We start from the raw sequence: 140,248 nt of genomic DNA, 5'->3' as shown, positions 1-140,248 counted from the left end.
TCCAAGCCTCCCCATGCCCCCTTCAATTTCTGCTCCCCCTAACCCCATGGTCACCCCTCCATGCTGCCCTCATGATCCTCCATCTCCCCTCATCCTGGCTCTGGGACTGGACTGGGATCTAGACTGAGGTGCCCAGATGCTGCAGGGATGGGCACCAATGGAAGAGCCTAGTTTGATGTAGCCCATTTACACCTGCAGAACTAGGACAAAGGATACCCAAGGATCGAAGTATTTTCTGTTTGGTGATGGGACTGAAACCAGAACTTAGCAAAAAGTATTCGTCCCGGAACTGACCTTATCCCACAACCTTGAAAATCACAGTGCTCTGATTACTATCCTGCTTTTCCCCTGCCCCTGCGGCTTTTCAAAATGGTGTTAGCAGCTGATCTTTCCTGATCCAGGAGAGTTAGAGACTGAGGCTGGCATCTTCAGAGGATCCTTACAGGGAAGTTAGACTCCCAAATCCCATTGACTTTAAGTGAAAGGTGGGTACCAAACTCCTTTCAAGTCCCTAGGAGAATCCCCGCCTAAGACTTTCTGCTACTGGGTGCTGGACTTTGAAGCACTGTCTGCTGTCTTATGATCCCGTAGAACCAGTGACCGCTAAAATCATGGGTGAATTTAAGTAGAGAATGAAATTTAAGCAAGATACACCTTTAAAGTGACTTACCAGAGATTATAAAAAATATATATACCCACTTCAAATCAATTTTCCAGTGGCATCTAGTTCAGATGTTTCATGTGATGCTGGACTTAAATTCTACCACCAGGCTAGATGTTTTGTTTTGGTGCTAGTTCAAACTGGCTGTTGCATATCCTGGACCCATATAATTTCCTTTACCTGTGGACCTGTTGACTGACAAACATTATGAAAACAGTTTGAAATTGTGGAAACAAAGGGGCTGATGTTTAATGTTAGTGTGTTTGGGCAGGGAGAGGGAGTGTCAGAAGTGGATGCACGAAATGACCCGGTTTTTGCCCTTAGGGAGCAGCTGTTGTTTTTGTTTCTTTAGCATTTTCAGTTCTGCTGTGATGGGCAGCTGTGCACAGTGCTAAAGTGAACGTGTTAGTGTCAAAATAAGAAGTGCAGGAAATAGAGGTGATAAAGACCTGTTCGAATTTAGTGTTGCTTTGTCTGTATTGTAGACTTCTCTCCAGGAATGAAGTAGACCTTGGCTGTAACATTTTAAAAGATAAATTTTAGAAATTAAGACATTTTAGAAATTAAGCTCCACTAATTTGAAAATCAGCAAAAGTCTAGCTTGTTAGTTTACATGTGATCTCTGCCCAGGCTATAAACTCATGGTAAGGGCGAAGTTGTGTGTCAGATCTGAGACTTTACTGCACTGTGAGTCTAGAGAGAATTCTCTTTGCACTGGGCCTAGGGCACCCTCACCAATTTGTAACTGTCCAACAGCAGTCACGGGCTGACAGCTATGTATAATGTGGGGCATTCTGACCTGTGAGCAAAGTGGCAAAAGGACAGATTTGTGGTTAAGACACGTGACTGCGAGTCAGGAAACATGGGTTCTGTTCCTGCAGCAGATGTCTCCAGTGACCTTGGACAAGTCTCTGGGCCTCAGTTTCCCCATCTGCACAACACCTCCCTATTGCACAGGGCCGAGGGAGTGGAACATCTGACTATGTATATCTTTGCAGCAACCAGAGAGGGGTTAGCATAGAGTGCTGTGAGCACTAATTAGTAGGTTCAAAAGGACCCTATGGATGAAGACATGTCAGTCAAATGAATATGAGTGGGCCCTCCTTTGGGGATTCATTCTGTCCTCAGGGCCTTGCTTGTCTTTTTGAGGCCTACTACTTTCTTGCTTTGCTTATGTGGAATAAGTTAGTAAGGCTGGGATATGCAGTAAAACAGGCATCACTGGCCTCTGAGGTGTTTGGGATGGTGATATACCTGAGAAGCTTGGGGATGTCATGATTAGCATGAACCTATCGGCTAGAGCATAATCCAGGTGGGGAAATACAAATGGAAGATTGCCTGCCTCTTACAATAGAGTCTGTTTCTTCCCATTTCCCCAAGTGTGCCAAAATTCCAGTGAAGGCAACAGTTCTATGCAAGCAGGTTTGATAATTGCTGAGTGTTTCATTGCAGTGAGTTTTAACATCCGGATTCTGTTTGTGGCCATGACACGAGTTTGTGTTTGGGCAGAAATTCTCATGCCACGAGCTCCAATGTCTCTCTGCATCTGGAAAATGTCATCCATCTTATTTGGTCAAGGGATAAAAAAATAATAAAAGCCCCAAAACCTAGATAACATGATACAATGCTTTTTTTTCAGGGACCTTCTAATAGATGCAATGGAGAATTAGGTCACTCAGCTAGCTACAGGCTGTGGTAATATCAGTGTGCTTGAGGAGCAATGGAAGATATGAAAGACAGAAGAGCCTTGTCTATTTTGATCCTGCTTACTATGCAATTTAAATTACATTTCTCCTCTAATAGCTTTAGATTTCCTAACCAGAGTGTAGCGCTGTCACGTTTATCTACACTGATACCTTGTTATGGTAAGGAAATTATAGATGAGTATTTTTATGCAGTTCTTTGAGCTAGTCAGGAGCCAGTAATATGTTTAATCTCTCTCTGCGCAGAGGTGTAAAAATATCAACTGAGATTAAAAAAAAAAATCTACTTGACATTTCAATATACGGTAGAACCTCCCTATTTCTTGACTAATCCCCAGCTTTGATTTTTCTTTCTGAAAACCCTCCTCAGTTCTTGGGGGTGGGGGGGGAATGAATAGCAAAGCTAATGCAGTGATGTGTTTTGTTACTAAAACTTACTGCTATTACTTGTAGTATGGTAGCACTCAGAGATCAGGGCCCCATTGAGCCAAGCACTGCACAGATACTGAGTAACTGAGATGAGGGGCCTGTCGTATCAGCTGCTGCACGCACACAGAGTGACCGAGATCAGGGGCCCATTGTGCCAGCCGCTGCGCGCACACACACAGTAAGAAACAGTCCCTGTCCTGAAGAGTTTACAGTCTAAATAGACAAAATGTGGAAGGAGAGGAAGAAGATTATCCCCTCTTTGCAGATGGGGAAACTGAGGTGCAGAGCGATTTAAGTGACTTTCCTAGAACCCAGATCTCCTGAGTCCCAGTCTAGTGCCTTAGCCGCAAGACCAACTTTCCTCCCCACAGTTACAAAGTGCTATGAAGAATTATCCCCACTTTCCCCAGTGAAATGGGTAGGTTAGCAACATGGTGTCTTACCCATTCCAGGAGCGGCTCATCTTCCCCAGTGTTGAGTGCGTGTTTTGAATGCTAGGCCATGGACTGAGTGCGTTTCACATGTCTGCCTCCAAGGGTGTTGCCATCAGCAGATGCCCAAAGAACTCTTGAATTAGTGCTAAAACTGCCATGTTGCGATCTGTCTATGCTCCCTGCGTCCGTCCCTGGAGGTGCTGCTTGGGGTGACCCTGAAGCTGCTGCCTTTTGGCTGGTGACACTTGTGGGAGAAGCGCGGGGCATCTATAAAGTGAGTCAGGCATTCCCATTTTCCCGTCCCATGGAGGTTCTGCTGCAGAGCAGTCCCCCACCTTTCCATGTTGCTAGAGTCTTGAAGGCAAGTGACACTGTATAAACCTACCTTCCAGTGCTGCAGTGAGGAGGGGAGGGCTGGGACACTGACTCCCAAAGAATAGGACTTAACTTTTCCTTTCTCCTTCCCCCCCTCAGCTGCCTGGCATCATTTCCTGTGCTGCTAACCGACCAGCCTGCTCCTCTGTGCTGGGTAGCAGAGAGGACCTAGCTGTGGGACTAAGGCCTTATTTAACACAAGGGTTTTTAGCCAGTGCTGTATCACACTGTGTTCACTGCCTCGGGCCTGATTCTCCTTGCTCTGCACCGTGTGCAATCACTGACACCGGTGCAGGTTTCAGTATAGGGTATTTATTTTTCGGGGCTGTAAAAATGCAAGGGGTGGTCAAAAGGAATATTCTTCCCTGATGCACAATTGACTTCATGTATGCTGAGGTTATTTTTGCCTTCCCCTGAAGCATCAGTGATGGGCTACAGCTGGAGATGGGACACTGGACGGGGTGGGCCAGTGCTCTGAGGTGGTACCAAGAATCCTTTTTCTTAGCCGCCTGGCTGATGGGTCCTGCTCACATATTCAGGTTTGGAAGGAATTTCCTCCCTATGGCACGTTCCACCTAATCAGTACCCTGCCATTGGTGGCACCTTGGTGGTGCACAGTTTAGTCTCCTGAGAGCTGAAATGTTTTGGTTTAGTCTTTGGGCTTAATACTGGGGTGTCTGGGTGAAATGTGTTATACAGGAGGCCAGACTAGATGATCTAATCTAGGGGTCAGCAACGTTTGGCACATGGCCCATGAGGGTAATCTGCTGGCGGGCCGCGAGACGTTTTGTTTACATTGACTGTCCGCAGGCACGGCCCCCTGCAGCTCCCAGTGACCCCGGTTCGCCGTTCCCGACCCCTGAGCTAATCGGTCTCTTTCAACCTTAAACTCACATGAAACTATAAAAAAAGCAGCATGTGTCTTTGGTTCTACGTGCTCCATGATGCATGGTTTGCTCTAGGAAGCCTCCTTCGCCCCATCGTTAACGTAAATCATTACCCAGCTGCTAGAACCGTATTTCCCTTCTGTATGGTCTCTGCTGGAGTTGCTCTGTTACCAAAAGCAAATGGACCTGGCAGCCGTACCCCGGCAGGACTGTTTCAGACCAGGGCGGAAGGAACCAATTCAAAACTAAAGGGCCCTCACAGAGAAAGTTCCACCAGCTGCACCATCTCTCTGATGGGAGTGGGGAGTGCCCTGCTCTGACGACATCTGTGGCAGTAGGACCTGGGGAGAAGGAGATTGTTGGTAAATAGGTCCCTAGCCATGTACCCAAATCTGCCTCGCTGCTGAATCAGTGTGGTGTAGTAGTTTATACAGACTGTGCACTAGGGTGAACGTGGCCTGTATGATACACATGCTGCATTAATGTAAGACTTCGTTTACATCTGCACTAGGGATGGGCATTAGCATAACTACTCCGGTGGCTACAAGCCAGGCCATGGACAAAGCTTCAGTGGTGGGGCATAACCTAAATGCTGACCTGGTGAAGGGGTCCCCTTGTTCTAGAGATCAAACAGAACGCAGAGGGGGTGGAAGTGCCAGGAGCCGGCACAAAAAGCTGCTTTCTCCTGGCCTGACGAGCTGTGCTGGCTGCAGAGAGGAGCTGGTAGGGTGAATGCAGGGTGGGTTTTCTTCCATAATAACTGTTTGTTTGGGGCTGCACGTAAACAAGCCTCTGTGTGCGGCTCATTGAGTGCGGCCTGTTTGCGCCGAGCGCGTCGATGATGTCGTCGGGCTGCTATTCGTGTGCGTCTTTGCCTGCCGCAAAAATAAGTCTGCTGCATTTGCTTGAGACTCACCTGAAGTCGCGCTGCTGCTGGGCCCGCACATTAACACTGCCTGCAGGCTGGGTGTGAGAAAATGCGCGTTACCTTTGCAAGGCTTAAAAAAAAAAAAAAAAAGTTGGCCAAGAGAAAAGGATGCTACAAGCTTGAGCGGCAGCGTGTCCCAGTGGGATAGCACATTGAACTGGGCCTCAGTAGTCCTGGGTTCTAATCCTGGTCCTAGCTCTGCCAGTGACCTTGGGCAAATCAGCGTCCTGTTCTCTGCCTCAGTTTCCCCTCCCTTCCTGTTTTGTTTACTTAGGCTGCAGGCTCTTTGCAGCAGGAACTGTCTTGGGGTCAGTGCCTGACCTAGTGGGGCTCCGCTCTCAGTGCAGACCTCTCTAGGCTCTGCTGTAAATAGCTCTGAATACGACCCCAGCTTGCATTGGTGGGTCTGTGACCTCCCTTCATCAGAGCTCTTCAGACGATTCAAGCCCTCTCCAGTCCCCTGCTGGGTATGTGTTGTGTGTGTATATATAGCGATGCTACTGTTTCTGTGAATTACCCCTTCGAATCGCTGAGGATTGCACTGTGGGCAGACAGTAGCAGCGATTTTGTCTCTTGTTGGGTGCAGACTTTTCAAATAGACACCCTCCCCCACTGGGCTCTCGCTAAGGGTATGTCGACCCTAGCTAGCGTGGTTAAAACCAGCAATGAAGACATGGCGGCATGGACCCCCATGCAAGCTAGCAATGCGACCGCATACCCAGGGTCCCTGGTGGGCTTGTTCCAGCCCGCACTGAAGCCTGTGTCACTGCGTCTTCACTGCTAGTTTTAGCTGCAGTCACACCTCCAGTTGCAGTGTAGACATAACCTCTGTCTTTCCCCGTTGTTCTCCCAGACCGACATTCTGGCATTCAGCCCCACGGTGTCTGTCTGCTCATGGTGTACGGAGAACCTCTGGTTTAGTTCGGCAGGTTGTTGGCCAAGGCTCTGTGAGCCCCTTGGCTTGGGATCTCTCTTACTTTCCCTGCAGACGTTCCCCCCCGCAACTTGTTTTTGTGGCTGTCTCTCCAAAGTTGCCCTTCCCTGTCGGCTTCCCCTTCCTCTGTCAGTTTTGAACCCAAAGGATGAACGCAGCGCCTGAGATAAGCCTCGTGTTCTGTTGGTATGAATGAGTCAAACCTTGACTCAGTTCCTCATCAGCAGATTCTGCCAGCACCACAGGTCTGCACCATTGGCATTTTCTATTTACAGTTGCAGAAGTAGCTCAAAAGTGAACTGTTTTCTTTTCTTGTGCCCCCAACCTTCTGTATCGCACAAATTAGGAATATAGGAATTGCGAGACTGGGTCTGACCACCATCCCCGCAGCATCTGAGCCCCTCCCAGTCTCATGTACTTATCCTCACAGCCCCCTTGCGGGGCAGGGCATGGCTATTATCTCCATTGTATGGAGGGGAAACTGAGGTACAGAGAGGCGAAGGGGGAAAAGTGCTAACGCACCCAAGTGATTTATTCAGAGTCGATGAGGTTTGGACTCTTCGGTGTCTAGGTCATTCTTAAAAATGGGAGTTAGGCTCCTAAGTCACTTAAGTGCTTTTGAAAATGTGCCACTAAGTGAATTGTGCAAGGAAGCCTGAGGCAGAACAGAGACTTGACCCCACATCTCCTGAGCCCCAGGCCAGCATTTTAACCACTGCACCATCCTTCCTCTCTCTAGCCAGCTCACTGTCCTGTCTCCCATGGAGGCCAGTACCAGCTGCTTCAGAGGCAGATGCAAGCCACCCTTGCGGTGGGATGCTACGGAATAACCTGCTTGTAAAGGAATTTTCTTCCGGTCACTTTCACTTAAAGTCAGTGTATGCCCTGAAGCAGGAAGGTCTATTTCCCTTCCAGTCTTTTCTTTAATCCCACCTAAAGTATCTTTGGAGGCCCTCATTACCAGTATAAAAATCCAATCCTTGTGAATCTGACTGAGCTGTTCACCTTGCTGAAATCTTGTGGCAGCGAGTCCCACAAGCCGGGTGCACACTGTATACAAATAAAACCATTTCCTTTCCACAGTCTTTAACTGGTTGCCTTCTGCTGAATAATGTCCCTTTGTTCTTGTGTTCTGGGAAGATAACTAGGACTATCCCAAGTTCTCTTCTCTCCATTGTCTGCTATTTTACATACTCAATCATATTCCCTCTCACATCGCTTCTGGAAACGAAACCATCTCCGCCTTTTCAGTCTGCATGTTTTCCCATAAGGCCCTCTCTGTTCTAGCAATCTCCTCCTGGAGATAGCGGGGCCAGAACTGAATCCAGTATCCCAGGAAGAGACCTACCATTGCTATAGCTATTACTATTTGGATTGCAGTCCCAGGATCTCAAATCGAGATACACCGGGTGTTATAGAAGTGAGTCAGTGCTGACTAGGCTAAAGCAACCCTCCTAGGGTCATGGTGGTGCAGTCGTTGAGTCAGGGTGGGGTGTCTTTGTACAAGATACACGCTTGCCCAGCCAGAAGGTCTGGGCTGGATGCAGAAGTTACTGGGTGAGGTTCTGTGCCCGGTGGTATGTAGTAGATCAGACTAGATGATTGTATTATTTAGATGGAATGACCATTTTAATGACCCCCCCCCAATCCATTCTGATTCCAAAAGGTGCTAGTGTGTCTCTTACAATCCTGATGGCTCAGACCCATCATGTTGATTTAATGTGTTTGCAGGAATGGCTGGGACATCGCTGCCATTCCCAGCTAGCGTGAAGGTAAATTAGCTTTGAAAAGGCTGTATACATCCCTCTCCAAGGCCTTTGAGTGCCTTTTAGTGCAAATTGCTTGTGCATTTCTCGGTGAGGCTGTTATCTTTCCTCCCTGGGGCCATATGCTGCTGTTTTGCATGTTCGCTCGGTAACATGCAGCTCTTAACTCTACTCCATAAATGCACTATCCCAGCCTTGCTTATCTAAAGTGCTTGGCCAGCCAGGCTTCGAACCTGGCGCTGAGTGTGTCTGCCTGTTCTCTTGATAGTAACTGGGAAACGGATGCTGCCTCTTAGCATCTGCGGGGAATGGCAAATAGCTTTTAGGGAGCTGGTGCAAATCTGCCTTGTTTGCTGTCTGGCATGGAGGGCTTCTTGGCTGCTGCATCCATTTGCTTTTGCAGGTACCAAATGCTTCATTCATAAGTGGTCACCGAGACCTAGCTACCCATGGGTAGTTTCCAGGCTCACTTTTCATTGGCAAGTTTCAGCACTGTAGCAAAAGGGCCAGTGTAGAGATTGGAGCGTCAGAGCTTGCTCCAAGAGGCCATAAGCATCTCAGCCAGCCCTTCGCCCCACATTCACGTTGAACCTCAAACATCTTGGGCCTGGTTCTCCGTTTGCCCTGCACTTTGTGCAGTCATGTACGCCATTGTAAAATGCTGGCAGGTCAGCATACTTGCACTGTTGTAAATGACTTCATGGCAAACAGAGAATCATGCCCCTCAGTTTTAAACTCCCCCCTTCATCCCTTTCCGTTTTCCTTGCATCTGAACTTCTGTCTGCAACCAGAGGAGCCTGCTTATCTTCCCATGGGCACTGGTCTAAACTGGAGTTACACAAGAGTAAAAGTGGCGTGAAAGGAGAATCTGGCCCAGAGCTTGTTCCTGCAGCTCTCTTTGCACATGTCCCCCCTTTAAGAACCAAAGAGAATCGTTAGCAGCTGGAGATTTGATTGCGTCTCTGAGTAGCCGGTTATGGGCCTGCTGTGTTAGGAGCACGCAGTGCTGAGATCTGGCTGCCTCTGTTTTGTTATAGGCTGCCGGAAACCTTAGTCACTGTACCTTTTAATTTCTGTTTGTTTAACCCCCTTGTTTTTGCATAGTTCCCCTTTCTGAAATTAAATGCTACAGTGTTGGGCTGTTGAGGTGTTCTTCCCACCACAGGGATGTTAAATGTTGTTATATTATGGTCACAAGCGATCCTGTTATAGTTACCTCTTGGACCAGCTTCTGCACTCCACTCAGGACTAAATCAAGAGTTTCCTCTCCCCTTGTGGGTTCCCATATCAGCTGCTCCAAGAAGCAGTCATTTAAAGTATCGAGAAATTTTGTGTCTGCATTTCGTCCGGAGGTGACACGTTCCCAGTCAATATGGGGATAATTGAAATCCCCCACTATTATTGAGTTCTTAATTTTGATAGCCTCTCTAATTTCCCTTAGCATTTCATCGTCGCGATCCCTGTCCTGGTCAGGTGGTCGATAATAGATCCCTAATGTTATATTCTTATTAGAGCATGAAATTACTATCCATAGAGATTCTATGGAACCTGTGGATTCATTACTTAAGATTTACCCACAAGAGTTTTTCGGGGCCCCTGGAGCGGGGTCCTTCACTTGCTCCGGGGGGTCCTGGAAAATTCTCGCAGGGCCCGGGCCCCCGGAGCTTCTTCCGCTCCGGGTCTTCGGCAGCAATTCGGTGGCAGGGGGGTCCTTCCACTCCAGGACCCGCCGCCGAAGTGCCCCGAAGACCCACAGCGGGGAGTCCTTCCGCCCCGGGACCCACCGCCAAAGTCCCCAGGCCCCCTGAATCCTCTGGGCGGCCCTGCTCCACTTTGGTGCTCTGCTTCGACTGGGGGAGGGATAGCTCAGTGGTTTGAGCACTGGCCTGCTAAACCCAGGGTTGTGAGTTCAATCCTTGAAGAGGCCACTTAGTGATATGGGGCAAAAATTGGTCCTGCTAGTGAAGGCAGGGGGCTGGACTCGATGACTTTTCGAGGTCCCTTCCAGTTCTAGGAGATTGGTATATCTCCAATTATTACCTTAACAGGGATGGGGAGGGAAGGGAATCTCTCTGTGCAAGGGGGCATGTGGGGAAATTGGGCTGCCGACCACATAGCACTGAGACCAACGCATGCTAGAGCTTGCTTAAGATTCATTACTTAAGATAGAGGTCCTGGATTTCAGTCTCTTCCCTAGCAGACTAAATTTGGAACCCAGGACGTCTCTCCTACCCTTCCCTATGTCATTGGTACCTACATGAGCCACGACCACCGGCTCCTCCCCAGCAGTACACATAAGTCTATCTAGATATCTCGAGAGATCCGCAAGCTTCGCACCAGGCAGGCAAGTCTCCCAGTCATCACAAACCCAGCTATCTAGGTTTCTAATGATTGAATCTCCCATTACTAACACCTGCCTTTTCCTAGTGACTGGAGTTCCCTCCCCTGGAGAGGTAACCTCAGTGCGAGAGGCAACCCCAGCACCCTCTGGAAGGAGGGTCCCAACTATGGGAAGGTTTCCCTCTGCTCCCATTGACTGCTCTGCTTCCCTGGGCCATTCTTCCTCCTCAACTGCGCAGGGCCTGTCTGACCAGAGGTGGGACAATTCTACAGTGTCCCAGAAAGCATCATCAACATACCTCTCTGCCTCCCTTAGCTCCTCCAGTTCCACCACCCTGGCCTCCAAAGCCCGTACGTGGTCTCTGAGGGCCAGGAGCTCCTTGCACCGAATGCAAACATACGCCACCCGCCCACAGGGCAGGACATGCTGCACTCAGCGCAATAAACTGGGTAGCCCCCACTCTGCTGCTGGGCTTCTGCCTGCATTCTCTCCTGCAGCTACCTAGTTAATGAAAGGGTTTTGTTTAAATCAGGAAGTTTTGAATCTAGTTTAGTTTACGGGTTTTAAAGAACAGCAAGTGAACTTTGCCCCCTTCCAAACTCCCTTGCGAAACTCCCTGTTAGCAGCCCTGGTCGCTCACTGCTTTATAAAGCCCTGGCCTTCTTGATAGCCCCGCCCACTGACTAAGGCTCAGCCAATTAACAGAGGCTTCTAGCTTTCAACTGCCAGCCACAGCACAGGGTCCTCCAAACAGACAGACAGACACAAGCTCAGCACACAGCAAGTAACCCCCAAACACAAACAACACACTACAGCCACTCACCCCAAGGGTCCTGTGTTTGCTCCTCCTTCCCCTGGAGAGCTCCCTGTGCGAGACTCCCTGTTAGCAGCCCAGCACGTGGGAGTGGGTCTTTTTCCCGTGCCAGCGGCAATGGGCCTGCTCTGCTGGGATTCAAAGCCTCCTGTCTCTTGGCAGGAACATGTCCAGCACAGGCAGGAAGTCCACGTGGTGCTGGGGAATGAATCGTGCGACCTGGATTCCATGGTGTCGGCACTTGCCCTGGCTTATTACTTGGCAAAGGTGAGTGTTGCCCTGAGGCTGGGCTCTGCTTCAGGGCTGCCCAGAGGGAGGGGGCAAGTGGGGCAATTTGCCCCCGGCCCCGCGGGCCCCCACAAGAGTTTTTTGGGGCCCCTGGAGCAGGGTCCTTCACTCGCTCCGGGGGGGTCCCGGAAAACTCTCGCAGGGCCCGGGCCCCCGGAGCTTCTTCCGCTCCGGGTCTTTGGCAGCAATTCAGCGGCAGGGGGGTCCTTCCACTCCGGGACCCGCCGCCAAAGTCCCCAGACCCCCTGAATCCTCTGGGTGGCCCTGCTCCGCTTTGGCACTCAGCTTCGGCTGTGGTGGATTTAACAGGGATGGGGGAGGGAAGGGGATCTCTCTGTGCAAGGGGGGATGTGGGGAAATTGGGCTGTCGACCACATAGCACTGAGACCAACGCACGCCTGAGCTGCTGTGTGATGCCTGGACCCACCCTGGGCCGTGCTCTCCGTAGCCAAGGCCTGCTGCTAACTGTCCCTGTGGTTCGCTGCGTTGTCCTGCAGACCTCTCTGGAGTCCAAGGCGGTATTTGTCCCCGTGCTGAACATTCCCCGCTCGGAGTTCCCCCTGCGCACAGAGAGTGCCTTCCTCCTGCAGGAGCAGCAGATCCCTGACAGCTGCCTGATCTTCCGGGATGAGATCGACCTGCATGCACTGCACCGGGCTGGCCTCCTCTCCTTGACGCTGGTCGACCACCACATCCTGCCGAGGCAAGTGGAGAGGCAGTGCAGGGGATTTAGGAGATAGGGGACGTGGGGTTGTGCATGTCAAATTCTGGCTCTGCCACTGACCTACTCAGTGACCTTGGGCAAGTCACTTCTCCTCTCTGTGCCTCAGTGTCCCCATCTGTAAAATGAGGCTAAGGACACTGAGCCATCTTTTTAAAGTGCTTTGAGATCTAAGGATGGAACGCACGATACGGCAGCTCAGTGTTATCATTAAATCCCTGGTGAGGGCTCCAGGCAGGATGGAGTGGGGAGTAAATGATAGGCGAATGAAGACGTTATTATTTGTATTGTGGTAGAATCCTGGCCCAGGAACCTGTTGTACTATGCACTGTACAGACACAGAACAGAAGGACGGCCTCTGCCCCAGTGAGCTTGCAATTGAAGTAGATGAAATTGCTTAGTCTTATAAACAGAGGCACTGTCTTGTCTATGGAGTGGATGGCATCCTTGCTGGATTATGCAAGACAGGTGCACAAGGGCAGGTGGGAACCCCTAGAGGAGCGAGTGACTCGCTTTAAAATATTCCCAATCTTGCTGTTGGCTCACGTCTCATGGGCATTGGGGAAGAGACGGGTCTTTCCCAGGGACAGCTCTCTGCACACGGAGGTCAGCATGGGACAAGGCACAGAGAGCTTGGGCAGGGTGGGCTGTTACCCAGCAGAGTGGATCTGACGTCCAGACGAGTTCATGAACCCTTCAGCTTCCTTGGGAGGAGCCGGGAGAGTTCTCGTGGCTGGAAGGGGCCTATAGACAGGAGCTGCGGCTTCCCCATAGCTGCTCTGCATCACTGGGTGCTCGGGGAGGGTTTTGCTAAAGGGGATAAGCAAACCTGATATGAGCAGGCAGGTTTGCACAGCATTCCCCTGCGTCGCTGGGAACCCGAACACGATGGCATTTCCCCTTCCTCTTCTACATGCGTGTCTACCATCCTTTCCTGTGCCCGCCTCGCCACCACCCTCACCCCTGCCCACGCTCTGTGGATTGTCTCCCGGCTACCCTAACCTCACCCCACCCCCTCAGTTGCCATACCATCCTTTCCCTGTTTAAGGGCTGAAGCCCCCCTCCCCTTGCTGCAGCACCACCTTCAGCCCAGCGCCTTTGCATGTGCGTGTCAGTATATTTTCAGTGTAGAGGAAATAAGCCCCCCGCATCAGCCTTTTTTTGGTTCGGGGAGCAGGAAAAGAGCCTGAGAGAGGAGGAATTTTCGGTCCATCCCCAGGGTGATGCTATAAATACACAATAACGCCCACCAGGGTGCACCATAACGCCCTTGGATGCTCTGGGGTGGATGGTGACGCCAAAAGGACAGGATCCATCCCTGGGGTGATTCTATTGACCCTAAGTCCCTCTTTTTGGGGTGGGGGGAGAAACTGCAGAGAGAAACGCCTGGGGACAAAACCTGGGCCTTTCCTGGCCTGCATCCATCTCTCCAGAGAGGGGCGCTCTCACGGGCGGCGCCGCTCACTTCCCCGTCTCACCCGCCCAGTGGAGATGCAGCCCTGGAGGAGGCCGTGATCGAGGTGATCGACCATCGGCCCCTGGAGAGGGAGCCTCGGTGCAGAGTCACCGCGGAGCTGGTGGGCTCCTGCGCCACACTGGTGACGGAGAGGATCGTGCAGGGCCCAGCGGAGCTGTTGGACAGACAGACGGCCGCCCTGCTGCGTGGTGAGAGCAGTGCTAGCTGACTTTGGTGTTCGGGGAGGGGTGTAGCGTTCTGGGGCGGAGACCCACAGCCGCAAATATCAGGCCCGTGCCCCAGGCTGTATCCTGCTGGCTGTAAAACCGACCCCTAAGCAGCAGCATGCTCAGCAGGGCTGCATCTTCACCAACCCAGGAAGCAGCAAATCCTGGACTCCTGCAAGGCCTGTTTACTGCAGCATGGCTTTGCCTAGGGGAGATATTCCAAAACACCTGTCTAGAGCCAGAGGCTCTAACTCCCCGGCTCATGTCTAAGACCACAACAACTGTGTATGGTCTCTGTTTTCTCGCGGCTTGGCTCACAGCACACTGTGTTTCTGTGTCAACTGCTGCTCCCTTTGCTTTAAAGGTACAATAATTCTGGATTGTGTCAATATGACTCCAGAAGCTGGGAAAGTGACTCCCAAAGACACTCAGTACGTGGCCCTGTTGGAATCCAAGTTCCCAGACCTCCCAGCGAGGAGCGTCCTGTTTGAGGCTCTGCAGACAGCCAAGTTCGATGTGTCAGGTACCAGCTTTTCATGGATTGATGGGGGATCAAATGGGATGGATGGGGAGGGCAGGGGCTGAATGGAGCTTAGATAGTTGGAGGCACTAAATCAGACACGTATCTGAATTAACCTGAAAACAGTCCAAGAACCCACCTAGCAGTGTGGTCAGAGGGTTGTGTGTGCGAGCGCTGTCTTGAGTCTTTTGGAGCATCAAAACTCAAAGCTCCCTGGAAGTGATCCGAGTTCCCGCTGGGAACGAATGTCCCTCTTCACTCACGCTTGCCCCTCTCGTTTTTCCAGGGCTCACTACAGACCAGATGCTGCGAAAGGACCTTAAGGTGCTGTCGAGCGACGGGCTCGTTCTTGCCATCAGTGCTGTGTACGTGACGCTGGAGGTAAGGATCAATACAACATGGGGATACCGAGGTGCGGGAAAGTGAAGTGACTTGCCCCGGACCACGGAGGGAGGCGGTGGCGGAGCTGGGAATAGAGCCCAGGAGTGAAAGCAGCTTTCGCCTGCTGGGTGTCTGTGCATTTTGCCATTTAAATGTTAACCTGTGCAAGTGGGAAGAAGCTGATCCCAGGATTGGGAGCTAGGTCTCCTGGGTTCTCTCCCTAGTTCTGCCAATGAAGTGGGGATAATGCTGCCCATCTACCTTGCAGGGCAGTGGAGGGTTTTCTATCTCTCTGTGGTACTTATCAGTGTAGTATCTGAGCATCTCCCCTCACAACCCGCCTCTGAAGCAGAGCAATGCTGTTATCCCCATAATACAGGTGGGGAATTGAGTCACAGCGAGGGAACTTGCCCAAGGTCACCGAGCAGGCCAGTGGCGGAGCTGGGAATAGAACCCAGGTCTCCTGCATCCTAGTCTGTCGCCCTATCCACTAGACCCCACTGCTGCCAAATAAGCATCCCTTCTCCAAGGAGCCTGCAGTCTGAACAGTTCAGGCAGAGCAGGTGCATGAGACAAGTGGGTGGTGCTGGGGGCGGGGAGGAGGACAGGGTAGTAAGACGGGCAGGAGCTGGCAGCGTTGCCTGCCGTCCTGTCCCGTCGCGTGCCTGTGCCTTCCGGACTCTGACGCCGATCGCTGTCCTTGCCTAGGCCTTCCTGCAGCGGCCTGGCTTGCAGCAGGACCTGTGCGCCTTCTGCCAGCGGCACGGCTACGGTGGGTTGGTAGCCATGACGATATCCTTCAACGAGCGGAACGAGCCATTCCGGCAGCTCGCGGTGTACAGCCAGCACCCGGCGGTGCGGACAGCGGTGAGCATAGTCGGGGCATGCCGCCTGCCTGCCTGGGCTCTGCCCTCAGATTCTCAAGGGATATTCCAGAGCCGGGCGCCCTCCCTCAGTGGCCAGTCCCGGCAGCCCATGCATATAACAAACTGAGGACACTGTGATTCCTGCCTGCAAGCACTAAATCCCCTGTTTGCACCCTGATCCTGCACTGCATTTAAACAGGTGCTTAACTTCAGTCACACAGAATCGTAGGACTGGAAGGGACCTTGAGAGGTCATCTAGTCCAGCCCCCTGCACTCATGGCAGGACTGCGTATTATCTAGACCATCCCTGGCAGGGGTTTGTCCAACCTGCTCTTAAAAATCCCCAGTGATGGAGATTCCACAACCTCCCTAGGCAATTTATTCCAGTGTTTAACCACCCTGACAATTAGGAAGTTTTTCCTAATGTCCAACCTAAACTGCCCTTGCTGCAATTTAAGCCTATTGCTTCTTGTCCTGTCCTCAGAGATTAACGAGAACAATATTTCTGCCTCCTCCTTGTAACGAACTTTTATGTACTTGGAAACTGCTATCTTGGCCCTGCTCAGTCTTCTCTTCTCCAGACTAGACGACAAACCCAATTTTTTCAGTCTTCCTTCCTAGGCCATGTTTTCTAGACATGTATGACTTAAGTGCTTTGCTGGGTCAGAACCTATCTGACTTGTTCTCATAGTGGCCCATTGCTCTAGTCTGGCCATCGCTTGACCCCGATAATCCCTGTCCCCAAAGCTGCCCCTCCCTGCCGCCCCCACCTTGGGAACCTCCTAGAAATGGAGCAAGGGGAGGAACGGGACCTTGGCTAATTGCTTCTGCAAAGAGCCCAGAGCAGAAACCGATTTGCTCCTGCTGCAAATGGGGCAGAACGTGAGAGGGTTTGGGAGCCAAAGCTTGGGATCTGAGGGTTTTGTTTGTCCAATGTAAAACACAAGGGAGCTGCCTGTAGGAAGAGCCCCCGCTGGGTATCGGGCTCTCTGGGTGCTCCTGGACTTGTGAATTCCCAGCTCAGCCCTAGTCCCCCAGATCGGCATGCTGGGCTGTAGCCTCCCTTAAAGGACCAGCACACTCTTTACCCCGCCAAAAAAGCATTGGTGACCTGTTCAGCGCCTGCCCAGTTGAGATGCTTCTGAGTGGAGTCCGGATGCAAGACAGCTTTGGCTCTGACAGCGACAGGCGCTACAGAAATCTCACAGAGGGGACTGGCGTTCCCAGCAGGCTGCTTTCCCAGAGGTTCTTCCCTTGATTACACCAGCCCCCGCCCTCCTGCGGCCCCGGCTCAGCAGAGCGCTGGAGTCCTGTGGGAGTCAGTGCCTTATGAAACACCCGCCCAAGCGCTTTGCTGAATCGGGGCCCAGGTGCACGAGCTGTTCCAGCCCCTTCCACGGCTGTCAGGTTCCAAGCACCGTCTGCTCTGAAACCTGCTCGCCCGCCTGATGTGCCGAGCTCCCAGCTGAGCCACTGGCCACCCAAGTGGAAGCAAGACCGCTTGAAAGCCCTGTTCCCCTCCCCCCGCCACCTCAGTGGGTGTTTCTAGGTCCCCACGAATCCCCCTCCTCCAAGGCTTAGTCCCGTCCCCCCACATCCCCTGTCCATCAGAGCTTGTTCATGCCACGGTTGCTCCCGTAGCCGGCGGGGTGGCTGCTGAACTGTGCCAGTGTCGGCATTCACCCTTCGGCTCCAAGGCCGCCTGCAACGCAGCAGCCCACGTGCCTGCAGAGTTTGCTTCAGTGCTTCCCAGAGCCCGGCGAGAACATACCCCAAGAGTGAGGGGGGAGGCTGTTTACTCCCCCCATCCCCAGCTGTGCAGCAACGGCTCCCCTCCCCCCCCATCCGATCCCGCGCCATCGCTCGTCACTCATTAACCGTGGTCAAAGATTTAAAGCTGTGGGAGGGATCGCGGGCTAATCGCCCGGGTGGGTCAGAGATCACGGCAGCTGAGGGGACCGAGCGGGAGACGGCGGCCTTAGAGATGGGAGGTAAGAGGCTCCTTTTTCCATCCCTGCAACCGGCTCTGCTCCAAAGGGAAACGCCCTCCGTGTGATCCTGCCCCAACGTGCACCCTGGGCGTCTCCCGCACCCGGCGCTTTGCCTCCGGAGGCTGAATCCAGAGGCTGGACTGGGCAGATACAAGCTGAATGTCGATCATTCGAACCCAGCCTGTCGTCCCCCCCGACACACACACATCTACCCTCCCAGCTGGTGTCCACTGATTGCACTTGTTCCTTAACGCTAAGCTTATAGTGCCTCTCGCTTAACCCCACAGCGACTGTGTTGTCTGGGCGAGCGTGAAACCCTTCCCTGGGCTGTGGGGGGCACGTGCGTTTTCTCTCGTTTGTCCGGCTGCCCAGGCACAGGAGCCTTGGACTCTGACGCTCAGCTACTCTAAGAAGTGTTGTTCCTTTGGAGTCCATGGGCCAGATCCCCGGCTGGAGTAAATCAGCGTCGCTCTCTTGGGATGTGCTGACTGACACCAGCTGAGGATCTGGCCCGCTGTCCAGCAGACTGAGCACCTGGGAGCTGTATCCGAGCTTGCGGGGAGAGCAGCCCTGGGATCAGAAGGGCCCAGCTGGGAGCACTGAGCACAGTGACCCCAGCTCTGGGCTCTGCTCACACCCCGGGGCCACACCTGGCTTTGCCGACGTGGTGCAGCAGAATGGGGCTCCCGCCCAGGAGCCAGTCAGTGCGAGGCAAGCTCTGTAATTCTGTCTCCCCTCAAATGGGGTAAATCCGTGGAGCTGCGCCAGCTTACCCCAATGGGGGATCTGGCCCTGAGTGTATCCGAATTACACGGGTAGTGCCCCAAACAGCAGAAATGTAAGGAGGGAACTGGGGGGGCTCATCCCAGAACAGACTGAGGGTGAGCCTCAGCTCTGGCTTTGCTGTCACTATGCATGTCATCATCCCATCCCGGCTGCGTTGTGACAGCAGGTTCAGCCTTTGGGAGGGTCTTTGGCTCCCAGCCGGCTCCTCACCCCGTCGTGTTTCTGTCCCCACTAGGTGTGTGGCGTTCTGGAGCGCGCTAACAACCCGCCCCTGGACCTCTCCCCTCTGGGGAGCCTTTACCCCAACATCTGTGCCTACCACCAAGGCAACACAGTCGCATCGCGTAAGAAAGTCCTCCCGATCCTTAAAGACTTCCTGAGGGAGCGGGGCATAACGGCTGGCCCCATGCATCCCGCGGACACGGGTTCCTGTGGCACGACGAGACCGGAGCCGAAAGACTCCTCTGCCGGTTGCGGCGAAAGCGGCGAGAACCCGGAGGACTCGGATGTGGCTGGCGAAGCGGGCGCCCCGGAGTACGAGCCAAGGGGCAGGAGAGATCCTGCCAGGTGCCCGAGGCATGGGGATGCCCTGCTGGAGGATGATGCCCCGTTGCCTCCCACCCCCATGAACAGCCTGGTGGATGAGTGCCCTCTGGACAGAGGGCTGCCCAAGCTGTCGGCGGAGGCGATCTTCGAGAAGTTCAGCCACATCACGGTGGTGCGCCCCTCCGCCAGCGGCAGCCCCGAGAAGAAATGACACCGGGGCTGGTGCCTGCTCAGGTTTCAGGGACGCGATTGCAATCCTGGCGCTCTGGGAGTAGATGCGCGGCCTCTTTCTGTGTGTGGACGAAACACGTCCCGCTGTCTGACGTGGACCCCGGCCTCGGCAATAAAAGCCAGACGCAGGCGCTTTTGTCAGTGATGCTCTGGAACCGACCTCCGTGGGGCAACTTCTCCAGCGGGGGATTTCATAGGAAAGCCAAACAAAATGCCAGCAGAGTGGCACCCCCCAGTGCAAAGTGCAGCTGCACTTTAAAGGCACCCGGGGGTTTGATCCTGGCCGGACTGTGCCCACAAGGGCGACCTCCTTCTCTGTTACAGTGATTTCTTTAAACCCTGCCCTGGCGCAGCCGCAGCCGCCTCTTGCGTCGCCGGGCCCTAGGTCATGAGCACTTGTGCCGTGTTATGTGGAAGAACGCCCAGGTCCAGCAGCCCCTGAGTCCCATTCCACGTTGTGTCCCATTTCTGTGTGCACAGGCTTACCCCGTGCATCCCCGTCGCTGGACTGGCATCGTGGGAGGGGAGATCTCGGCCCCACTCTCCTTGAACCCTCTGTGGATTTGGCAGCTTTGTTTCCATCCAGAATCCCCCTCGGGGACAGCAATAAAGGAGAGGAACTTCTCTCCCGTCTCCTCTTCCCCCGGCCCATGTGACCCAGTCAGCCATCTTGCCTCCTGTGAGCCATTGGGTCTGTCATGTACCTGCCTGACTGTGCAGCACTGTGCGTAAAGGAAAACTCTTCCTTCACAACTTCCCGTTCTCTGTGGTCGTAATTGTCCAATCCCTTTGAAACCCTGGCTGGGTAGCTTTGGAATTCCAGCCAGCCGTCCAGGGGTTGTGTGAAAGGGTTTCTTCTGAATTGGTTCCTAAAGCTCTGCCCTGGAAAGCGACTGTGAAAGGGACAAACAGGGTTGGGCAGGGTATTTTGCCGCCCCAAGCACAGCAGGCAGGCTGCCTTCGGCGGCTTGCCTGCAGGAGGTCCCCGGTCCCGCGGATTCGGCGGCACGCCTGCGGAAGGTCTGCCGAAGCCGCGGGACCAGCGGACCCTCTGCAGGCATGCCGCTGGCGTGCTGGTGCCTGGAGCTGCCCCTGGGGTTGGGGTCCTGTTAGCGAACCGGGGCCAGCCCGCCTCTGCAGGGAGGGGGCTGGGGTCTATTCCTCCTTGGGCATCATCTATGGAATTGTTACTGATTTCCAGTTACAGGTTCTATGGGGCTTTTTCTGTTGTTCCTCCCGCCACCCCGGGGTGGGTGCACAAGAAGGAAGGAGCCTGGCTTGACTTTTGGAGCCCTGGCTGAGTTTGCAGGGCTCACAATGAGGAAAAAACTCCTCGGCGCTCGTGAATTGGGCGTGTTTGTTTCCGAGTCGCTGCGAGGGAGTAACCCCAGAATCCCAGGCTGTCGTCTTTACTGTCCTGCTGGAGAGTGAGCTACCCGACCCTTGGCACGATCCGACCTGCAGGTGGGGAAAGGACCATACAGAATGCCCCAGTGCGTCCGTTCCTTCTCCCGAGGGGACTGGCAGGTGTGTCTGTGACCCACAGCTCGGGTCATTTTTACTGTCTCTGTTTAATGCCACTTTGATTGGTAAGCCAGTTGTGTTAATGCTACTGCTCACCTTCCTGGGGGCCTATTCAGTACCTAGACAGCACCTCGCATAGTTGCCCTTGGAAAGTAGCCGTTAATCTTTTGCTGATAGTTGAAAGTGACGAACAAGGTACTTTCCAGGTGGCGACTATTCATTAAACTATCGAAGGGGCCACACTATCAGCTTGCCCTTAACTCGGCCTCTCTTGGTGTGGGCTCACTTGATTTCAGGGGCGGTTTCATGTCTGTGATTCTGTGGGCCGGCAGCTCAGATTGCTTGAGGCCTTGTCCACATGGGAAATTTGCACCAGTTCAAGTTAAATTGTTTTTTTTAACCAATATTGTTAAATCAGTGCAAACCCTGCAAAAACCAGAAAATCTGGCCTCGAAATCTCTTCCAGGCTCCGTTCCTTGGAACTGGCCCTTGTCCGCCGCCCTGCTGGTGCTTTCATTGTTAAGGACAGACTTTCATCCTGGGGTGATGATTCTGGTGCACCTGGCACCCAGGAACTGGTGTTCTCCAGAATTGTCATTCTGGGCTCTCACATGATAACTGTAATGGCCTGTGACTCCTAAAAAGGCCTCAGGTACTGCCACTGCAGGTTATCAAGTAACCGCGTGTGCCCCCAAACCAGGTCCACTCTGCGGGGCACTTGCATGAAGGGAAAAATTCCCTGACCCCATAGTCTGGCCCCTGTGTAACCCCATTGTCTGTGGTGGCTGTCAATAAGCCTCGGGTGCTAAAACCCCAGACACATTCCTCAGTGTGTCATGAATTCCCCTCCTCCCTTTCGGCTTGTGAATGATCTAACCATGGTACGTCTCTGTGGTACATGCACCCTAGAGAGACCCTCTTGTGGCGGAGCCCTGAGCCTCCTACACTACAGTCTGTGTCTGTCTGTATGTCCCACAAGCAAAGGCTCAAACAGGTGGGTCTGGGAGCTGCACTGATGGACGATACCCTGTGCCTGAATCCCTCTCTATTTTGTAGCTGTAATGCTGTCTCTATGAAAGCAATGTGCATCCTTATTTATGGAGGACACCTCGAGAGGTTCAGGCTCAGAGGCTGTCAGTCCTGCAGCGTGCACCAGAAATAAGACAGAACCAGGTATGCAGGGTGTGATCTCCCTCTTTATGTGTATTGTAGTGGCATGCAGGAGCCCCAGTCACCGACCAAGACCCCATGGTGCTAGGCGCCGTAAAAACACAGAACAGAAAATCTGCCCTAAAGAGCTGGGAGGCAGAAAGGCCCTGGAGGGTTTAATGAAAGCTTTAGTGTCTTCCAGGTACAATTGGATGCTAGAGTTGGGGGTGACATTACATAGCCCTTTTCGAACTAGTCTTTGCAGCACCCCTCTGGGTGAGTGTGGTCATTATACCTGCTGTGCAGCTGGAGCAAAGTGAGGCACAGCGGGGGATGTGTCCTGCCATCGAGTTGGTGTCCACTGGGGTATGATTCAGGAGCTCCCGGCTCAGGCTGCCCCACATGGTAATAAAAGGAACCAGGATGCGTTTGCGATCCGTGGGGTAAAGAAAATCTGCTTTGGGGCAAGGGGTTAGGGAAGGGAGATATTGAACTTGTGGGGAGTAGGGTAGGGAAACTCAGTTCTATCAGAGCTGGGGTTTAATTCACCCTTGTGCAGGGATAGGGAAGCAGCACAAAGGTTAATGCATCACATAAGCCAGCAAAATTGGCCTCCACGCTCTGATTTAGGAAAGCAGCCCTATTCGGGAAGGTGCTTAAAGTTAAACACATGCTTAAGTGCTTTCCTGAATCGGGGTTGGATACGTCTTTGGAGGGGGGTGTCAGTTTCACCTGTTAATCTGGATGTCAGCTGAAGTAATATACAGTATGTAATAAAGGCAAAATAAGATGAGAAGCAGCTTTATTTAAATGGAGGGGACTGGGGCACAGTGAAGAGAATGTGGTTTGATTTTTCATCCAATGTAGCATTGTATAAATCACATTTTAGCAAGAGAACCAATGAGAACCTCAGAGTCATCGCAGTGGGTCCGTAAGCCTTTTCGGTTCCATTCTCGGCAAGCCCATCTGCGGCAGGATGAGCCGCTGTTCTCAGCTGGCAGTGCTTTCTGATGGTACAGTTTTGTTAGTCCTTTTTAAATTATTTGATATGGTAATTCCAACACTTTTGGGGTGTAGTGTTTTTACTTAGGCCACAGGTCTACTAAAATATGCTATGTTTCAAAATTAATTTCAAAATTGTTGTATGAAAAGAGAGAAATATTACGTAACCAAAGTTTTTTGTTTTTGTAATTCTGATGATCTTGTATTATAAGGATTAAATGTGTGTGCTTTCCTGAGTTAAGGATTCCATGATTTCTGCAGCGGCCAGTGCGGCTGATTTTGGGGTTGCCCAAGCAGATCAGGCAGCCCCTGGGCCAGTCGCATCAGCCACTGCTTGGGGCAGTTTGGGTGTGGGAGGGGGCTCAGGGTTGGGGGTTGGGGTGTGGGGCGGCGCTTCCCTCTGGGGGGCAGGGGAGTTCCCTGAAAGCGGCCAGCATGTCCCTCTAGCTCCTAGGCAAAGGACCAGGGGGATCTGCACGCTGACCCTGCCTAGAGGCACTGCCCCTGCAGCTCCTCCCCCCCCCCCCCACCAGTGGTGTCCCCAGACCGCCCCCTCAGAGCACTCCCGGCCAAGTTTTAGTCGGGGTATAGTACAAGTCATGGACAGGTCACGGGCCATGAATTTTTGTTTACTGCCCGGGACCTGCCCATGACTTTTACTAAAAATACCCGTGACTAAAACGTAGCCTTATAGATCATCATCAAACACACAAGACTGAACAACCCTTTTTGTGACAAATTCTGCTCTTGCTTAGATGCAAGTGGCTTGACGACCTCCACGGATGGATCGTTGGCAGAGACTGAACCCAGGATTTCTGGATCTAAAAGCACCAGCCTCTCCAGGTTGAGCTAAAAGACCATGTGACTCATTAGCCGCTTTTAGGCAGTAGCAGATTTATCAGGCTCTGTTCTGTAGCCACTAGAGGGCTAAAGAGCCACACTGATATCCTCACACCCATTTCACAAATTTGAGGGGTGTGTCTGAAGGCCAGGGCTGCCTCCGTGATAAGACTGAAGAGCAGGACGGAGGGTGACATTCACCCATGTGCAGAGGGGACATGAGTGGTGCACAGAGCAGCCCCCTTCCTCAAAGCAGAGAAAGTTTCTCCATGAGGCTTGATTCGCCACCTCCTTGCAGAGTGGGGTGTGAAACACCACTGCATCACAATGGTAGCATTGTTGCGCTCACTTTGCACTGGTGTAAAAGACAGCTGTGTAACAATCACGGCTTGAACACAGAGACGTTAGATAAAAACATAAATTCTCTTGCTGGAAGGTCATAACAACACCACTGTATTTCTTAGCATTCAGAGCGATAATACATAAGAACCACAAAACAGAGAGAGGCAAAACAGGCTGCTCCATAAAACTAGGCTGACCAGATAGCAAGTGTGAAAAATCGGAATGGGGGTGCGGGGGGGTAATAGGAGCCTATATAAGAAAAAGCCTCAAATATTGGGACTGTCCCTATAAAATCGGAACATCTGGTCACCCAACCTAAAACAGAGGTACAGCTCACTGCGCTTTGCTCTAGGCTGGCTCTCTGTAGAGAGTGACCATTGCTGCTAGATCCAGTCTTGTGCTTCCCTACAGAGCTCTTACAAGCAGAACCAGGAAGACCCCCTGAAATTTAAAGTGACGGTTTACACTTTTAAACTGTTTCAAGACACTCCAAGCACAAAGGGGCAGGGCAAAGGCGAATGGGACCTGTGGTGACCACCATAAAAGCGCAAAGGCTGAGGTTTTCCCAGGGGCCCATGCCAGTTAAGCACCCACATCCCTTCAACATTTCAAAAGCTGCTTTGGAAATCTCAGTTTAAACACTCCTTTCCTTCTGCCAGAGCTGTGTTAAAGGTCCCTTGTAAATGGAAAAGTAAACTGGGCTCACACCCATGTTTTTCCTGCCTTGTTTTGTTTAAAGGCCTGAAAGGCTTTTAAAATGGTCCCTGCTTGGTTTTATGCTTTTAGAAATATCAGGCATGTCAAGTCTTTCTTCTGCTGGAGGGGCTCAGAGAACTAAGTCGGGAGCAGCCTTCCCGGAGCTGGAAGGATCTTTAACAAAGAGAGCATTCTTCCCAATTGTTTGCCGAGCATTTGAGTTAAATGGATGTTTTGTTTTTTTAAAGGCTGCTTAAAGTTAAGCATATGCTCAAATGCTTAACTAAGACTAAAAAAATATAGATTTTTTTTTTCTTTTTTGTTGCTGTCAGGTCACTGTTTAAACACATTTATGAGTCAGGCTTTGCCCCGACCTGCTTTTTTCAGTCAAATGTGTAACCAAAGCTCCTGTATTTACCTAATAGTTCCTGGCAGCGTCCCGTTGTAATGAGGAAAATAAATGTTTGGTTTTGCAGCTTGAACGGCAAAACACAATAGCTGAGGTGCTAAGCAGGATTCTCTCTCTCATACCTTTACCAGACATGCACTTTGATTGCTTAGCAGGGAGGGTGGGGGGAACAGAAAAATCTTTACAGGCCTGTTCCTGAACTAGTGGAGAATTGGCAAGATTGTGCCATGAGAAATAATGAAACTGGAGTGAGATGGGGAGTGGCTTTTATCCAGGCTCAGTCAAAGTTGTTGTTAACGCCAATTTAACTCAAAGGCCTGATCGGGGCTGGGGGGGGGGAACTTCCTTTGTTAAAGATACAACAGTCTGACCCTATCCTTAAAGACTGAAAAACACTCTCAGTCGATATCACTGGGCCCTGCAAAAGCAGGGATGGCCGGCTTTGAAAGCCTTATGGTTCTTCTTTAAAAAAAAAAAAAAAATCCCTGTTTTGATTAATCAATTCAACTACATGAGCAAGAGGGTTGGAGGCTCATCTAAGCGGAAAGACCCATCTTCCCAGAATTCCTCAGTGAGCATCAGTTTGTTCCACTCTGGAAACATGAGATCATCAGAGCCCGCTCTCATTGGCAGAGCAGTACCTCTGAGGGCAGCTGCAGACACAGCTGACGGATGCCTGGGGCCAATGATCAGATCATGCCTGGGTTGGAAAAATCTCCCTTGTATGTAAACTGAAGAAGGTGTGTGCACAAGAGTGCGCAAAGGTGTGTGTTAGATTGTAAGGCCAGAGGGGCCTATTAGCTCATCTAGTCTGACCTGTATAACAAGAGGCTGGAGAATTTCACCCCATTACCCTGTGTGTGTTTTGTTTATTTTAAAGGGCTGCTGGAAGATATGAACTGTGGACTATCTGTGATGAATCCGGGGAAAATCCACCCCTGAAATGCTGCATAACGGAAACAGCATTTGGTAGACTTGTCTATATTACCAGAGCAATTTAAGGCCCAAACCGAGATCAGGGCCTCATTGTGCTGGGTGTTGCACAGACACAACGTGAGAGACTCTCTGCCCCAAATAACTCCCAGTCTAAATAGGCAAAGACCGGCTTATAGTTAGTTGTCATTTTACAGATGGGAATACTGAGGTCCAGAGCGATGGTGCAACGCGTCAAAGGTCCCACAGGGAGTTAGTGGCAAAGCTGGGAACTGCATGCAGAGGTCCTAATCCCCTGACTCAGCCCCAGGGCAGTTCTACCTCTGAATTAGAGCTTTTTCCAGCTGAGTTGCTCAAAGCCCTCCCGTCGGACAGCCTGGTGTGCAGCACGGACGGGTTCTGTGACGAGCCCAGGGGTGAGTTCGTTCTGCGCTCCGTCGCTTTTCCTTTTCAGTACAGCGTGTCCCCCCTTATGTACAGGCCAGGGATGCTGGGAAATCCCAAAAGCCAGGGCAAAGGCCTGTCTGGTTCTGGGTGAAGTGTGTGGCAGAGAAAACAGGAAGCCGGTGAGGCAGTGGCTGGTCCTTGGAGCAGGGGAAGTCGGGGAACCGTGTCGCTGTGGCAACCCACACGCCAAGTGTGCTTCCTGGCAGCTGCCGATAGCGTTTCACAGCAACCCAGGCTCTTCTGAGTCAATGGAAAAGCTGAGCTGGGCCTGGAGGCTGGGGGAGAGTTTGTCGGTGTCGTTAACGGCCCTGGTCGTTTCCCCTAGATGCTGGCCCACCCGCACGCACTGCAAGCCCGCACATGAGAGAGCAGGTTGGGAGTTTAATTCGAGCTGCTTGGGGCTCAAATTCCTGCTGGGGCCTCATATTCCCCCATCCTGGGGTTCCTGACCCCGAGAGAGGCTGGGAGCCAGAGTCTGGAAGCTCTTTCAGGGCGGGGACCATCTTTTTGCTCTCTCTTTGTACAGTGCCTAGCGCATCTAGGCACAACTGGAATACAGAGGATGCTGTTCACTTTGGATCCCTCAGTGCTGCCGCCTCAATTGGCTGGAGGGGGTGTGTGTGAATTGTGACTAATGCCTGGTACCCCTTTTTCTGCTTCCCCTCCCAGACAGAGGGCTGAAGGAGCTGCAGCGTGCTCAGAATTAGCTGATCAGGGGAATGAGGCCCCCGGGAATCTTGTCGGGAACAGAAGGGGGCATTGTTTTGTACTGGAGGGGGGAAACTGAGGCACAGAGACATACCTAAGGTCATTGAGTGAGTCAGCAGCAGAGCCAGGAATAGGACGCAGGAGTTCCTCTGTCTCAGATAACTAGCCCCTGCGGCTGGCGGGGGGCCCTTTTTCCCCGGTCCCTAGGACATGGCTGCTTGTCTGCTCCCACTGTGCCTATGGTCTAATGCCAGGACAGGGTAACCTTGTTGCAGAGTTATCTAGAGCTGCAGCCCCCAGTTTTGCCCTGAGCTTGGGGGAGCCAGTTGGGATCCAGGGATTTTGCCTGAAGCTGATGCTGTGCTTGGAGGATGTTTCATTATGATGGAGCCCTGTGCCTGGGCTCACCTTCCTTGGCCCACACAGCAGCAGGCAAACTGGGGGTACAAGGGAGCAATCCCCCCCCCACACACACACACTGCCCCTTCTGCCACTCCAGAGCTTTGTCGGCAGGGGCGGAACCATGGGCACTAGGACCCAGTGAATTCTCATCAGGTGGAGCAGGAGGTGCTAATGCAGACAAACCAGTTTGGGATGAGCAGCACACAGGGCCATAACTGGTGTCCTGAGAGCCGCAGGAGGGAAAATCCATTGGGGATCTGACTCCCAAAGAAACGGGGGAGGGGGAACCCAGCTAACGTCAGTGTTTTCTGAGGGCTGGAACAATGGGTTCCTACGCAGACTGTGATGAGAAACTCCGGCCTCAAAGGTGAGCAGCCCAGATGGGTGTCTTTGACCCCAGTCAGCCCGGATTCTGATCTCGGTTAATCCAGACCAGTGATTCTCGCGTATCCCTGCTGGGGGGTTCTGAAAGTGGAGATGCAGAGGGCCAGGCCCAGGTTTTTCAGTGAGTAGCACCCACAGGTGGGACCAGTTTTTCTGAAGATCGTAGCACTAACTTATGTCTGTGCCTGCATGGGAGTTGAGCTGAAATTCCAGGCCGTAGTGCAATGGAATGTGTGCTGCTGGAAGCTACTACTCCCCTAGTATTTTCAGAATCAGACTTTTAGGAGTGACCCCCCCACCTCTCCAAATAGCATGAGAATCCTAATTTTACTGGCGACCCAAAATCACTAGTTCCTGTTGAAAATTGAGGCCCATATATCCCTGGTTTCATTCTACCCTTACTTAGACTGGGATCTCAGAGCGATGACTGTCTCTTTGTTCGTACAGCACCTAGCACTGTGCCATTCTGGTCCATGACATTGCCATGGCATTACCACTATATAAATAACAACAATAATACCTTGACTTTTATTAGCTGGCTAATTATTTTAGACCTCGCAGAAGAAGTGGGCCTTGAGGAGGGATTTGACGGGGAGAGAGGGTAGGCAGGCCGGTGGGTAAGACGGGGCTGGAGCTCTGTGATGTGGAAAAGCAGCATGGAAGATGATTCAGGATTGCTAAGGAGAGAAATGGTGTTTTGAAACACTGTCAGTTTCCAGCAGCTTGGGGGTCAGATCTTGAGCTGATGTCACAGGGTGTGGCACCAATGGAATGACAAGGATTTACACAGCTGTTAATTCTATTATGATTTGTGTTTGTGGTCGCACTGATCTTGACCGGGAGCCCGGTGCGCTAGGCATTGTACAAACAGAACAGCAAGACAGTCCCTGCCCCAATATGCTTTATAACGCGTGGATTTTGCTGAATGCTGCTTATGCATCCCACTCAAAGGTCACAAGCTCTAAATGATCATTGCCACTTAAAGATTTTTAATCCCATGAAATATTTCCTTTTGCCCTCCCTCTGGCTGGCTTGTCAGTTTAGACTGGACACTCTTCAGTATGGGGATGGTCTGTCTCATTATTTGGGGGAAGGTCTCTGGTCTGTGCTATGCAGGATGATCAGAGCGTTCCTTCTGGGTGTAGAATCGATGGATTTGGATTAGCAGGGCATTCTGGAGTTGGAAAAGGCTCCGTTACTGCTCCTGGTGTGCTGAAAACAGTTGAGAGCCTGTGTTAAGGTTTGGAAGGCAGGTGGGGCATAATCACTGGAGAATTGTACAGGGACTCGCTCCAGCTTGCGAGGCTGCTTCATGACTTGTTTGTTTTCTTTGAAGGAGGGTGAAGCAGAAAAACACCCAAACCCTTGCTGCTGAACAGAGAGGGTGGATGTTTCATTGTCTCTGTGCCTTTTTCCTCTGAAGGCAGGGCGAGGAGGAAGTGATGGGACTTTACGCTCTGTCCACAATCCTGTGCCCCACCCAAAATCCCCTTTTTCCCCTTTAAAGTGAGCAGCAATGAAATAACAAATGTTAACTACCACCATTAGGCTTCAGAGTCAACATGTCACTCAGCAGTAAAGCGCTTTACCAAGGATTTCAGGGCTCACCCGGTTGGAACCACAGGAGCAGCTTTGCCAAGTGGGAGGTGATTTTGTGGGAGCTGGATTTTAAGCCAGAATGGTGGAAATCACACCTGCCGGGGGATTGTATATCCCATGTGAAAGATAGTGCCTCCATCAGGACCTAGCACCATCAGCTCACAAGCGGAGAGTGCGCCCTGCTGCATTGCAGACACTGCTTCCTGTAGCAGCCTGGCTTTTTTTTAGAGGTCTCCCATCCAAGAACTGAGCAGGGAGGCAGTGTGGCCTAGTGGAAAGAGCAGCAGACTGGCACTCAGGAGACCAGCATTCTATTCTCAGCTCTGCTATTGGCCTGCTGGATGACCTTGGGCAAGTCACTTTGCCTCACCATGCCTCAATTCTCCCTCCTGTAAAATGGGGATACTGATATTGACTTGCTTTGAGACCTACTGAGAAAAAAGGTAGACAGGCGTTACTATTCGGCTGCTTCTTAGAGGTCTCCCCTCCAAATATTGACCAGGTCTGACCCTGCTTAGCTGCCCAGACACAGTTTACAGGATGGGGGACGCTATCCTGGGAAACAGCATGTCTGCAGAAGATTTGAGAGTTGTGGTGGGTAATCAGCTGAACATGAGCTCCGAGTGCGACGCTGCAGCCAAGGGGGCTTATGCGATCCTGGGATGCAGAAAGGGGAATCTCGAGGAGGAGCCAGAGAGGTGATTTTACCGCTGTATTTGGCACTGGTGGGATCCAGTTCTGGTGCCCACAATTCAAGGATGTTGATAAAGTGGAGAGGGGTCAGTGAAAAGCCACAAGATTGATTAAGGGTTAGAAAATCTGCCTTACCGTGAGAGACGCCAGGAGCTCGATCCCTTTAGCTCAACAAAGAGAAGGTTAAGGGGTGACTTATAGGTATAAGTACCTACATGGGGAACACACATTTACTAGTGGTCTCTTCGATCTAGCAGAGAAAGGGGTAACAGGATCCGACGGCTGGAAGTTAACACTAGACAAATTCAGCCTGGAACGAAGGGGTGACTTTTTAACAGTGAGAGCAATTAACCATTGGAACAACTTACTAAGGATCAGGGTGGATTCTCCACTGGCAAGGTTTTAAATCAAGTTTGGATGTTGGTCTACAAGATCTGCTCCAGGAAGGATTTGGGGGAGGTCTCTGGCCTGTGCGATCCAGGAGGTCAGACCAGATGGTCACCATGGTCCCTGGTGGCTTTGGAATCTATGACGAGTGATGACAACGCAATAGCGAAGAAGCCTGGCCTTGGAGACACCGTGGACAGCACCCCCTCCCCACAGCCCCAGCTGTGTTAGAGCCCGTCCCGCTGCCTCGCCCCATCTGTATGCACCACACAGTTCTGGCCCCATGGGGTCCCGCTAACCCAGTCGTGCGCCAGCCTGTCTGGGAGCTCCCGGCCCAGGGCAGGTTGGAGCAGCAGGGCGTGTGCCCAGAAGCCACAGATCACCGGAAAGGAATGTGATGGCAGCAGGGAAGGTGTCGTCATGCTCATTAAGATGCTAATCATGTCCTGATGAGAGAGGCCGGCTGGGCAGGGGAAGACACCCCAATCCCTGCGTGAGGTTACCCCTGGCTCTTAGCGTCACTCCACTGCCTCCTCCCCTCCCTTCTGCCGACACAGACGTTTTCGTCCCATGCCCCTACGCTGCTTACGTCCTCACAGGCCTGGTCCGCTGGCTCCCTCCGGCTCAGCTGTTCTATGCTTCAGGGCAGAGCCCCCAGGGTCCGGAGGGACCTGAATCCCTATCCCACTGCAACACAGCAGAAGTTATTGGAGACAGACCAGAGGGAGCAGGGTCTTAGCCGGTGCTACAGCTTCACAGGTAGGATGCTGTAGTGTGGCTGCTTCCTACAGGCACAGAAGTGGGCATTTCATTGCTACTGGATCTCCCCAAGCAGCCGCATCTACAGCGGGGGTGAGACTGGCACACCCCTTGGCGCCGTAGCTATGTTGAGCTAAATTTTAAGGGTCGTCCAGGGAGCAGCTCTGATGGATGATCTCATCTGGGCACTAGCAGGACCAGGATAGAACCCAAGAAGCAGGGCCCAAGACGTTGGCCTGGCCCAACGAAATGAATAGGCAGCAGGTTTCAAACAAACGTGAGGACATTCTTCACACAACGCACGGCCAGCAGATTGTGGATAAAAATCTGGTAAACTTTCCATTTCCATTCTGCAGGAAATTCCTTTCAAACTTTTCTTTCATCGCAAATTGGCAGGAAGAGTTGAAATTCGAAATGCTTCATTTTGACTTTTGTGTTAATGAGAGAATGAATTTGCATCACGGCCAATCACAGTACAATCTTGAGGTTTGGAAGAAGGCAATAAAAGTTGCCGGCCCGGAATAGCGACGTGGCAAGACAGAAGATATAATATCATCAGTATGATAGAAAACAACACAAACGTCAGAACAATAGAGTGAAAACAAAGTGCTTGGACCTTATTGAAAGGAAACGTTTGGATCATTTTCCGTTATCCACGGATACATTCTCGGGAACCATTTTGATTTTGTTCAGTCAGGATTTTCTGATGGGAAACTGTTTTGTTGGTAAATTTTCAACCAGCACTTGAGCTACGTATTAGCTCTACCAACCTCAACAAATCTGCTCCCACTAACGCTCAAAGAAAATCCCGCCCCCTTTCCTTGTTCTGCCTGCACCTGTGAGGGTGATTGGAGCATCACCAGCCCCAGCTGTTCAAATTACAGAGTCAGGCCCTAAAAAACTCCATAAGATTCTATTAAAAAATGAATCTTGGGGTCTTTTTCTTTGCTGTTTGGCTTCTGAGGCTTTAGGGTCGCGCTCGGGTCCTGTTCTCAAGTTTTTTTTCCCCCTGCAACCACTAGGCTAGAAATGTACTTTTAGCTTTAAGAAGAGAACCAAATATCACAAGAGTTGTCAACACTTGATTGGTTTTTTTTTATATGACTAACACCTAGGCTAGGCCAGAGCCCCTGCACCAAAGAGCTTATAGCCTGAATACACAAGATGGACGTGGTTGGCCCAAAGTCACACAACAGATCAGAGCCAGGATTAGAACCCAGATCTCCTGCCTCACAACATACGGCATTGGACAGAAAATCAATCCTGTGCCCTATCTGTTAGACCACGCTGCCAGCTGGCAAGGCCCCTTCGCCGTACTACCATTAGCTTGAACCCACTTAGCTGGCACAAGGAGGCGAGCTCGCTGGAAGTTCGCCCCAGCATGAAGGCCATCGGCGGCGTCTCTTAGAGGAGAGAGTTTGCGTTGTTGCATCACCAGAAGTGGGGAGCTGGGCTGGCGAACGCAGCACTGTTCTGTGCCTAGCAATGAAGCACCCAGGAGGCAGGGCCGGCTGCAGCATCAAGTCTTTGCAGCGGCCAATAAAGATCCTGCCTGTGTATCTTGCAGAGCAAACCATCTGCCGCCACTGGCTAGGCCGGCCGGTGGCTAGCATCCCCCTGGACATGGTCCGTGGAAGAGCAGCGAGGCCAGGAGCTGTTTCTCCAGGTCCGTGCCTTTAGCTCTGAAGGGCCTGGATTTGAAACTCACTGAGGACCCGGCTGCAGGGTGTCATTACAAAAACAGTCCTGTAAAGCCCTTCCGCCCCACAGAGCACGTTCGCTCTCAGGCTTTGCAGAGGCGCCACGGGGAGTCAGGCACCAAAACGGTATCGAAAGCCGATAGGAACTGGATGCCGAACGCCTTCCAACCCCCCGGCCTCGGTGAGTTAATTCAGAAGCCCCTTTGCAAGGAAGTGAAGCGGATTCATCTCCCCCTGCCTGCCAGTGCCAATCCACCTTCGTTCCCCGTTTTCTAATGGGGTCCCCTACTGCTGACAAAAGATTCCTAGTCCCCGCTCCCAAAGCAGGCCCAAAGTGACACCTGTTTTCTAACCCCCCCTGCTTGCTGGATTTAAGTTTCCTTAGAGGCGCAGAGTGGCTGGGTGCTGTGCTGGCTCTCCGGGCTTGTGTAAACAGGACCAGCCCTGCTCTAGACTACAGGGCTTGCTAGGGTGGCGCTGGGTTGATTTTCTTGGGTGTGCCAGCGAGTGCCGCCAGGTACAGGGCTGATGTCAGCTGGCTCGAGAAAGGGAAAGCTGCCGCTCCAATGCTCCTCGTTTGCCTTCCCTGCGACGGGTCCAAGCAGCAGTGGGGCTAGCCGGACGCGTTAGTAACTGAGCAGTGTTGAGAGGTAATTGCCCACTGCCACAAGAGGCCGGGGGCACTTACGGGATCCCCTACACGTCAGCCGAGGCGATTCTAGCCCGGTGCTAGCTGGAGATGGACGATCAAGGAGGTGGAGCTGTGATCACCGCGTATGTTTCAACACAGGGCTTCTGCCTCGGGACAAGGGGACGTGGGCTGGGCACGGCAGGGACTCTGCCAGCCAGGCTGTCAGGGAAAGGGTGGGTGGGTGTCTTGGTTCCTCCCCAGCTGCAACGGGGGTGTAAGTCAGGCTTTGGGGGACTGCGTGGGTGGGGGATGGGGACAGTGGCTGTGCTGCAGGCTCAGCGCTCTTGCATCCAGGAGAACTCAGCACCCTCTGGGGTTCAGGGAGGTGGGATCCGAATGCGAACCTGGGTCCCAGTCTCAGAGCTTGAGTCCATCTCCTGGGCGCCGTAGGCAGGGGAAGAGCCAAGCTGAGCTCTGGGGGGGGCACTCGCCGGCAGGTCAGATGGTGCCAACTCTGCCACCGTTTCCACCTCGCTGATGCCCACCCACGGTAGCAACAGGGTTTGGGGGGGGGCGTTTGATGATGGGGAATAGGAAGGGCTGGGTCATGGCTGATGGACCTGAGTGACAGAAGATGGGGGTCAGGCAACGGGGTTGGGTGGGAGGTGGAGGGAGGGAAAGAAATGGGGAGAATTGTAGAATATTAGGATTGGAAGGGACCTCAGGAGGTCATCAAGCCCAACCCCCTGCTCAGAGCAGGACCAGTCCCCAGACAGGTTTTTACCCCAGTTCCCTAAATGGCCCCCTCAAGGATTGAACTCACAACCCTGGGTTTAGGGGGGCCAATGCTCAGACCACTGAGCTATCCCTCCCCCCACAAGGAGGCATAGGGGATGGCCGGGGGTGGGGGCATGAGAAGGGAGGAGATGGGGTGTGAGTCCGGTGGTGAGGCAGGGCCAAGATGGCAGGAGGTGGGGGTCAGGTGACAGGGTTGGGGTGGGGAGATGGGGCCTGGGTGCCCAGGTGGGTGGATGGGGATGGGGCCTGGGTGCCCAGGTGCGGGGGAGGTGGCCGCGAGACCATCTCTCTCTTGCAGCGAGTTCCCTGCTCCAGAAGAGCTGGAAGACCGGGCGACCCTCCCTTGGTGAGGCACCGAGAGCGCCCTCCGGGGGCCGTATCGGGCCATGCCAGACCAAGGCCAGAGGGGAGCTGTGCCGTGGCAGAGGACGCCCTCGCTGAGGGATGGGCATGTTCTCGCAGCAGGGACAAAGGGGGGAGCAGAGGCCAGCTGCACTGGGGCCCTGGCAGTGCTGGCTTTGGCGCTGGTCCCTCTGGGCAGGAGGCCCCCCGGGGCTCTGGGGAAAGACCCACAGCCTGGGGAAGGCCTCCCAGTGGCAGGGCCAGACAGCTCAGCCCTGCCCTGCAGGGACCCACCTCGATGGGCGAGAGGGAGCCCCTTTCCTCCTGCGGCTCTGTGCCCAAGCTGCCAATGAGGGGCTCCCGATGGTAGCACCAGCTCGGGCGGGGACACCAGGCTGAGCCCCAGCAAACTCGTTCCACGCGGGAGGTGGTAACAGCTCCTGGTTCCTAGGAGCCTGGCTGGGTCTGACCCGCGGACGGGCTCCATTCACAGACTGAGGGGCCTGGCCCCAGGAAGGCTGCAATCCCGGTTCAGGCCAAACCTCCCCCTGAGAACGGCACTGCCCTTGGGGTCACCCCTGTTTAGATGCGTTCTCCTGCCCAGTCGTGGACTGGCCCGAGCCCGGTTCCTCCAGCCCACGCTCTCCTCCGCTGGCGTTGCAGGGACCAGAAGGATCCGGAGAAGCAGGACTTGGCCAAGCAGGAGGAGGGAGCCGTCTCCATCCAGGACATGGAGCTGAAGGAGGAGTGGCAAGACGAGGAGTTCCCAGGGTAAGAGATGCAGTGGGAGTGGGGACTGCGCTGCAGAGCCGGGGGTGCTGGCTGGGATCCTCCCCACGTCTCCTGTCGCCCCGTCCCGGGAGCAATGAGAGGTGACACAGACGGCCCCTGCCCCACTCACATCACTGCCCCTGGGGGACCCCAAAGGGCTGGCGCCACCGCGGTGAATTTGGAGGAGGGGGTGGAGCTAATGGGGGAATGGAAGGACGAGAAAATACTGAACGGGTGTCGGTCTAATGAGGCAGCTGGCGCCAGGGAGCTCAGGGGTTCAGAGTATGGGAGGGGAAAACTGCCCCAGATAGCCCCCTGGCCTGGGGGTCTCAGGACTCCTGGGTTCTGTGGCTGACTCAGGGCAAGGAATGCACTAATCAAGTGGATAGAATGGGAGATGGGCAACCAGGACTCCAGGGTTCTGTGCCCAGCTCTGCCAGTGACTTGGGGAGAGTTGCTGCCTGGCTCTGTGCCTCAGTTTCCCCTCCGGTAGAATGGGGATCGATGGACAAAATAACTAGCAAACAGTTGGCCATAAAGAGGAAGCAAAGTCTCTATTTAACCCCCGCCGTGGAAAGCACCCGGCACAGACACTCTGAGCACACGCAAGCGCAATTGGTGTCTGTGACTGGATCCATCAGGCCAAACACCTGCCACAGCGTTGCCGCAGGAGCTGTATTCCCGCCTCCTTCCGATAGGCAGCTGCTGCCAGCGGTCACATGCCGAACGGTGCACAGCTGTGCCGGCTGAGCTCTGCTGTTTACCCAGCAGGTAGTGTCGAGGTGGGAGGAGGGAGGGAAGGAGAGAGGACAGAAAAGGATCCGCGTTGTAAATGACATGAGGTGGGGTTTGAGAGCCAGGGCGAAGCCTTCTCGGGAACCTGGGTTCAAATCCTCATGTGAAGTGAGCTGGGTGGTCTCAGCCCATGGGTTTGGTTTGGTCCACTACATTGTGCGGCTGTGGGGTCCGGCTCGTCCTGGGCGTGAGAGGGCAGAGGGCCGTCGGCAGAGCTGTGGGTGTGAGGAGCGAAGGCCTGGAATAGCAAGGGGGCGGGGCTGTGGGTTGGGACTGAGAGGTGTCGGCAGAGCTGTGCATGGGCAGCTCAGGGCTGGAATAGCAGGGACAGCAGGGCAGGGTTTCAGCAGCAGAGACTCCTGTGTGTGTGAAACTTGCTCCCCAGCTGACTCCACTGTAGGTAGTTCTGGAGCTAAGTCCGTGTCATTATTCCCATTTAACAGATGTGGAAACTGAGGCCCAGTGTGATGATATAACATTCACTCGAACACACAGCCCCCACCTTGGCTCTAGCCACTTGCCTCCCCTCCTAGAACCAGGACTGGAACCCATGAGCCCTGACTCTCCCCCTGCCCTGCTCTAACCATTAGCTCACGCTCCCTTCCCAAAGATGGGGATAGAACCTGACTCCTAGCCCCCTCCCCCACAGGAACATAGAGTTCAGAGCTGGGAGGGATGCTCCAGCCCAGTGTTTCTCAACCTTTTTGATACCAGGGACCGGCTTGCATCAGGGAGATCTCAGGGACCGGTGCCAGTCCACGGACCGGCCATTGAGAAACACTAGCCGTCCCTGACCCGTCCCCCTGAGTGTCTCATCCTCCCGTCTTCCAGGCCTCTCCCGGAGGAGGTCTCTGAGGAGGACCTTGAAGACTCCGGCGGGGAGCCCAGCCCAGGTAAGGCCGTGCCCGGGGGGCGGGTGAAGGTAGGAAGGTAAGACCCCAAGAACACCATCAGGGAAGGCTCTGGGTGTGGGAGTGCTGGGGGTGCTGCAGGGCAAAGGTGACGTCCCCACACATCCCCAATCCCCCAAACACCCCAGGGCACAGCTGGCCTGGCTGGGAAGGTTTTGTCCACTCGGCATCAATCCAGCGATCGTTGTATAAGCAGCAGCGTTTTCTGGACGATACGTTTTTCCTTCCCTCCCCTCTCTCTTTTCTGTTTCACGTCCCTTTTCTTCTGCTTTTGTTTGTCTTGATCCTTCTCCCCCCACACACGCACCAGTCGCCCCCAACACCCTGGAGCTGTGCGGCAAACGGCACATGAAGAAGCGGCTGCCAGCGCCAGATCTCAGCCTGTCTTTAGACCGGGCCGAGGGCTCAGTGCAGTCGGGCGATTACCCGGAGCGCACGCCGGACGGCAGCCTGGACATCAACGTGGACGAGCTGGAGACACCGTCCGAGAGCGAGCTGCTGGACGGGCCAGAGGGCGGCCATGACTTCGAGTGGGAAGGTGGGGCCGGAGAGAGGATGCACCTGTGGCTGGGCGTCAGAGCAGGGGAGGGTTGAGTGGGGGCAGGTCTGGCTGAGGTGCAGGGGTGGGTGGGGCTCGTAATGGCGGGGGGCTTAGACAAAGCTGAGGTGGTGGGTCGGGATCAGCAGGGGAGTTGGAGTGGTGGGTCAGGAAGGGCGAGTGGAAATGGGGGGCAGGCTTGGCAGAGAGGGCTGGGACTGGCTGGAGATTTGGAGGGACGGTTCCAGGGAAGTTGAGTGACAGGTTCGGTCACAGGGACCCCCTTGGGACTGTCTCATGATGTGCTGAAATTACCTCTGAGTCCGTTTTCCCTGCCAGCTTGGGACTCCAGAACCCTGCCTTGTTGAGCCAGACACGCTAGCCTGCTGCAACACAGACCCAGGGTCTGGACCATGCCCCCAAAACTGCAGGCTCTAAGTGAAAACAGCTTAGCAGGTTACCTGCCTCCAGCATCCAGACACCCAGCTCCCACTGGGATCCAAACCCCAAATAAATCCGTTTTACTCTGTACAAATCTTATACGGGGTAAATTCATAGATTACTCACCCTCTATAACACTGATAGAGAGAGATGCACAGCTGTTTGCTTCCCCAGTTATTAATCACTTTTGGTTTATTAATAAACAAAAATGATTTTATGAAGTATAAGGATTTAAGTGGTTTCAAGTAATAAAGTAAGTCACCAAGCAAAATAAACCAAAAACACGCAAGTCTAAACCTAATACATTAAGAAACTGATTACAGGTAACATCTCGCCCTCAGAGATGTTCCAATAAGCTTCTTTCACAGACTAGACTCCTTCCTAGTCCGGGCCCAATCCTTTCCCCGGTACAGTCCTTGTTAATTCCAGCAGACATCGGTTTTCTCATGGCCTCCCCCTTTTATAGCTTTGGCACAAGACTGGAGTCTTTTGTCTCTCTGGGTCCCCACCCCTCCATCTACGTGGAAAAGTACCAGATTTAAGATGGCTTCCAGTATCATGTGACCTGGTCACATGTCCAGTGAGACCTCATTCTTCATTACCCACAGGCTGGCCCACATGTACACAGGAAGGTTTGCAAGTAAACAGAGCCATTTACAATCAATTGTCCTAATTTATGTGAGCCATTAAGAGTCTAAACCACCATTAATGGCCCACACTTTGCATAATTACAATAGGACCTCAGAGTTATACTTCATATTTCTACCTTCAGATACAAGAATGATTCATGCATACAAATAGGAGGAATATATTCAGTAGGTTATAACCTTTATGATACCTTACAAGAGACCTTTTGCATAAAGCATATTCCAGTTACATCGTATTCACGTATATTTCCATAAAGCATATGGAGTGCAACGTCACTTTGAGTTTGGTTAGAGGTTGGGGTGGGTGGAGGGAGGGAGGGAGTGGGGCCTGAGAGATGGGGTTAAAGGGAGGAATGGGGTTTGGTTGGAGCTTTGAGGGGGATGTTTGAGGGGGTTGGGGTGGCGTGGTGAGGGGTTGGTTGGTGAGCAAGGGGTTGGGGGGTTGAGAGTTTGGGTGAGGGGTTGAGGGTCGAGGGGTTGGTTGGGGTAAGGGGTTGGTTGGGGTGAAGGGTCGAGGGGTTGGTTGGGGTGAGGGGTTGGGGGATGGGTGGGAGGGTGAGGGGCTGGTTGTGGTGAGGGGTTGGTTGGGGTTAGGGGTGGGGGGAGTTGGGGGATGGTTGCGAGACTGAGGGGTCAGGGTGTTTGGTTGTGGTGAGGGCTTGGGGGGGTCGAGGGTTGGTTGGTTGGTTGTGGCAAGGGGTTAGTTGGTTGGGGTAAGGGGTTGGGGTGAGGGGTCAAGGGGTTAGTTGTGAGGGGTTGGAGGGTCGAGGGTTGGTTGGGGTAAAGGGTTGTTTATTTGGAGTTGGGGGATGGTTGGTGGGATGAGGAGTTGGGGTCGAGGGTTGGTTGTGGCGAGGGATTGGAGGGTCGAGGGTTGGTTGGGATGAGGGTTGGTTGGTTGATGGAGTTGGGGGTTGAGGGGTTGGTTGGGGTGAGGGGTTGGAGGGTCAACAGATGTGGCAAGGGATTGGAGGGTCGAGGGTTGGTTGGGGTGAGGGGTTGAGGGGTCGAGGGGTGGGTTGGTTGGGGTGAAGGGTCGAGGAGTTAGTTGTGGTGAGGGGTTGGAGGGTCGAGGGTTGGTTGGGGTGAAGGGTTGTTTGATGGAGTTGGGGGATGGTTGGTGGGGTGAGGGGTTGGTTGCAATGGGTGGGTGAGGGGTTGGAGGGTTGAGGATTGGTGAGGGATTGGGGGATGGTTGGGGGGTGACAAGTTGGGGGTGGTTGGTTGCGGTTTGGGGTGGATGTTTGGCTGAAAGGTTCCAGGGGAGCTGGGCTTGGGGGGAAGGTTTGGGAGGGGACTGGGTCATTTGGGGTGTGTGATTCTCCTTTCCCTGGCCTCATTCCTCCACACCCACTGACACCCATCTCATGGGCACCCCAGCACCCTGAGGGGGCCATGCATTGCAGAACACAAGGCAGGGCCCAGGTGCTCTCTGGTTATTGGTAAAAGTGTAGAAAAGAGCCCAGGAGCCTTTCCTAATACCCCCCACCCCCGCCCCGTCCCTTCCCTTCCGCAGATGAACTGCCCAGGGCCCGGCGCCTTGACAGCAGCCTGCTCGAGGAGAAACTCGGCGAGGGGCGCGTGGTGGACGTCGAGGACAAGGATGGACGGAAATGGAGGATCTTCCTGACAGACGAGCGGGAGCAGAAAGTGGATCTGAGCGTCGTTGAGCCCTACAAGAGGGTCATCTCCCATGGGGGTAATGGGGGAGCGCATAGCCCTGGGGTCTGGTGCTTAGAATGGGAGGCAGCAGGACACCTGGGTTCTAGTCCAGACACTTGCAGAGGAGTAGTGTCTAGTGGTTAGATGGGGGCAGGTGGTGCTGGGAGTCAGGACTCCTGGGTTCTATTCCCGGCTCTGGGAGGGGAATTTGGTGCAAGGGGATTGGGAGCCAGGACTCCTGGGTTCTCCTGGGAGTGGGGTCCCACAGTTATGATTTACATGGTGCCCATCAGTACCTCAGGCACTTTCCGGGGCATAGCAAACGCAGCCAATCGGAGGAAGCTCCTGCCCCTAGAAATCCACGACCCCAGCCCTGCGGGACCCCGGCGTCCAAGCCTGCTGTTCTAAACCCAGCCTGTGGCCCCCAGAGCACCACGGGATGCTGTCCACAATGGCAGCCCTGCCCGTGTGGGTCGGGGGCCACGCAAAGCAGCGAAACCGACCTGGTCTGGGCCAATCCCGGAGCTTCCCCGTGGGGGAGCACAGGTGTGCCAAGGTGTCAGGGGGCGGGGCTAAGCTCCTGTGCCAGCTGGACCCACTCGCTCTGCTCTGCCGCTCCAGGGTACTACGGGGAAGGCCTCAACGCCATCATCCTCTTTGCCTCCTGCTACCTGCCCGACGGCAGCATCCCGGACTATCAGTACGTGATGGAGCACCTGTTCAGGTGAGCATGCTGCCCCCTGCTGGCTACTGAACAAACCACATGGGTAACAGCCTGGGGGGGGGGAGCGGGCGGTGGGCTGGGGGTGGCTCTGGGTCCCCCCCACTGGAAAGTGACACCGACATAAAGCTGCAGTCACTGGAGGGGGCAGAAGCCTCTGCATCGGGTACGTTCCCAGGCCGGGCTGGGCTTCCCCCCACCCCAGGTCTCAATTCCTCTGGGGCTCAGCGCAGCGCAGAGGGGCAGGGGAGCCGGCGTCAGATACTCAGTATGTTCAGGCTGCCCTGGCAGCATAAAGGAGCCTTAAAGTGGGTGCAAACGGCCCCCTGATGTAAGGGCCCTGTACCCTGCCCTGGCATCGCGGGCAGATTGGGCGTGTGGCCGGGGCGCAGTGCACTCTGGCTGTTCCCTGCTCCACCTAGAATTCCCACTTACTCCACGGCACCAGAATATGCAGGAGCCCAAAGGCGGCTTAAAACCATCCTCACCCTGAGTTCAGGGACAGAGTAACTGGAGATCGGCCGTAGTGCCGAGAGCAGCCGGAACGGATAAACCCCTGAATAGGCCTGAAGTCCATTGTGGGTAAGTGGGTGGGGGCGCCTTTGCCCTGGGGTTCTTGGAATCTCCCCATAAACATCAGGAGGCACTGGGATGCCATCGCAGCTGTTTCTCTGACCCTTTGCTGTCCTGGTAAGTCGACCCTTAAAGTGCCCAAACCATCTTTTAAAACAAGCCTCTCTCTCATAACAGTCTCCTCCTCAGCCCTGCCTGGCTGCCCACAGCGCTGCCAATGGGAACACGGGCTGTTCCCCTTCTGAACTCCCTCACAGTCTCCTCCGTAAATGAGGAGTGTCAGTGCACTAGTCAGGACGGGGAAGCTGCTGGCACAGGAGGGTTAAATGCTACAGCAATGGGCGCTCTGTGAATGCCTAATATAGAGTGTGGGCTAGTAGTTAGTGCTGGTGACTGGGCATCAGGACTCCTGGGTTCTCTGCGCAGGTCTGCAGCAGGGAGGGAAGTGCGGTCTAGTGGTTAGGGGAGGGAGGGCGGGAGGCAGGACTCCTGGGTTCTATGCCCAGCTCTGGGTGGGGAATGTGGTCTCTTGGTTAGCGCAAGCGACAAGGGGTCAGGACTCCTGCGTCCCTACTCATTGTGTGACCTTGGGCTAGTCACAGCCCTTCTCTGTGCCTCAGTTTCCCATCTGTGAACTAGGGGTGGGGGGTAACACAATTTACCTCACTGCAGGGGGCGAGGGGGGAAGGGGCGCACGTGATGTGAAGCTAAATCCACGATGGTAGCGTGGAGGCGCTTTGTGCTAGAGGAGGGCTGGTTCCAGGCCTCCTCTCTGCTCTCCCGGCAGGTACATCATCGGGACCCTGGAGGTGATGGTGGCAGAAAGCTACATCCTGGTGTGTCTGAACGGCGCCACGCTCCGCAGCCAGATCCCGTCCTTCGGCTGGATAAAGCAATGCTACCAGACCATCGACCGGCGGTACGACACAGCAGGGGACCGCTGCGTCCCCAGCCCACAAAGGGGAGCTCGCTCTTCGCAGTTAGTCCCATCCCCCTTCCGTTCCCCCGCTTACTCTAACTGCTGGTGAGCCAGGACTCGAGGAGGAGCCTGCGGAGGAGCTGGGAACAGAACACACGAGCCCCAATTCCCAACCACCCTGCTCTAATCACTAGAGCCCCCTCTCCTCCCGGGGTGGGGACTAGAACTCCGGAGTCCAGCCCCACACCTCACCACAGGTGTGAACAGACTCCAGGAGTCCTAAATACCTTCCCTCCCGGAGGTGGGACTAGAACACAGGGCTTTTCATACTGAGCCATCTGCACTAACCCACAGACTCCGCTCCCCATCCAGGGCTGCTTTGTCACCCATGTGGAGGACTCTGCTGGGTGGGTTTCCTGTTCAGTTCAGCGGTGGCTTTGGCTGGCTGCAATTTCAACCCCTTTCCCCCACACATACCCCCGATCCCAACCAGAATCTGCACCCCGTAGTCATTGGCAACAGGGAAATAGTTGCTTCCTATCTGGCTCGCACGGCGCAAAGGCCAGTGAAGCTGACACTGTGATACAGGCTGGGCCATGAATAAAAATCCCAGCCTGGGTGAGGATGGAAACTGCAGCCTCCCTTGGAGGGGCTGGAAGAAGGGACTGCGCTGAGTATAAAGGGGTGGGGGGTTGTCTAACGAGGTTGCTGGACAGAGGCAGACCCTACGGCTCTCTCCGGCACCCCATCTCCCAGCCTCTGGGCTTTGTAAGTACAGGATTTAATCCAGAATCAAGTGGTTTTTTTATTCCAGAATGGAGTGTCCATATGGGGAGCTACCCTACTCAGTTTCCCCATGTAGACAAGCCCTTAGCTACCTTTAAAAGAAAAAACTCCAGGACTTCAGAGGCCCTTCCTTAGACCTGGGGCCCATCCAGAAACCTCCTACTGGCTCCTGATAGTTAGATGTTGGCTAATGCCATGAAGCAGGATGGTTTATAGCCCTTGCAAGCCCCGGTTTTTTTAAAGCTAGGATTTTCAAAGGCTCCGGTTGAACCCTAGCGGGATTCCTTGACTCCCCTTAGCCTCCTTCAGTGCCGGCCTCAGCACTGACGACTGTAACAAGGGAGTCTCGTTAGCCAGATCAACGTCTGACCCTATTTTCAATCCTGCTAAACTCTTGGCTTCAGGGATATCTTGTGGCAGTGAGTTCCACCGGCTAATCGGTACCTCATGTCCTGTGTTCTTTGCACCGTTTCAGGCTCCGGAAGAACCTGAAGGCCATGATTATTGTCCATCCCACCTGGTACATCAAGGCGCTGATGGCCGTTTTCCGCCCCTTCCTCAGGTAGTGTGAGCTGGATGCTTTACTTGGCTAACAGAGGGGTGTGTGTGTGTGTATGTGTGTGCAAGAGGGCTGGCGGCCACCCAGCCTGCAGTATCAGAGCACCCCTGGAGATCGTGCCCAGACCGCTCATAAGCCCAATGGGCTGCATGTTATTAGCATCAGACCATCCTTGAGCCTCACCACACTCCAATATTCTGAGCCAGTGTCTGCAAGAGCAACTGCTACCCTTAGGGGGTGCTAGGAACGGCCACAGTGTCTGGTGCGTCCCCTTGCTCTCAGGACCTGAGCGTGTTAACACCTCGCTGGCTGGAGAGGCTAGAGCCCCCGCTCCCCCGCCCCCACAGGCTGTTCCACGCGGAGAGCTTTTTACGCCTTCAGCAATATTTCCTCCCTGAGCCGGGGCCTCCACGCGGCTGCTAGCAGTGCAGGCCAGGGCTCTGCCGGCCAGAGAGCAGCGCTGTTAGCTACACGGGTGCATGGAGCAGGCATCCGCTATGCATCCAGACACCACAGGGACAGCAGCGTAAGAGGCTAGCCCGGGATTTTTTGGATGCACTCTGCCAGCGTTCCCTAGGTGCCCAGATACCGTGACAATGGGCATCGTGTAAAGACCTGGATTTCGCCTGCCAGCGGCAGCCTTGTCATGGTGGTTCCCTCTCCCCCCTGCCCAAGAAACTCAGGCCTCTACCTAGGAAGCAGCTCTGCAGTCTGGGGAAGTGCCCCCCAAGAGCAAAGTGGGGTGCCAGTAAGCATAAGCCAGCCTGACACATGCTGTTCAGCAGAGGGCAGCGTTGTACGTTACAGGTACCAGTTCGTATTCCAGTCCCTCCAGAGAACAGCAGCAGGAGGGAGTGTAGCTGAGATTGCAAGGCTGACAGCTGGGAGTCAGATACAGGCCCCTTGCCATGCAGCCGCTAGGGATGGATACATGCTAGCTGCAGAATTCAGGTCAACGATTTCGTGATTCAAGGGCCCAATTTGAGGCATCCAAAAGGAGCCTGTTTTTTTTAAGAACGCATCGAGCACTAGCAGAGCTGCCAACTCTCTCCGTGTTTGGTGTTTGTCTTAAAGCCCCAGCTCCCGGAGTTAGGTGATGACGGGAAAAAATCTTGGCTTTTGTTTGAAAAAAGAAAGGCGTTTCCTGCTCTTGTGGCTGGAGAGGAAAGCTTGGCATGTGACCCAGTGCATAGTAAAGGCTCAGAGACCAGACAACAAAGAAAAAGGAACTTGTGTGTTTGACTTAAAAATCATGAGATTTAAAAACAATCTCATGATTTATTTGAGGTCTAACATGTGACTGTGGAACGCCTGGAGTTGGCAACGCTGCCCCAACCCTCTGAAAATCAGGCCTCTTTTAGGGGTGTCAAGTGGGGCCCCCCAGAAACAGACACCTCAAATTACTAGTCAGTTTCAAAAGTCCTGACCTTAACCTATTTGTGTGGGTATGAGTGTGAGTCCTGACCTTAACCTATTTGTGCGTGAGCTTGCACTATTTGCACCAAGCGTGAACAGAACAGAAAAACCCATGTGCCTTCCTGCGCAGAGCATTTTCGATCAATGTAGAACTAATTTGATTTGGTCAGGCACAGACTGCAGTTAGCTCTGGGGGGGCTTTCGAAGGCATGACTAATTCCCGGAGCCGAATGCCCTTCTCAAAGGTCTTTACAGGCTTTTGCTCCTCACTCTCACCCCCTGAAAGCTTTACTGAGTCTGTGGTGGTAGCAGTGCTGCGAGGGGGTATTTAACTTGTAACGTTCCCTCGGAATGCCTAGCCATAATGCACCATAAGGAGACCCTTCCCTTGTAGTGTGTGAAACGAATGCGCCACACAAAAGTGCCGGCCTGGCTCACGAGGGGTTGGGGATGAGATAATAGGGCCAGATTCTTGCCTGGTGTAAACTGGCATAGTTCCGTGAGCTTACACCCATTTGCACCACCCCAGAGTGCCTTTTGCCGACAGGTTGCTGGTTCCAATCCAGCTTGGGATCGACGGCTGTTTGTTGGCCTGTGTGCAATCGGCTGTTAGGACTCAGCACTTGGACTGTCTAACTGGCACTAACGTATCAGCCGTGGCAGCGGAGAGGCCAGGGAGATTCCATAGACGAGCTACAGCGTATCAACCCCTAAACCCACTGAGCTTTCCCCGGCGTGCATGGGGATGTGCAAATGGGGAAACTCATGTTTCAGGGCTTCAGCTGTTGGCCTGCAGGGGTCAGGAAGGAATTTTGGCCGGATGTGTTTTGGGGATGTGGTTGTTTTTTTCTGCCACAGCAGAGGTTGGCCACATCTGGAGACGGGAACTGGACAGGCAGTGGGCATAGCTGGGTGGCTAGTGAGATGTAAGTCATGTTGCTTAACACATTTGTGGAAGGTGCCCTGGTGCTGGTGGCGGGCTAGGAACCTGGGTAGAACAGACCAGACTAGAGGGCTGTCATCCTGGCGCCCTGCGAGACGCCCTGATGGGAAAACGACCGCTCGAGCGACCTGAATAACCTACCCCCTCTTCTGCCTCCTCTCCCAGCTCCAAGTTTGGCAGGAAAGTGCAGTTCGTGGACAGCCTGTGGGAGCTGTCGCAACAGATTCCTCTTGAGCAAGTGCACATCCCTGACTGCATCCGACAGTGAGTTGAGCATCCTGCCCGTCTCGCGTCGAGGGCTGGCGCCCCTCGGGCTGGTTGTGAGGTGCGGCAGGTTCGACTAGGCTGGGATGGGGGGCTCTGGATCCACCCGCCTCCAGGGGAGTGGGGACTACGTGGAAGCCTTTAAAATCCTCCTCTCCCACCCCAGTCACCTTCTTCTCCTTTTTATTCCTCCACACCAAAATATTTGCCATGTCCCCTCCCCCCAGGGGGGGCTATTAACCCTTCACATGTAGATAGGTCAGTGTTATTACCCCCTTATACAGGGAAGGGAAGTGAGTTAGGAATAGAACCTGGCTCCCAGTGCTACACCGGGAGAGGGCTTGTGCGGGTGTAACTGCACCAGCGACGTAGCTGCCGCAGTTCAGACCAGCCATGCAGATGCCTGCGCCGGCGACTTGCACTGGTGCACGTCACCCCCGTGCAAAACCGCGGTGATGCAGACAAGGCCAGAGTTTACAAAGGAAAATCGTCCCTGTTCCCCTTTTGAGCCGACCTCTCATCTCAGGTCCGGGTCCCATGTTGTGTTGCAGGCCCAAGAAACCACTGCTTTAAAGCACCACTGCTCCTGCTGCATTCTGCACTGCTCCAGGCGCCTGATAGGGCGACCAGACAGCAAGTGTGAAAAATCGGGACACGGGGTGGGGGGTAATAGGAGCCTAGATAAGAAAAAGACCCCAAAATCGGGACTGTCCCTATAAAATTGGGACATCTGGTCACCCTAGAGCCAGAACACCCCCTTGGTGTAACACAGAGCACCCTGGCCCATCCCAGCTGCCTATGGGTTGGATCGCCACCGCTGGCATGCCCCGTATGCGGGGTCACTAGGGTACACTGGGCCTACTTTGGGAGGAACTCTCCCCTGGCCCAGGGGCTGGAGCAGAGGACAAAATCTGGGCCAATGGCCACATCAGTGCCTTCATGTCTCCTCTTTTCTCCCCTAGGCTGGATCACAGCTGGAACGGCTCCAGCGACACAAAGCGGTGATGCTGCCCAGCAGCAGCCCCCAGCGCCAGTAGGGGGCAGTCGCGCTGCTTAGTTCTGTAACTTCGTTACTCCTGCCCACCAGTGTTCCTTTAAAGGAGAAACCGAAACGACCGGGTTTGGGAAAGGCGCTTGCTGCCGGGGCTTTGTAAATAGGTCCAGCTTAAATGGGTGCATTGGTTTAAACACTGGGGGGCTTCTAAGGTTAGGCCGGCTTAAATGGAGGACTTGGCTTACACAGGTTTTTATGTGAGTGCCGTTACAGTTAGAAACGGGACCGTAGGAGCATATGCCTTATTGGGCTCAGTACGGGGTCCTCTGGCCTGTGAGACAGGAGGTCAGACCCGATGATCTAACAGTCCCTTTTGGTCTTGCAATCCCTCAGAGGCCAAACGTCTACACTACAATTTTATAGTTCCGCAGCCCGAGTCAGCTGACCCAGACCAGCTGCAGGGTTTTTATCGCAGTGTAGACGTATGTGGATCTAAAACCAGCGTAGCGGTTGGTCTCACTTGGACTGATCCCGGTTGGCTTTATGGATGGAAACAAGGTGGGTTTTTTTTGCCTGCACAGCTGCTACAGCTTCGGGAGAGGGAGTAATTTTGCCTTAGCGCAGCATTGGCCAAAGGAGCAGAAGTTCCTTTGAGCCCCAAAGAGCTGATCCAGCTCTGGAAGAAGGTGCTGGATTCTGTTCCGCCTCCTGCATTCTTGTGGGATCGGCACTTCGGCTCCAGCTGCAGAATCCTGTTCCCAAGAGGCAGATAACGCCCAGGTCCTGGCCGCTGGAAAAGTGATGCTCCAGTTTGTATGCTGATCAGCTCCAGGTTAGCCTGGAAGGGAGAGGGGAGAACGGGGACCCGCTGGGGAAAGCAGCGTGGCAGCGTTAGCTTTGTTAATTCCTGGCACCTTTCAAGGGAAGTGTCTCCATTTGCAAATGGCACCAGAGCAGCCAAGACCTAGGTGGCTGGAAATACCGTGCCCAGGGTCAAAAGACTTCACTCTGCATCCTGCCACAGCTCCCCCTAGGCAGTGACGGGATGCTGCAAGCTGGGTAGCGGGACAAGGGCAAATGTATTTCACAGAGAGCGTTTTTCTCCCAAGTGTTTACTGTCAGGAATCTGACGCAGGAAACTAACCAGCTCTCCCAACACCCAGGCCCATTATAACCTTGCAGTTAGCTTTCGCAGGCTCCACTTCCTTGCTGTTTGTCTCTGTCCGCTGCCCAGGCATGCATCCTTTGTCCTCGATTGGTGTAAGATCCCTTGGGTGTGTGTCCTCAGCCCCCCACCCTGCACGCTAGGGTGACCAGATGTCTTGATTTTATCGGGACTGTCCCGATATTTACTTGTTCGATCGGGATGCGGGACAAACATCAGTTGGGACGCGAATTGTCCCGATATCTTGCCCTCCAGAGCACACGCAGAGGGGGCTCACACACACCCCGCCCCAACTCCACCCCGGTCCTCCCCCTCCCTCCCCCATTGGATCCCTCCCCACATCCCCGCCCTGGCCCCGCCCTGCCTCTTCCCCAAGCACGCCGCATTCCTCCTCCTCCCCCCTCCCTCCCAGGCTTGCGCTAATCAGCTGTATGGCGGCGCAAGCGCTGGAGGGAGGGGGGAGAAGCAGGACATGGCAGCCAGCTCAGGGGAGGTGAAGGTGAGCTGGTGTGGGGAGGGGCGGGGCATGGAGCTGCTGGTGGGTGCTCAGCCCCCACCAATTTTTCCTATGCTCCGGCGGCTCTTGGGTTTTTTCCTCCTCCGCCGGCACCCACCCCTCCCCCCGTCCCGATATTTCACATGTCTCATCTGGTCGCCCTACTGCACGCATGGGGGCGAGGAAGCTGCCAGAGTTAACCCCATGTCACTCAGACATTTTTAAGCAACAAATGGCCTGCCACATTACCAACAAACCCCCAGGCTGTTAAAGCTGCAGGAAGTTTTCAGAGCTGAGAGGGAGATTTTCCAAGGCACAGCTGGCAATTCGCTCCCCAGGTGCCACTGACTTTCACTGGCTGCCCAACAGCCCTGGGTGGCGTTGGCACGTCACTTTTCACCTCTTCGCTGCTCTCTTTTGTTTTGCCTTTCACTTTGGTTGAGGCAGAGGGTCTGGACCGAGCAGGTTCACTTTCTGGTTGATGCTGCTGTGTTTGGGTTCCCAGTACTGCAAAGGGGTCAAATTTTCACAAGCACTGAAGGGACTTAAGACGCTTTTTCAAGTGCCTTACGGCCAGACCCTCAAAGGTGCTTAGGTGCCTAACTCTCTCTGCATGTCACTGTGAGCTGGGCACTAAATATCTCTGAGACGCTGGGCCTTAGGAGCCTCAATCTCACTGAAAAGGACTTCGGCTCCTGTCGCTTAGATGCTTTTGAAAATTTTACCCCAAGTCCCGTTTTCAAAAGTGACTTAGGCAAGATTTTCAAAAGGGGCTGGTGATTTTGGGGATCTGATTTGGTGGGGCCTGACTTTCTGAGGGTGGGTGCTTGGTGCTTTATGAAAAGCAGGGGCCTTTAAGTATCTCAAGCTGTTGTCATCCCCCCCTCCACCAAACGAGGCACCCAATATTGCCACTCAAATTTCAAAATCCCAGCCTAAGTCTCAGGTAAAGTCCATGAGATTTAGGCTCCTAAGTGCCTTAGTCTCTTTTGAAAATGGGATTAGAGGGACAGATTTTTAAAGGTACTTAGGAGCAAAAGGTGCACAGAAGTGCTGGGGAAGGTTCAAAAGTGCCTAATTCCCATTGGTCTGGAGTTGAGACAACTAGGTGCTTCTGAAACTCCCACGAGTTTCCCTATCTGCACCTTTAGGCACCTAAGTACCTTTAAAAATGTCCCAAGGCTCCTAAGTCACTTAGGGGGCTTTTGAAAATTTTACCCTTGATCTAAACCCCAGCTGTGTTCTTTGATGTAAATATAGCAGCTGCTTGAACTATACCTTAGACTGGAAGCTCTTTGGGGCAGGGACTGTTTGTTCTGTTTCTGAAGCGCCAGCGCCATGGGGTCCCAGGCTGCCAGGCCCAACCACTGTACACATCAAAGATGACATGAGGGGAGAAAAGGGGCTCAGGGGGACCCCCAAAATGTCTGTACCTGAGGTGATATGGGAGGGGATGGGGCCTGAGCAAATATGATGGGCCGGGGCTCCAAATTTCTCTCGATAGGCCTGATTGGACCCGCATGGGGGTCTTGGAGCCCAGGCTTCAGTCCACGCTCACACATCTACCCTGCAATTTTTAACCCCCCGAACCCGAATCAGCCAATTTGGGCCAGCCGTGGCCGTGCTGCAGGTCTTTTATTGCAGCGTAGACGTACCTATTGTCTGGGGTAAGCTGGAGGGGGTTTCCTGAGCGCAGCAGATGGCACTCCCTTCCCCTGAGAGGCTGGGTACCATCCCTCCCATCCTATCCCTCTCAGAGCATGGCAGACACATGCTGCACAGCTGGACAGCCCCCATGGCACTGCAGTAACTATTTTGAAAAGGCTCGTGCGCGGCCTGGTGCTTGCACTGTTTGCACATTCACACGCGGACGCATTTTAGCGCCGACGCTATGGGCGCTGTATTTATTGTACCAAGTTTGGATGTTTATTTCATTTTTGTAAAGTGACTTGGACGCATGTCTGGCTCCTCGGCCCAGTTTCTCTGTCAATACCGATGGCCAGGTGGCATTTTCAAAGCTCTGGGCCACGGGCAGAAGTGATCAACAGGTGTAGCCCAACTCCTTGGGGTCAGTGGCTGGGAAGAAGGCAGCAAAAGTGGAGCATATTGTGGAGAGTGGCCAGCCCTCATACCTGTTCTGAACTCTGTGTTTCTCATGCAACAGTGGGGGACTTTGCTAACTCCTAAAAATCACGTCCTGGCTCCCCTTCCTCAGATCACACGGCAAGGTGGACTTAAAACCCAGGCATCCTCCCTGCCATCACAACAGCAACTGCTGATATCCGCAATTGTTGCCGGAAGCTGGGAATGAGTGACAGGGGATGGATCACGTGATGATCATCTGTTCTGTTCATTCCCTCTGGGGCACCTGGCAGTAGCCACTGTCGGAAGACAGGAGACTGGGCTAGATGGATCTTTGGTCTGACCCAGTAGGGCCGTTCTTATGTTAGATTAACTGTGTTCATTAGTGTTTGCAGGACTGAGGCCTTAGACACCAGTCCTGCAATGAGCTCTGTGCAGAGCCCCCAGTCAATGGGGCACTGTGTGGGTCTGGCCATGCAGAGGTCATTCTGGGACTGGTACCTTTGTATAGAAACAGAAGTTGTAGCACTTTAACTATCCCAGAAGGGGGCTTGTCTCCTCTACAAATGCTTTGTGGAGCACTTCAGCGACAGGAGAGGTTCTCTCGGCAGCGCAGTTAATCCCCATCCCTGAGAGAGGCGGTAGCTAAGTCTATGGAAGAATTTTTCTCTTGCTCTAAAGCCATCTACAGCTGGGGCTATATCAGCTTAACTGCGCCACTCAGCAGGGTGGATTTTTCACACCCCTGAGCGACGGAGCTGTGGGTGACTTAACTTTGACTGTAGAGCTGGCCTCGTTCCTGTGCAGGAAGGGGAATACACGATCCCCATATACGGCAGCTCTATACCAGTCTGCCTGTGGCCACACTATGGCTTGTACTAGTATGATGATAGCAGTAAAAAAATTATACTCCTGACATAATTATATTATCAGCACAAAAACTCTGTGCACTCCAGGTCTTAGACTGCAAGCTACTAGGGACAGAGACCTGCACCTTACTGCACTCCGTACATAATAAATTACATTAACCCATCAGAGACAAGACAGCTGTCCCCTCCATGTTGGGATTTCACCCCAGGTCTACTGTTGGCTTCCTGCCCTCTTCCCCCCGCAATCTGCCTCCTGCTCCCCCAGTGCCCTGCTCCGCACTCATTCTCCCCAGGGTCGCTGCTGCTCTTCACCATGTTTTTTGAAAAACCCACTAAGGCCTGGTCTTCTCTTTAAATTTTTGCCAGCGTAGCTAATGTCAGGAGTGCAGGGAAAAAACTACACCCCAGCCGACACAGCTCTGCCAGCAAAAGCCCTAGTCTAAACGCAGATAGAGCAAGTCCTTGTGCCTGTATAGCTTATTCCCTTCAGGAAACTGCTATAAACTATCCCAGCAGAAGTATAAGCTGCATCATCGCTAGGAGAGTTTGTAAGACAGCGATACTAAGAAACTCTAGTGTAGGCAAAAACCTCAATGAGATGGTGGTACTCCCTTATCACAGGCAGACAGCACTGATGTTTGAATAGGGCTGGTTTCTATTTGAATGTAGTGTAACATGCACATATGTTTTTGTCCATCTATGTGCTCTGTGCAGAGCAGCTCAAATGCTGAGCATACTTTGCTGCGATGCTGGGTGAAATCAGCCTGGATTGAAATACACCTGAGCCCAGTCCTTGGCTCTGCAAAAATAGATGACTGCAAAATTAGCTGTTACCACTCCAGAAAGAGATCTTGGAGTCATTGTGGTTAGTTCTCTGAAAACATCCGCTCAATGTGCAGCGGCAGTCAAAAAAGCAAACAGCATGTTGGGAATCATTGAGAAAGGGATAGATAATAAGACAGAAAATATCCTATTGCCTCTATATAAAGCCACGGTACGTCCACATCTTGAATACTGCGTGCAGTTCTGGTTGCCCCATCTCAAAAAAAGATCTATTGGAACTGGAAAAGGTTCAGAAAAGGGCAACAAAAATGATTAGGGGTCTGGAATGGCTTCCATATGAGGAGAGAATAACAACTCTGGGACTTTTTGCGTGGAAAAGAAGCGACTAAGGAGGATATGATAGAAGGCTATAAAATCATGAGTGCTAATAGGGAAAGTAACTAAGGAAGTGTTATTTACTCCTCATAAGAACATGGGGTCACCAAATGAAACTAATAGTGAGCAGATTTAAAGCAAACACAAGAAAGTTTTTTTTTCCACAAAACGCACTGTCAACCTCTGGAACTCCTTGCTCTGTTAGAGCAAAGGGAATAAAGCCAGCAACCCTTCTCCCCCAGGGCCTCCAGTACAACAGCAGCTACATAGCCGTGCTCCCCCAGGACCCCTTGAAAATCTGCCTCCCCTCCCCCGCCACCCCCCCGGGGCCCCCTGAAAAAAAATCAACCACGCCCTTCCCAGGCCTTCCTGTAAAGCCACAAATTCCCAGCTGCCAGACCAAATGCCTCCCTCCCCCCACCAGTTCTGGTCCAGCCACCAAGCCAACCCTGCCTCTGGAGTGATGCATTATGCAGGCATCCTGCCGGAGCAGCAGGCTAAACGTGTGTCACCCCCCCCCCACCCCCCCCAAGCCCGTGGTGCAACCAACCCCTCCGTGCCCTGCAAAGCAGCAAATGCCTCCGGCGCTGCCGGGCTGAGCCGGCACCACGCAACCAGCCCACATACAAAACACGAGCACCCGCCTCCTTCTCCCCGGCGCTCGGCGCTGCAGGCGGGTCTGGCCGCTGCACCAGGGTTTGCAACGTAGGCGCGTGCCGCCTCCCAGGGGCAGCCAACGACCCGCGCACCGCGCCCCCCGCCCCCATTCGAACGACGCTCGGGAGCCTGGGGAAGGCAGCGCCCCCCCCCCCCGCAACAGCTTGTGGGAGTCCGGCCCCCTCCCGAGAGCGACCCCCCCACAGGGGCCTGGGGGCCTCCCCTGCGCCCCCCAGTTACCTGCGCCCCCCCCGAGACTCTGCCCCCCCACAGGGGTCTGGGATCGCCCCTGCGCCCCCCCCCCAGACTCTGCCCCCTCCAAAGGGGCCTGGGGTCTCCCTTGCGCCCCCGCCCAGCTACCTGAGCCCCCCCCCCGAGAGAGCAACTGCCCCCCACAGGGGCCTGGCCTCCCCTCCATCCCCCCAGCAACCTGAGCCCCCCTGAGAGAGCCCCCCCCCGGAATCTGGGGGATCCCTTGCACACACCCCCACCTGCCTGAGCCCTGCTGAGTGATATTCTGCCCCCCCCCATAACCCCTCCCAGAGGCTTGGGGAGCCCCAAGCCGGAGAGTCTCTGCCCCCCCCCCCCGCCCATAGCTCTCCTTGGAGCTGGGGGGTCTCCCCATCCCCTGTGAGGTACTCCAGTCCCCTCCCAGAGGAGCCTCTGGAAAGGGGGGGGTTCGCCCCGCCCCGCATGATGATGGGGCCTCTCCCTCATGCCCTGGCGCTGCTCCTGGCCCTGCAGGTGGCCATGGCCCTGGCTGAAGTCCTAGGGGGGCGCGACCCGATCCAAAAAGCCACCGCTTACTCCTCCTCCACCATGATCAATGGCAGGACAGCCCCGACCGCCATGGCGACGCTCTCTGACGCCTTGGCTAGGGCCACCATGACCACGCCCAAGGTTGGTGGGCACACGCTGGAGGTCTCAAGCAAGAAAGTGGTCACCCCGGGCAACGGTGTAGGTTATGAGTTCACCACAGCCAATGGTGTAGAGTATGAGGTCATCGCCGGCAGCAATGGAGGGTATGAGGTCACCACAGGCAACGATATCCTGAGCAACACCACGGGCTCTGGAGGAGTGATCGGCGTGGGAGACACCCGCTACAAGTGGCTGGCGTGGAGCAAGTGGTATTGCAACTGTGAGATGGGTAGCATGTCCCGGGTGCGGGACATTGTCTACACAGTGCCTGGCCTGCAGCTAGATCTGGACAACTACAATGCCCTGCGCTTCCAGCGCGTGGCTTGCAGCTATGGCCACTGCAAGTGCAGCCACAAGCACCGTGAGTGTGACCATGCCAAGGTGACCTGCGATGCCCCCAATCCCTACCTGTGCGCCGTCAGGGACATCCGGCGGGCCCGGTACCGCCAGGCTCGGCCCTTCTGGATGCGAGTCCGCATGGAGCTCAAGGAGCTATGGAAGAGCATCCGAAAGGCCTCCCAGCTCGAGGTGAGGATGGGCTGGCGCTGACACATGCCCCTAGGACAGGTGTGGAATGGAGGGTCATGGACAAGGTATACAGGCTGCATGGTCTGGGAGTGCAGGGAAGCACAGGCAGGATATCCAGGAGGCATGTGCTGGGAGTTTGGGAGCACACAGCCACGGAGTCCAGAGATGCATGGACTGGGATTCTGGGTGACAGGATGCACATCTTACAAGGCATTTTATGGGCACTAAATCATCTTTTAATCAACCTGCTAAAATATTTCCACCTCTGAGTTTCCCAGTGCATCCTATCATCCCTGAATCTTTCAGATTCTAAGTGTAAATGACCCTAACTCCACCCATGAGTCATTAGCAGGCTTCAGCACTTCGGCATCTCTCTCTGAGCTAATCCATTAGCCAGTAGCAGTAATAGGCTGCTGTCCTCTAGGGCAGTGTTTCCCAAACTTGGACACCACTTGTGCAGGGAAAGGCCCTGGCGGGCCGGGCCGATTTGTTTACCTGCCATGTCCGCAGGTTTGGGCGATTGCAGCTCCCACTGGCCGTGGTTCGCTGCTTCAGGCCAACGGGAGCTGCTGGAAGCGGCATGGGCCGCAGTTCGCTGCTCCAGGCCAATGGGAGCTGCTGGAAGTGGCGTGGGCCGAGGGACATACTGGCCGCTGCTTCCAGCAGCTTCCATTGGCCTGGAGCAGCAAACCCGTGGACAGTGGGAGCCACGAGCGGCCGAACCTGCGGACGCGGCAGGTAAACAAACCAGCCCGGCCTGCCAGGGGCTTTCCCTACACAAGCGGTGTCCCAAGTTTGGGAAATACTGCCCTAGGGGATCATCCAGTAAAGGGAGGTATGACATGCTACTCTTGCCAGTGTTACAGAAGTGCTTCGCGGTAAGGGGTGCCTGTGTACTATGCAGCCATGAGTACATCAGCATGCTGAACAAATGACACATTTAAAATAGAGGGGAAACGACAGCTTGAAACAAGAATTTCTACCAGGTCCAATGGTGGATTCAACTACTTTAGTGGTTAACCAGTGAGATCACCAGGCATTGGCCTGCTTTGCTATAATGACTGTCAATATATTCTGTACAGTACAGGCAAGAGGTGGAATCAATACTCTTTGAGCTGTTAATAGTAATGGGCCTCACTGTAGGCAGTTAATCATTTTTCACTTTGGTGGGTGTCTGCAGGAATGAGGGCAGAGTAAAAGCAATCCAGCCTTATTACTCCTGATACATTTCAGTTGTTGAAGCTACTTATAATGGGCATAAGTTTCTGCAGAACACATTTCTGAGGTGCTGCAGGCCTCACCCTAGAAACACTATGCATTTGTTTAAACAGGACAACCAGCATAAATGTTTGCAGGATCAGGGCCTATTTATTTTTAAATTTCTGAACATGGCCATTACATAATCTCTGGACAATGTCTGTTTTTTATTAAAACCCACCAAAATTTGCTGACCCTAGGGATCAGGTATTAGTGTTCCACCTCCTAGACTGTTGTAGGCATGCAAACGTTAAGCTGTTTAAGAAGTTTAGAATCTAATATTGTTATTGTGTAAAGTGAAAGGGGCACCACATGGTGTGGCTATGAACACACAGTTAGGGCCTGATTTACAACTCCTTTAAAGCCCATTTTCACTGCTGGAGGGATACAAATGGACCTTAGTCAAATGAGACTCAGGCCTTTCTGAATTTTTTATATGAACATGCATCTGTGATGGGCAGAGATAATATTTATATGTGAATTAAATATCGGTGCCAGGTGATGTTGTAAAGGCCAAAAGTACAACTGGGTTCAAAAAAGAAGTGGCCATTGATAAACCTCTCCTCCATAAACTTAGCTGTTTAGTCAAGATGGTCAGGGGGATGCAGCCCCAGGTGTCCCTAAATCTCCAACTGCCAGAAGCTGGCACCCAATGACAGGGATGGATCACTCAAACTTGCCCTGATCTGTTCATTTCCTCTGAAGAATCTGACACCAGCCACTGGTGGAAGACAGGACAGTGGGCTAGATGGACCATTGGTCTGATCCAGCATGGCTGTTAATATGTGATTATTCTATGGCAGTAAAACATACATAGTTTTGTCGATTAGCAAGCTAAGAATGCTGTTTAATTGATTTTCTTTCTTCTCTAGGAACACAGCTGAAGATGAACTCCGTATTCAAGGTTAAGCAGCTGCAGTCTCTGTTATCAGCAGTTGGCAATAGCAATTAATCGCACCCGTGCCTCGAATGAAATTTATAGTAAATGCTCTTTACAAATCAGTATCTACTCCTGTGCTTTAGTGGGAAAGTCCATTGTTTCTAAAGGTGAGTGTCATTTCAGCCCCTGTTCTGAGGCACGCTTGAACAAGAGAAGCCACGATGACCTGGACAAAGGGAGGTTGGTAGTGCCACTGTACCCCAATTGCTTTCCTCACCCCCCCAAGAGAGAACACAGATGGGGCAGTGCATAAGGTGCTAGACTGGGACTTAGAAGACCTATCTTCAAGTCCCTCCTTTGCTACAGACATGGCCCTTAGCCTCTCAGTACCTCAATTCCCCATTTGTACAATGAGACTGCCCTACCTCACAGGTGGTGTGAGGATAAATACATTAAACAGCCTGAAGTGCTCAGATACTGTAGCTAAGCTAGAACACAGGCAAAAGGTAGTCTTCCCCCTCGCTTTGAAATAGGCAGTTACTAAAGGTGAAAAGTTTTCAGCAGATAGATCTGAAAAAGTCCTTTTAGACCATCTAGTCTGGTCCCCTGCCTGAACAAAATCGATTTTGCCTATAGCGAACATAACAGCTAGTAATAGATTTCTTTTTAAAGCTATAAAAGCTGAGATCAAAGGATTGTTACTTAAACACAGGAGTTACTGCCACTTGCACCAACACAACACAGAACCATCAATGGAAGTGTTATTATAGGGCTGCTCCTGAGTTCTTGGTATCAAATTTAAATACAGGGCAAAAGGTCAAATTTTGGAGCTTCTTAACTTGACCATTGTCACTTTAAGTTGCAAGCATGCCAGTATCATTGCTGTTGGTAAAGCGTTAATAGTCCGGACCTATTAATCATAAAAGTAAAGAGAAAACACAGTTGAAACTGGCATGGGTTATCACAAACATTTTAATCCTCTCCTAATAGATCAAGGGCCTAATTCTGACCTCACCTTGATTTTAGCTGGCAGTATGAAGAGTTTAGGGAGTCCATTAACTGCATGCAGTTAATCAGCTCCAGTAATTCACAGCCAACAGTACTAGACTTTTCAAGGCACACTTGTTTAAAAAACATTGCATGCAAATGTGTGCTACTTGATAGATCATATCTTTCAAAAATCCAACAGGGGAAGTGGATGCTAATATGATAAAGCAGGAAATGTTTGCTGCCAGGAAGAGAACAAAATGGTTTGAAGGTCTAGATGTTATTTTTATGGAACTTCTATTTATTAATCTGATTCCCCATCCACCTCCATATCTGATGCAACTGCCTTAGGTAGGAATTAGCAACATGCTGCTCCATTTATCATCTAAAGAAATCCCATTGTGTATCAGACTAGAAATAAGTTGCAAATTTTTAACACTGGGTATTTCACCATTGGAACAACTCACTTAGGAACTATTGGGTTGCCGCTCAGCAACATGGCATTGAGCCTTTTTGTTGATAAAAAATTGTGGTTTTATATAGTTAGCATGGTTAATGGTGCCACTACTAAACTAAATAATGAAATGAACAAGGGGTGGTCTTCAAGATCATTATACAGTAGAATCTCAGAGAGTTACAAATTGATCAGTCAACCACACACCTCATTTGGAACTGGAAGTATGCAATCAGGCAGCAGAGACTAAGGGCAGGTCTACACTAAGGGCGGGGGTCGAACTAGGGTACACAAGTTCAGCTACGTGAATAGCGTAGCTGAACTCGAAGTACCCTAGTTCGAACTACTTACCCGTCCAGACGCCACGGGATCGAAGTCCGTGGCTCCAAGGTCGACTCCGCCACCACCTTTTGCAGTGGTGGAGTACCGGAGTCGACCGCGGCGCTTCCGGAGTTCGAACTAGCACGTCTAGATCAGACGCGCTAGTTCGAACTCAGAGAAGTCGAACTCACCGCGTCGACCCGGATGGTAAGTGTAGACTAGCCCTAAAAAAGAAACAAATTCAGTACAGTACTGTGTTAAGTCATCATGTAATCTACTATTAAAAAAAAAAGGGAAGCAGCATTTTTCTTACTTCCATTCCCAAGATGTTTGTAACTCTGAGGTTCTACTGTATTTGCTCTGGTCTAGAAGGCTACCCTGCGTAGCAGCCTCCCTTTTACAGCCTATGCCAGTCAAAAACACAGTCCTTGATTTAATTTAGATTTACCAGACCAAGTAGTTTGTGGGTCAATCTGCAGTGAGTAGCAGGTAGGGGAAGCTGAGATGATGAATCTTTCATGAACGAGAATGCCACCTTTTTCATACTCCTGGGCAGCTTATGTTCTGTATAAATATTTCATAGTAGGAATTGAAAATTATGGAACAGAGTTAGATTTTATTTTTAAAGGGGGGGGGAAGAGGAGAGACACACAAAGGGACATTCCAACCTTCCACGTCACAAAACATGAGAGTCTCTATTTTCATACAAGTAGTCAGACAAAATCTTTGACTTTTATTTTATTTTCAAAACACACAATGTGTAGGAAAAGCTAAGGTGTGTAAAAGAGAAAAAGGATATTTCTCTACAACTGTTCCACAGACACTCCCCCACCCCCATAAAACCCTTTTGCACAGCAGAATATAATTGTAAATTCTCTACAACAGTGTCTCAGTACAGCAGAGATTATTACAATAAATACATTTCAGTGTATGTGGATTTATTGTAAGAGGGATCCACCAGATAGCTAGTGCTATGGCTTCCCACTGCTAAGTTTCTTTAGCACGGTGATACCTTTTTATACGCAATGCGTTTCTTGCTTTAAAAAAAAAAAAGTTTAGGTAACAACATCAGAATAGCCCAGCTATTCCATCAGAGCGGTTGTTTTCAACAGGCCAGCTGTGAAATCCATAGTTTGTGCAGGAGCTAGAATTTTACTTATTTAAAAATCAAGTTATTGGAAAACTGAGCCAGATTCTTGCGATAAGTCCTGCGCTTTTTTCCCCCCTCTTTGCCAACAGTTGATCTTTTCCAAATGTATGATGGCTGAGTGAGTTCATTCAGCAAAGCATTTGAACAGATTCCCTCCTTCTTACCCAGTCTGCCATATCTTTTTTTTTTGCTTGTGCCTTAAAAAAAAAAATTTAAAAAAAAATCCACAGATCCTTCATTTCTTGCACACCCCAAACTTCCATGGGAATTTGGGGCACTCAAGCGATGGAGGTCAGGGACCCAGTTCTCCAAAACAGCCAGGAAGTAAAAGAGAAATGGCCTTTGCCAGAACTCTTTCAGCAAAGAGAGGATTTGGCAGAGCAGAGAAAGCCGTCAGGCTTCTGCAGCATTGAATGAGATGGTTGTTTTTCAGGATTATTTTATCCTGCCTAAGACTGTTCCAGATCTCTCTTTTGCATTTGATTTGCCCCAATTGCTTCTGCTCATTAGGAAACTCTTGAGGATAAATAAATGCACAAAGTACAGGTTCCTTGCTGCCTCCTAGTCATGTGTGAAGAAATGTCCTCATCATTCTCCATCAGCCTGCCTGATGTGCAGTTATTTAAACCATGTAAAGTCACTGCCATTCTGTTTGGCAATATTTGCATTCATGTAAATGAGCACACAACATGCAGGACAACAGAGAATCAGGCCCCTCCTGCCTCCTGTGGCTTCAGGCCTTTAGTGCCAAAGCTTGTTCCCAGTGGCAAGACTCCCATTGACTTCGATGGGGCAGGATCAGGGCCTTAAAATGAGTGTATCACATTTGGCCCTTGACTCCAGTAAGAGCAGGGTGCTTGTTAACATCAGTGGAAGTTTGGTTCGATTAAGGACGGCAGAATATTGGTCCTTATTTTGTTTCTCAACACAAACAGACATGGGAAGAAAGGGTTTTGCACTGATACCATGACCCAGAGAGGTTGGTAGGGAAGGGATGATTTTCATTTAATAGCGACCTGTCAGGTCAAATTGGGATCCAAAACTCAAGTTTTGTTTAAAAACAAGCTTTTATAAACCAATATCCACTTGTAGGTAGAAAATAAAATTTAAAAACAAAAACCACCACACAGACATTACATCCCCCTGCAGTATTTGGGTTGCAAAACACTGCAGTGTTGCACTAGTGGTGGTGAACATAAAACTGAAACTGACTAGAAACCAAAAGGGGAAAAACATACAAAGTAATCAAAACTACATAAATAGTGAAAGGTGAACTTGACTTTTAATTTTTTTTCCCAGTTACAATCATCTAACAATACAGAAATTTATTTTGTGAGGTTTTAAAATATGATTTAACCTGACAGTGATTTTTTTTTTTTTAAAGTCACAGGGCCACATTTGATTTCTGTCAGCAGGGTATACCTGGAGCAACTCTTCTGGAGTCAGATGCCAGATTTGCACCTCTGTGATCGAGATCAGTTTGCAACTGGCAGTTAAAATCTTCTTCTGAAAGCTTGCAAAAATAGATGCGCATTTTGCGGCAAACAAAATGGTGTGTTTCCTACTCTGTTGTGTGAAATGTCACCAATGCAAGGCCAGGTTCTGCCCTCATTTAAACTAACTAGTGTAAATTCAGTGTTGCCAGCGGTGTTATTCTGGATTTACACTGAGTTAGATGGAGGCACTCTGCATTTCCACTAATATAAAAGAGGAGTGCTTGCTCCTCTGACTGGAACCTGGCATGCTGACCAATAATGCCCCTTCACTTTGTAGGAACAGTAGCAAGCTAACGAGATGCTTTTGCAACAGGCCTTCAGAGCCTGAGCTAAACAGTAGTTTTATGCAAGTTTTTAGCTTTCAATGTACAAACAGGACTAAAAAAAATAAAATGCAGAGACTATCAGGATCTTAACTGTACATCAAACAGACTCCAGTTCAGAGCAAACCATTTAACACCCCTTCCCACCCCCCAAAACACACACACACACACACCCCTCTACCTCAGTATGTGCTCATAGAAAGGATGGCAGCATCCCCCTTTTGACAAACTTTTCCATGTCAACAAATGCATTTGGCAGTTTAAAGACACACCCCCTCAGGATAGCACAAAAAAGTTTTAGTATCAGGTTTTGGAAAAACTGAATCAGCATCTGCAGTTCATATATAAAATACCAAGGAAAGCAACACGTTACAGGAGGAAAAACGAGTGGAAGAGCATGGACTAGCTTTCTGCAGAAGAACTGATTTAGCTCCATAGGTCAGCTTTCACAGCTTCATCCAGAATATCTTCTGCTTTCAATGCAAATGAGGCCTAAAACTTTTCATAAACTGGCAAAAAAGAGCCTAGCATGTGAAGCAGAAACAGAGACTGCAATACACAGTTTCCGTCTCACTTTTGACCACAGTGTGCATGTATATAGCTAAGCAATGATACACAAAGAGGTGTGGTTGCAATTTACTAATCCACAAGCATGTTGGGACATGCAATATGAAACATTAAGTCAACTGTGAGCACCTACAGTTCCCGACGCATTATTTTTCCTAATTTTGGGGTGAATTTAATGCTGATAAAAGGCACCAGACTGAGACCTTTGGAGACCAACATCTTCCCTCCCACTGGGGCAGTAGCAAGGCAAGCTTCCGACAACACATAGCCCAGCTAGCGTCTTTCACTCTGCTCTAGAGGGGAATCCAGTTGCCATAGCGCATCCAAACCTTGGCCTTGCCGTAGAGACTACCAGCGATTGCAGTAGCAGCTTGTGTGTCACTGAGGCGGAGACTCACCAAACAGCTGTCAGATGGCTAACGATAGCTTTCCGTGGCTACTGATATGGGCTGAATTTGCAGGAGCAGCCTAGAATTTAAAAAAGCACCGTATCCCATTACCAAGTCCTCCAAGCCATCCGGCCCTTCACAAAACAAGGCTGTTTAAAGGTGGGGCTAGCAAGCTCTGCAGGCCTTGGATACTCCTCAATCCAAGCCACTTGGTAAACCACACTGATGTTTATCCTCTGTACCAGCCATAGCAGCTCTTGTCCACTGTAGCAATAACTGACTGCCACTCTCTTTGATGGGAATCCTGAAACAGAGCTGTAGTGACTGTTAGCTGCACATCCAGTCAGGCCCCAATAATTCATTTGCTGTTCCAAGATTTAGTCCTTCACCTTATGGGAGACATCCTGCTTTGTAAAGCTACGGACCAAATCCTCTGCCGGCTTACACCCTGGGCAGCTCCTGCTCTCACGTGTATGGTCATAAATCAAGCGTTACTGCACTGAGCTCAATGGGAGTTACTCCAGTAACGAGATGAATTGGGCCCATTGCCTGTAAGCCATGGGTAGTGGGGAGCAGTGCCCCCCATAGATAAAAGACAAATCAGCTGCTTGCTCTTCTGGGGAATGTACCAGGCGACTAGTTTCAAAGGTGGACGTAGGGGAGAGATCCAGAGACGAACACTTTGAAGAGACTAAGTGAAGTATGCTCTGGGAATGCAGAGTGAGTCACCCTCAAAACACCCTTATTCCCCCGGCTGTGGATGTGTTGGAATCGTCGCAGCAGACGGTGTCTGCCTTATCCCTCAGGCCCCCACTTCTTATTATTGAAAACTTTATGGTCACATATTACAGGCCTGCTCCATTGCTCCTTGAAGCCAATGCTTTTCTTTCTGTCAACAGGCTTTGGACTGGACCTTAAGAGAACAACGACTGTATCCACAGTGACTTTGGATGGGACCAGTTCCTGCTGGCATGGGTACATTTTAGAGGAAATGTATTGCAGGTACAGTTTCATGAAGATCGATGCTCTCTCCTGGAGGACACCTCAGTCAGAAACAAGTAGTAACCGTAATTCTTCAGATGCGTTTCCGGGGTGATACTGAATCATTGCTAGGCAATTCACCTTTAGGAATTTGTCTCCGGGGCCATTGTCTATTTACGCATTATTAGGACAGTATAGCAGAGATATAGCCGAGGACTCTTCTAAACTAGTTGTCTGTCTTAAAACCAAAACTAAAAAACCACGCATGTGGGTGTTTGTACCACACTGGCATCTCTAACAGAAATATGGAGGAAGATCCCCTTTCAACTATGACAGTAGTTTATGTGTACCACCTCTTACAGGACTTGTCTAGTTACAGAAAAGCATTCCATACACTGCATGAGACAGGTCTTAAAGCTGCAGGCCAGAGTTGTTCAAAAGTGACTTGGGACTTTAGGGGGGCTGTTTTTCAGAGGTGTGCCTCACTTTCTGAAAATCAAGCCACATGAAGGTGTCTCCAAACGGAGGCCCTGAAGATCACTATTCAGTTCTGAAGTTAACATGTCCTAAGTACGCTATTGATTGCTGTGTTGTGCATTTCATCGTGCACCTGAAGAAGCATCAAGACTACTGGGTAAATCCATTTCTTCTAATAGTCCTGTTATATAGCACAAACAGCTCTTTGCAGAATGCTAATCCTCACAACATCCCTGTGAGGTAGGCACGTTGTTACGAGCTGGGGAAACTGAGGCAGGGAAGCCACCCTTTTGAAAATAGTCTGCTAATTTTGGGTGCTCAACTTGTAACACCAAGATCCTGATTTTCAGCTGGGCCATGCCCCCAAACTCCAGAAGTTTGGCACCTGTGAAAATCAGCCCCTGAGGGGCCTTCAAGTTGGGCACCCAAAATGAGGGGAGACCTTTTAAAATGTAGGCCTAAGGCCTTGACTCAGGAAAGCACTTAAGACCAAACTGCAAGAGGAATCTGCATCAAAGGCAGGACTAGCACTCAGGAGTTCCACTCCCTAACAACTAGACCCTCCGTCGCCCATGAATATTCCCATCTTAAAGCTCGGCTAATTAAGTTGCCTAGAGCCACTGACATGAGTATCTTCTGGAGCTACTAAAGACCAGTTAAACCGAACACGTTGGTGTTAAGGGAGTGTTTTGCTCTGACAGCAATCCTGATCATCAGCCCCTGAATTGGATCAGATTGCAGAGAGGAAATCGTATTGCTTGAAGACCAATGCATGTTTTAGCGGTGTCCTTTCCCCTCCCACTGAAGATGGAACCAAGCGATGCTCTGACAGTTTCATGGGCTGGTCTTTCCATTCTTCACTGTCGAATAGCCTGGTGCTTGACTGTTATTTTTGTGCTTAAAAATCAGGAATAGCGTTAGAGGGCTCTGAAAAAAACCCAACAACAACAGCAAAAACACAAGCTGCTGGGATTCACATGGGGGGGAGCTATTAGGAGGGGAACTTTCAGTATTAAAAAAAGAAAAAACCCACATTGCACTTTCAATGAAAACTTATTAGATGCTGAGAAAACATGTAAAAAAAAATTGAAGTTTGGGATCAGTTTGCATAAGTTATCAAGTGAATAAAGCGCTAGATATTTGTATTTCCACCTGTCTGGCAAACAGGCTATTCAAGTGTGGGCTGTTGACGTAGCCTGGAACCTGCAAAGTGAAACAGATTAAAGCAAGAGTTAAAACTTGCCCTTTGCGGCAGAGAAGAGTGAATTGCTAGAAGTGGGTGAATTTCATCTCTGTGCAGAAGGTCAGTACCAGTGCTTATGCATCACTTAAACCAGGGATCTCAAACTCCCTGCCCATGGGCCATCTGCGACCCGAGAAGCTCCCCAGTGTGGCCCGGGGGATTCCAGCAGTTTTGGGGTTGGGTCTCTCCCTTGGCCCCACGTGCTGCCCCCAGGCCATTTATAATTGCCCGGGGCCCCACCCACCACCAGCTGTGCAGGGGAGCTGAGCAGCGTCTGCCTGTTCGCTCCACATGTCCACCAGCCCCTCCCTGCTGCCCCTGCCCGGAGCGCCCCTGCGGCCAATGGGAAGCTGCAGGGGCGGCGCCTGGGGGCAGCCGCGCGCGGAGGCCCCCTGACCTGCCTCACCTTGGAGCCCCAAGTAAGCACCACACTCCCCGACCTCCTTCCAGAGCCTGCAGCCCCTCCCCACACACCCCCTCCTGCACCCCCAGCCCCTGCCCCAGCCCCAGCCCAAAGCCTGCACCCAGCACCCAAACTCCAGCCTAGAGCCTGCACCTCAGACCCCCTCCCCCACCCAAACTCCCTCCCAGAGCCCAACCTCTCGCCCCTTCTGCACCCAAACTCCCTCCCAGAGCGTGCAGCCCAATACCCTACCCCAGACCTTCTCCCCCACCCAAACTTCCTCCTAGAGCCTTAGGCAGGCGGGGGGGGGGGGGCAGAGTTTTGGGGGTGGGTTCTGGGCGGCATGAGTGACACTATTGGCCTGCTGGTAGGATTTGAGGACTGGCACTGGCCCTAAGGTATTGAGTTTGAGACCCCTGATTTAAACCAATCTTGCCCGGAGTCCAAGCTGCCCCCGGAGTGGGTGAAGACACACAGGACTAGCCAGGGGGCATGGACAGGCTTATCAGTTATAGTGTCAGCTTTCATTTTTAAAGACGTACATCTCTAGTGCTTATGTTTGAGAAGCAAGCCTTCTAAATGTGACCAGAGCATCTGTCTGCCTAAGTTTTCAGAGAGCTGGAAACGATCTCTCAGATGTATGAGCTGCCTCATTTGTCTGTGCTGGTGCTAATTCACATGCCAAGGAAGATACTCCAGATGGCAATATCATTAACTAGCTATTTCACTGTTCAAAGCATGTAAGAAAGGAGAAGGAGCATGGGACATGCCAGAGACTAGACTTGGGGAAACAGATGTCTGTATTAAATTATATCTGCCTTTAACGCCACCTGAAGGTGGGGTGCAGATAGGGAAGGGGGTTCGATTGATTAGGTTTCTGAAGGGGTGGGATTTCAGCTGCCAAAAGTTTGGGAATCGCTGACTGGAGCTGTGCCTGGGCCTTGTGCTGATTTTCAGCATAGGGATGAATTTCACCCCGTATGAGAAAGGAACTTAGGAAGTGGCAAATGGTTTGATCTTTTATTTTCCCCACAGTTTTATATTATGATGTAAGCAGTTTGTAGGGGTGCACTCTCTCTGTTCATCTGGAGATCAGAATGCTGAAGTAATCATATGAAATGATTAGGAAGAGTCTGGGGGAGGATTATATTTTAAGGCCAAGCTTTTCAGAAGTACCCAGCCCAACTTGAGACACTACAAGGTGCCTATTTTATGGATGGTGAGGGGCCCGCAGGTTCTGAACAGCCACACCCCCTTTAGGGAATGTCTACTCTGCACACTCAGCCCGGGCTCTGACTCAAGTTTGAGCCTAACCTGCCCTCCCCCCCAATCCACTCCCAAATTAGTCTGACTTGGGTCAGCCAGTTCTCAGGACCCAGGTACTAGGACTCTGCCAGGGGAGGGTGGGTTAGAGCCAGAGTCCAGCTGTGATTCAGGTCAGCTCGAGCTGCAGGCCTGAGTTAGAAGGTCTGCGTAGTGCAGTATGGACACATTTACACGGCTGTGAGACCTGGGTCCAGCAATTGTAAGCCCAGGTTTACAATGCCATGTGGACGCTCAGTTTTTACGGGCTGGAAGCACTGCGTCCACAAGCCCAGGTCCTGCAGACTTGGGCTAACTGTGCGGTGCAGACATCAACTTGAGGCCCTCTAAGGGTGAGAGCCAAAAATTAAGGCACCCAAGATCACTGGGCACTTTGGAAAGTCTCGACCTACAGTTTCCAAGGCTGGGATTTCAGTGAGATTCAGGCCTCAAACCCAGCCCTAATGTGAAACCTACCGGACCTCAGTGTGCAATGCCCACCAGCAGTAAACTGACAAGTGATCAGTCCAGCGGCTGACTGGTTTTACATCTGGACCTAATCAGATTAATTGATTGAGATAGTATGTTCTGTGCAATCATCATGCAGAAGGGGAAATTTCCTCTTCCAAAATTCACAAAGATAGCAAGGTACTTACACTCTGTTGCTACTCTCCATTGCTAGAGCTACAAAACTCTGGAGCTACTCCATTGTCTCTCCCGTCCGCCTTTGGATCTCATCTCTTGAACAGCGCCTGTCTGCAGAGAGAGAGAGAGCGCGCACGCTTAAAAAAAATAGTCATTTAAAACTGCGCCTCTAGGATATTTTGGTGCAAAGGGGTAGAACATTTGTGTTAGTGATGGCCTACCTAAGAGCTGCTACTGAGCTTTACTGCGCATTGATTAGAAAAAGCGGCACAGAAATCAACCAGCATCTACCGAGAATGTGCTGTCGGTCACCTGACAAAGCTGCTGTGGAGTGGTTTGAGCAGAGTTCTGCAAGTTAGAACTCCTGAATTCCTTCCTCCAGGCTACAGCAGGGCACATGAGCTAGTTGAGAGGAGGGAGCTTAGAGTTACAACTCCTGGGTTTCATACCCAACTCTGAGGGAAGCACGGTCTAGTGGTTAGAGCGAGGGGCATTGTGAGTCCGGACTCTGAGGTTCTAGCCTCAGCTCTGCCACCGATTTGCTGTGTGATCTTGGCTAAGTCATTTTCCCTGGCACAAAGATGGGACAGTGCTGCCTTACCAGACAAGGTGGCAGATGGGCAGCACTAGAGAGCTTGCTTCCAAGCCCTTCATGGTGGACAGGAGCATACAGGGAAAAATCTGCATCCCTTCTCCCACTGGGAGGTCCCCTCGTCTGGGCGAGAACGCAAAGGACACACAGAGGAGCCCTAATCATGGAGATCGAAGGTGGTGGGGTGTCTTTGGCAGAGCCATGTAAGGCCATAGCTGGCTTTCTGCAGAGGGGTTCTATGGGATCTCAGATATTCCCTCTCTGGTTCCTATCCTGCCCTACATTCTAGATGGCTTCTCTGCTCAGTTGCATTTGTCATTTCCCACCCCACCACTGCATCAAGAGGATCCCGGATCCAGCAGCTACTCTAATACATGGCTCACCACAAGCGCCAAGGCTGTCTGCTCCGTCAGAGGGAGGATCTTTGCTTCTGAGCTGCAGTGGGAGAAGAGACACTGGCTGTTCTGTGCCTAGTCCAGTTACTATCTGGCTTTTCCCACCCACCAGGGCAGGGCTCGCTGGGGCACAAGACATGCCTCCTTTTTTTAAGTACGCCACCTGGGTGTTGCTGGGACCGGAAAACATTTCTGCAGAGAGCGTTCACTTAAATCAGGTTTAAGGGAGGAAGGCGAGATGGTAAATCAAGGGGATACGATTTTAAAGCCCAGTATCCCAACCCACCTGCACCCCTCTCTTGGGAGTCTGATGGGAGAGAGAGAGGGCGCTCTAGTGAGGCAGCTTCTTCTTACCCTCCACCTAGTTTAATGTGGCTGTGTGGGATTCATCTTTTCTCCCCCACCAACCTTGTTTTGTGTCTCCTGCCACTTCTCTTCCCTCAACACTCAGGCAGCTGCTCTTTAAGCTCTGCTTGATCACATCAGCTCAGCCAGCTGAGATGCTGCTTATTCTCTAAGATCCACCGGCATAAAACATAAAGTGCTGAAGAAGGAGAGGCCGTCCAACTTATTGCAGAGCCTGTGATCCTTTAATATCATCAAGATCTACCTGCCTGGCTTTGTTTCTTCAGCAGCAAGGGAGCCATATAAGCACCATTAACCCTGGGTCATGGTCATAGTCCCCGAAGAGATTGTTAGCAAGATAGTCCTGAACAAAGTTGGTTAACAACATTTCTGCACATTTCAGGAGACCCAATGGCCACCGCAGACAGCAGCAGGCGTTGGGACTCCTGGGTTCCATTCCCAGGTCTGGGAGGAGGCAACGTCTAGTGGTCAGAACGGTTGGGCCTGGGAATGGAACTCAGGAGTCCTGACTCCCAACTCTACAGATGTGTGAACGTGGCAAGTCACTTCCTCTCTGGCCCATCTATAAGGGGAGGCGGGAGTGGACGGGTCACCGCAGACCCTCCTCGCAGCTAAGAGGGGTCTGGAGGCTGTCGTTCATTCCTGTTTGTAAAGAGCATTGAGATCCTCAGCTAGGGCAGCACCACGTGAAGATAAATGATTAGCGCCCGTGCAAAGCCATTGACTGAAGTTAGTTCCATGACCGAAAAAAAAGCCCAAACCCTGGTTCCTCTAGAAGGAAACACCAGCATGAAGGTCACTTGCAAAAACACCCTGGGATCTTTAGTGCCGGCTGCACCCCACGGCGTTCTGAGTGATTTCACTGCCATCATTCACCACCCTCTTCCAGCGCACAGTGTGTCTGCATGCCTGGCAAGGGCAGGCTGGATCCCAAGGAGAATTACTCAGGGACTCGTGCTCTCTCTCTCTCTCTCTATGCTTACAGGCCCCACCCTCAGAGTTAAAAGCAGGTTTAATGAACTGGGCCGGAGCAACCTGGCAAAATACAACTCGTCCTCAGGCTGACCTGACACTCGCAAATGGAAAAAGGAGTTCTGTAACCGCTGCCCCCACCCTGCTAGCTGCCGAGCGCCGTCCCTTCTCACGGGAGGTGAGGGCACTCGGAGCCATAGGGGAGGCGCTGAGCACCTGGCAGGATCAGATCCCAGCAGAGCTCCAGCTAAGAGAACGTAAGGCAGCCAGGCAGCTCCCTATAAGCCTGGGCAGAGCATGTGCCAATCTGCTGAGTTAACTTTGACCACATTTGTGTTTGCAGCACGTCTCCGCCTTGCTGCAAAACAAGATTATACTGGCTCCAGCTGAACGTGGGTTAGCTGCCTCCGCCCGGTCCCAGCATGGCTTTAATTGTGGCCTTTCTTGCAGGCGGACCTATTCTATCACTTTCCCCAACTGAAACCCTTTGATCACAAAACAAACATGCCCGATTAATCCCCAATCATAGGGCTCATTAGTTACACTCAGACCTTCCAAGCCCAGTTCCCACAACTCCAACCCCGCCCCCCGCATACCTGAGAATAAATCAGGCCCTGTTATCTTCTGACCAGTGCAGCTTCCTTTGCACAGCCCATACCCAACCTTTGGCATCTGCCTTCCCAGTGGCTGCTTCGGCAAGATGGTAAGTGACTTGGATGTGTACCACGACAGCCTGGGGTCAGAAGCCAGACATTCACTACCCGGAGAAGAGCAGATGGACCAGGCTAGGCTATCATCTAGAGCAGAGGTTCTCAAACTGGTCTGCAGACCGCCAGTGGTCCGTGGGCTCCATTCAGGTGGTCTCTGGATAGTTCCCTCTAAGATGCGTGCCTGGGCAGCTGCACACAAGAAAATGAAGGGCCACCCACCTAATTAGGTGCCTGGACCCTGAAGAAGACTCACATGTAAGGTGAGGTGGTGGCCTTTTGGGGGGTGGGGAGAATAGGGGGTAGGTGGGAGGGGGCAGTAAGGTGAGACGAGAGGGTGGGGGGGGATTTGGGACGTAAAGTGCTGCAGCGGCCAGAGAAAGAGACGACTTTCCCCAGCTCCAGGGCTGTGGCTGCCGGGGAGAGACCCTGATTCTTCCCAGCCCCAGCTCAGGGGTGCTGCGGCAGGGGAGAGAGGGCACATCCATTGCATTAGAAAGGTAAGACTCCTGATATTAAAATATGAGTTGTGCGCTTTTAATTGTAGAACAAAAAAAAAATTTTTTTTTTTTTTTAATATAGCGCTTTTATCCAAAGTGCTTTATAATAGTTAGCTAACGGTACAAACAACATTTGGAAAGATCATTAAATGGTCCGCCGAGACCCTCTGCAATTTTCAAGTGGTCCATGAAAAAAAAAAAAAAAGTTTGAGAACCACTGATCTAGAGCATACCAACTGGGGCGGGGGCTGTATGAAATCAGAGGATACTTTCTTTAACATTGTCTTTCAGTGACCTGATCCGAGAGGGACAGTCCCCCACTGTCAGGAATGGAGACGGTGGAATAAGGGAGAGCTCGTGAAGAGGCTGCAAAAAAGCAGATAGCTGTTTGGCCATAAAAATCCGTGAAGTGGCAAGGGAGAAATGGAATTAATTCAGGGCAGTCCCCTGGCCTGCACCATGCAGGAGGTCAGACTAGATGATCACTGTGGTCTCTTCTGGCTTTAGAATCCAAGAACCTGTGAATGGTGCTGACGTCAGTCACTGGTGGAGAGAGCCACCTGGGAACCCCTGTAGTTGGATTCCTTGTTTGTTTTACACCTGGTCCCATAAATCAATAGAAGCTGGGTGATGAGCTGGAGCTGGTGCCGGGCAGCACCTTGTTAAAGTTCTTAGCAGATTGAAGGACAGTTTTCCTTGCTCTGAATGATCAAGGTCCCATTGAACCATCTCTGCTAGGTCTGATTTCCTTGAGGCCCAAGCTTCTTCTGAAGAATAAGTGTTATGCCCTTGGAATACACCAGCCTGCAGCCAAAGGGCAGAGCTTTATATAAAGGAGGAGGATCCTCTAGAGTTCCTACAGGGTCTTCCCTGAGCCCAGCTTTTACCCCATTCCCATCTCAAACCATGCTGCACTCTGCTCTCTGTGCACTCCTCAAGGGGGAAAAACTAGGGGGATTCCAGAGAAAAGCACTTCATCCTGGTTTGTTGGCCCAGCCCTGTGGCTCTCTTCCTTGGCTCTGGTTCCCAGGAAGTGTTTTTGTTTAAGTGAGAAAACAAATGAGAAGAGTCAGTGCAGTGGTGCAAAGAGAACCCAGGAGTCCAGAATCCCAGTCCACACCCTGAATGGACTCAAGAATGTGGACAGCTAGACCCAGAGCCGCAAAAGGAGTAATCCGCCATGCAGAAAGAGTTGCTCAGGTCCGGCTCTGTGCTCCAAGTGCATTTAGAGAAGAAAAAAAACCAAACCCTACGGCCGACCCATCAGATTACCTTCGTTGTGAAACTCCCTCGCCCCTGAGCCTGCCAAATTAAACACCCTGCTGCTAGGATTTGCAAGTCACAGTCAAGAGCTATTTCACCAAGGCTGCGAGCAACTTCCCGTCAGCTGCAGGAAGGACAGCCAGCATGTCACAACAAGTATCTCCTGTGTCGCTCTTAAGAACGTGACACTCTCCTCCTCCAGGAAGCTTGGTGGCAAAATGTTTACTGCTGGGGGGGGATGGGGGGGAGGAGATGCCCCCTTCTTCTCCTTTACAGGTCGTGGCTTGAAACTACACAACCAGCACAGGAACAGCCATGACAACTGTCAGCAGGAATCCATGCAGCACTGGCAGCTGTCCCATGGAACCGCTCCTCCAGCAGACAGTGCCCGATCGCTGGCAGCTTGGCTGAAGCCTTGATGGCTTCCCCCTCCATCCTCTCTCAGTCCTGACCTGTAACGCTCAGAATTTGGGGTCCATCCAGTCCTTGGCTTGTGCTGCCATCAGCACCGGTGATGCTAGATTTTGTGATAGGGATGCTTGTGCTCCAAGGCCTGACTAGAGCCACCAGCTCCATCCACATTGGAGCTACCAGTCAGCTGCCTGCAGCCAGTCACCACTACCCAGGACTGGATTTGAACTGACGATTCAGCGGGGATAAGCCTCGTCACCCTACATTTCCTTGAACCACCCAGTTCGGAAGGGAGACACCTATGGAGTCACCCGGGTGCAGCTCTAGTGGCTGGTTCTACCCATGCAGAGTCAGTGTGACATGCACAGGGTGTGGAGCACTGGGGGCTGTTCTTGGTGCCGTGGCCATCCCATGCACTTGTGAGGACAGACCAGGAAAAGGACTAAGACATGGCATGGGGGTACGGGCCGCCTTGGGAAAGCCCCTGTAGATTTTTCTGCTGTGAGCGGATAGGTTGCTACCTGAGCGTTATCTCCATTTTGCAGATAGGGAAAAGGAGGCTCAGAAAGGTGACGTGCTCAAAGCCAGCGGCAGGGCAGATGTTCCCAGGACTCCTGACGTCCACTCCTGTGCTTATTCCATTCAAGGAGGCCGTATCTGTGGAGTGCAGGGCCTTCTTGCCAAAGCAGCAAATCAACATCTAACGCGGCTCGTGGCTTCATGCCACAGAGAAGCCTGTGAAAGCCGAGACGCCCCAAAGTCCAGAAGGATGAGAGAGAATCTGTCTTCCTGACGCAAATTATACTCCAAATGCCAGAGCCACATCTTAGTTAAGTGCTGCTGCTTAGGTACATGCAAGCTTCTACCCTGGCTAAGGTACATGCCATGCTGCAGGGAGGCAACGTTCCCTGATGCTGTGTTGTGCTGCTTGATAAATCCAGGCTTCGGGAGGCAGCTGGATTGGAGGAATCCAATCTTAGAAGAGAGCAGAGGGCACTTGGATGTTACAGCTGGGGAACGAGGAGGCTCTTAGGTAAAGATTTCCACTGCTTAAATAATGCAGACCAGAACGCTGCACGTGGCGCAGACGCACGGGCAGAGAGAATGCCAGGCCGGGAGGAACACACTCAAGACAGCAGCAAGGGTAAACGCTCCAGGGCATTTACTCTCATCCGTTTGGGAGTCTGGCTGCCATTAGAAGCTGCCTTTTCCCCCCAGTGTGATACCGCAGCAGCTGCAATCAGCTGGGGCGCCCAAGCTAGCAGCCTCCCCAGTAGAGATGGCCCAATGGAAGATCCTACAGGTGGGATGGAGAGGCCGCGCAGGGTGCCCTAGAGATCAGGAGCATGTTAGGCTTCCCCTGCAGAAGGCTGGATAAATGAGATGGCTTGAGAGGGAGAATAGAACTAGTGGCAGGTCAGGAGCCCACCTAGCTGGAACTTTGTATCGCAGAACTACACAGGCACCAGACACACAGAAATAAACAAACTCATTAGACCGGACTAAGCTCAAAAATCCAGATCCTAATGGCAGAACTCCCACTGCCCTCCTTGGGACCAGGGTTTTGCTTAAAACCAGCAACTCAGAAGCCTGGGGTAGACGCTTACCCAGGGCCGGCTCCAGACCCCAGCCTGGCAAGCATGCGCATGGGGCAGCCCTTTCCCGGGGGGGCGGCAGGCTGGGCCGGCGGACCTGCCGCAGTCATGCCTGCGGGAGGTCCACCGGAGCCCCGGGACGAGCGGACCTGCCGCAGGCATGCCTGCAGAGGGGCGCTCGTCCCGCGGCTCCAGTGGACCTCCCGCAGGCATGACTGCGGACGGTTCGCTGGTCCCGCGGCTCCGCTGGACCACCCGCAGGCATGACTGTGGCAGCTCAAGCGGAGCCGCCGGACCTGCGAACCGTCCGCAGCTGCGGGAGGTCCAGCCGAGCCGCGCGACCAGCAGACCCTCTGCAGTCATGCCCGCGGGAGGTCCGCTGCTCCCGCGGCTCCGGGGCGCCTCCCGCGCATGACTACTTGGGGCAGCCAAAAAGGTAGAGCCGCCCCTGCGCTTACCAGTCTGAAAAACAGCCAGAGAGTCAGCGTTTTTCATTTGCAAGTCTCCCTGCATCCCACCTCTTCCTCCTGCTGCTTGGCTCAGGCCATTTAGCCTCATGGCCCAAATGGCCCCAGTAACCCTCAAGTCTCTCACCCTCCTCTAGGAACATTTACTCAGGATCAGATCTGCCTGCGGTCCCTGAGGCCACCTCCAGTGGAAGCCTCAGCCCCACAGGCTTTAAGAAATTGAGGGGGGATAGATCTGAGTCCGTCCCTATGAAAGGGCACAGTCTGTTGGGTTAGCTTTCACCCCGGCCTCCAAACGCAGCAGCTGAGTCAAACAGATTCTGGGGTGTGTGATTGATCTCGTGGAAGGCAGGCAGCAGCAAGCCTGGGTGCGCCAGGTCACAAGGAGGCATTTCCATGCACTTAACAGTGTCTTTAATGTTACATATGTAAATAGGCTGGTAAAAATCCATTCGGTGCGGTGTCAGTTACTGTTTAATAAGTGGGTGTGCAGGCAGCCCTTAGAAGCAAACAGTTCACGGACAGCCCACTAGAGGGCCCCCAAGAGCAGCTACACCTTCCTTTGAAGCCATTAGCAGCAGAATGCCAAGGAGTTTTAGGGTTGGTCTACATGGGGACATCCAGGAATATTAATCCGAATTAACTGAAGGTGTGAATTCAAAGGGGATGATTTAAAACAGCATTAAATCCCCATGAGGCCACTGTTATTCAGAACGAAGTGGCCTTAATTTGGTTTAGTGTCATTCACTTGGAAAGTGAATGTAGCTAGACCAAATTAAGGCCACTTCAGTTCTCAGTGAGGGTGTTCACAAAGGGGTTTAAATGCAGTTTAACTAATCCACTTCAAATTCACACCTCTAGTTAATTCGGATTAATATTCCTGGATGTCCCCATGTAGACAAGCCTTCAGATTAACCCGCCAGCCCAAGTGACTTACTCAGGGTCACAAAGGGAACCCGTGGCGGAGGTAGGAATTGCCTCTAGGTGTCCAGACATCCAGTCCTGTTCCTTAGGCCCAAGGGTCTCCTCCATTCCTCCAGCTGCCCAGACGGTTATTAATTATCCCTATTGCGTAGACCCCAGTCAGTCAGGGCCCAGTTGTACTAGGTGCTCTACAAAACAGAGCCATCCCCCACTCCTCTAAACATGAACGTGGTTTCCACCCTGGGATCCCCTGCCAGGATTCCCCTCTCCCTCATTCTGCAGCATTAGAAGAAGGGCAGCCGTGACTCCCAAGTTAAGAACTCGTGCACTACACCACATTCTCAACCATTTGTTCCACACGCAGACACGCGCCCCATAGCGTTTTGCTCGTGTGTCAAAGGCTCAGCCCTTATCCAAGGGTGAAGTTCCCCGCCACAGAGTTTGCAGTCACACAAACAGGACGTTAATTTTAGACAAAAGCAGCACAACAGCAGCTTCTCAGCTCTGCCTGAGAGTTTGTTTACCGTTTCCCATGCTGGGCAATAAAATAATACCAAGCAGCAGCATTTAAGTCAGTCTTGCAAAAGAGTCATGAAAATTTACCAGCCCGGCAAGCAGGAGAGTGGAGTTTTGCCAGGCTGATGTACATGTAGCCAGAAGGGGCTGCTCTAGGCAGAATTAGAGAGGTCTGTTTTGATTCAGTGGCAACCTCTCTGCAGCTTGCTGGGGTAGCACCAGGGCTTATCTACATGGGGACATGCAGGAAAGTTCATTTGAATTAACTAACAGTGTGAATTTGAAGTGGCTTAGTTAAAACACATTAAACCCCTGTGTGAATACCCTCATTTAGAATTAAAATGGCTTTAATTTGGTTTCTGAATGAAGGTATTCACACACAGGTTTATTCAGAAACCAAATTAAACCACTGTGTGAACACCTTCATTCAGAAACCAAATTAAGGCCTTTTTAATTCTAAATGAGGGTGTTCACACAGGGGTTTAATGTAGTTTAACTAATCCACTGCAAATTTACACAGTTAGTTAATTTGGATCAACTTTCCTTCATGTCCCTGTGTAGACACGCCCTCGGTTTCCTCCCTGCAGTTGCAGTGGGGTATTATTCTACAGATTCTCCTCTGCCCCAAATTAAGTAGTAAATGATACGGTACCATGGGAAGGCCCTCGTTAGCTGCCATATCACCTGATCCGATGTGCGTCAGGTGTACAAAATTCATCGGCTCCCCTATCATAGTGCGGTCAATTCGCCTCCTTTTCTTTTTCTGCAGGGAGAACAAAAACGAAGACTTAACAGACACAGAAATTAACATTAGCTGGCAAAGAGAGATGCATCATTGACAGGCATTTGGGGCACAGAGTGTGCCCACTGGGCTTCGTGACAAGGGCACTTAGTGGGTTACAGGATACTGGTTTGCCCCTTTGTGTGGTTTTTAAGGGCTCTCCATGTGCTTTATGTAGCAGGGAGTATTTCATCGTGCCCGAGTTACACATGGGGAAACTGAAGCACAGACAGGGGCAGGGACTTGGCCAAAGTTGCAGAGGAGTTGGTGGCAGCACCAGGATTAGAACTCAGATCCTAGCTGGCTGATTCCTAGAACAATGCAGGCACCGATTCTGTGCTGTGTCTCTCCAGAGGGAAAGGGGACAACACAGAACCACGTTCCCCGCCCTGTGCTGCTTCTGCTCTGGGGAAATTCTCCCCTAGCCACCTTTTCACAGGCCCTTTGCACAGCTGAAGTGGCGTTCAGGGGCCAGATCGGAGCCTAGAATCAGTCCCCTGTGGGCCAGATTCTGCTGTCAGGTCCATTGCTAGAGTCAGAGTAACACCCTGAAGTCCATGGAGTGAGAGCGGACTCTAGCCCAGAGCCCATGAAATGGAAGAAAGTTGTTGGAGTGTGTGTATGAGAGATTCGTGTCAAGCACCCCCTGCCTCCAGAGCTTGAGTCATTAAGAGACCCAGAAAGCAGAAGCTCAGCCAGCCCACATGAGTTTTTCCCCCAGAGTGGCTGGGGAAGGAGGGCATCTCAGATGGGAAGGACCCCCAGAGACAGGGGATTCCCCGGTAATCACACGAAATTGATCGCCTGCCGGATCCTCATGGCTGATTCTTGCTCCATAGAGGGTACGCTCATCCTGGCCAAGGGCCCGGCTGATGTTCCCTGACCAGAACATTCCTTCCTGGCCCCCAGACCTGGTGCTGGGGTGAATGAGTGTAGGGAGGCAGCAGATCCCCAAGACCCCATCCCTATGCCAGCCCCCAAGTTACAGCCTCATGCCCACCACCAGGTGCATTCCAAGGGGTTTTTGCTCGTGGCTACTGCCATGGGTCTGATCTGGCTTGGGTCCTTCCTACGGATTGCGGGCAAACACAAGGAGAGGGAGAGACATCCCAGCTGGAGAGTCAGAGTCAGAACCCCGATCGAGAAGATGTCAAAGGATTTTAAGATACCCCAGGGCAGGAGCAGTGAACAAGACAGCAGCAGTGAACAAACCTTCCTGCCCTACCGCCAGCCCAAGAGCGGTCGCTGCAGCTGAACTTCCCAACCCACAAAATGGGGGCGGGTTTGGGATTACGTCTATTGTGGAATGAAGGACAGGTGTGTGGGGGAAAATACCCCCACCATTCAAATAGGGTAAGTAAATCTAACTGCTCTGGAGAGGGAGGGGGATTTCCAAGCACTAGACACTCCAGCAATAGGTGAGAGACAGCTCTAACCACGGCTTGTGAACACGACGTGGCTACATCTACGCTTGCAGCTAACCGAGCTCCCCTGCCAACGGGGCCTGCGATCCCTGCATCAGATCTCGTGCTGGCCTGCAGCCTTCACTTCTCTGCCTCTGTCAGGCAGCAAACAGTGACTTCACCTCCCCCCCAGCCACACTCAGCGTAAGTTTTGACAGGATGTCTGGCCACAACGCCCGCTAGCTGTAGAGACCGGCACTTTGAAGCCGAGAACCCAGGCTGTAACTGAGGAAATATTTCAAAATACGCTGTCCTTTCAGTAGGAAGCGGGAGGATGGATGCAAAGTGCAGAAAGGCTGCTGCCGCAGGTTGGAAGCAGCCCGTTCCCTATCTAACCCTTTGGCCAGGCTCCCCTGGCAGCTCAGGTGATCCAAATGGCAGAACACAGGGCCAGGCTCTTTTCACAGTATCGGCGTTGCTTGCATTATGGACATTTTACAGCATGCTGTGAAACATTCGGCATCAGCTATGGTCAGAGACGGGACTGGACTGGCTGGACCATTGTCCGCTCTGGGCATGGGTTGGCTCCTCAGCGGAGCTAGTCAAAAACGTTTCCAACCAAATGGTTTGCACCAAAAAATGCTGATTCAACAAAATCCAAAACATTTCGTGGGAATGTATCAATTTCGTTGAAAATTTGACAGGAAGTCACTGAAACTTCTAATTTATAGGGGGCATTACGGATGAAATGAAAATGCAGAATAAAAAAAAAAAGAGTCAGAACAGAACACGTCAATAAGGTTGTTTTGATGTTTCTGAAACGACATCTTCAAAATTTCATTGTGCCGCAAAGTTTGAAATTTGGACTCTTTGTTCTCATTCGGGACAAAAGGTGGTTTCAAAATGCCAGATGTTCCCATTTCCTGACCAGCTCTAACAAACAGACTTTCCTCCCCTGACTTCAGCGGAGCTACGCTACCATGGCACGTGCAGCCTGCATTAGCCACAAACGAGAGCCCACGAGGCCAATTAAGTCATCTGGCCTCACCTGAGAGAAAGACGGGCCAGGGTCAGCTGAGCTAGAAACCCAGCAGGGGAAAGGTTGGACCAGTATTATAAAGCCAAGAAGCTGAGGTCAGAAAGGGGCTGACTGCACAATGTAGGTGCAGTGGGGATAAAGGGAAGAATGCGTGAATTGATTAGAGAATTTTTGAGTAAACGGACCAGGCAGGTCAGAGTGGGGAAAGTTATGTCGAATATCATTTTAACAATGGTACACCACAGGGAAGCGCCATCAGCCTGGCATCATTTAATAGTGGGATAGATCTTCAAAACAAATAAGTGCTGGTGTCCCTCTATTTTCAGAGGATTGTGCTGGATGAGTTAGGAGCAGGAATGCTGAGGTGGCCAGAAAGAGAGACTCAACAAAGCACTATGAGAGACTTCAGCCTGGAGAAATGCATGTGGGTTTCAAGTTCGCCATTGTAAAACAAAAGGATTGTTCTTCACAAAGAGGAACGCTACGAAGCAATGTAAACTGGGTCTGTATAGAGAACCACTAGATTGAGTTCAAAGGTTTTGATTTCTAGGGGTAGATTTGATAGATTACTTCGGAAAGATCATACAGATTGCTAAAGATAAATGCAAAGGAAGGATCAACTTGCTTAAAAAGTCTTGCTAGGACTAATTTGGGGGTGAATAAGAAAACACAGCTGATGGTATACGGAGCCTTAAATCAGACCAGTTATCTATCAGCTATGGCTGCCAAGCTCTTGGGTAAGCATCAAAAGCAGAACTTGATAAATTAGATTGAATACAAGCACAGGCACTACAAGTTGTGCGTGGTGCATTTATTACCACATCCATAGGAGCACTACAGGCAGCTGCTAATGAAATGCCAGTTCCACCACAAATGAAGCTACTGGATCTAACTTTCTGGGCCAAAGTTAATGGGGATTGCAGTGAAGAAACATACCAAACAGGCGTATGAGGATTGTTGGGATTTCAGTACGTGAACTAAAGCACTTACAACGTTAGAACGCCACATGTTGTCCAATTCAAATGTGGATGCAGGAGTTGAAAGACAAGGAAAAGCTAAACAAAGTGAAAAAACTTTTAGTCATGGGAAAAATTAGTTATGGATGGAAAGCCACACGTCCAAATGTGGATTTAGATTTATTTGATAAACTTACGGATAAATAGGAGACAGTAGGTATAAAAAAAATTAAGTGTACCAGTATCAGGATGAAAAGTGGAGTCGTTTTTGTCAAATATGTACAGATGGGTCCAAAAACAGGAAGAGCAGGAAACAGCATATTATGTACCAAAAGTCAGGAATTTGTGCATCTAAAAGAATAACCGATTTTGTAGCTGTCGTGCCAGCCAAACTAGTAGCGACAATGCTGGCATTAAACTGGATTGGTGATGTACAGCCAGCAGTGGCAGCCAGTCATCTTTTCTGACTCAAGATCAAGCCTTTTCGCAACAACAAAAAGGGGCGTCTCCATCTGTAGAAGTGATTTAAAAATCAATGAAATGATATTTCGCGTAACAGAACTAGAACAGATGCGGATGCATGTAGCATTAGCTTGGATCCCAGCCCATATCAGGCTAACAGGGAATGAAATGGCAGACAAAGCAGCTAAAAGCACTGTAAGAAATGGAAGGCTTGATACAGAAAAACCCTTCAGTGTTTGAGCAACGTCAGTCCAGGTTATTAGAGAGACAAGGTGGGTGAAGGAATCTCTTTTATTGGAGAGAGAGAGACAGACGAGCTTTTGAGCCCACAGAGCTCTTCAACAGAAGTTGCTCCAGTAAAAGATATTACCTCAGCCTCACCTTGTCTCGTGAGTAGACAGGAATTCAAAAGCCTGGTACAGCAAAATTTAAGAGAAGAATGCAAAAAAATTGGATTAAAAAAAATACAAAAAGGAAAAAGATTTTTTTGGATTGTGCCCTAGAGTTGAGGGTAATGACATACCTTAGGGCCCGGATGGGGAAAACGAAATGATTTTGTGTGGAGTATTAATTGGGCCCTGTGGTTTGAATGCAAATCTTTTTTTCGAATCAATAAACACAAAGATGGGCTATGTGTACCCAGAAGAAACACTGGATCCCCTTTCCTGGCTATGCCAGGGCTTTGATACAGAAAGGGAAAAGCTCTGGGGAATTGAAATGGCTTAAAGGTCACAAATGTTACATTAGATTATTTAGGGAGGCTACTGGGGAAAGGGGGCACCCTTAGAACGGTGTGGTTACATCACTTGATAGACACAGGGCAGAACAAGAGAATACAAACGGCTAGGTAGTTGGTGGCGACTATAGACTAACCAGTCAAGCCTGGTTTGCCATGAAAGAAGAGCAAGACAGGAAGGAGAAGATAGGGAGGCTGGTAGGAAGAAGCCCAGGGAAACAGCAAAAAGGGATTGAGGACCTCGATTGCTGGTTGGTAGGGTCCCCGGGTTGGAAGTTGCTGTAGGGGTGGGCTGGGCTCCCTGCCAAGCACTGGTATTGTGGTGTAGAGCTTCGAGCTGGGGACGGCACTGGGACAGTGGTCCTGTTGGAAGGTGTAACCCCGGAAGGGGTGGCCTAAATGATGAGCTGGCCAGAGGGCCAAGCGCCATATGGGGGTTTACACCAGACCCTCTCTTGGTGCCTGGGAGGAAGGTGGATGGGGCAGAGGAACGGGGATAGTGCGACAGGGGGAGGAGGATGAACCTGATCGAATCAAACCCAAATTCCTCCTTGGAAGGGTTAATGCTGATACTCCAAGCAGCCCAGGGCCCCCAGAGGGAACCAGCTCACAAGTTTCTGTTCGCATTTCAGGGCAGAAGATTATTTTTAGATTTCTATGAGAACTGCCTCTGTGTGTGTGTGTGGGGGGGGAGAAACACAGATGGCTGGCAGCAGAGCAGAAAGGGGAGGGTGGCACAGCACCAGGGAGCCGCACACAATAACTCTCAGCGGTGAGACCTTGGTGCAACCTCTAACTGCAACCTAGGAGGAGTCCAACTGGCACGTCCCCCACATACCTGCAGAGGACGGAACACACCCAGCAGCAACCGCGCACCAGGCCTGCCCCGGGCCGGGCACGCCAAGGGTTAAGCACATTCCAGCCCAGGGAAAGAAAGGCCCAAACAAGCTGGTGAATTAATGAAGGCTTTGGGAGTTGGCAGCAAGCGCTGGTGGATTCCTGTCTCCGCGCTCTGCTCCGCGGGAGGGGAACATGGCTCTTATCGCCAAGGGGCCTTCGGTGCCAGGACCAATGCAGCTTCACAGGCTGGCATTCGGCTGGCACTGCTCGCCCCCTCCAGTTCCCAGCTGACGGGGCTGCCCGCGCGTGCGTTCATCTGTGCTGGAGGCCGGGAGGAGGAGAGAAACGGCTAGAGACTGAGCAAAGCAAGCCAGACAAAAGGAGGACCCTTAGCAGATGGAGATGGCAAAGAGCATTGTCTAAGAGTAAAGCACAGGATTGGGCATCCGAACCCCTGGGTTTATTTGCCATGTGACTCTGGGCAAGTCACTTTCCTTCCCACCCCCTAGAACTCGACACGCTGCTCCCCTCCTCCACTGGCATCTCTGTCCCTCAGCACCACCTTGCTCCTCTTGGTGCAAGAGCCTTCTCCTCTGCAGCCCTGGAACAGCCTCTCTGTATCTCTCTACCCTCCTCTGAAATCCTGGGACATGTGCCAGGGGGGCAGAACCTCTCCTGGGATCCCCCTCTGCATTAACACCCACGGGTTTCCTCCCTTGCTCCAGATACCTGGTCCTCTGGGCTGGCCAGGCTCAGAGCAGAGGGGAGCTGATTCCCAACAAGCTGCTCCTCTAGACGATGATTCAGCGCAGAAAAGGGGAGCCAGGAAAGATGCAGCATTAGCCCCCTGAACAAACGCTGCCAGGGCTGGAGCAAGGGAGCAAGACAGCCCTGGACACGGATGAGGTGGTGACGTTTCAGTGGGCAGAGTTAAACGTTCTGGCTGGATTTCACAGCATGGTTCTAGTCTGAAAAGTGACTCAGAAAAAGGCTCCTTCCTAAGCAAATCGTCCTGCCCCCTGAAGGTGTATTCAGAGTCCTGGCCGCTTAGCCCTAGAGACCCAGTGCTCAGCTCACCACCAGGCTAGTCCATTCCTGCTTTAAGCACTCACGACGCACGAGCTGGCGCTGAATCCAGCTCACTCTCCCGGAACCGTGGCTTAAAACAGAGCATTACTTCTACACTGAGCAGATCTGAGCTGGAGTCATTGAGAGCAAACAAACTAGGGGAGCTGCATGATGCCTCATTTGGGAAGCTGCTTCTCTGAACTGAGCCCAAATGGGGCTGGGCAACGGGGTGGCCAGTAACGATTTTTGTAGCTTTGCTGCCTAACATAAGAGCAACCAAGTCTCATGCTTCAGGGCTGCCTGTAGCAGGGGCCAGGAAGGAATCTCTCTCCTGCAGAACTGCACAATTGGCCAAGCATAAACGGGGGGTTCTCCCTTGCCTCGTTCTGCCGAGGCAGCAGATTTCAGCATTAGATGGCTCAGAGGTCTGATCCAGAATGCAGGAGACAGGTGATATGGATTTGGAGCTGCTCTGGAATGAATGACTACTGTGCATTGACCTGATTGGTGGGATGTTCCTGTATGAATATATTGGTTGAAGAAGCTACGCCTGCCTCGTTTACCATCAGGGACGCCTGTGGCCTCTTCCACAATCCTTTCCTCCCTTATGCTTTGTTCCTACTGCTAAAAACAACCAACGCTTTGGTCCCTGACTTCTGAAGGGAAGAACCGCAGCTGTCTAAGCTCTGTCAGCCCCACTGGCTAAGCACAGGATGTTGTAGCCTAGAGCCCAGTCTAAGACCTCGTTTCCATGGGGACACTCCAGAAAGTTAATCTGAATGAAAAAATTCACACCCCCGAGCGCCGTAACTAAACCAACCCAACCCCCAGTGTATACCCAGCTAGGTCGATGGAAGAATTATTCCGCTTCTCTGAGAGGTGGATTTGCTACAGTGATGTCACTACAGTTCCTGTCACTGTAGTAAGTCTCTACACTCTGTGTAGAATTTCTAGCGTCGACAAAGCCTGAGCATCCCCATGTAGACAAGGGCTAATGGTGGAGAACTGCAGAATTCCAGCCCAGGAGAGCCCGGACACCAGGGAGGTGTGGTTTGCACGCCAAGATGCAGCTAGCTCTGTAACCACAACAACGAGGTGGGTTGACGGGTGTTCTCCTCCAGGGCCGGCAGATTAAGAGGAACAATGAACCGATCGGGTAGGGCAGGAGTCCGGGTACTAGACTACAGGGAGCAAGAGGCTGATCCGGTAGAGCGAACCCCATGGCCATGCGGCACTGTACCTCTCTCCCACCCCGTCCCATGCCGATGGCATCAAAAGGTGAGAAGTTTACATGGGAGTGACTTACCGGTTGTGGTTTCTCTACTACGCAGCAGCCGAGCTTGTGCCAAAAGTCACTCATATTCGCAGAGGCTTCCAGTTTTTCTTTTTCCCCCCACCCACTTCTGGTCACTCCGCTTCCAGATGTGGTCAAGGCTCTCCGGCCCCCCGGCTTCACTCCCACTTGAACTGGGAGGGTTTACGCCCAAGAGAAATGGCAGTCCAGGCCCAGCTCTGAGTCACTCCATGGAGTAGTTGGTCTCTGGAAGGAAATCCCAAGGGAAAATGGGGGAAGGTCACTTTCCCTTCAGCTCTCAGGGACGTGTGTCACCGTTCAGGTCCCCTGCGCTGGCCACACCTACCACAGAAGGAGAGATTTGGTTAGGAGCCTTATCAGGATGCATCAGAGCACAAGCAGTCTGTGGGGCACAACTCCATTCCAGCTACACCCCACTCTGCGTGCATCCCACAGAGCCATGGCTGGGGTACCAGCATCTCCAGAGGGCTGGGTTACAGCGTCTCCTCCATCCAGGGCACCGTGGCAGAGAAGAGAATGACTCATTAGTCAGCCCAAGCAGACATAAGCTGGAAATACCCCCGTGCACGGAGGACTCCAGCCATCTCAGAGGAACACAAAGGGCCCTAAAGTTATAGGCTGCACGTCATGTAGCTTCCCCCACCCCAGCCAAGGTAGCCTTCCAACAGCTTTCCCAAGTCCAGAGGTTGTGCTGCTGGTCAATTAAACAATACATCTGATTAACAGATCTCATGCTTCAGGGCACAAGCGGCAGGGGTCAGGAAGGAAGCCTCTTACCCCATGGGAGAGCATTGCACAATTTTTTAGCTTTTGGAATTCCAGTAGGGATTGGTCACAGCAGGAGGCAGGATATCAGACTAGACAGACCCACGATGGTATCTGGCTATGGCAAATGCTGTGTGCTGAGCAGGGGAGTGGAGGCTGGACTCCTGGAGTCTGTTCCCACATCACTGGGAGAAGTGTGGTCTAGTGGTTGGCAGCAGGGGGAAGAGAATGCCTGGAAGTCTGGATTCCATTCCCAGTTCTGCCACTGACTCGCTGCACTACTTTGGGGTGAGTCACTTTCCCTGATCCAGGCCTCAGTTTCCACATCTGTAAAACGGCTGCAACATGCACTTTGAGTTCTGTGCACACAAAAAAGAAGTCACTCTAGAAGCGCAGCATTACTAGTCACTGAACTCTGCTCATTTCTTTTGCAGTCAGGGGATTGTTTCAATGTATTTCCTAAAAGACGTGCTCTAAGAATGAAGTCCTATGGTCTAGCCCAGGGGTGGCCCAGCTGCAGCTCACGGGCCACTCTTTTACAGTTAAAGTGTGGCTCACGGAGCCCCCCCATTCTCAACCTACTGGGCTGGGGGGAGCTCAGGGCTTCTGCCTTGCGGCAGATGGTGGGGCTAGGGGCTTCTGCCTGGGGGGGGAGGTCTAGGGCAGTGGTTCTCAAACTTTTGTACTGGTGACCTCTTTCACATAGCAAGCCTCTGAGTGAGACCCCCCTTATACATTAAAAACACCTTTTACTATATTTAACATTAATAATGCTGGATGCAAAGCAGGGTTTGGGGTGGAGGCTGACAGCTCGTGACCCCCCCCCATATAATAACTTCGCAACCCCTTAGGGGTCCTGACCCCCCAGTTTGAGAACCCCTGGTCTAGGGACTTCTGAACCCCAGCAGGTGCCTCCCGTTGGGCTGGGCTTCAGTACCGGCAGGTGCTTCCTGTGGGGCTGAAACCCCAAGGCCCCCCGCCCTGCCGCAGGGCAGAAGTGCCGAGCGGGTGTGCCTGGCTCTTCAACGTCTGAAGATGATCGTATGTGGCTTGGAGGATTGGTAAGTTTGGCCACCCCTGGACTTGGGATCACGGTGATCCCTTCTGGGCTTAAACCCTATTAAGGTTTTCTAGCCTTCTCTCCGTCACACCCCCACACCACAACCCGCACCAGAAACAACACACCCCAGCAAATACCCTAGAAACATCTGCTGTGCCCGGGGTTGGGGTTCACAACCCCCGCAGGCTCCCAAACAGCCAGATCCTCAACGACCGACATCACCCAACGCCGCTCAGCTCGGCTTCTTTCAGCTCGAGCGCCTGCCGGTTTGCCCTGAGAGGAGGCGCGAGGTCTGCTTCTCAGAGCCTCTGGGTGGGGTTGCAGCAATCTCCAGACACAGCCGCAACCACTTCCTGGGCGGCAGCTGCAACCCGAAGCTCTAAACACTGTGTCAGTGAGTTCCCTCGAACTTGCCCTTTGCTCCCAGTTCGGGCCATTTTAAAGCCTCCTACAATGTGCCCAAAGGATCGGAAAGATCGGCGGCTCCGTCGGTGGGAAGCTGCGGCAGGATGGGCCAGGCTGGTCTGGAATCGGCTGCCCTGCTCTTTCCCGGGGGTCAGGGCCGAGCAGAGACAGGGAAGGGACCCAGTTAAAGCTGGGAACTGGGAGGCTTTTGACTGTCTAGGGCGGGACAGTCTGGGATCTCCTGCCATGTCAGCAGGGCCGCCCAGAGGGGGGGGCAAAGGGGGCAATTTGCCCCGGGCCCCGGGCTCCGCAGGGGCCCCCAAGAGAACAGCGGAGGCTCCTGCCTCCGCCCCTCTCCTGGAGCCTCGGCGCATCAAGCGCCGAGACTCCGGCCGAGCCCCTGAGCCCCGCCCCGCTCCGAGCCGCGTGGGGAGGGGGCAGGGCTGGGAGCTCCGCTCCCTCCGCTCGGCGTGGAGCTCGCAGCCCCGCCCCCTCACCACGCGGCTCTGAGCGGGACGGAGCTCAGGCCCCGCCGGCCACACGCTGCCGCTGTTCTGGCGAGGCGCTGAGACTCCAGGTGAGGAGGGAGCCGGGGGTAAGAGGCTGGGGCCGGGGGGAAGTGGGACCCGCCGCCGAAGCGCAGCCTGGTCTTTGGCGGCGGGGGGCCCCTTCCGTTCCGGGACCCGCCGCCGAAGTGCCCCGAAGACCCGCGGCGGGGACCCCCCCACGCCGCACTTCGGCGGCGGGTCCCGCTTCGGCGGTAATTCGGCGGCGGGGGGCCCCCGCCGCGGGTCTTCGGGGCACTTCGGCGGCGGGTCCCGGAACGGAAGGGCCCCCCGCCGCCGAAGACCCCGGGCCCCCGGAATCCTCTGGGCGGCCCTGCATGTCAGGGCTCTGTCTAGCAGGGAAGGACCGTTCTCCCCATGTCAGAGGAGGAAATTTGAGGCACAGAGGGGGAAGGGACTTGCTCAAGGTCCCAGTGGGAGAGCCGGGAATAGAACCCAGGAGTCCTGCTGCCAATGTCCTGGAAGGATTGCTTCCCAGCCCCTCCTCAGAGCAGCACTGGGGGGGGGGGGGAGGTTGCCCAGAGGGGCACGTGACTGGAGAGAGGGCTCACAAATGCATGTACTTGATTGACAATATGATCTTTAGCGTCGCTGGCCCTGGAGGCACGTGCTGTTCTCTGACAGGTCTGCAAAGCTGCCCTCCTCCCGCTGAGCTTGACACGCCCTGCTCAGCCCCCAGCGCGGCGGGTAACGCGGCCCTGGCCACCGAGCGAGTGGGACGCCCCGGGCGGCTGGGCGGGTTGGGAACACGCCCTTTGTTGGTGGCAGTGGTTGAAGCCAATGGCCCAGCTCCTCCGTTCGGATACGCTGCCCCCTTGTTCCTGAGCCACGCTGGCTCAGAGAGGGTCGCGGCTTCCCATCCCTAGGGCTCAGGAGAGACTCAGTCCCTGGATCTGAACAGGGATTCCCCCCCCCCACACCCCCCGCCTCACCCAGCAGGACGGGTCAGCGACGCTCCAGTGCAACGCAGGCGAGGAGAAAAGAGTCGACCGCCGTTCCAAGCTCCCCGGCGCGGAGTTATTCAGGGCAGGGCCTCTGGGAGCAGCGAGCATCATTGCTCCAACTGCTGAGCCTTCGCTTCCCAAGCGGGCGGCGCAGCGAGGAAGCGGTCCAGGTTAGAACCGCTGGCCGGGATCCTCATGCCTTCAGCCATGGGGGTCCACAAAACGAACTGCCCACTGCCCTGGCCAGCTGAGCGGGCCCGTAGGATGCTACGCAGGTGGCTCGGTGCTTAAGAGCTCTGCATCCATCAAGTCACAGCAGCCTCTCTCATAGCTAGATAAGGTTTCTTACAGTTTATTGCTCATGGGCAAAACCTCACACGCCCAAATCCCGTCTCACTGGATGTGAACGTTAAAGATCCCAGAGCGTTAAGAGTCGGGATATGCCCTCTTCCTTTGCCAGAATTCCTCCTCTCCCAAAACCTGCACCTGTCAATTGCCACCCTCCACCCCAGAGGCGGCTGCATGTCCGTGGGGCTGCGGGTACATATGATGAATGATGCTATAGAAAGACGATATTATCGTTACAGGGGTAGACGAAGATCCCATCTGACCCCTGCAGCAATCAGCTGACCCCAGGAAATGCAAGAGCGGTGAATAGCTACTGGTGTTGTAGGACATCCAGCCTTTCACCACAGATCTGGAGAGCTGATGCATACATGGAAAAAACGATGCACAATTCCAAGCACACCTCGCTCTCATTCACCACATTCCATCCAGAGAGCTCAAAGCACTTTGCAAGGGCAGGCAAATATCACCGTGCCCATTTTATAGATGGGGAAATGGAGGCACACAGACTGGAAGTGACTAGCTCAAGGTCACACAGCAGAGCCCAGGACAGAACCCAGGTCTCCTGAATCCTGTGCTCTAACCACTGGGCCGCACTGCCTTTCTGCATGGCGCCAGACACTCCCCTGAAAATCCACTGACTTTTTGCTTTGACTCAAATGTTTGACTCAGTAAGGGGGAAAAAAAAAAAGGAAACATGATCAGCACTAGCTACTCCTGCGGCTGACTCTAATCTTCAGCGGCAAGGGCAGGAACATGTCAGAACAAGAGTAGCCATCACGGAAAAGCACATAATGAAACTGAACTAACCAGGGACTGAATCCGGTGCCCTAGATCCAGCAGCTGTTGAATCGAGACATTCAAACAGAGGCCTGGCCACTCCTGGTCATTAAAGATCCAACCCCCGGTGCTCATCACAAGAGTTCGACTGACTAGATTGCAATTTGGTTAACTATGATTTGTTGACCATCCCTTTGATTTCAACCAGTCCCAATCTTGTGCTGAGAGGCTGCTAAAGAGATACCACGCTGCTTTCAGCCCCAGAGGTGGCTGCATTTCAGGGTCCGGTGAAGCAATGTTCGGATGACTCATTTATAAACCACTTTAGGGTGAAAGGCACAATATTGTTTACTAAATCCCCTGAGACCCTATTTACCTTTGTAGCCTGGGCTTGCCTGGTGGTGGCGGCCGCATATCCTATTCAGAACATGTCTGGTGACATGCAGCTTAGACAGTTGAGTTTCAAGAGAATCTGGATTAGATGTACTCAGAAAGTGGGTTCCCCCCCCCACCACCACCACTCATGGAAACCTTGGATCCTCCCACCATACACACAAACCAATTTTTCATCAAAATTTTCCACAGAAGCATTTGAATTTTTTTGCTGAAAAACAAAATCTTTCCATTCTGAAATGCTGCCGCAGTGTCTCATGGGAGTCGTAGTGCAGTTAGCTCGTGCTCCCATTCTTCTCTAAAGGCCAGGCGCCCTGGTAGGACTACATCTGCCATCACCAGGGTGCATCATGGGAGATGTAGTCTGGCTGGGAACTGCCGCCCGTAGATGCGAATGGGGACACAAGGAAACCCAGCTGCAACCATTTTAACACTGGAGAACCTGCAGGAGTGGATGGCTTCCTCAGCCCTTAATTGGAGGGGGCGTGGAGAGAGATTTTCATAGAATCATAGGGTTAGAAGGGACCTCAAGGGTCATATCTAGTCTAACCCTCTGCCAAAATGTGGGATTTGTTGGGAATAAACCATCCAGCCTCTTGAAAGCCTTCAGCAAAGGAGCTTCCACACCTCCCTAGGCGTCTGTTCCATTGTCCTACTGGGCTCACTGTTCGGAAGTTTTTCCTGAGATTTGATCTAAATCTGCTCTGCTGTAGTTTGAACCCACTGCCTCTTATCCTGCTCTCTGTGGCAGGAGAGAACAATTTTTCTCCATCTCTTTCATGGCAGCCTTTCAAGTATTTGCAGACTGCCATCATGCCCCTCCCTTAATCGCCTCTTTTCCAAACTAAACATACCCAGATCCTTCAGTCTTTGCTCAGGTGGCGCTTGCATTCCATCCCTTAGACCACCTTTGTCGCTCGCCTCGGGATCCTTCCCAGTTTCCCTACATCGATGATCAAAGTTGGACACGCTACTCCAGGTGAGGCCTAACCAGCGCTGAACAGAGCGGTGCTATCACCTCCTGGGACTTGCCTCTGTTAACGCAACTCAAAATGGCATTTGCTTTTTTTTGGCAACAGCATCGCATTGATGACTCATGTTGAGGATGTGATCCACCGCAACTCCCAGATCCTTCTCAGCAGTGCCGCTAAGCTTCCCTAACGGAGGAGAAGAGAAACCAAATGCACAAATATAGACTGGGGGAATAACTGGCTTGGCAGCGCCTCTGCTGAGACGCATGACCCTTGCGCTGCTCATGGTTGAATTTCATTTTGTCTAAAGCCCAGTTCTCCAATTTATCAAGATCCCTCTGAATTTTAGCTCTATCCTCCAAAGTGTTAGCAACTCCCCCGCCCCGCAGCTTTGCGGCATCTGCAAATTTGATGCTCTGTAGTCTTACATCCAGGTCATTAATAAAGATGTTAAACGTCAGACCCAGGACAGATCCCCATGGAACCCCACCTGAGACCTTCTTCCAATCTGACATCATCCCATTAATAGCTACTCTTGCTTTGCGATGGTTAAACAATAATGCATCCACTTAACGGGCCACATTTCTCCAGTTTACTTACGAGACAGTCATGTGGGACTGTGTTCAAAGCCTTGCTGAAGTCCAGGTACATTACGGCTACCCCGTTCCCCCTATCCATCGAACAAGTTACCTTGTCAGATAAGGAAATCAGTCTGGTTTGGCATGATTTGTTCTTGGTAAATCCATGCCGGCTAGGGTGACCCGATGACCTTATTTTATAGGGACAGTCCCGATATTTGGGGCTCTCTCTTATATAGGTGCCAATTACCCCCTCCCACCCCATCCCTATTTTTCACACTTACTGTCTGGTCACCCGGCTGCTGGTGCTCACCCTTTATTTGCTAATTGAATGTTTCATACATTGCTCAAGTGGCTTCCCTGACTGATGACAGAGTATTTGAGTGAAGCATTTTTTAAAATGAGAGAGATTTTAAAAAGATGGATTAAAAAAAAATCCTTTAAATCAGATTTCCTCTCTCTGATGTCATAACCCTTCCAGTTCACCGGTCACCTTTAAAGTAGTCCTAGGGCGGGCAGGTGACCAGCGTAGACAAGGCCCAGAAGTGTCCAAGTCCACTGCTCCCCCCCCTTTGCAGGTCACCTTTAAATTCATTAAACAAAAATACACAAACTGCCAGACAAAGCAGCTCCCCGTCTTAATAAGATTATTCTTGTGCAACGACACATTCTCAAAAGGCCTTTTACCCCCACGAGCTCCTTCCTTCACCAGTGAGGCAAGATCGGGGAGAGAGACAAGGCCTCCCGCTCTGAAAATGGCTGCTCTGTTCAGATAACAGGAAGCTGCTTTCAGTGGAGCGGAACAGGGCTGCATTTTATTTTCTCTCTCTATCGTCAACAAAAGCGTTTCCCGTGAGGTCTGCGCTCTGCAGGGGGAGGTTTTTCAGGCCATCGCCTCCTGTTATTGTCCCCGTGGCTCATTAACCTGGCGTGTCGGTCGACAGAGTCCTGGTGTGTCCTGAAACCACCCCCGGCACTCCAGTCCCTAAGGCATCACGCTTCCTGCTACAGAACCCGAACTGGGGCTGGCAATTCCCCCACCGTGTGTGGCTGAATCATTCCAAACCCGACCGTGCTACGCGTGATGCTGCAGCGTTATTTACCTCGCAGGAGCTCCAACAGACTCCAGGCAAGATCGAAGCCCCGTGGTGCAAGGTGCTGTACAAATGTGGGTGGCAAAGATGGCTCTTGTCCAAGCAGCTCACAAGCTACAGAACAGTGGTGGGCAAACTGCGGGCCGCGAGACAGTTTGTTTACACTGACCGCCCGCAGGCACGGCTGCCTGCAGCTCCCAGTGGCCGCGGTTTGCCGTTCCCAGGCAATGGGATAGAAGGACCAGCACCAACAGGCGAAGGCAGCAAATTCTGCTCCTCCCCGTCTGGGAGCAGCGATACGGTTCTGCTGAGCAGCGGCTGGCAGGTCAGCGAGCCAGTGTGGCGTTTGTTTGCAGGCCTCCCAGCAGAGAAGGGATTCGCAGAACTAGGGCGTAGCTTTGCCCAGGCAGAGGGCGTGGCAGGAGACACAGCGGGAAGGTGCCGGCGGGAAAATTTGGCACATGGGCAGGAGAGGCTGGTATTGCTGGCAGAGTGGAGGCAGGGGAGGAGAGGCCAGGCGAGGATAGGCCACGAAGGGCCTTAAAAAAAAAGCAGAGACCAGGTTCTGAGCCTCTTTAACTCGTTCGACTTGGGGTTGCGTCCACGGCACACCTGGCGGGCGCTCGGCACAGCTCAGGATCGGGCCCTGAGTCGGCCTTTCTTGCAGGGTCGCTCGCTCTGTCCAGACACAGCGGGGATGACACTGGACACAGACCTCGTGGTTCTCCAGCTCCCGGCCAGGCTCGCTCAGCCTGCGCTAGCTACTATCCGCACACAGGGGTCGGACCCAGCTCCTGCACCGGGGGAACAGACGGCAGGAGGGCGGGTGCTGTTCGCACAGAGCTTTAGGGGTGCCCGGGACTTGATGGAGTTACAGGCGCAGTGTCCCAACAAGGTTACAACCCCAACAAGGCAGATCAGAGATCTCACCACCAGTAGGGCCAGGCCGGGGCCTACGGGGAGATCGTGACACTCAGCAGCCAGAGATGAGCTTGTGGTTAGAAAAGTGACTCAGCAGAGACAACAGCTTGGGTGTCTATAGTTATGCTTCTTTGGCGACTCAATACCTTCCCCCCCCCACCTCTCTCTAGTACCTCCTGGCTTAAAGATCTCAACACGCCCAGAGACAGGGGCTATTCCCATCACCCCCTTTACAGATTGAATAGAGGGAGGGGAAGTGACTGGTCCAAGATCAGAGGGGAAAATCAGCAGCAGGACAATGGGTGCTTCACTTGACGGTTTAAAGGGGTTTTCGGGGGGTGGGGAGAGGAGGGGCGGGTTATGTTACGTTTGCCACACTATGATCTCCACCAGGAGCTGGAAGTCGCAGCCGTGTTCCTTCCACCTCCGACGTCCCGTCCCGCCCCCCCATAACAATGCTGCTGTCAGACGTCCTAAAGTTTAGACGACGCACGAGTCGGACTAGATCCCGGCTCACCCCCTCACCGCTCTATCAGGGGGTCGCCTCATTAAGGGAAGCAGGTGCCGCTCAGAGACGGGGCCGGGAGCCGCCAAGAGCCAGAGGGAAGCCGCAGCTGGGTACGAACAGCCCTCTTCCCGATCTTGCTCCCTTTGGAGCCAGGGGGAGTTTTGCCCTGCAGGATGCGTCATCCTTCCTCCTGCTTCGGGGTCCCTCCACCCCTGCACTTCGCCTCTGGTTTCAAAGAGATTCCATCTCCCTGTAGCCACAAGCAACGGCCTCCAGCCACGGTGAAGGGTGTGGCTCTGCTTAGAGGGCCGGTCCTTTTGCACAGCGTGCGTGTGTGTGCACGCGCCGCCACGAGGGCTCTGCCAGACACCTCAGCACGGTCCCGCCCGACTTACACCAGTGTGAGTGAGAGGAGACTCCAGCCCAGGGAGAGAACAGGACATTGCCCTGGGGATCTGTCCGGGGAAGAAGATCCACCCATGCAAAGACCAAAACAAACAGAGCTATAAATAGCCTGTTCCTTCCCGGCAGGTCTTCCAGGTTAAAAAGCTTCAATTCTAAACAGAGAAGGGGGAAATAAATCTATATTTTCAGCTGGGCTCTAGGCACTGACTCAAAGAAGCCGAGGGGAGTTCAGCAGGCCAGACAGCCAGGGGGGTTTCCATGGGGTTACTGGCTAGAACCCAACACTTCAATCCATAATTCTGCGGGGGTGGGGGCGGTCAGGGTTTTTCCATAACCTCGGAGACCTGGGAAAGACTTTCCGGATCCCCGAGCTCAGCGCAGGGCCGTTCCCACAGGCATGGGCTCCACTTCTCTGCTACAAGCGCGACGGCCGAATGACCCCTGGCTTCCAGTGCTCGGAGAAGAGGATCGGGCCCTGTTCCTGCAGCACTAACCCAGCCTGGTTCAAGCTGTCTCCCACCCCCGTGCCCTGGGGATCGTCTCTGCCAAGGCACCAACCTGGATTTTGGAGCCACCAAAGGAGGACTGCCCCGCCTCAGCAAAGCCAAGGAAGCCTGGGATAACACCCCAAGTCTCACCCCAACCTGGATTAGCTGCTGCTGGTGTCTGTAGCTTGGTGGCAGACAACTGGAGATGGGCCTAGCCTGGAAATCTGGGTTCTATTCCTGGCCTCGTAAGTCCATGCCTCAGTTTTCCCCCGTCTGTAAAATGGGGAGAACGATGCTTGAGAGCTGAAGGTATTATTACGTGGGTGAACGTGAAGGAACCTGAGCCCTTAGGGCATACCAGCAATTCTGGGTCAGACTTTGCCACGCACACACAACGTGTAGTGCCTTAACTACACACAACGCCCCCACCCGGCGAGGACACAGTTAGTACTTCTATCCATATAGCTTATTCCCATTTGGCCTAGTCCCATCATCCTGGGACTCAGCAGACCTGGGGTCTATTCCGGCTCTGCCGCTGGGTGACCTTGGGCAAGTCACAGCCCTGCCCCGTGCCTCAGTTTCCCCAGATATAAAAATGGGGATAACGATACCGGCCTGCTTTGGAAAGCGCTTTGCGATCTAGGGGCTGGTCTACCCTGGGAACTCACCTCGGCATAGCCACATCGCACAGGGGGGGTGAAAAAGCCGCGCCGGCGAGATGCAGCGACGCGGACCTAACCCCCGGTGTAGAATTCTTCCATCGACCTAGCTACTGCCTCAGGGAGGTGGGGGACTTACGCCTATGGGAGAACACATCCCGGAGGTCGTGTCCACGCTGAGGTGCTGCAGCCGGAGTGGTTTAAGTGCAGGCACAGTCTAGGATGGAAAAGTAACTACAGCAGAGCGAGGCGGCGGTGGTATTTTTACCAGCATCACCGAGGCCGCCCTAGGGATTGCAGCAAGATATTTATATCGGTAAAACTATCACACCCCAGCGTAGTTCTACTGGGAAGCACTGTCTGGAACCCAGGCCTTAATCAGCCAAAAGGAAAAACGTTTCCCAGAGGCAGGGGAACGAGCGAGAGCCCTTTGCTGCGTCACACCAGCCCTTGCCGCACGCAGGTCGGGGCGGGGGGGGCGGGGGGGGGGGAGTTGTTTTGATTACACGTTGGGAAACAGGAAAGGTCACTTCCTCTGCCCCGGCAGCTCGAGTGCAGCAGACTTGAAAGGGAGCCTTTGGCGCGTTGGCCGGCGAGGCTGGGCCGTGCGCTTCCTGACTCGGGGGGGAGGAGAGAGTCCCCTCTCCTTTACCTTGGGGGCCTGCTCCGGCCACAGCATCAGAGAGAGGAAAAGGCCGTCGATTTCAGTGCCACATTCTAGGATTCACACCAAGGCCCCTCTATGGCACCAGAGTGGCAGAAACCACTCCCTGGGCACAGCTAGCGTGGGGCAGGCGTGAGAGCTCAGTGCCAGCCCCGCTCCAAGCCCCCGGCCCAGAGGGCAGCTGAGGGGCGTTTGGCTGGAATTCACTGCACAGGGGCCGAGAACCTGCTCTGGCCTTAATTCAGGGCAGCCGCTGAGGGCTGGGAAGGGTCCTGCACGGCCCCAGAATAGGGGCCGTGCCAAGGTGGCTTGAAACCGTCTTAATTCCAGGCTCCCCAAGCACAGGGACAGATTCTGGTCCCCCTAAACCAGCCCTGGTACTGGACACACGTTTGCAAGCCGGCTGCAGTTGGGTCCGTTTCCCCGCAGAGAGCTGGGCGCCTTCACGGTGCCGACGTCTTATTGGTGTTTCTCCAGTGCCGTTCATCCAGCGAGCTAAACGCCCTTTACCACCGTTCATTAACCGCCCCCTTCCCCCCACCCCCGAGGTAGATCACGCCCATCGGCCCCCTGGGACAGATCTGGAAACCGAGGCATAGGGAAGCGAAGCGACTTGCCGAGGGTGCAAAGTTATTTAGTGGCAGCAGCAGGAATAAGCCCTGGCGTCCTGACCCACCCGCCCAGCAGTTCACAGTCATGCCAGCACCCCTCTTCCCTGGAGACCTGGTCACATTTCTTGTTAGTGGGTAACCAGCACCATGTACAACGCAAATCAAGTGCGCACTGAGTAGCTCCACACCCTGCCTTGCTCGCAGAGACCAGCGCACAAGGCCTCGGGATTCAGCCAGGGTCCCTTTCATTCTTCCTCCCCTCCCCGGCAGGGAAGAGAGAGGTGGGGTAGAGGAATTTTTGCATTAGACCCAAGAGACAAAGTGACAACATCACAACGCAGGCACGAGCGTTGCGTCATCACGCCGTGCTAGGGACCATATCAAGTCACAGACCCTAAAATACACACGCATGCAAATGTGAATTCGATTACAGACAGCACCTGCTAGTGGCTGGAGGTCCAAAGGCTTAAAACCAGTCTACTAGTGCTACTGAATGGAGCTTCTCCCTTTAGATCAGTTTTGCAGCAGGTGGATCCGTGGTGTGGAGTCCAAAGTCCGTCGTGGCCATGGTTCTGGTGTGTACACACGGGCGTGCAAACAGCCACACGGCACTTGCACGGCCCTGGCACAGCAGAGCACTTCCACGGGCAGGGAGAGGAGACGCCCTTGGCAGTTCTTTTCAACCGCTGATCTTTATGTGAGAAACTAACTTCTCTCTCAGATTTTACATACGGGGGGGGGAGGGGAATTCGAAACGGGGCAGGAAACTGGGCTTTCCATAAGAGCTCGCGCCGTGTGGGCTGGAGAAACGTGTGTCATGAGATCCCAGCCGCAGACAATAGCTCTGGAAAGTTTGCGGAGGTGGCTTTTACACCCCCCCCAATCAGATGTGCATCCAGGGGCAGGTTTTCAAGGACTCAGCACCCACCGTCGGGGCTGCGTTTTCAAAGGCTGCTACTCCCAGCTGAGCCCTGGACCAGATGTGCCCAGCTCTTGTGCAAATCCAGCCCTCGGAGCCCAGTTAAATTCCAGGCCACACACATGCTCCAGGCCAGGTGGGGAGCGGCCAGGATCAGCCCCCGACCCCTGGCTGGCTGATCTTCCCTGCAGCCCCTTTCTCCCCAGGCTCTGCCCGCAACAGACCGGCGGATCCAGCCGTTCGGAGGAAGTGCTTTGAAAACCAGCTGCGGGGTGGAGGCAGCAGGAGGGCGGGGTGTCTCCAAGTGCCTTCCTGCCAGCCAGTGAGCAGTGGCGGGACCAAAAAAAGACCCCGTTTGTGGTCACAGAGGGAACACGAGCAGCGATGCCAGTGGACGGGAGGCTGTGACAGACACTGCAATCCCAGGCAGTATCTTTGGGGACCACTGTGTTACAAATGGTTAATGCACGACTGTTGTACTCTCCCCCCAAAACTCCTGCAGGAACTAACTGGGGGGTGTGGGTGTGTCAGACACACACGGGGGGAATTACCTGCGATTATAGAGCACTCCAGAGAATTTCCATCCCGTGGGGGATTTGCATAGCCTGGTTCAAACGGAGCTTCCCAGAGACTCAAACAATGCAACGGACTTTGGTTTAAAAAATGGCGCTTGAACTAACCCCGGGTTTCTTCCGGATGCAGCAAACGGACAGGAAATTCTGCCCCGGGGACTCCAATCCTCGCGGAAAAGTTGGAGGGACTTTGGCCAACAAGGCCCCCTAAGATTGATGGGCAGCCCTGGGGCAGCCGTTCGCATGCGTATAGGAACATCTCTTGTTTTTCCCACATTTCTCCGCAATGCTTTTACCTTAAGAATAAAGGTGCTTGCTTAGACGGCGCTGGGTGGTAACTTATCACACCACTCTGTGCATAGGCCTCGGAGAAAAGGCAACGCACAGCCGCTGGCAGACTGGCTTGCGGGGGTATCTGTGACACTCGGAAAGCGAGGGGTGGGATAGGACAGAAGGGATGGAACCAGCCAAGCCCAGTGAGAATGGCTGCGAGAGGTGGATGCAGCTGGGATGTACGTTCATTGCACAGATGAACTGCAAAGTTAGTGCCTTCCGTGCCGGGTCTGCGCAGATGTGTCCTTAGACGCACCGAGGCCCCCCTGGAATGCGGAGATGTCACCATAGAGCGGCTACTCCTCCACCCCCCGCCTACCGGTTGTATGCGGCAGCAGTCTAGAGGGTAGAAATGCGAATAGAGACCTTTGCTGTTACCACCCCAGAGAACATGCCTGTTGGAAACGTCCCCAAGGAACATTCCCTGGGGATCCTGGCCTGCGCCCTCAATCCCTTCTACCCCCTTGGTATTCAACATCCCGAGAGCAGTGCAGGGCGGTACTTGGGCCAGCCTCAGAGAAAGCTTTATCTAGCAGCTAGAACAGTGAACCGAGAGCCAGGACATCTGGGTTCTAATCCGATTTCAGAGGCTGCGGTGCCTAGTGGCTAGAGAAGGAGGGACTGTGAGCCAGGGACTTCTGCCATTGACTCGCTGTGTGATCACTGGCCTCTCCGAGCCCCCATTTGTACAACAGGGATAACGATCCCGGCCCACCTCCCAGAGAGGTTGTTGGGGCTTGATTCACTGGTTGCCGAGAGCTCAGGGACCCTGCCCAGAGAGAGGGCGATAGCAGAGCCTGGCTGAGAAGAGGAGGGTTTGGAACAGAACCGAAGAGAAACCTCAGGCTGGGACAGAGCTGCGTTTTCTCCAAACAGAGCAGGCATTTTTAAGACAGCGTGAAGGGGGGGAAAAGAGGGAAGATTAAACCCATGACTTTAGCCTGCGTGACTAGCCGAGGGCAAAGCTGGCCTCTTCTTCCCCGACCTCCCGGCCGTGCGGCAGAGTAATGATTAGCACCCCCCGGGTTTGTCTGACGCAAACGCACAAATTGGTGTTTATGGGCCGGCGTGCGCAGGCCGGGAAAGGTGACTCAGCAGAAAAGCAGCACTGGGAGGGGGCCGGGGAAGGACCTGGGGTTTATTTCCCAGAATCACTGAGTGTGCAGGTTACATGAAGCTTTTCCCATCCGCTCGCCACGGTCCCCACCCAGCCGAACATCCAGCCAGCTGTGCCCACACACGCCCCCGTTGGGCCAGCGCTGACGATAGTCTAAGTGCTGGTGTAGACGGGGCTACGCCAGGCTGAGAGCAGCCGCGACTGGGCCAACGAAGCTCGGGGCTCCAGTTTCTTCACCCCTAGGTTAGTGGTGCTGCTGTGGTCTGAGGGAAGAGCAGGACCAGCCCAGCAGGGCCACGGCCGGTCAACGCCACCAGGCCTTTGACACGCTCATTACCGTATTTCTCCTCACAAACCTGTGAGGCAAGGCAGGGCTATTTTCCTCTTTGTATAGATGGGAAACTGAGGCACAGAGCAGCAATGTGACACAAGGAGTCCGCGGCAGAGCGGGTACCCAGGTCTCCCAAGCACTGGGCCGTGCTACCGCTCCAAAGAGCCATGACATGCACGGACATGTTCACAGACATGCCTGCACGTGCATGAAGCACACCTGGTTTGCACAAGCACACAGAACATCCGTGTCAAGGCATGCCAACATGGGCACGCTTGCACAGACAGATGTGCCTGTAGACATGGGTGTGCAAACACAAGCATCCACGTGTACCGACACTCCTAGGCTGCACTGCACACGCGCACGGAGACGCACCGCACGTACACACGTGAGACGCACGTGCACAAACTATACAAAGCTGGGAACCTCACACTCGCCTCGGACTTGGGAGCAAACACACCCGGATACGTTCACACGACACCATGAGCCACCAACTCGCCGCCTGCAGAGCATCAAGGCTCCAGAGGCCAGGGGAGAACACGTCCAAAGAGCTTTTAAAAGTTTATCAGTCTCTAGCACAGACCCTCTGACCAGCCGGGGCCCTATCTGAGGGAGGCGTGTGGCTGTTTACAGGCGCACAAGTGCCAGGCGCTCAAGGAATCCGGCGGCCAGAGGCTTTATCGGGGAGTTGGGCCCCGTGCCAAGGCCTGAAACAACAGTTGTCCATGGAGTGGCCTGGCTCTGAAAGGGGCTGGGGGGATGAGACACCAGAGAAGTACCAGATGGACCTGCCACCACCTCCGTTGCTGCAGCCCCAGCTCAGGAGCATCTGCCCAGGCCAGAGATGATGCTGATGGGGCCAGGCTCTAGAGTGCTCCGCTGAGGAGGTTGGTTTGCATCCAGCAGCTCCCCGACAGGCCACGCAGATCGCCCACCCCGCCTCCCTGACGGACCAACAGCCGCACGCATGGACAGGCGCCGTCCCCCAGGAGCCTGCTTCTCTGCGGGAGCCCACAGGGCTAAGCTTCCGCTGGGCCCGCTAAAGGGGAGTGGGGGAGGCAGGAAAGGGACTGGCGCATAAGCGGGGTGCTCTCCCCCACCGTACTACTACTGCCGCCATCTCCGTGGTGTCAGGGCCCGAGGAGCAGCGCGTTGGAGGCAGGCGAGAGAGCCACGTGAGCGTAGGGCTTCGTCTACACTGACTTCGCACCCGACCTTAATCTGAATTCAAGTGGAATAGCTACTCTGGAATAACTCCAGGAGCGGACATTTGTATTCCAGAGTACGAGTCCCTGATTCTGAATTAGGCCCGGTCTACATAGAAACACTCAGGAACATTAATCTGAATTAACTAAAAGATGTGAATTTAAAGAGAGGATTCGTTAAACTGCATTAAACTCCTGCGTGGATCCTCCCGTTCAGAATTACAGTGGCCTTAATTTGAATGAATTGAAGAGGTCAATGGAAGCGGGGGCGGGGCGCAGATGGGACCAGGGCAGTGCAGGGGTGCGGTGCAGATGGGAGGTTGATGGACGCAGGGGAGGTGCAGGGTGCAGACAGGAGTCGGGGTGCTGCAGGGGTGCAGACGGGAGCGCAGATGCATTGCTGGAAAAGGGGTGGCGGGGGCAGATGGCCAGGAGTGGGCATGCCTGTTAATCTCTTTTTCAGGAAGACCCGGCTTCACGTGGCCGTGTAGAGAAAATCCCCCTCCACATGCCCTTCTCTCCCCCCACCCCCAATCAGTCGGCGGGGGCAGGCGGCCCCAACCTGCCTGAGCGCAGGCTGAGCCCCGCGGCCACCACTGCCGCGCCGGAACGCGCCTCGGGCCGGGCCTGATTGGAATTGCCCGTCCTGCCCCGACCTGCTCGGCTCCGCTGAATCTTCCACCTGGAGCAGGGAGGAATCCGCCACTTGGCAGAGCAGGGCCCATCCCTGCCAGGGCCCGTCTCTCTGGTGCTATGGGAGGCGGGACGGGGATGAGGGGGAGAACAGGAAAATCGCTCCAGCCTGCTGCCCAGCCCACCTCACTCACGTCGGAGGCTCCCAGCTCACGGTGCACACGTGAATCTCTGAACCAGGCCTCGGGGAAGAGCCACTGAATCCACCCAAAACCAGGCCCAACCCACCCATCTGCAGTAGCATTACGGTAGCACTGAGAAGCCCCAACTGAAACAAGGCCCTGTCAGGCCGGGTGCTGCCCAGACACAGCAGGAGACAGTCCCTGCCCCAAAGACCTCACAGTCTGAAGAGACACAGGGTAGGAAGGGAAACTGAGGCACAGAGCAGGGAAGGGAGTTACCTAAGACAGTTCTAGCCTTGCCTTTCTTGCTGTCTCTGGAACCCCCTCACCATAGTATTGAGCACCTCACAATCTAATGTATTTATTCTCATGTAAGGCAGGGCAAGCCATTATCCCCATTGGGGAAACTGAGGCACGGAGAGACTGAGTGACTTGCCCACGGTCACGTAGGGAGTCTGGCAGAGTTTATGGGCCATCCTGCCTCTCGGACCCCTCTCCTGTGTCCCAATCCAGTGGTCTAGCCACTAGCCAACACTGTCACTGTGTGTTGGGCTGGCTTCTCTCTCCCCGTGTGCCCCTCCATGGCCAACAGCTTTGGGATCCCACCTCCCACAACAATCCTAGAGCTGGCTCCTGGTACGAGGCTGGGCTTAGAGCACATGGCTTGGCACCTGGTCTGGGGCAGACAGAGGAAAACAGATCTGTGCCTTCGCCACGGCGCCGAGCGCTGGGGAGTGAAGGGGGAGGATGGGCGGCTCCCACCGGGGGCCCGGAGGGACTGGGACAGAGCGATCCATGTGCCAAGGCCTCGCTCCGTAGCCCGAGCGCCTCCAGCCAAGGCTGCAGAGTGGCAGGCTCCCTCCGAGAGCCGGGCAGGGCACGGCCGCAGGGACTTGCCTTAATGGAAGATTTGCATTGGCTGCCCTCCCTGCTCCAACCCTGCCCGCTCCCAGCCCTCGGGGAGGGCCAGACTGGCCTGAGTTGCCCTGCGCCCGCCAGGGGAGCCCTGGATTTGGCCCCAGACGCTCATTGTAAACCCCACGCCGAGAACAGGCGCGTACCCTCCTCTCCGGCCAACTGAGCCCCACATCCGCCCCAGACGCCCACCCCTGCTCCACGCCACATCGGCCCCCAGACAGAGGCAATCCTGGCACGACGGCAGAGCAGAGAGGCGCCCTGGCAGAGCTCCATTTCCTTGAAGGAGCATTGTGGGCGGCGGGGAGGAGGAGGAGGAGCGAGCCGATGACTCAGGTCCCTTGAGCCTAGACTCATGGGGCTCATTTCTCCTTTCACTTGCCCGGGTGTAAACCCGGCTGCTACTTCAGCGGGCCGAAGGGATCGGCACACGGGGGGCAGGCAGCAGAGGGGAAGAGAGACTGGGCAGCGAGATCCAGGCTGGCTGGGGCGTGATAATGTGCCCAGGACAAGGCCGGGGGACCCCAGGGGTGAGCTCACCTCACTGCTGGGAATTCTACCTGCTGGGCCTATTCCTCTCCCACCTGTGCAGCTTTGGTGCCAGTGTAAATCCAGCTGTTCCAGTGGAGTGGCTCCTGATTTACACCGCCGAGCGTAGGATCAGGCCTGGGGCTCCGTTGAATGCCAGGCACTGATGGTTCAGAAAGGGGCCCCGTTCTCTCCCCGCACGTCAGCGCGTGGAGGCTGGCAGGGGGCCTGGCTCGGTGACATTATGTGCAAAACGTCACTAATTCCGGTGCAATTCGATGTCCTGGCAGGACGCGCCGGGCCCAGCGAGTCCGTTTTGCAGGAAGCGGGTCAAGACGAACACGTTCGCACTGGCCTCTGGTTGCATCCCGGCGCACTGAATGCGCTAGTGCTCAGAGCGGGAGGCTTGCGGGCCAGGACTCCTGGGTTTTGTCCCTGGCTCTGGGAGGGGAGCGGGTTCTAGTGGTTAGCGCACACAAAGCGGAGTCCCGACTCCTGGCCCTGGGAGGGGAGTGTCACTTCGGGTCTGTCCACACTGCACGCTAAGCCTGGTCTCTGACTCAGGCCCAAGCGCCTGCGTCTGTCCATCCACAAACCAGCCTGACTCGGGTCAGCCCTCAGGGCTTGGGTCCTAGGACCCTGCTGAGGGGGTGGGTCAGCACCAGAGTCCTGCTGTGACTTGGGGCCAGTCCTGCAGCGTGGGTGCAGCTCAAGCCACAGACCCCAGCGGAAGGTCTGCGTAGCGCCGCATGGACACCACCAGCCTCTGACTCCCAATTCACACCAGAGAAAGGCAGAGGAGAACCAGGCCCAGGGCTGATGGTTAAATGTCTCCTTCCTACCCCACGTATCTGCCCTGGGCCAAAGTCACAAGTGGACGCAGCTCACGGTGGTTTCAGCGAGACCGGCAGGGCTAGATCCGTCTCATCCGCTCCTGGGACGTCCCGGGGGCAATAAGGCTGATCTAGCTGTGGGCGGGGAGTGAGAGTCCATTCTGCCTCTTTGGCCCGGTCTGTCTACACTGCAACGCAAGCCCAAGGGGAGTAGAACCCGAGTTGGCAGCCCCTGGCTTTGGTAATCTAGGGCTTGAACGTCCACACTCGGCTGTAACCCCAGGTTAGGGATTGCTGAACCCAGGATCTCCGCTGCATTACACGGGCCCGGGTCCAAACGCCCGGACCCCAGCCAGCATCCCTTCACGAAAAGCAAAGGGGACCACGTCACGCACTCGTTCCAGGGCCTTTCCTACAGCCCAGCGCTGCCAAAAGCGGAGCCTGATGCCGCTCGGGGGGGCCAGCCCAATCCGCTGACCCAGCAGGGTGACCAGACAGGACGTGTGAAAAATCAGGACAGGGGGTGGGGGGGGTAATAGGCGCCTATATAAGACAAAGTCCCAAAAATCGGGACATCTGGTCACCCTATGACCCAGTAACCCTGGTGCCATCCCATCGGACAGCCAGGCGAGCAGAGAACAGGGGTGAGGAGTGGCAGTGACTTGCACAATGTACTGTTTTATTTAACCGCTGCGGTCGTCTAGCAACTGCGGGGCTGGTCCGACACGAACAGCAGGAGACGGGTGAGGGCAGTGCCAATGGGTGTGACTGCACTGGGACCTACCGTGCCAAGACAGCTACTACAGCCATGTGCCAGGGATACATCTAGTGGCCTCCTGATCTAGCATCTCTGGGGGGGCCTTTGGTGCTCACTGGTGATAGCCTCCGGTCGTGAGATTCAAACGTGCACCAGGCATGTTAGTGTCATACTAATTTAGGCCTTGTCTACACATGAAGTTATTCCTGATTAACTATTCCCGATTCACTCCCTGTGTGGACACGCTTATACTGGAACAAGGGCTTGTCTACACAGGGACATGCAGGAAAGTTAATCCTAATTAACTGAAGGTGGGAATTTGAAGCGGATTAGTTAAAAAACACCCCTGTGCAGATGCTGTGATTCAGATTTAAAGTGGTCTTCCTGCAGTTTAGTTTAATTAATTTTGGAAATGAATTAAGATCAACTAAATTAAGGCCACTTGAAATTTTTGAACGAGGGTGTTGACACAAGGGTTTAATGTGGTGTAGTTAATCCTCTTTAAATTTACACCCCCACCGTAATCCAAATTCATTTCCCCATGTAGACAAACCCTTAGTCCTAATTTTCCTTCCAGGTGGGCCTAAGGCTGAGAATTTGGATCGATTCACTCACGGGTACTGTCGAAATCCAGGCCTGTTGTGTGGACTGGACCTGCAGCACGACCGGATCCACACTACAAGCCGGATCGCTGGTTGGCATGGGCGGAAAGCACATCCCCACGGCTACTACATCCCCACCACGGCTCTGTGTGTGTGTGTGTGTAGCACAGACTGGGCCCCGGCATGGAGCTAGACAGGCCTGGCACCACCACTTTGATTTATAGCAATAGCCCCTAGAAACCCCAGCCCTGATCCAAGCCAGGCACTGCAGGGACAGTCCCTGCCCCAGGGAGCTTACAGTCTAAATAGACCAGTCAGCTAAAGGATGGGAGGGGAAACTGAGGCACAGAGCGACGAGTGGCTAGGTCACAGCAGATCTGAACCAGGAACAGAACCCAGGACTCCTGAGGACCCCCTCCCCCCAGGCCAACCACTAGGCCACACAGTCTCTGCCACATCATCCTGAAGGTCAACAAACTCAGGCTGTCAGGGCCGGGGAAAGGCAGGCGAAGCAAAGCTGAGCAGATTCTTCCCCAGACATACCGGTCCAGGAACGCTGAGCTCTGCCACCCGCCCTCCCCCATCCCCACCGGCTCTCCGCTGCACAAAGAGCTCTCCAGACGCGGCCTCCTGCTTTAGCTCCAGGCTACTCCTCCTCACTCCCCCCCCATCTCATCGGAGATTGAGCAATTCCTATCCGTATTGTTCGGTGTAGATATTTACAGCCTCCGTTCACCTCCCCCCACCCCCCTCCCAACCTTCTCTTTCCTGGGCCATTACAAATATAGTTCCCGGCTTTCACTACCGCAGCCTAGTGAAAAATCGCAAGTGTCTCCTCTGTACCGAGATCAGCTGGCGGGTACAAGGGGAAGCACATGGTCTGGGTTCTCTTGCTGGTTTCACTGAGACAGGGGGTCCCGCTCCGGGCTGTCTACAGATTAGATAAGGAGGAGGGTGGAAGAGGAAACGTGTGACAAGACAGACAAGAATCCCGTGAACCTTTGTAGTGCCTTCGAGCTGCACTTCAAACCCACACAGGAGGAGGGATTTGCACCTCCACGTTACAGAGAGGGAAACTGAGGCACCACAGGGCACGTCACTAATCAGCAGCAGAACCCCGGAGTCCTGTCCCGTGGTCACTAGACCGTGTCGATTTCCACCCCCCGTCATAGCAGCGAGAGATCCCATGGGCCATGGCACAGGGGATGATACACAGCGGTAAGAGCGAGCCCGGTTCGCAATGCCAGGGCCCTCAGGAGATGAACGGTTCTCCCACCCCCCCGGAATCACTCTCACCTGTGCAAAGAGGCTACCCTCCCGACTGGGTATAGGGGGACCAGATCCCAACACTAAATACTGGGACACATTGGGGTGCCGTCAGCCCCGCCCACGGTCCACCCCCACTCCTCCCAGGCTCCGCCCCCACTCTGCTCCAGGTCCCGCCCCCTCCCCGCTCAGCGCCTCCCTCCCACTCGCCTCCTTACCCGAATATCAGGACAAATGACGTCCCGATCGTACGTTGCTTGGGACACGGGACAAAGGGTTAAATATCAGGACATCTGGTCACCCTAACTGGGTAGCAACTACACCCAGTTAACCCTGGTGTGCAGCAGCTGAACTGATCGAGACGCCGCCCGGCTGCAGCCCCTGGCCAAACCTCATAGCCCAAAATTCCTACGTGCCAGGAAGACACCACGGGCAGACCCCACTGCTCGGCTCCCAGCGTGTGCGGGAATAGAGGCCTCTGCAGAAGCAGCTTTTGTGTTAGCCGGTCATGGAAACAGAACAAAAATGAATAGAAAAGAAAAAGCCCTTCTCCCTCCGAAACACACTCAAACCGGTTTAGAAGTAGCTGCGCTCCAGCCGTCTGCCCGGGGGTGACCTGTCTGTGCACGGAGCTGCCGCACGGACCCAGGCAGCCCCCTCACCAACGGCCACTCTGTTCCCCCCTACGCTCAGACCCCGGGGACGCTTCAGCGGGGCAGCCGCTAACAAGGACGCGCACAAATTACACCGGCCTTGGAAACGCCGGCTCCAGGCCGCCAACACAATTCACGATTCGGCTCCGCCGGGCCAGACCCCCAGCTGGTGCAAATCAGGACCGCGCTGCTGACGTCAATGCAGGAACTAGTCACATCAGCTGGGGAATCTGAGGCGGAGAGAGACCGGGGCTGCTCCAAACAGCAGGTGCTGCAAAGCAGAAGGCCCTTGCTCCCACAGGGGAGAGATGGTGGGAAGGGATAAAGAGGAGGGCAAACAGGGAAGCGAGCAGGGGATGGAGGAGATGCAGGATACAGGGCAGCAGGTGCAGAGGAGGAAGCTCTGCTGACCTGGGCAGAAGGAGCAGAGAAAGGGACAGCTGGGGGTTAGCTGCAGTGAGTCCATGGAGGGTTTGAGACGCATGGGAGACAATTCTGAACCACTGATGTGAGTGGCAGGAGTTCTGAGGGGGCCACGGTGGAAATAGGGGCGTCTGAGCTCAGGCAGCAGGGCCTGGCTTACTCTGCATTCAGGGTGAGGGGATCAGAGGCTACAATGGAGGAGAACGAGGTTGTTCTGGACCGGATCCTCAGCTGGTGGAAATCAGCACAGCTCTGCTCTTCGCTGTATCTCGTGATAGAGCGACACTGATTTCCACCAGCCGAGGACCCAGCCCCCCGTTTGTCACTCCTTAGTGTGTGTTCCAGCTCTGCGTGTATTTTCGTTGCACCTCATCTTCCTCTTTGGGAGCCTGATTCGGATCTCACATCACTGGAGTCACTCCGGATTGACGCAGGGGTGAGAAGAGAATTGGGCCTCTGAGGTCTGCGCTGTGTCAGGCAGTGTGGAGACAGAAGTCACATCCAGGAAAGTACACCCTGATAATCCACGTTGAGTTTGCAGGGACTGTCTCTTTGCTCTGTCTCTGTACAGCACCTAGCGCACTGGGGACTGTGCCGTTGACTGAGAATTCCTACTGCAATGCCGTGAGACGTCCCTGGATCCCCCACACCATGTTCTCGCTCTCAGCCTGGGAGAAGGGGATGCAATTGCCTCTCTGAAACCCACCCGTGTGCTCTTCACCCCCACTGGTAAATGCCTGAGGCTGTTCCTCCCGCAACTGCTGAATGAGAAGAAAGTAACAGTCCACAAAGAAGATTCCCCCCCCTCCACCCCCCATCCTGCTCTTGCAAGCAGAAAATCTGCTCAGCCCCAAAGACAGAGCATTCCTCAGCCTGCCAAAGGCTCATTGTGCCCCGGCCCAGCCGCTGGCATTTGGAGAGCTCGGCTAAATTCCATTAACCCTCTGCGGGGCGCACCGGACTAGCCGGGCAGTTGGGCTCCTTCTGACCCGTCACCATCCCACGCATCGGCCCCATGCTAAGTGCCCTCAGCGTCACAGCGAGCCCTCCTGGGCTTGGTGCCTCGTGCGTTAGTCCAGTTTCGAGTGGCTATTCTGGGGCAGGCGTGTCTCCGCTGCAGGGCCTGGCGGCAAGTCACACCTGGGACATCCCCGTGCCACTGGCAGGAAGGACGGTGAGATGGGACGCTCCATCCCTTCCCCTGATGGCCTCGGCGTCTAACCGCCCTTCATGAGAAAGCCAGCCCGCTGCACACAGGCCTTGTGGTCATATTCAGGTCACCCTTACTCCAGGCCAATCATTCCCCTTTGCCTTTATAATCCTGGCCTAACGGCGCTAGGACTCCAGAGATCTGGGTTCTGCGATCGGGCTGCTCCGCTGCCCTAACATTATCCAGCACAAAGCTCTCTGGGCACGTCTCCGCCGCAATGAAAAACCCACAGCGCCAGGCCTCGGAGCCCGAGTCGGCTCAGGCTGCGGGGCCAAAAACGGCAGTGGAGACATTTGGGCTTGGGCTGGAGCCTGGTTTCCGACACCCTCCCCCTCCCAGCATCTCAGAGCCCAACCTGAGCATCTACACGGCAATTATTAGCCCCCGGAGCCAGCTGACCCAAGCCAGCCGCTGCTGGGCTGCGAATCTTTGATTGCAGTGTAGACGTCCCCTCTGCAACTCTGTTTCCCCTCCCGTCCTTTGTCTATTGAGACCAGGCGCTCGTCAGGATAAGGGTGTCTGTGTGACGCCCAGAACGAGGGGAGCCCTGCGACCATCTTTTTGGTCTGTGTTTGTACCGCCCCTGGCACCAGGGGGTCCTGATCTGCGTTTGTACGGCCCCTGATCACCAGGGCCTCCTAGGTACTATGGGAACACAAATAAAATTTTATTTAGTACCATAATGGAGGCAAACCTGCCCCAAATCAGGGACAACTGGATCATCCATTTTGGCTCAGCTCACTGTCGTGATCACAGCCAGATAGGAAATTCATATCCAGGTGCTCCTAAAAAAATCAAGTGGTGTCTGGATTCCATGGCTAGGTCTGGGCTCACCTCTAAGGCAAACACACACAGCCTCTCTCTTCAGAAGCCAATGGGCCAAATTCTCAGTTGGGGCAAGTTAGTTTTGCCTCACTAAAGTCAACGGAGCGACGAGGATTTATTCCAGCCAGGGATCTAGCCCTGGTTTTTAAAGAGATGTTCAGCTAAGAACTGAAGGACCAAGTTCTGCTCTGATACCTGCCTATCCTTTTCAGTCCAGCTGGGGTAGAATCCTAGAATATCAGGGTTGGAAGGGACCTCAGGAGGTATCTAGTCCAACCCCCTGCTCAAAGCAGGACCAATCCCCAACTAAATCATCCCAGCCAGGGCTTTGTCAAGCCAGGCCTTAAAAACCTCTAAGGAAGGAGATTCCACCACCTCCCTAGGTAACTCCTTCCAGTGCTTCACCACCCTCCTAGTGAAGAAGTTTTTCCTAATATCCAACCTAGACCTCCCCCACTGCAACTTGAGACCATTACTCTTTGTTCTGCCATCTGCTACCACTGAGAACAGTCTAGATCCAGGGTGAAATCAACCTTGCTCTACCGATGCTGGCTTACCCCAGCTGTGGATCGAGCCCTTTGACGTCTGAGCTTTGCACAACCGCAGCTGAGAATTGAGGCTGCATCCATGTGGGTCTGAAAAACCAGGCTAGAGATGGCAAGATTTCAAACACGCGTCCGCCCCCAGCCAAGAATACTGTGAGAACGAGCCTTCTGCCCAGCGTTTCAGCGCTTCTCCTGCTGGCGCCCGGGGAACAGCAGAGGCAGCACGAGATGTCTGGTATTTAATCAAGATCCTTTCTTGCTACTGTGTGGAACAATGGGTGCCCAACACGCCGCACGGGGTAGCAAAATTAAACCCTGCTACTGAAAAATGCAACACAGTTTAATTTCCCCGTTAAGTCCTTGGGAGGCCGTGAGAGCCGCAAACATGCCCAAAGGCAGTGAGTCACTGTGTTTATTCTGCAGGGCTGTAGCAGTGCTGACAAGAGGAGTTTCTTCATAGAGCCACAATTCTAAAAAATCAGATGGGACCCACGGTGATCACCTAATCCCACCTCCTGCATAACCAGGCCAGAGAACCGCCGTGAAATCATTCCTGTTTCAGCTGGAGCATCTCTTTCAGAAGAGACGGCTTGAAGAGGTCTAGGTTGGATATTAGGAAAAACTTTTTCCCTAGGAGGGTGGTGAAGCACTGGAATGGGTTCCAGAGGGAGGTGATGGAATCTCCTTTCTTAGAGGTTTTTAAGGGCAGGCTTGACAAAGCCCTGGCTGGGATGATTTAGTTGGGAATTGGTCCTGCTTTGAGCAGGGGGTTGGACTAGATACTTCCTGAGGTCCCTTCCAACCCTAATCTTCTAGGATTTCAAAATCGCCAGTGACGATGGAGAACCCACCACGACCCTAGTGGAATTGTTCCCACGGTCTAAAGTGTCTCAAACACACACCAAAAATCAATCAATCCTTCATCACACGAGAGACTGCTTAAGAAAAGCAAAGGCCTTACAATTAATCCACCCTAAGGGAGTTTCCCCTACAAAGGACAGAGGCTGGACAGGTCTGACTCTCCAAGCCACGGGCTAGATTCTGTCCTCATTACCAGTGGCGCATCTCCACCAAACAAGGCCAGAATCTGGCTCAGCTTCTGCTGAGATGGGGTTGGGGTGGTAGGTAGGTTTCCCCCGTGGGGGATTTGAGGATGTGCAGACCATGCTTTGCTGACAGGGAAAGGCTCTGGGGACCCAATCTTGCATCCTCAGACAGCACGACTGGGTCTGCTTGTTCCTAAGGCCCTTTGGAAGGCAAGGGAACCATCCGGTTCTCAGCTTAGCAAGGCAGACAGCCACAGCCACAGCCTCAGCCACACACACACACACACACACACAAAATGACTTCTCTTGCAGCCCTTGTCTGGCCACTTTGCTGTTGAGAAATCCTGCAGCAGCAGGTCACAGGCGTGGGATCCTGCCAGGGCCGGACTGCCCCACTGTCCTGGACTCGGGGTGGGGGTGGGGGTCTGCGGGAAGCAATTGTGTAGATATCATCGGAGCTCTGACGCTGTCTCAGTGGGTCTCCGGTTTCTTACTCACCACTGAATCAGCAGGGATCGCGGGGGTGGGAAGGTTCCCCAGAAGGCTTGTCAGCAGCCTAAACTTTAGGGGGCCGATGCTGGTTTTATTCCTCTGCATTATTTGTTTTGAACTGACCTCTGAAGACCCTTATTGACATTTCGGCCACCACCACAGAGGTCCCGGGCTTGAGCCTGACCTCACGTCAAGGTCACAGCATTGGGGGGAGGAACAAACCGCTCCGGCGCCACATTCCCATAACAGGGGCAATTGCTGCATCACCAGCAAAGACCCGCACACACACTCAAAGGAGAGAGGAAAGGGTGCAGTCCCCGTCCCCTACCCTTTTGGCTCGAAGTCACCAGTTTCACCATCAGGAACATGCCGCCCAGGGCCAGGGGGTGACCCTGCAAACCCCTCGCTCGCTCCAGGAGCGCAGGCTGGCTCCAGGAGAAAGGGTTGCCACTTTCATCAGCAAAGGAGACAGCCCCAGCCCTCCCCGCTGCCAGCCATTCCTTCCCAGGTCTGCAAGTTACAGCCTGCGATTCCTTGCGCCTAGTCACCCGGCCCATTAGTCACTGCGAGAGGAGACAGCTATTTGAACCGCCTGCCTCTCCGGCTTAAACTCAACCACATGTCTGAAAAGTGAGGAGACTTCCGGCTCCCCCCCCCCCGTTTTCTGTTGGGAGTTTTGAATATTTCAAGCCCTGGCAAAGCATTTCACCTACCTGCTTAAAAACAACCCCCCTCCCCCCAGCTGTTACAGGAAAGGGGGGGGAGAACTTTCCCACAAGTGCCAGTTCAAATCTGAATCAATGGGACGCATTCAAGCCAGGCTCTGGAATTTTTTTAAGAGCTCCTGAAGGTGCAATCGGGTTTCACTTCAGAGAAAGTCACAGGCGGGGATTGCCTGGGAACTGCGCGAAGCCTAGCAGAGCCATGTTGCTTTCAAACACACGCTCCTTCCTCCCCCACGGGGGAAAGGAATCGAGCCGGGCTGTTGCCTTAGCTAAGGCGTAGAAGCCCCTGTCTGAGCCACTAACCCACCCACCCCATCGCCCCCCTCGTGCCTGGCTCTCCCACGCGCAGAGCTCCAGCTGCCCGGACACGGGGTGAAATTAACCAGGGTGAAGATTCTATTTTTTTTTTATAATAAACTCAAATCATCTCCTTACCTTCCCCTTCTCGCAGCCCGATCCCGGCGGGGCTTTCCCCCCCGCTCGCCCGGCTCTCTGTGCCCGAAAAGGAGGAGGAAACTTTCCTTGGGAACTTCAACCCCTGCCTGAGGTGTGGTTCTGCTAGAGAGGAGCGAGGAAATGGTCGGGTTTGCAACACCCTGGTTATTATTTAAATCGACGCTCTCTGGAGGCACAGCACCGACCCTGGCCACCGGCAGGCATTGCACAAGCCAGGAAAGGATGTCAGAGCAGCCCCAGCGCTTTCCCCTAAGTGCTGGCCACATTAACTCTCAGCTGTCTGAGCTCCTGGCCAGATGAGCGGACACAGTTGATCTAGCCAGTTTATTAGAGCCAGAGAATTGTTGGCTTGGGGTTTTTTTTTTAAGGGTATGGCTACACTGGCGATTTGCAGCGCTGGAAAGCCTCCACCAGCGCTGCAATTAGTAAGTGTCCACACCTGCAGGGCACATCCAGCGCTGCAACTCCCTGGCTGCAGCGCTGGCCGTACACCTGGCTCAGCATGGGGAATAAGGATTGCAGCGCTGGTGATCCAGTGAGTGAGTCGGCAGCTGCTTATCTGGTCTGCATAAAGAATAAGGGGTTGGGTTTTGTTGTCAACTCCGTGCACCACAGCTCCTGTGTGCTGACATCATTCTGTAACTACTGTCAACAATGAAATGAGAAAACCCCCTGCCTGTCTCATTCAGCGGGTTGGTGTGTTTGCTTTGCTTGCGAGAACCGGGGGGAGGGGGCAGAGGGGGGAAAGGGAGTATGTTGGATGCAGGCTGTTTGCAGTTAACAGTAAGGGGGTGGGAAAATTTTCTGATTTTGCACAGTGTCGGTTCCAAAAATCCACTCTCTCTTTCCCCCCCGTCCCTGTCACACTGCCCCACACCGCTCTTTTGAAAAGCACGACAGCGCTGCAAATGCTGAAAATGTGGCCACACTGCAGCGCTGGTAGCTGTGAGTGTGGCCACACTCCAGCTGTGCAGGTAAGGCTGATTTTAGGCCTGGCTCAAAATAAAAGGCTTCCCCCCCACACCTCAATTAGCCTCATTTCCTTGAGGTGAACTTGGCTAATTGACACCAGCTGAGTACTGTAGATTGCCATGATTTGAAAATGACACTAAGATGTATTTCCCAGAAATGGTTTGGAAGCAGCTGCAGGGGTGTCATGGGAACATCCCCAGGCAGAGGTGGGGAAAGGGGACTTGGGTTTAGGGTTCTATCCCTCTATCGGGGTTAGTCTGTAGCCACAAAAACAATGAGGAGTTGGGTGGCACCTTAAAGGCTAACCGATTTATTTGGGCATAAGCTTTTGTGAGTAAAAAACCCACTTCTTCAGATCTTTAAGGTGCCACCGGACTCCTCATTGTTAGTGTGGTTCTATCCCTGGTTTCCTGAGTGTTCTGAGACAAGTCACTGCCTCAGTTTCCCCCAGCGGGATAGTGAGACAAGCTCCGTGAACGCTCATGCAGGTGCTTAATTAATGGTCTCCTCGCTTGCGGGAAGTTAAGTGTGCATGTCATTGTTGGTAAGAGCAGGCCTAAATTGGTTTCACAGTTCGGTTCTGAGGATAAATTCTTTAAAGAGCCTACAGTGCCTGGCGATCGTCAGTGACGCCTGGCCTGGAGGAGTCAAGAGGGAACAGCTGGGGCATGGGTCGATAGACACACGCTCACTCTGCTCGCGTTAGCACGCTATAAATCGCGGTGCAGGTGTGGTGGCTCGGGAGGTGGCACAGGCTAGCCACCTGGGCATGGACACGGAGTCGGTCGGGCATGTACTCTGGTGGTGAGCTGTGCTCAACGGCCACTTGGCTGTTTTTAGCACGCTAGCTTGAGCAGAACCAGCATGTCCACCTACCCAGCCTGGGAGGCACGCTTCCCCGCTGCAGTGTAGACATACCCCATGTCATGCCACTTGCATTCGGCATGTGGCTGAACCTTTCTGGGCCTCAGTTTCCCCATCTGAAAAATGGGTGTAAAACAAATATGGTTTAATATGGACAGAAATATTGTTGTGATTTTTCTGGGCCTGATTTTGTCTTGCACCTTGTAGAGTCATTGGTACCAGCGCAAAATGGGCATTAAGCACTATTCTTCTTATTGCACTGGAGTAAATCAGCATCAGCATCATCCCTAGCAGAACTCAAAGCACTTTGTATAGCTCATCAGTAACATTATCCTCATTTTACAGATGGGGAAACTGAGGCACCGAGAGGGGCTGTAGTTAAGAGACAGGATAGCGCCTCTGGAGCTCTGAGTTCAGCTCCTGGCTGAGATTGAACTCGTCTCTGATTGCGTGGTCACTGTCCATCCTGTACCTGTGCTGTGGAGATCTCTGGGGCTGTCTATAGGTGCTTGAAGTGATTTTCAGCCTATCCAGGGTTTACTGTTCAACGGCTCTCGGCACCCCCACTATACAAATTGTTCCAGCACCCTGGGCTGTCAGTCCCATCCTTTTCCTTCCTGAAATGGTGCTAGCTTGCCCACAAGAGATGAATCGGGGGACGGCGGGAGAGGAAACATGGGAATTGCGGAGTTTGACCTCCAGCATTCCAGATCCTTTTGCTCTGTGTCCCACAATGCACAGCGCGAGATGTCCCAGAATGCATAGCGCCCAGCGGTGAAGCGAAGCACCGTGAATGTTGCATGCTTACCCTACACAAAGTCCCTGCTGTGTAGGTGCACCGGCCGGCTCGATCCTCGGTGATATGGAGGTGCCTCCCTCCCATTGAACTGAAGGTTAGGCCCCTTTCAGGATCTGGGCCACTGATCTGTAACGAATCAGGAAAGACTTGGCTGTGTGTACGCAATTATCGCAGTGTCTCTCTAATGCACATCACTTAGCGCTGTCATTATCCAGCCAGGTCTCCTTAAGACCTAGCTAGGGATCGAGGCGGACGGCACTTGAGTTACAAGGAGGCTAAAACACTTTGGGATTTTCCATGATGATGCCAGTGCTCCAAAACTCAGTGTAAATTAATGACACCCCCTCTTCCCCACAGGTAGACAAGGCTGCACAAACCAGCCAACCCGCTGCCCATCCTTGCTCATTGAATGGGCAAAGATGTTTTACAGAAGGAGACAAAGGAAAACCATGCACGAGATGGGAGAGTCAGGGTGACAGAGGCAGACCCATGTGACAAGCCAGCGTGAGGCGTCAAACAGCCCAGATTGGACATGAAAGCGGTTATGGCGAGACGGGGATGTGGCGTGAGTGTCAGTCTTCTGGGGAGGGCACAGCCGATGTTTTGTAGGACAAGAACACCCATAAGGGGGCATCAAGGGAGAACAGACCCACTTGTTTCAAAGGGACCCTGTCCAAGCACTCTGTGGAATTTAAAAAAATACTGGGCCAGATCCTCAGCTGATGTTAAAGCAGCATCGCTCCATTGGAGTCAACGGGCCGGATCCCCAATGGGTGTAACGTAACATCTCTCCACTCCATTGCAAAGGAACTACAATGATGTTCCCCAGCTGAAGATCTGGCTCATTGTTTCTCATTCACTGTGGTTTTAATAACAACCCAGTTGGGGTTTCCTCCCGGTGCATGCACCGAGATTTATTATTGTAGGGTTGCTTCTGACACATTGTTAAAATCAAAAATAAACTCCTGGACACAGCAGGTCTGAATTCCTGTGGCGGCTGCCAGCCGCCACAATCCGCAGCTCATTAGGTTTGCCCGGTAGAGAGAAGGGGGGCATCTGGACCAGAGCGTGAGACCCTGAGGCCAGAATTTTCAGACGTGACCACCGATTTCTGCAATGCAATTCGTGGTGCTCCTAATTCCTGCCGGTCAGGCTCAACTCACGCAGCAGCAAGGAATTGTTTTGCGTCATGTGAGTAAAACATCGTTTGTTTCGTCACTATCCCTGTGGCAGTGATCGGGCAGGGGAATCCGAGTCTGGCTTTCTGCAAGGCACAGCAGGTCTCACACATCCCTCATGGCGAGAGGTGGCTCTCGGGTTAGCTCCAAACCCAGATCAGCAAGTCAACGGGAATGAGGGGCCTAAACCCCTTTGAGGATGTGGGCCAAAGTCCCCTATGGGGCCCCCCTGAAAATGACCTCACTTTGACAGCTGAAAATGATTCGCGTCACCAATGCCTGGTCCTGAAGCTGCGGTTAAAGAGACTGACGGGCCCAGCTCTGCAAAGCTACCTCGGTTCCTACCTGCCATTGATTTCAGTCGACGTTCGGAGCTGTAAGTCTGAGGATCGGGGCAGAGGGCTTGTGTCACAGGGTCGCTGGCCTTTTCAGGCGAGTTGGCCAGGCAGCTGGGAGGGATGGAGTGGGTACACAAGCCAGCAAGCGGCTCTATTGAGGAGCAGAGCGACAGGAAGCAAGGTGGGTGAGGGGAGGGGAAAGCTCTGTGGGCACCCTCAGCCTGCTTTGTGTTATTTTGTGAGTTTCGCGCGTTTGAAGATGCCAGAGAGGCCCTGATGGAAGGTGACAGTTCTTGCGCTGGGATAAAAGGCTGGCAGCTCCGCCGCATTGTGATTCTATAATTATACTGCTCTAGTTCAGTTCCCCCTGGAGACGAGTCCGGCTTTACCCCAGGGGAAGGAATGCCAGGGCATTTCAGGTTTCCTGCATGGATAATCTCAAGGCTCTGTCTCCCACACGGCATCCCCCCGGTTGGGCCTTGGCAGCTTGGTCGGTATGTTGCCAAGCAGAATGTATCATCGCCTCTTTGGACAGCTGCAGACCTTGGGCACCCGCTGTCCCTGGGCGTGAGAAACCCAGCGAAGGGAACTTTGTGGCAATGCAACCGTTATACCAGGAACTGTCCTGAGCCTTTCAGAGCTGCACTCACCCCCCCCACACCACACCGGGTTGCGCTCAGAGGGTGTTAACAGCCCGGGGCCTGGCATGGCTCCTCCGGCCGCATGGGAACTGTGGGCTGTCGCTCCACACTTGTGTAAGGATGGTGGTAAGTGAGCCTCTAGGACATCGCTGGTTAGGCCTCAGAGCAAATCTCCCCCACTGATTCTTTTTTTCCCCGTGCCGGAAGCTCAGCTTCCACTCCTCGTTAATTTCATTAATTTTTCAATGGCAAAATGCTTTTTGGGAATGAATTATAGAGCAGCCCTGGGCTCAGCTTACGTAACGCGCTGCAAACTTTCTTTCTTGGCCTCTTCCCACTCTCCTGCCCGCCCGCCCCCACTGGATTTATTTTCTCGAGGTGGGTTAAAGGCCAGGGCCGGCTCCAGACCCCAGCGCACCAAGCATGCGCTTGGGGCGGCATGCCGCGGGGGGCGCTCTGCTTGTCGCCGGGAGGGCAGCAGGCGGCTCCGGTGGACCTCCCGCAGGTGTGCCTGCGGATGCTCCACCGGAGTCACGGGACCAGCGGACCCTCCGCAGGCACGTCTGCGGGAGGTCCACCGGAGCCGCTGGACCGGCGAGCGCCCCCCGTGGTGTGCCGCCGTGCTTGGGGCGGCGAAATTCCTAGAGCCGCCCCTGTTAAAGGCACAGTCTCAACAGGCTGCAGTCTTCCTATGGGAGCAGCAGTGCGGGAGATTCAGGAGGGGTGTGGGAGTGGCAGGCGTGTGGAGAGGACTGCCCGGTAGCGCCCCATATATCTTGGGGGGCCGAATTCCTTTGCTGTGCCAGGCTGTCGCTCCAGAGAGAATGAACCGTGGAGTCTCCTTCATCTTCATCCTCTGCAGCAAGTGACACCGCCCCCTGCACAGAAATCAGAGCTGGGATAGCCTAGAACGGGTGCTGTCTCACCCACCCTCCTGGGCAGTGCAGGATCGCTCTCTACGGCCGCCCGGCCTCACTGTCAGTGTCTCCAGGGGTGGCTCTTCATAGAATCATAGAAGCTCAGGGCTGGAAGTGACCTCTGGAGGTATCTAGTCCAACCCCCTGCTCAAAGCAGGATCAACCCCAACTAAATCATCCCAGCCAGGGCTTTGTCAAGCGAGGCCTTAAAAACCTCTAAGGAAGGAGATTCCACCACCTCCCTAGGGAACCCATTCCGGAGCTTCATCACCCTCCTAGTGAAATAGTTTTTTCTAATATCCAACCTAGACCTCCTCCACTGCAACTTGAGACCATTACTCCTTGTTCTGTCATCTGCCACCACTGAGAACAGCCGAGCTCCATCCTCTTTGGAACCCCCCTTCACGTAGTTGAAGGCTGCTATCAAATCCCCCCTCACTCTTCTCTTCTGCAGACTAAACAAGCTCAGTTCCCTCAGCCTCTCCTCATACGTCATGTGCTCCAGCCCCCTAATCATTTTCATTGCCCTCCGCTGGACTCTCTCCAATTTGTCCACATCCCTTCTGTAGTAGAGGGCCCAAAACTGGACACAATACTGCAGGTGTGGCCTCACCGGTGCCGAACAGAGGGGAATAATCACTTCCCTCGATCTGCTGGCAGTGCTCCTACTAATGCAGCCCAATATACCTTGAGAAACTCTTCCACAGTCTAATGGGCTGGGGATGAAACAGAAGGAAGTGCCCCTAGCAGCACCGGATCCAACTATCCTGCTCTCTGCTCACCATGCCTCCGTCAGGGCTGGCTGGGAAACGGCTTTCGGGTTGTTCCTGGGGAAAAAGAAATTCAACAGAAAAGTTTTCATTTGGGGGGGGGGGGAATTGAAAGATTCTGGGGGTTTGTTGAAAAACTGAAAACCCCCCAACTCAAAAACTGTCAGACAAAAGGAGGTGGGTTTTTAATGAGAACCTGAAACATTTCATCCGAAACAGACGTGTCCGGTGGAAATTTCTTTTTCGACAGGAAAGTGATTTTTCGTCAGAAAAAAACCACACTTTTCAACTGATAGAAATTTATCAATTCTCCTTCTCCCGCCCTCCTTCTCCCTCCACCGCCCTGCCCAGGAGCGTTTGTGCTGTAACCTGTAACAAATTATCCCCCGACCACACCTTGGCCTTTTAAAATATACAGCTCCATCTCCATCTAGTCACTACTGGCCTTAGGAAAACAAAAATCTTTCAAGGGTCTCCGGTTTCCCGCAGTGCTCAGGATGATAGGAAGTTCTCACTGTCCCCAGAAGAAAGTCCAACTCCAAAGATCTGTATGGAAAAGAGCATCCTGATTTCCGCACTAGGGAATTCTGGTTTTACATGGATGTCATTCCACACATTTCAATTAGGGCGGCCAACTTTCTAATTGCTGAAAGCCGCCCCCTGCCCTGCCTCTTCCCCCCGAGGGCCCACACCCTGCTCGCTCTCCACCTTCTGCAGCTCACTCCCGCCTCTCCCAGGACTCACCTCCTGCCTGCAGAGCAGGGTGGGAGGAGCTGACACAGAGGTGGAGGGGGGCCAGTGGTAAATGGTGGGGATTGGTCCCCGGAGCAAGGGGGCGGGGAGGGGTCAGTCCCCGTGGCGAGGGGCCAGGGCCGGGGCAATCAGAGCACAGTGGGGCAGAAGGGGGGGTCGGACAGGATTCCCTCCCCCTGGGTGGCAGCACCTACCTCTTGCAAGCCAGCCAATGCTCTGTCAAGCTTCAGCAGCTGAGCAGACAGCAGCTCCTCCATGTGGCTCCAGAAGCAGCTGCTGCTTTTCCCGCCCTCCAGTGGCAGAGGCCGGCTACTGTGGCCAACTGGACTTTTAGCGTCCGGTCAGCTGTGCTGACCGGACGCCGCCAGGTTCCCTTTTTGACCGAACGTTCCGATGGAAAACTGGACACCTGGAAACCCTAATTTCAATGGAGTCCTGCTGGGGTCAAAATGGAGAAACTGTGGCTATGATTCTGCAATCGAAGCTGTGACTGCTGCTCAGGTCGGCATCCCAGAGCTAGCTTCACCCGCACTGGCGTGGCTAAATATAGCAGTGTAGACGCAGTGCTGGTGAGATGGTGCGTAGCACCCCTGGCCTGCCTGCATTGACCATGCTGAGACTCACCCCGCCACATTTGCACTGCCATTTTTAGCCAGGCTAGTGTGCGTACGTGTACCCGAGCTGCAATCAGCCCTCAGCTTGCGGCATAGACACATCAGACCCAGCATTTCTTTATCTTAGCTTCACCTAGGGCACTTCCCATCCCAATCCACACCGCTGCCAGGTCAGCTGGAACTGGGACAAAAATCACGGCCCAGGAATAGAAAAGTTATGATGGGAGCACTGAGCGGTTCCGCTCAAGACTGACTGAGAGACAGTCCCTGCCCCAAAGAGCTTCCAGTCTAAATAGTCAAAGAGTGGGGAAGGGAAACTGAGGCACAGAGTGGGGAAATGACTGACTCAGGGTCACCCAGCAGGTCTACGGTAGAGTTGGGAAGAGACCCATGGTCTCCTGAGTCTATGTTCAGTGTCCTAGCTACCACACTGCGTCGCCTCTCTCTAAGTTGAATTCAGATTCCTCATCGGGGAGTCCACGTGGCCCAGGAAGGAGGGGAAGGGTTACAGCTCCCTGACGGAGCTCCTGGAGTCTATCACTGTAAGGCAGGTTTTCTAATGAATCATTCCCGTGGCTCTTCTCTGACCCCTCTCCAGTTTATCAACATCCTCCTTGACCTGCTGGCACCAGAACTGGATGCAGGATCCCAGCAACGGTGGCACCAGTGCCCAGGGGTGAAAGTAACAGGGAAGTACTGGGGCCGGCTACGGCTCCCGGAAGGGGCAGGGCCCTAGGCGGAAGGGATCAGCATCCCCCAGCCAGCCCATCCGGGTGCTGCCTGGCTCCAGTGGCAATTTAAAGGGCCTGTTGGTGAGCGGGGAGCGGGGAGGAGAGGAGAAAAAGGCGCAGCTGGGTATGGGCCGGTTCCAGTGGTCAATTTTTACCCCATACCGGTTTACTTTCACCACTGCCAGTGCCAGATACGGAGGTAAAATAACCTCTGCTCCTACGTGAGATCCCCCTGGTTATGCCTCCCATCACATTAACCCTTTTGGCCAAAGAGTCGCACTGGGAGCTCATGGTCAGCTGATCACGCCCCCCCATGACCCCCAAATCTTTTTCCATCACTGTTCCCAGGAAAGAGTCCCCCGTCCTGTAAGTACGGCTGGCATCCTTTGTTCGTGGTGTATACATTTAGCCCTATTAAAGCAGATATCGTCTGCTTGCGCCCAGCTTACCGGGCGATCCAGATCGCTTTGTATCAAGGAACGCCTGTTCGGTTTCACCAAAGAGCCTCCGGATCCAACCATTTTAAAAGGAACGTTGCTTGCAGCTGTGAGCAGGTAGAAAGGAAAAGTATCGAGCTGCTCAGCCCACTCCTATTAGCATGCAGCAGATGAGATGGGAGGGACCATGCCCATGGATCACAAGATTGTTCTATTTTAAAATCCTGGTTTTCCCGAACATTATAGACCCTGCAACTAAGATCAAGTGTGTGGATGAAGTCAGATCGCTTCTGCTTTCACGCCCACCCCCGACCCCAACTATAATAAAGCCTGGGGGAGCCACTTAAATAGCAGAGCCTTCATACAGCTGAATCATCGGCCCACCAGCCCTGGGAGGAGGGGTAATTAATCTGCCTATTTAGGAGGGGCTGCATTGCGGAGACAGACAGACACAGGCGCACACTCACACCCAGACAAAAGCAAGGCAGAAAATTCTGCAAGCCTGCCTGACGCCCAGCTGCAGCAGAAGACGCTTTCGGCACAAAGAAGACCCTGTCAGCTGGGTTAGCAGCCACCAGATCCAACCCTTCCTTAAAACAGGTAAAAGAGCATCACTTCTTTAAAAAGAAAGCTGAGTCGCTTCAGGGGGGAAGGGGGGGGGTTGCTGAGGCTTGGATTGTTGGTGTGTCAGCCCTCAGAGGCTTTCCATGCATCTGAAGAAGTGGGGGGGTTTACCCACGAAAGCTCATGCCCAAATAAATCTGTTAGTCTTTAAGGGGCCACCAGACTCCTCGTTGTTTTTGTGGATACAGACTAACACGGCTACCCCCTCTTTTTTTTTTTTAAATATACATAATTACCTTCTGCATCACAGCTTAGAGGCTGGTGTTGTTGAGTGTGTTTCTAAATCAAGCAGATTGCCCGGTGCTAAACGCATCATGGATCTAATTTTAATAATCTGCTGTCCTCTTGCAAAAAGAAAGGCGGAAATATACCCGTGAGCAGAGTGCTATTTAAAAAAAAACAACAGTTGTTCATTTTATGGAAGGGGATGACACACAGTCTTCCCGGTACATTTTCATTTTTTTAAATTTAGTAGCAAACTGGTCCCTGTGTAATTTGATGGGAATGTGAGCACCCAGCTGCAGGGGATGTCGGAAACCCATTGGAATCAAGCCTCGTAAGAAGCAAACCGTCAGTGGAAAGCAAGGGAGATCTAGATATATAGACTGATAGAGTGTAAAATGAAAGACAGCGAGGACCAAAGGACAGAATTCTGCCAGGGAAACGCACATTAAGGGTTGGATTCACTTGGACTAGGGTAGGCCGGGTCTTTGGGGAGAATTGTATATCAAGGTGGCATCAAAGTGAAGAAGAAGAGCGGGGGAGGGGCTCTGCAGCAAATCCGTCTGGGTGGGGCCATTGCAGGAACCGTCTGGCTCGGCACACAATGGATGTTGCGGTTTAGGATGTGCCGGGCAGCTGGAGGTAGGAGCGGCGTCTCAGGTGTGTGACAGGGGGCCTAGGAACCCCAAAACAGAGCTTTGCGACAGCCGATTGGACACGACTGGGCTCTGATTCTGCTCTCATATCTGGTGGGGCGGGGGCTGGACTGATGTCAGTGGAGTGACTCCTGATTTGAGCAGGGGCGTGGTGGAAAGAGGATGAAGTCCTTTGTCTTTGTGGGGGGGTGTGGGGTTTGGGTGTGCATACACCCCCCCCCCCACAGATACACATGCATGCCCACACAGATATACGCACACCTACCATCGTAATGCCTCTTAGACTCTTCTCATTAGAAAAGCTCAAAGTGCTTTACAATGGAAGTCAATATACCTTTGAGGAAATGGGCCATTATCCCATTGTATAGATGGGGAAACTGAGGCACAGAGCTGTGATGTGAGCTACTCAGCAGGTCAGTGGACAAGATAGGAACAGAGCCCAGATCTTCTGAATCCCAGGCCAGCGTGCTGCCCCCTAGGCAACACTGTCTCCCCCACAGGCATAGGTGTGCATACACACACACACACATTCTCTATGTATATTCTATCGAGTTATAGTCAAAGGCTAGCAAGACTTCGTTGTGCATCCTGATCATGAATCCTGCAAACCCTAATTCTATTTCTGTTCCTGTTTTATTCCCATTGTCCACACGTAGTTCTGTTCGCGTTCCCGGTCACCCGCAAATTCTCAACACTAGAAACAAGTTGCAGGGGATATTACTTCTGCGCCCCTCATGATTAGTTTCCTACCATGCAAACATTAGGGTGGCTCCTTCCGAGAACGTCTGTATCTACATATCCAAGGGAAATCCTATAGAGGAGCCAATCATAAGCCCAGATCCTGAAAGGGAGTAGCTGGGCCCTAGCTCTTACCTGGCACTTTCCATCAGCAGCTCTTAAGTCGTGACCCCTCCATTTTATAGATGGGGAAACTGAGGCCCGGAGCGGTTAGGTGACAAGCCGGAGGTCGCCAGGAGGCCAGTGGCAGAGCTAAGACTAGACTCCACCGCTGCTGAGTCCCAAGCCAGTGCACTAGGCAGCAGTGCTTCAACAAGCTGCTTTTGATCCTTTATCAAAACAGGACAAAACGGCCGCTGAGGAGCAACATGTGGCTGCTGGGATAGAAGGTGGCTGTAAAACCAGCCCTTTGCAGCCTGGGGAGGGGAAGATCCGGGAGGGCTCGGGGGCGGGGACCTGTCCCAAGATTTGTGGAATGTTCCCATCCCATAATGTTCTCCTTAGGAGGTGTAGACGTGCAGACTCACCCCTGCGGCGCCTCCTGCTGGTCTGTTCCGGGAATTAGCTCTCCAGTCTCAGGAGCGCCCTCTGCAGGCCGGCGATCCACCCGTCTCTTGGCTGCTGCGTCCCTCCCAGGACCTGGTGCCCCCTGGCAGTAACCCCGTTCTCTCAGGGTCTCCCCTCCCCGGGAAACCCCCACCCACTACTCCCACCTCACCTCAGTGTAGGGCTACTGCCAGTCATCGTCTAGCCCCCACGCCCGGGGGCAGGCTGCAGTATCAGCCACTCAGCACTGGCAAGGTTGGGTTTGGACCTGCTGCTTTTGCCTACCCCTGGCCTGGCAACCCCCAGTACCTGTTGGCCTTGTGCTAGGCCGCAGCCTGAGGCTGTCCAGGCTGGAGCGCCCCAGCTCCTCTGCCTTTCCCCAGCCCTGCTCCACTCAGGTACCCTGTGTCCAGCTCCCTGCAGCCAGGCCCTTCTCCCTCTACAGGCAGAGGGAGACTGTCTGCCCTCTGGCTTCTCTGCCTTTATAGGACCAGCTGAGTCTGTTTGGGGCGCGGCCCCAGCTGCAGCCACTTCCCCCAATCAGCTGCTTTCTCCAGCCACAGCCCCCTCCCCGGGCTGTTTTTAACCCCTCTGGACCTGAGCGGGGTAACCACCAGGGGCCACCATGATGCGACACAGACACAAAGTAAGAGACAGTCCCTGCCCCAGAGACCTTACAATCTCCCTAGACCAGACAGAGGAAGGTGCCTTGGTACTAATTTACAGATGGGGAGCTGAGGCCCGGATCTTCAAAGGTGCCCGACAGCCTGGGCCGAAGCGACCTGCCCTAGAGCGCAGGGAAGGATGCTGGGACAGAGCCAGGATTAGAACCCAGCTCTCCTGGATAAGGCCTCCTGCCTTCTCCACCTGCCCACGCAGCAATGTTCTTCGCCGGCAGCACCGCTGGGGGAAGGGACCATTGTACGTCTGTAACGGTGGGGAAACGGGTTGAGGGGAGGCCCCAGCGGATGATGTACTGGGGCCCCCCCAATTTCTCTCCATGGGCCTGTTCACAGGTTCGGGGCCTGGGTAATCATGAGGCGGTGACGTTTTAGATCATTCCTTAGCCCAAGCGGCTAGGACTGCGCGGTAACCTGCGGCTTCAAAAGGCGTCTCTGTCCTCTTCCTTGTAGGCGGAGATGCTGGACACGGCGAACAGCCAGTACAACTCCTTCCTCTACTGGAGGATGCCGATCCCGGAGCTCGACCTGGCGGAGCTGGAGGGGCTGGGGTTGAGCGACGCGGCGCTCTACAAAGCCAAGGGAGGCGTAGGCAAGCGGGCCGGGGACTGGAAGCAGCTCAGGCAGGACATCTCCGAGGAAGAGGACACGCTCCTGCAGTTCAACAGCTTCAACTTCTGGCGCGCGCCGATAGCCAGCGTGAGCCCGTTCGATTTCGATCTGGTCTGATGCCAGCGGCCCAGGCACACAACCCGGGTCTTTTTGGTTAGGTCTCTGTGTTGTCCTTTTCTTTTAAAGTGGTTGTTGACGATGCTGATTAACGAGTCGCCCAGCGATGACACCTCCAAGGCTCATTGTCCGTGTTTCCCCATCCACCCACCTTCTCTCTTCTCAAGGGTATGTCTACACAGTCAGAGCAGGTGTAGGCACACCTGAGCTAGCGTTACTCTGGCTAGCGTGGGTAACCATCGCAGGGTAGATGTGGCAGGCGGGCCATTTGTCCGATATTAAGCCGGGCTGTGCTGTTTTTCTGTGGTTGGGCCTCTGTCCAGCACAGGGATAAAGCCAGACATGGGTTTGTCCGGTCTCAGGAACAGAGGACAGCCTGGTGAAGAGTGCGCCACTCTGCCCCTGCCCGTGTGACTGGGGTCAGGGGCAGTGAAGCCTCCCCCAAAGTGGGGGGGGCAAGGACCCCTACCCCCTCCGTGGCACCGCCCCTGCCCCTCCTCTTCTCACCAAGACCCCACCCCTGGCCAAGCCAGAAGTGGGGCTGGGGAGCCCGGGCCCCTCCACTTGCCCAGGGTACAGGGGGCTTGAGAGTGGCCCCTGACCCTTGTTCCCGCCCATCCCCCAAGCCCTCTGCCCCGGGCAGGTGGAGGATCGGTGGCTCCCCAAAGCTGCCCAGGCTCCCCTGGGCTTCTGTTTCTGGTCTGGCCAGGGTGCGGGGCCTCGGGGGAAGAGGAGGGGCAGGGACAGGGCCCGTGGCAAAAAGTGGCCCCTGGCCCGCCCTGTTCCAGCGCCCCGACTGGGGTGCTCTTCAACATGGCATCCGTAGGGTCACGCCACAGGGGCAGTGTCACACAGCTGGGGTCGGCCCCACGCCATTCCCAGAAGTACTGGAACGTCTGGTATTTCTGGGGATGCGTCAGTGGCCCCCTTAACCTCTGGTGGCCCAGGCTAGCCACCCCAGTACTAGCCTGCCAGAGTCCCAGGGTGCCTATTCGGGTCGCCAGCCCATGACGAAGTCCATCTCACCCTTTTCTACACTGCTCTTGTTACTCACGCTGGCTAGACCAAAACGAGCCGGGGCGTGCCGAGCCGCACTGCAGTCACACCTTCACGGGCCCGTGCTGAGCTCAGAAGTGTTGGATGCCACAGTCAGTTTGTCTTGGTGTGAGCAGGCCTTGTGCCATAGCTCTGACCATACCTGTGCGAGAACATGCTAGAGAACCACCAAGCAGCGGTCGGATTTGAGCTCATTCCTACTGTGTTTTATTAAGAAACGTGCGTGCAGACAGAAGACCACCTCACCTGTCCAAATTCTCCTCTTAGCGAAGTCTGATCGCATTGCCCTGGGGCGGCGGACACCCCTGCTTCTCTAAACCCCCTGCCATTTTTCCAGCCTGTGCTCAGTTCCCCCACCCTTTCCATTTAGATACTCAAGGTTTCTCTGCCAGACATCGCCAGCGGGCCCTTTGTTCTGCTCAATTCAGATCAGGCGCAAGGCTCATTCCTGAAAAGAGTCCCAGCTTCGCCGCCTTGTGCGTCCAAAACCACACAGCAAAGAGAAAACCATCAGCGTGAGAATGTTGCTAGGAACGTAGATACATTTTCATTAGGATGCCGAGAAATTTCTGGGCCAGAGCCTCAGGAGGTGTTGATGGAGCCGGTTTCCACCAGCTGTAGATTTGGCCTATGCTGCCTGACCCACTAAAACCAAATACAGCCACCACATCAGTTTTGCCTTAAAGACTTGGGGTTAAATATTGCTCGGGCTCCCATCCCCTGAGATTCCTGTCACACCGAACATGGGTTGCATGTGGGCTCTGAGGACCCGATTCTGATGGCCTCGCAGTGCCTCACGCCATGAGCCAGGCCTGCATTGGCCTTCTAAAGCCAGGGGGCAACGTGTTACTCAGCGTGAGGACGGCCGTCAGAACCGACCCTTATGGCTGGCTCTTGCTGCCTGTATCACAGGAGAGCCATAGGGTGAATCCTCTCGCTGGTGACCATCCGATTCCTCCCCACTGGAATATTTTGGGGCTACGTCTGAGTAGCCACTCGCCAGTGGGACGAAGGCCTCGGCAGCCTGCTCGCCAGAGCCACAAGAATCATAGGACTGGAAGGGACCCTGAGAGGTCATCTAGTCCAGTCCCCTGCTCTCATGGAGTATTCGGATACTCATGGGGCAGCAAGAGGATTAGGCATTGTGCTTTACCCACCCTGGCTTCACGGGTGGCTGTGAGGTCCGTCGGCCCCGCCCTGCTACTCCTGCCTGGCGTCAGGCTTGGAGCGAGGGGAGATCCCGGCTCAGATGAAGGCCGATTGGGGAGGAGAGCAGATCTCCAGCTGTGAGAGGGCAGCTGAGCCTTCCAGAGCTCAGCCTAGGGAAAGGCAGGAGAGTTGTGGGACCATGTCGGGGTCTGGGTCAGCCATGAATGACCTGACCCTGCCGCTGAGTTAGTCTGCTGCAAGTGGTGCCCTGCCTGAAGGGGGCGACTGCTTGGGAATCGACCTTTTGTTTCCTTACACCTGACTGCGGACCTAGCGCTGACTTGTCCGGAGCCTAGAAGCAACCTGACCGAAGCTGCCTAGCGCCTATTGATTTCAATGGGGGTTAGGCACCTAAATACCTGTGAGGATCTAGGCCTTAGGGGCTACTTGGAGTGAGTAGCCCTCAGGTGAAGGGGTTTAAAAAAAAACACCCCAAAACAACAACCCCAAACTGTTTTTCTTCCCCCAAGTGCAAAAGAAGTGTCTGCAAACCAGCGGTGGAAAATCTGGGAGGTTTTTTTTATGTCTACATAAATAAAAAAAAGGCCCGTTGGCTGGATTGTTCACACCTGTGCTGGCGCCAGGTATGAGAAATATTAGCCCAAAAGGCAACCGGACAAGAGATGGAAAAGACTGAAGAGAAGGGTTTGTGCTGAAGGGTAGCATTGCTCCAATGTACCTGCTGTTTATGGTACACGGTGCTGCAAGGCAGGCTAGGAACATCTATTCTATATGGAGATTAATTGTAACAAATCTATGGCAACGTAGGACTTCACAGAGGTTGCCATGCTGCATCAGGTGGTTGTTTGGAATTTCAGGGTGATAGAACTCAGAGCCACTGCTCCAGGCTTCTACAGCATGAGCTCAGAGTGAATTTCCTTTAGCAGCTACCAGTATAGGGTCTATGACTCACAGTGGAGCAGTTCTGATTCCACCCACCAGAGGGCAGGGGTGCAGCTGCATGCTGGCTGGTTCTTGATGTTATGATGCTAGTCAGGAAAGTCGCAATGTGCAGCAACTCAAAGCCTTTCCGGGAGTTTGCAGAGCATATGACACGTAGAAGGGAACGAGGCAGCCCAAACTAGTAAACGACGGTGAAAAATTCCACATACAGAGCATGGCTATTTCACCTTCCAAAAATAGCGAGGCTGCTGACTTTAAGATGCCAATTTTAAACTGGAGGTGAAGAATGTAAAATTTTCCTTCACAGGCCTGTATGGTTTTGTGTCCCAAGCCAAGAACCCATGGAAACCAGGGGCGAGATACTTATAATGAAACTTTAAATAAAATTAGTTTTAAAAAAGTACGCATTCCTGTGGACACTTGAAATCCATACAGACTGGAACAAAACACTCATTATAGCTGCTGTTCCTCAGCTGCCTTTAAACTATATATGGTAAACGGACACGCCAAACAGTGGGCGCGCCTTGTCTGAAATGCCTGCCTTCTTGCCTGAGGGAGTGAAAAAAAAATCAAGAGGCTTCTCAAATAAAGGGTCTGCTTCTCCTTTACCCTGCACCAGTGCTAACTCAGTGTAAGAGACAGCTGGGCGGGAAGCGCTTTGTGTTTCACGAGAAATCCTGCAATTTTGAATTTTTTATTTCCATTCCAGAACAAAAAACAAAACAATTCAAACATTTCCCGTGAAACAAAATGTGGAGGGTGGCGGGCCGGGGGACTATTTTGGGTGGATCGCAGTGTTTCACTTGGATTTCAGCTTTTTCAAAAAATGTTATTTTCTGTGGTCTAAAGTCAAACGATCGGACGATCATTTTGAAATGGAACAGCGGCACGTTCGGTTTCAGAAGGGGTGAAACGGAACATTCCGACCTTAGCGGAATGCGCCATTATGATTTTGGTTCTGAAATGAAATAGTCAAAAATTGACACGTTCCCGACAAACATTTTGATTTGGATGAAACGGCATTTGCCGAAGGAAAAACGTTCCCCTCGAAAGCTTCCCAGCAGCTCTAGTGGCAGACACTGCCATTCTGAGCAGGGAGCACTGGATATCCACTTGGCATTGGGGTAAATGCTATACAAAGGTGCAGGGTACCAGAGAAACGGGCCCACAGTCTGACATGTTTAATGCTCAGTGTGCCTTACAAAGAGTAAGAAAGCAGGTAATGAATGAGAGAAAGCTACTAAATTAAACTGAAACGAAAACCACTGTATTCTCCATCCATCCTTCACTGCTGATTTGGAGTCAGTGCTGATATTAAAGGCCTAGGAATTGATTACAGAAACCTGCCTTCAGCTTGGTTTCTGTGTGAAATCTGAGGCGATGTCTTCACCCTTCAAGGAGATCTTTCTATGGCCTGAATTTAGAACCGGCATGCTTCCAGGGACGATATATTCCTCGGATCTCACAGAGAAACAAAGGTGTCCTGATCAAGCCAAGAGGAGGGTGTGTGTGTTTGGTCAATAGTCCTGGGGACCTACGGTTCACGCACACAATCTAATAGACCGCAGCAACTGCTGAGAACTAGAAATCTCAATATCTGGGTGGGCTACGTATCAGACGCTGTACGCAGAATGTAATGGTACTGTACTTTCTCCTAGAGCATGCGCTGCTGTGTAAGTGTCCAATAGTCCTTTTACATACAGAAATCTGCATGTAACAGTCCCAAACTCTAACCGATGGCGTCACCTGGCAGCCTGTCACTGTGCTGCCTCTGAACAAACGTTAATAAAGTATTTCGCCCCAGAACCACGCTAAATCTTCTCTGTGTGACTATTACGCCATGATTCGTATTCTTTGAACTAAAATGTTTATTGCGGCAACAGATGCACCAAACTGTCACTCCGCTGCTTTTACTGTCTATTGCTTTCGCCGGGCATTTAGGAGTCTGGTATTTCCGCTAAGATTTCAGCTGCCTCACCACTTTGTGCTCCATAATATCATCTTTGACCTTTCTTGCCATGTCATATTAATAAAAGAGTATGAAACTAAGAGGCTTTATCTGTAATTTCTGGGGACCACTCTCTCCTGGCTGGGCCTAACTATGGAATTCAAGTGTGTGGCTACATCAAAACAAAGATCTACTGGTTTTCCTTATGGCTGTCTTCTAGTTGTCTGCTTTCCCATCTGAGTGGGCCCAATCGCTCAAACTGTTGTAGGTTTATTTCCGCCATGTCTGATATCACTATAACTAGACTTGGCTGCAAAAAAGGAATTTTCATCCTGCTGAAGATGCCAAGGTTTAGGGAAAATTTTCATCCTAAATTGGAGTATTGCTCCTAATTATTTTTGTTGCCCTTCTCTGTACTTTTCCCAATTCTAATCTTATCTTTTTTTGAGATGGGGCAGCCAGAACTGCCCTGCAGTACTCAAGGTACCATGGTTTTAGATAGCGGCATGGCGATATTTTCTGTCTTTGCATTTGAAGGATAATGAATGAAGGTTGGTAAAGCATTTGGAAGATGTCGACGCTCTGCACCGTGTGCCTGATTCTGCATCTCCCTGCACCTTCTGCAGTAATGGACGCAAGCACAGAGTGGAGGTAAAATGCTGCCAGATCAGGATGGTAGCGTCTTGCGCTGTGCTCTGGAGTAAATGGCCGTATAAGGTGCAAGATAATGGAAAGCCAGGGCCACAAAGCATTAAGTATTATTATTAATAGTGTATCCTCTTGGTCTAGATGGAGCGCGTCGAGGTAAGGGGTCTGTCCTTTCTTTTTCACTGTGTCTGTTGTAGGCTTGCAGTGGCCTATTGCCCTGTGTTCGCAGCTGGTTGAGACCAGCACAGCCCCACTGATCTCAACACACCTGCCAGCCCAGAATCCGTCCCGTCATGTCATCTTCTCTCTCGATCATGGTGACTGGATCTGTTACAGGCTTCACTCACCGCAAGAGGGCCTCTTTCCCGGCCTGGCCTCGCGTAGCGGCTTTCTTTCTGGATGGCTCCCTCTGCCGATGGTCACTCCATCAGCGCGGCACTCTCTCTCTCAGCCCTCCGGCTAGGCCACTGTATGAGCCCCCCTTTCCAGGGGATCAGGGTCTCACCAGGCACCTCGAACAATCCAGCACGGCTTCCCAGTGGCTGGTAGGGGAACCCAGGCCCTCCCTCTACACTGGGACCCCATAACCAGCAGCCAGGATCTGCACTGTCCCCCTCCTTGCTGCTGTTACCGGGGTTTCTTCCTGCCCTGCCTTCTCAGGCTCTTTCCCCACAACTCCTGTGGGGTTGACGCTCCTCCCAGGGCTTATTCTCCCTCCTTGGCTTTCCTCCTTCCCACTTCCCTGCTGCTAGAGAGCAACTTGCAGCCTCTCGCCCGGCTCCTACAAAACTCTTCCCTTTCCATTCCTGACCCAGCTTCTCCCCCTGCTGGCCTCCAAATCCCTGGGCCGCCCTTCAGGTGCCTCTGGGAAAGCGAATTGGCCTCTTCAGGGCCACCGTAACCCTTTGGGGGCTGGTGCGGGGTGATCGCCTTTGGCACTAGTGCAGCGGTGGATTAGCCACTGGGCCACTCCCCAGAGGGTGGGGCCTGGAGAAATGGGCACCCCCGCGCCCTGACCCCACTCCCCGGCAGGAGCACTGGGACCCCAGCTGCAGCCCCCGTGGCCTCTGGGCTGGGGGAGCTCCCACTCCCTACTGCGGCCCCCGGGGCTGTGGGGAGACAGAACTTCTCTGGCCTTGGAGCCGCAGTGGGGAGGGGGGCAGGAAGGAACAAACGGGTTGTGGGGCCACAGTGCGGGGGGAGAATGGGACGGACCATGGAGGGAAGGGGGCAGGCGAAGGGGCAACGGGGTGGGGCCGTGAGTGGGGCCACAAGCGGAAGGGGCAGAGCAGAGATTGGGAGGGGGCCGCCCCACTTGCTCTGACCCAGGGCCCCCCGAAACCTTAAGCCGCCTCTGCTAGTCAGTGTCACAAATAAAGTTGTTTTTTAAACAAGAGGCCAGCCTCCAGCAGAACACTCAGACCTGCCAACGCTATTTTCCCAGTCCCTTGTCTTGGGAGACAGGCTCCCCCCAATACAACCTTCCAAGCTGCCACGCTATGAAAAACAGAGAGAGTTTTCCTTGAAACCCGTGGGCACAGACACACCTTTGTGCGTCAGTTCACAGAGCTTTGGCAGGGTGACACGCTCCTCAGCCAATGGGTAAACAGGCTGAGGAAGAGACAGAATTTCATTTACGTTCATTAAAAAGAAAAATCTAGAGGCTATTACGCACACCGATACTTGATCCTACTGGCAGCCCAAATGTAACTTTATTCAGATGGCCGAACCTCTCAATCTACCCATGCCACATATTCATGCTTCTTCCCGAGAAGTTTCCTTTGCAAAGCCCATATACTTTGTCTCAATTCTCAGTCCGTCTATGCCTGTGTGTTTCCTCTGCATTCTGCAGAGGTTCCTGTTGGAAGTTTGGCCCTATGTCCAAAATGTCTGGTTTAAAAAGGCTCTAAAATCCACAGGCAGACTTCGATTTTTCTGTCTGAGTACAGCAAGGAAATCAGCACTGATTCCATAGAGGGAAGATGAAAGACTCCAGTAAGCAGCCAGGGGTATGTAATCCTGACTCACTCCTCAACCATTTCCTGGACAATGGGACTGAGCGTAATCAAAGGAAAGCCAGTGACTGGGTCATTTCGACAAGCGGTTCTGGACACACAGCTCCCCTAAAATGAGCAGACGGCACGTAGAATGTTACCTTGACCCGCTCTGTTACTATGGGGACTCTGCTGAAAGGACAGTCCTGCTACCCAACTCCAGCTCTGGCCCAGGCTCCCGGCAGCTCCGGCACCTGCACTCCTGATACCGGAACTCCTCAGAGAACAGATCCTGCAGTCCTGCCCACCAGGTTGATGCTCAGCATCAGAGGGCTTGGGCACAGCATCCAGGGGAGGTGAGCATCACTGCTGAAGGGGCTGGCAACGGGTGAGTGCAGGGGAGTTACTATGGACGCGTGAATGGCGAGCGAGCTCATGACGTTGCCAAAATGCCAGTTAGATTTTAAGCTGGCATCTAACAAACTAGCTTTGGCAGTTGGATAAGTGTTGTAGCCAATATTGTGATGGAATTTAACTAGGATCACACCTTTTTATTGAGTCCAGGGGAGAGTTAGGTTACTGAGGCGGGTTTAGTACCTCGTCAGCCCCTTAAGTCAGGAGGGCAGGAGATAACCCCGCCTCTCTACACCTACATCTGTTTTCTAACACACACACACCCGGTAGTCAGCACAGTGTGGCCCAATGGTCAGAGTCCACCTAATTCCCCTAGTGGGATAGCGCAGCCTAGCAGCCAGAGTCAATACAGCCACCTTTGGAGGAAGAGTAGGGTGGCCTAGCAGCCAGTGCTTGGGGGCCATCACAAAGGGGTGGCAGCCCCGGGTAGGGGGTCCCGGGCCCACCCAACTTCACTGGGCCCCAACCCAGGGCCCTAACAGTGGCAGAGCAAACCGCCACAGGGTCAGCGGGGAATCCCACCAAAACACGTTGGCCTCATAAGGGTGAGAGGTACCACTCCCTCACCGGGTCACTTCCTACCGGCTCTCCTGCAGCTGCAGTCGGTATTGGGATCTCCAGGCTCCTCAGCACCAGGCACTCCCTGGGGTTCCGGTAGCATCAGGCCTCTGGTCCAGGTTTCGGGCTCTTCAGCTGTCATAGGTGAAGGCTGTAACGGCTCCTGGGTTGGAGCCCCTGCCAAGTGTCCTTCCTCCTCCACAGTCAGCCCTGACTGAGAAGGCTTTTATACCTGAGGTCCAGGTGGCACGTGCCCAGCAGAGCCCCAGGGGCGGGGCTTCCTCTGCTAGGAGGGAAGGATTAACCCCCTCCTTACCAGGGTGGGGCCAATCCGCCCCCTCACAGTTACTAATTGTAATGAGGGGTTCTTTTCAGGTCAGCTTTTACCTCCAATCAACAGCTTATTAATTTACCCACAGACACATACGTATGTATTCAACTGTTTATGGATCAAGTTCAGGGACACCCAACTTGTACTGAACACACCAATACACTGTTGCAAGCAATTGTCATAGATTAGGGTTGAGGCTCAGCCATTAGACCATACAACAATGCAAATCACTATGCTATTTTCATTACATTTACTTATGATCCTCAGTTCGTTAGGACCTCGAACACTTCTCACGCTTCCAGTCCTGACACTGTTAAGAGCGTGTTCCCTGCTATTTGAATGACTTGGTCTGAAAGGGACAGGTTTAAAATAGCAAAAGCAATTAAAGTTATTGCTTAAAATCACTCTTAGGCCAATTTGCTTGGGCATGCGAACAGCACCAGTTAGCTAAGATCTAACACGAGGTGTCACTGAGAAGCAGAGTCAGTCAAAGAGCCTTCAGCTATTTAGTGGTTTGAGCACTAGCCTGCTAAACCCAGAGTTGTGAGTTCAATCCTTGAGGGGGCCATTTAGGGATCTGGGGCAAAAATCTGTCTGGGGATTGGTCCTGCTTTGATCAGGGGGGTTGGACTAGATACCTCCTGAGGTCCCTTCCAACCCTGAGATTCTGTTTCTAAGTGTGTAACAGGGGAAGGCTGGTTGTCACCATCCTGGCCTGAGTGTGCAGAGCTCACCACTTTGTGCAGTTCGTTCATGGGTTCAATAAACTCCGAGGTCCACACGGTGGCAGCCCTAGGTTTATAGACCCTATTTCTGGATGTGTTGGAAGAGGCCAAACCCGATTTCTATTGGGCACAGGCCAGTGACGGTATATTCAGATTTCAGCTCCCTGAGTTTCTCTGCTGCTTCCGTCGGTATCCAGTAGATGGCATCGGTGTAAGACAAACTTCTTTTTCCTCACAGGGTTTAATACAGGGGTCGGCAACCTTTCAGAAGTGCTGTGCCGAGTCTTCATTTATTCATTCTAATTTAAGGTTTAATACATTTTAACCTTTTTAGAAGGTCTCTTTCTGTAAGTCTATAATCTATAACTAAACTATTGTTGTATGTAAAGTAAATAAGGTTTTTAAAATGTTTAAGAAGCTTCATTTAAAATTAAATAAAAATGCAGAGCCCCTCGGACCGCTGGCCAGGACCTGGGCAGTGTGAGTGCCACTGAAAATCAGCTCCCGTGCTGCCTTCAGCACGCGTGCCATAGGTTGCCTACCCCTGGTTTAATATTTGATTCATTTCACGGACAGTATGTCAGTATTAGCCCTGGCTGTTAATGGGAATCTCCTCGTTCTAAGCAATTTCTCTCAATATTCCAAAGTTATACTCCGACTAGGTGTTTAAGGTCTTTCAGTCCTCGATGGCTCAGGAAAATCTTGGTGGATTTTGTTTAGCCTTTTTCAATGTTTGTATTTTTGTTCAGAAGATTCGGGTAAATGATCCCTTCTTGGAGATATTTGTCGGCCCTTACAACACACAGGCCCCTTGTCCCTGCTGGATTTGACCGCGCCGCCGATCTAAACCATCGCAGACTTATCATGCCCTGGCCAGTGACTCCCATAGGAGAATTTCTTCCTTCTTCAAGTGGCTTTGATCAGGGCAGGGCGGGGTCACTCACAGGGTGGCCTGGTCCACTGAGAGGCTAAATACATCACTGACTGGGCAGTGCTCGGTTACTGTGGGAATGGGAGCCAGATAAAGACCACAGCCAGTCAGGCAGAGACCCAGCCCAGCCATAAAGAGGAACTGGCTTCTCTTTTATCTTCGCTTTTCCCCTCTGACGCCAGCCCAGAAAGCCTGGCACAGAAATCTGCACTCTCCCCTTTCTTTGGTGCTTATCTGGATCCCATTAGAGTATTATCTGAGCACCCCACAGCCCTTCTGTGGGGGAGGGCAGTGCTGTTATCCCCATTGTATGGATGCAGAACAGAAGCACAGAGAGGCTAAGTGACTTGCCCAAGGTCACAGAGGAAGTCAGTAGCAGAGCAGCGGTTTGACTGAGAGCCTGAAGAGGCCCAGGCCAACACCGGCTTCTCCTTCCTTCCTGACTGATTTCACTCCTATTTTGCAGATGGGGAAGCTGAGGCACAGAGCTCTGCCACTGGCCACTGAGCACCAGCAGAGTCAAGGCTAAAAGCCAGGCTTGCTGAGCACAGGCTGGCCCATGCAGCCTCCGTACTCAATGCTCACCTCTGCTTTGCACATTGTATTTAACAAGCAGATTGTGCACCCTGCTTCCCTGGGTCTGCGGCGCCAAGTGTCTGCAGCAATTAACCACACGCCCCGAGAAAGCCGGCTCAGCAGCAAGAAGGTCAGTCATTAATTCTGGTTCCCAGAAGCTCTTTAGTGAGAAAACCTTGAGCAGCAAATCCAGACAAGACCGTCTGAAACAGCTAGTTCAGCATTGTGCAGAACAAGCAGGCAGCAGGCCCCCCAGTGCAAACACTCCCTGAGGCTGGATTTAAAAGCCCAGTCCCTGCACAGCGCCTGCAGGTGGTGAAAGCTGGCTGAAGAGTTCGTTAACGCTTAGAAAGGCTGGGTCCAAGCAGCATAAAAGTCTGACCTGCCCTCCAGTTTCACTTTGCTTTGCAGGTCACTGTGGGCCAGAGTCACACGGGCCTTTAAAAGTCCGGTCAGCAGTGCAGCAGGGCTAAGGCAGGCTCCCTACCCGCCTGGCTCTGTGCGGCTCCCGGGAAGCTGCCAGCATCTCCCTCTGGCTGTAGGCGTAGCGGCAGCCAGGCTGCCTGTGCCCAGACCTCCAGTTCTGCAGCTCCCATTGGCCAGGAACTGTGGCCAATGGGAGCTGTGGGAGTGGTGCCTGCTGACAGGGGCAGCACGTGGAGCCACCTGGAGATGCCTCTGCCTAGGAGCTGGATAGAGATGCTGGCAGCTTCCCAGGAGCTGCCTGAGGTAAACACTGCCCGGCGCCTGCACCCTGAACCCCCTCCCAAGCCACAACCCCCTTTCTTGGCTTGGAACACACACCCCAAACTCCCTCCCAGAGCCCACACCCCCCTACCCCAGCTCTGAGCCCCCTCCCACAGCCACACTCCCTCCCCGAGCTCACACCCTGCCCTCCCTCCCACGCCCCAAGCCCCTGCCACAACCCAGAGCCCCCTCCCACACACTCAACTCCTCGGCCTCAGCCCGGAGCCTCCTCCTGCACCCAAACCCCT

The 140,248-nt window shown here is 53.2% G+C and overlaps 5 protein-coding genes across 5 annotated transcripts in view; 4 read left to right on the top strand and 1 right to left on the bottom strand.

The window, feature by feature from the left end:
• Positions 1-23,196, top strand: part of PRUNE1 (prune exopolyphosphatase 1) — a 24,139-nt gene extending 943 nt beyond the window's left edge. Inside the window, exons 2-8 of the mRNA XM_044991203.1 lie at positions 11,435-11,539; positions 12,058-12,263; positions 13,768-13,946; positions 14,329-14,487; positions 14,771-14,865; positions 15,574-15,732; positions 18,744-23,196. Of these exons, the coding sequence (XP_044847138.1) occupies positions 11,435-11,539; positions 12,058-12,263; positions 13,768-13,946; positions 14,329-14,487; positions 14,771-14,865; positions 15,574-15,732; positions 18,744-19,265 (1,425 nt within the window). The 3' untranslated portion in view covers positions 19,266-23,196. The remainder of the gene's footprint in view (positions 1-11,434; positions 11,540-12,057; positions 12,264-13,767; positions 13,947-14,328; positions 14,488-14,770; positions 14,866-15,573; positions 15,733-18,743) is intronic.
• A 14,217-nt stretch (positions 23,197-37,413) lies between these two features.
• BNIPL (BCL2 interacting protein like) lies at positions 37,414-49,471 on the top strand. The gene is made up of 8 exons (XM_044990682.1): positions 37,414-37,489; positions 37,818-38,045; positions 40,650-40,832; positions 41,417-41,519; positions 42,877-43,008; positions 44,270-44,356; positions 46,878-46,976; positions 47,939-49,471. Exons 2-8 carry the CDS (start codon positions 37,856-37,858, stop codon positions 47,979-47,981), a joined length of 837 nt encoding a protein of 278 aa, XP_044846617.1. The 5' UTR covers positions 37,414-37,489; positions 37,818-37,855; the 3' UTR covers positions 47,982-49,471.
• Positions 49,472-54,694: 5,223 nt separating this feature from the next.
• On the top strand, positions 54,695-62,404 carry C17H1orf56 (chromosome 17 C1orf56 homolog). The gene is made up of 3 exons (XM_044991134.1): positions 54,695-55,843; positions 57,973-58,147; positions 62,277-62,404. Exons 1-2 carry the CDS (start codon positions 55,091-55,093, stop codon positions 57,982-57,984), a joined length of 765 nt encoding a protein of 254 aa, XP_044847069.1. The 5' UTR covers positions 54,695-55,090; the 3' UTR covers positions 57,985-58,147; positions 62,277-62,404.
• On the bottom strand, positions 60,466-115,072 carry CDC42SE1 (CDC42 small effector 1). The gene is made up of 5 exons (XM_044991135.1): positions 114,731-115,072; positions 86,018-86,347; positions 78,079-78,189; positions 68,730-68,829; positions 60,466-66,328 (listed from the first exon to the last, which is right to left on the bottom strand). The coding sequence occupies exons 2-4, from the start codon at positions 86,069-86,071 to the stop codon at positions 68,758-68,760; spliced, it is 237 nt and encodes a 78-aa protein (XP_044847070.1). The 5' UTR covers positions 86,072-86,347; positions 114,731-115,072; the 3' UTR covers positions 60,466-66,328; positions 68,730-68,757.
• Positions 115,073-124,013: 8,941 nt separating this feature from the next.
• On the top strand, positions 124,014-133,168 carry MLLT11 (MLLT11 transcription factor 7 cofactor). The gene is made up of 2 exons (XM_044992026.1): positions 124,014-124,365; positions 127,685-133,168. Exon 2 carries the CDS (start codon positions 127,691-127,693, stop codon positions 127,958-127,960), a length of 270 nt encoding a protein of 89 aa, XP_044847961.1. The 5' UTR covers positions 124,014-124,365; positions 127,685-127,690; the 3' UTR covers positions 127,961-133,168.
• The last annotated feature ends 7,080 nt before the right edge of the window (positions 133,169-140,248 follow it).

This window comes from Mauremys mutica, chromosome 17, assembly GCF_020497125.1.
Source record: "Mauremys mutica isolate MM-2020 ecotype Southern chromosome 17, ASM2049712v1, whole genome shotgun sequence".
NCBI classification, from domain to species: domain Eukaryota; kingdom Metazoa; phylum Chordata; order Testudines; family Geoemydidae; genus Mauremys; species Mauremys mutica.
Note: the sequence above shows the minus strand (reverse complement) of the source record. Positions and strands in the feature narration are given on the sequence as shown.

Excerpts from the sequence above, each read along its gene's own strand:
- MLLT11 (XM_044992026.1), top strand. The coding sequence starts at position 127,691 with ATGCTGGACACGGCGAACAGCCAGTACAACTCCTTCCTCTACTGGAGG.
- C17H1orf56 (XM_044991134.1), top strand. The coding sequence starts at position 55,091 with ATGATGATGGGGCCTCTCCCTCATGCCCTGGCGCTGCTCCTGGCCCTG.
- BNIPL (XM_044990682.1), top strand. The coding sequence starts at position 37,856 with ATGAAGAAGCGGCTGCCAGCGCCAGATCTCAGCCTGTCTTTAGACCGG. Across the intron at positions 43,009-44,269 it reads TACCAGACCATCGACCGGCG|GCTCCGGAAGAACCTGAAGG; the intron begins GTACGACACAGC and ends GCACCGTTTCAG. Across the intron at positions 46,977-47,938 it reads ATCCCTGACTGCATCCGACA|GCTGGATCACAGCTGGAACG; the intron begins GTGAGTTGAGCA and ends TTTCTCCCCTAG.
- CDC42SE1 (XM_044991135.1), bottom strand. The coding sequence starts at position 86,071 with ATGAGTGACTTTTGGCACAAGCTCGGCTGCTGCGTAGTAGAGAAACCA. Across the intron at positions 78,190-86,017 it reads TAGTAGAGAAACCACAACCG|AAAAAGAAAAGGAGGCGAAT; the intron begins GTAAGTCACTCC and ends TTCTCCCTGCAG. Across the intron at positions 68,830-78,078 it reads CTAACGAGGGCCTTCCCATG|ACAGGCGCTGTTCAAGAGAT; the intron begins GTACCGTATCAT and ends CTCTCTCTGCAG.